The sequence below is a fragment of the Dermacentor andersoni genome, chromosome 2 (genome assembly GCF_023375885.2).
Source record: "Dermacentor andersoni chromosome 2, qqDerAnde1_hic_scaffold, whole genome shotgun sequence".
In the NCBI taxonomy this organism is placed as follows: Eukaryota; Metazoa; Arthropoda; class Arachnida; order Ixodida; family Ixodidae; genus Dermacentor; species Dermacentor andersoni.
Genome location: NC_092815.1, coordinates 241,130,608 through 241,274,786, shown reverse-complemented (window position 1 = coordinate 241,274,786; position 144,179 = coordinate 241,130,608). Strand labels below are relative to the sequence as shown.

At 46.4% G+C, this 144,179-nt stretch overlaps 1 protein-coding gene across 1 annotated transcript; it reads right to left on the bottom strand.

Annotated features, from left to right (window-relative positions):
- Window positions 1-66,052: 66,052 nt before the first annotated feature.
- Window positions 66,053-143,615, bottom strand: LOC126539885 (uncharacterized). Its single transcript, XM_055075840.2, has 8 exons — window positions 143,522-143,615; window positions 111,489-111,692; window positions 94,579-94,778; window positions 88,560-88,654; window positions 87,299-87,419; window positions 84,391-84,564; window positions 77,734-77,850; window positions 66,053-66,321 (listed from the first exon to the last, which is right to left on the bottom strand). The coding sequence occupies exons 1-8, from the start codon at window positions 143,613-143,615 to the stop codon at window positions 66,166-66,168; spliced, it is 1,161 nt and encodes a 386-aa protein (XP_054931815.1). The 3' UTR covers window positions 66,053-66,165.
- Window positions 143,616-144,179: the final 564 nt, after the last annotated feature.

The window sequence follows — 144,179 nt, the reverse complement described above, 5'->3', positions numbered from 1 at the left end:
ACCTAGTTTGATGGTCCAACTGTAACGAGATCATCGCGTTGCCTTTCGACTAATGCATTACATTGCCTCGTGAGGCGCAATATGTTGTATTACTCACTGAAGTGGATCAGTTACCCCTGGGGCTACAAGCAGACCAGAGAGCTGTATATCATACTGAGCGTCTGCACCGGGCATCGAATGGTGAATCGCTCCTTGATCGTCTTATTCGCCGTCCGTTTTCTCGCATAGAAAAATGGTGACACTATTTATGAACATTGCTGACATTTCTGAAAATGATGCCTCCGCCTACAAAAGATGTCATTGTACACGTATTACCCATTTACCTCACAATCCCTGACACACACATAAAGTCTGATATGCCTGTTTCGGCAATATTTCAGTTGGCTCAGTCGCACATCTCCACATTATCTTCAAATATTCACAGATGTATCTGCACACAGCGACGGTCAAAGCACCTCTGCAGCTTTCTTTCTGCCCTTCGACTAAATTAGAATGTATATTTCATATACCCTAGCCAGTCTCGTAAACATCTGTGGAATCCCGACATGAGCTTGGGCAATAAGCCTCCGCGTGAACAACGAATATTCCGAGAACAAAATGCGAATGCTGCTAGAAATTGCATCAGAATACTTCTATAATTACGCAATTACTATGACAACCTGATTTCTGCGACAGACACTCGATAAAATACGCATATAGCTTTGACATCGCGATAGCGACAAATAATCGTGCTAAAAGTATATAAATTGTGCCCGATTTCTGAATGATCATCTGTTTTGCCTCTTTACAATTTCTTTTTGCAAACCTTGCAATGTGATGGTTCTCGGCCGAGCTAATTTGCTCTAACTTTCTGCAAATCCGGAAGGCATCTACTTCGCCAACACAGAAAGAATGAGGTGTGTCAGCAATGTGTCATCTTTTTTATTCAGGTTTCCTTACAGGTTCCGTCAGGAACATTGAGTAAGGGGGACAATTGGATCAAACACAAGTTTAACAGAAGCAGCGCAGTATCGAACAACACAATGTGGTTACATACTACAAATGAATAAAAAGAAAGGTTAACGTGACGCAAGTACACTGTAGTTACAAAAAGGTTATTATTTGCAAAGGCGCGATAACGCAAGAATGTAAGATACACAAGGGGTGGAGACAGCATGTTCAATGGGCAGGCAATAAGCGCACGGCAATAACTGGTACGCCAAAAGACAAATGGCGACAATACACCCCCACGTAATCACAACGAAACATGGTTACAGTATTTAGGATGTATAAAGTTGATACACTTGGTTGTGGAACGATGCGTGATCGGTTACTCAAACGATTCCTTTGGGAAGATCATTCTACAATGTTATTGCTCAGGCAGTGTCGATGAGTTGAATGCTTGCGTGTGGCCGTAGATGAGTTTGAAAGAGCGATGGTTGTTTAATCGACTGTACATGCGCATGGGGGATTCTAGGTGTAGAGGTGAAAGATAGCGCACTTTATATACTTGTGTAGCAAACAAATGATAGCGACAGAACGACGGGTGTCTAAGGATTCGAGAGTAATATCAGTTATTATTTGAGTTATGCTGAGATGACGGCTGTATTTTTGAGAGATGAAACGAGTAGCACGGTTTTGTATCACTTCGATCATGGAAATTCGATATTTTTGATGAGGAGACCAGATTGATGATGCGAACTCTAGCTGAGGACGAACGTATCTTAGGTAGGCATGTTTACAGACATTGGTCGGGCAGTTTCGTAAATTACGACGTAAGTAACCCAAAGTTCTGGAAGCCTTGGCGCTAATGGTGGTGATGTGCAAGGTCCAGGAAAGATCATGTGTTAGATGCACGCCTAGGTATATATATATATATATATATATATATATATATATATATATATATATATATATATATATATATATATATATATATATATATATAATGATTTATTTCCATCACCATTACATTGATGGAGGGGATGGGAATAAAAGCGATTGACTCTTGACTAAGTTCCCACCCCCCGTACAGCAGGTGAACAGTGGCATGCGACGGCACTTACGGCGGCATATACAAAGTCAAACAAAGCATTAGTACAAAAACAAGTATGCAAAATACACAATCACCTGCGTGTGTGAAAAAAATATAAACCGATTGAAAAGAAAGACAAGTACAGCAACTTAGAACAAAAACGCTCACGAAACAGCGAAAGAACAGCAACCAAAAATACGCTTATAACACAATTAGATACAGAAACGTTCACCGATGCCTAAATGTTGGGCAATCAAAGGGACGCGTTAAGGAGAAAGTAGTTGCGAAGGTTAGAGCAGCTGATGCTTCCTAAGTCTATATTTTCATTAATTAATTGGTTAAGTAAGGATGGAAGTAGAAATGCTACCATTTGGCGCCCATAGTTTGTTCTTACTTTTGGTAATACCTAGTGTGGTTTATGCCGGCGTGGATATGTGCAATGAAATAATTCAATCGGGGCTAAGTCAGATATATTACTTATCCATCTTCTTTGTTCTAGTTTGTAGGTGCGTAGTAGTCTATAAGCATAGAGGCTGAAAACGTTAATGATCTTGTTCTTGAAAAATAAGTTTTTTTTGAGTGTCTACTTGGCAGGTTATGAACTAATCTGAGCGCCCGTTTTTCGTGAGTTCCTAGTTTTTTCAGACCGGTTTGTGTAGCAGTACCCCATACTAATGAGCAGTAGTTTAGATGTGAGCGAAATAATGCATGATATAGAGATTGTTTTACCTTTTGTGGGAGATAATTTTTGGAACGTGTTATAAATCATATGGCTCTAGATGCCTTTAATGCTACATTGTCTATGTGGTCGTCCCACAGCATGTTTTCGGTGAATGTTACGCCAAGTGATTTGAATGACCTTGCTAACTCAATCTGGTCTCTGTTATAAAATAACTCACCGAAATCACTGCATTTTTTTTATTTTTGGGACGAAAAAGTACTGCCTTTGAATTTGCAGTATTAACAGACATAAGATTTTTATGGGACCATATATGCTCCTGGAACTTGATACAGGTATAGTATCCAAGACATATGTAAAGTTAGAATTATTTATTGCGTTTGCGACTGAAGGTTATGAACCTACACTTGGATAGTTTAAGGGACATAAGCCAGATTTTGCACCAATAGGAAATAATGTTAAGGTCATTTTGCAGAGCAACGTGGTCTTCAACATCCGTAATTGTACGATATATGATACAATCATCCGCAAATAAGCCCATGCATGATGATATGTTAAGCGGCAGGTCATTAATATAGATCAAAAGTAAAAAGGGCCCTAGAACACTTCCCTGAGGAACACCGGAAGGTACATGGCAACGGGGGGAGGAGAAGTTGTTAACCATTGTGAACTGTTGACGGCGAAAAAGGAAATTCCGGACCCAAGTTAATGTAAGTGAGTCTAGTCTAAGGGCTAATAATTTGGATATTAGTCGATTATAAGCTACGCGATCAAAAGCTTTAGAAAAATCAAGGAGCATGCAATCAGTTTGTTTATTGGCATCCATGCTGAAGTGTAAGTCAGTGGTAAATTCCAATAATTGCGTCTGGCAAGAAAAATATTTTCTGAATCCGTGTTGATTAGAGAAGCAAAAGTTTGATTCTAGGTGACTGAAAACATGAGACGCGATGATATGTTCCAGTAGCTTGCAACAAAGGCATGTGAGCGCGATTGGACAATAATTATCGGGTGAATGGCTGTTAGCGCTTTTGAACACAGGGACGATTTTCGAAACCTTCCAGTCAGCTGGTAGCTTTCATGACGCTAAGGATTGGTTGAATAAAAAGGATAATATCTCACTAGAAATTGACAAGGTATTTTGTAACATTTTAGAATTGATATTATCTATACCGGCCGATGTAGAGTCCCTTAGGTTAGCAACTAGGCGTGAAATGTCATCAGCAGTAATGTTAATGGGTTCCATAAAGTGCCAGTCATATTCAGGTACAAATTATATGTTGGAACGATCTTCCCCTGTAAACACTGAAGAGAAAAACTTGTTAAATATGAGTGGGTATTCGCTGTCCGATACTGGTGTTTGGTTAGCATCGTGCAATAAAATATGATCAGAGTCGTGGTCAGGGGACACAGTTCGCCAGAACTTTTTAGGATTGTGTTGAAGGAGAGAGGGCCGGTTGTTGCCGTAATACTCTTTTTAGCATCGCATATTCCTTTAGTATATTTTTCAATGAATTCTTTGTATTTTTTGAACGCCGAAGGATCACTCCCATGTTTTGTGGCGCGGTACAAGCGCTTTATTGTGTTTCGTAGTCTACGTAGCGATCGATTAAACCAAGGATATGTCCTGTCGTTAGTAATCGTTATTAATGGAACGTAGAGATCAATCATAGCTGACATTTGGTTCCCATACAGTGCCCAGTTTTCTTCAGTTGTGCGATTAGTAAAGTTAGGTAAAAGTGTCTCCAGACCAGAATTCATATCAACGTAATTAGCCCTGCTGAAGTCACGAATTTTTTTGGTGATTGGTCCTGTATGGGCTAGTGGGACGTTAATTGTTATCTGAAGCAATCTGTTATCACTGAAGCCACCTAGGTAGGATATTGTTTCTACGGCTTCGGGGGTACTGGTTAATACAATATCAAGTATATTTGATTCTCGAGTGGGCTCGCTTACAACATGGAACAAATTGAAATCTAAAGTAAAGTTGAGAAAATCTTTGAGAAGGTATACGTGATCTGAAGCGAAGATGTGCATAGCTTTTTGAATACTGTCACGAAGGTTGTCTGAAAAATTTTGATCGGTCACCGGTGAGCCGCAGCAAGCACCAATCATTATTTTCTTTGTTGGGGTCAAGCATGCTGCTGAGACTATCTCAAGAGGTGAGTTTGTAGGGATGGAAAACGAAGTGAGAGATTTATTAATGCCTATCAGCACACCGCCTTCACGTCTGGCCACACGATCTTGCCGATAGACGTTGAAGTTGTTGTGGTCTGTAAAAATTTCCCTATCGAGCGTGTCGGGGTGCAGCCAGGTTTCTGTCAAAATGACAACATCTGAGTCATTATCTTCAAGAAAATAACAAAGATATTTCCGTTTTGGCATCAAACTGCGGATGTTAGATAAGAGTTATTGAGAGGCGTGAAACCCGTGTAGTGCGAGAGAGTTGACCGTGATCTTGCAGATACTTCTTTTGTGGCTACCTTTTATACTCTACGACAAAATCTGTAACATTTTCATAAATATCGGTTGTTTTCCCTATGTGCAGCTTATCGACAGAAAGATTGAATGGCTTTTTGAGCGGTCGCGCGAAGTCTAATAGCTTCTTTCGTGCTTGCCGCTTACGCAGCGAAAAATCTTCCCCGATTGAGTATCTCGCATATTTGAGCTTAGGTGCAGAGGACAAAATTGAGTGTTTGTCTTTGAATGCAGCCAGTTTAGCTATTATTGGTCTGGTTTTGTTATCCGAGAACCTACCGAGAGAATGCACACGTTCGAACCTATCACTAGTAAGTGATACTTCGAGGTGCTCAGAGCAGAAGCCAATCACCTTTTGCTCGGACGCAGCCCAATCTTCCCTTTCATCGTCCTCTAAGCCAAAGAATAAAAGATTTGACCGCCTAAGCCTGTTTTCTGTATCTTCGCATCTGGCCGATATATTCCGCAATTGACCCCCCACATCTCGAACAGAATTCACTGACGTAGAAGCGCCAGAATGTTCGGCGCCACTGAGAGACGCAATGGTCGTTTCTAACTTTACAACCCTCGTAGTTAGGCCTTTAATTTCGTGGTCAGCTGCTTCCTGCTTTTCCTTCACTCCTTTCAATTCGCTCAAAATCGTCGCCTGCCCGGTCTCAAGTCTACGCATGGATTCTAGAAGTGAAATCATAATTTCCTCCTGAGGGCCCGGATTCTCTTCCACATCACCGGAAAGCAACAACAGCAGTCTGAATAACCGAACACACACACATGGTGACTGCAACAAAAACCGCTTGGCCTTAACGTACATTTCTAGAAGTGTTGTCCAAAAAAGCGTCTCCTGAATTCCCGCATATCCGTTAAGCGTTATCTATAGATCCATCATATTCTTCATTTAAAGGACCCCTCGCCAGGCCCCCTAGCATATTTTGGTTATACGCTGGAAATTATTACGTGTGCTCTAAGGAGCATTCTGCCGCAAATTTTTTTTTTCAAATCGGCTCATTAATAGCCGAGGTAGAAATATTTCAGTGCCGCGAACCCATGATTTCAGCAGGCGGGCTCCACTGCCAAGCAAGACGCTCTCTCCACTCGCCCGTCTAGCCTCCAAAAGCGAAATTCCTTCCCTGCGTTCTCCCATACCGGACCTCGAGGATCGCGTGACGCCTACGTCGGAGGCCCCACTTTCATTTTTTCTTCTCCTCGCATTTTTCCCGCCCCTAACGCACTTCCGCTGACGGCGTCGCGCGCGAGCTGTTGTCTCATTCGCGCAGTGCACGATTTTGCGCGCTGTGTACAAAGAAACAGGACTAGCGGTATAATTCAGTGCTACACGAATACTGAGGCAGAACAAGCGGATCGCAGAGTATCATCACGCCGCTGCAACGCGGTATAAAATGGAATAGTTTCGGTACCTGCGCACGTGGCCGCACGACGGTGGGAACAAGCAGACAAAGCGGAAGTACACCTCTCTCGCTTCCGTTTGTGTGTTTTATTATTTCTCTAAACTAGAATTCATCAATTAAAGCAACAGATCGCACAAATAACACATGTTGTCTTGAACCATTCTCGAAGTTACGTGCCACCACGAGCCACGTCACACTGCGGACACGATTACGTAGGCGCAGGGGCACGATTACGTCACCGTCCGGCTTGGAAAAAAATTAATTATGGTATTTAGCGTGCCAAAACCACTTTCGATTATGGGGCACGCCGTCGTGGAGGACCCTGGAAATTTTGACCACCTGGTGTTCTTTAACGTGCACCTAAATCTAAGTACACGGGTGTTTTCGCATTTTTTCCGCAACAAAATGCGGCCGCCATGGTCCCGGCTTGGAACGCGACGGCCGCGAGTGAAGAGGGAAATGGCGTTCGATTTGAAATTTCAGATCTTACCGCGGTGCGTAGCCGTGTAATACTTTCTAGAGACGATCGATATCGCGCAATGTATGCTCTGCGCTTGTCAGCTCGAAATCGCCAGACCTGGTGAGGGGCCCTTTAATATCACCTGGAGGACTTCTAATGTCTAGCGTATTTTTGTTTGAAACAGCACTAAAGGATAACCCAAGGTGAATATAGACCTATAGATTATCCGTCTAGAAGTGTACCGTCGTTTTCTTTCTGCTAATGCATTGACTGTAACATATCGACCATAATAATATCAATTTCATCCGTGTAAAGTTGCCACCGAAGTTCCCACTGCTGTTTCTAAGTTTGAGGCGTCCATGCCAAACGGACGAGGTGACAAAATTTCCACGTGACCTCCCGCTGCGTCCCTCTCTTTAAGAGAGCCGGTGCTCACGTCACATGAGATGCACCATAGTGTATAGCAGGTGGTGTCACAACGCTTTCCCACATACGTCGTTCTCTCATCATACGACAAAAGTTCTGGCATCCCAACGAACGACGAATTGGTTATTAGAGAACCATAGCCTTTATATCTAGCATATTTCCCCTTAGTTTCCCTTGAAATATCTCATTCCGCATTCTGCGCTATGAAAAAAATATTTATTGTACATATAGGGTAACACAAGATAAATGTTCAATGCAACGTGCTGTGATTGCAAATGCTTAATATAACCACCAATTTTTATGCCGCATTTCCAGATTTACAAACTTATTTTAAACGCTCAAGCATGAGATGAAGTCCCCCTAAAAGCACGCTGGAGCGTCGCATGCACTAGTTTTTGCATATATCTGCTCTCCTAAATTTTGTTTAATTACTAAACCAAACCAAACAACACTGTTATTCGCAGGCAAATATTTCGCTCCTGTTACAGTTCAAGAACTCTGAATGGTATGTGGGCGCTGTTGTTGGTCATTTCGCCTCGTTAATTTATGTGAACTATGGCTAGGTTCAAAATATATGATCCCGTTACATGAACGCGAGCATGGTTAAATTGCATCTGAAATACCTTGCTTTTTTTTTTTAACCGTACAGATTTTTCAAAGCCGCCTATGGCAGTTACCGTGATCATTGTCCTTGAGCTGAATTACTCAAATTGGCGGACATTATTTACACGAGAAATCCAAATGCATCATCAAGTAACAAAAACATTTATTAATTACCCTTTTTATAATTGCCTTAAGGCACATATGCAACATTGCGAATGGCCGCCGGTGTGTTTGCAAGGCGTATTCACTTAGAACGAATTACGAAGTTGACACTAGTTTCGAGATATTCATTCCCAAATTGCGTAACAAAATACATGTGTGTCCCGTTTACATTTGTGCTTCAATGTATAAAACGAAAGTCTGGTGAAAAAGTAGAACAATAGTGCCTTTTTACACAAACTGGCAGGCCGCATATTTCGAAGCCCATGTAATTCTTAGGATTCGTTCTAAGTTGATATAACTTGCAAACTCACCGGTTATACTTTTTATTTCAGATCTTTTCTTTATTTCAGATATTTGTGTTTGTATTCACCTTTTCTTTTTCAGATATTTCCACGTTGTATGACAAGATAAAGCCCGTTCCGCTCTTTAAGTATCTATAGGTTATTTGTCTCTCTTTTGCGAGAACGTATTTTTAAATGAGTGTGTTTAGTTGCTTCCTATACACATATTATTTAGAAGTGTATCGCGGCTCACTTTCTGCTAGATTTTGTAGGGGGCCGCAGCTTTTTCAAGCTGCAGTTTGCGAGTTTTTCCGTCGCCATTATATTTCACATGGAGAAATAAATGTTCCCAATTGATTGATTGATTGATTGATTGATTGATTGATTGATTGATTGATTGATTGATTGATTTAACTATTGATTGATACTGGTTGAGTGTCGATTGATTGATTTATTGGTTGATTGAATTCATAAATTAGAACATGTGGCTTCAAGCGGGTAGCTAAAAAGTGAATTAGTAATTTTTATGAATTAATCGAATATGCACTTTGATGGCTCGTGCGAGTGATGTCCGGCACTTCGAGTAAACCGGATAAGGACTGCAATTGCGCTATTTGCCACAGGCAATTTCTTCAATTATGTATGGTTTAAAGAAAACATTCCGTATTCTTAACAAGTGCGCTTGTTTAGTGAGCTGTTACGTATATGGAATTTTAAAACGAGTGCGAATTTTTGCGATGAGAAATAATAGTATTTTTTATTGCGTCCCGCTAAAGGTGTGCCCGTTTTCAACTTCGCTTTCAACTCATTTTAGGCAAAGAAGCAGTAAAAGGCAGGCACCATAAAACAAGATAATTTTCCGCATAACAAAAAACTTACATAGACAGGCGAATGGGAGAAACAGAAAAATTAGTAGCATATGTGGTTTGAACTCCGACGGCGATAACATTGCAGATGCCGAGCAACAGCAAGGATGTGTTACTGCTGGTTTATTGTAACTTTAAACTCTTGAAAACCCGCACTGAAGGTTATGCTTGAGGTCATTGTTGAATATTTATATGATCACGGATTGGCTTCAGTGCATTCTCTCATCGGATCAAGCGTGAAGGAGTTTTCCATCTCTCGACGTCTCATCTAATGGCGTTTACGTAATATATTACAGCCTCGTGCAGCTGCACGTAACGCATGAACACCGACTCAGAACCTCGTAGTTCGTCCTTGTGCCAATAAAGATAACGAGAAGCACACGATAGTACTCACAGGCACATCAGTGGTCATGTTCCTTTGAAGATTTATGTGTGCCGTGTCCAATGCCTGCTGAAACTGGAATGCCGCATCTGAAATACATCAGACAGTGACAATGACGCCAGCTGTAAGCCGATATTTTTTTTACGTTAAGTTGTGAGGCTTCAGGCGCATTTAGGGAATATTGCAGTTGAGAGTCACAAAAATACAGTGAGAAAGGCCTGAACTGAAGTGATTCGAACAGCGCGTGTGGAGTTTAATCAGTTAGAAGAACAGCTGCTGCTTTTTTTTTCTTTTTTTTTTGTCTGGCGGGGGGGGGGGGGGGGGCGAGCTGAGAAACATATGGGTGTTTTCACGTCAACTCAAAAATCGCGGCAGAACCCACATAACGAGGACTGTCGCCGGTAATGCGTTAAAGTTTAATATAGCGACCCAACGTATTGCCATGGCCAAAGCGAGTCGTGCATGAGGCGTGTACTGCAGCGGGACTCTTGCTTCGCGCTTTACCAAGGACGCTCGGCACCGTCTCGTGCCGCCGCCGCCATGTCTGTGCGTGGCCTCCGTTGTGCATGGCGCGCCGATGCGTGCGAACGCTGAGAAAGGCGTCATGCGGCAACCTGGGCTTCTTTTTGAACGCGCCGATTCATCTAACGACACTGCCGACACTGCTGGCGGCAGTGCCTAGGCACTCGGAGACAATAATCGTGGAGCGGCAGCGCCTGCCGACAATGAGAGTTGTCCGCTCACTTGCGGCACACTCAGTGGCACATGCTCAGTGACTCAATTCGGCGAGAGGCTCCGTTAGGAGCGGCACGTATCCAATGCATCACGGCGCAGCGGGCTAAAGCGTTGGCGTTTAGGAAGCTCATTGAAAAGCCGCATATACCCAGTGCACTTTTGGCGCAGCCTGCTAAACTGCAGAGTTGCTTTCCTTGAAAGACCCTTGTGTAGTGGTTTGAGTGAGCTAAGCATGGGGTAAACTGGAGAGATTGCTTTCGCCAATTAGAGAGGCACATTTCCAGCGACACATACCTAGTTCCCTAAGTTGGCGTCGAAGAGGTTCATTGAAGAGCGGCACACGCGTACTGGCACATAGCCAGTGACCCAAGTTGGCATCGACGAGGTTCATTGGAGACAAGGACAGGCCGAGTGGCACATGCCCAGCGCTTCACGTTGGCGTAAAAAAAAGTTTCTTCGATCAGTCGTACCTACCCAGTGCCGCGTCTACATTCGCCCGTGTCGGTGTGAAAGAGGGTCACCGAAAAGCGACACCTATGTACGCATTGCCACATACTCAGTGGTCCAAGTTGGTCTTTGGTTTCGAGCCCTGTTACTTCAGCACAGCAGCTCGATGCGCTACCCATTCAACCAATGACTACCCAGTGACCTATGAGTCAGGAAAGCAGTTAGATACAAACACACACACATAGATACATACAAGCATATATAGACAGATACATAGGTAGCCCTTCGAAAGTGCGTGAAGTATCCAAATCATGCTGACGCATTAAAAAGAGATTGCCTTTTCTAGTGGAGAAGTTTGCAAACATATTGTACACTACGTTATGTTCAGAGACAGGGAGCGTAAACGGTAAGTTGTCTATTAATGCACAATGGGCGTACAAGATGTCTTTAGCTTGCTTCATCGTGTATTAAAATGCAAAAAAAAGCTTGCTTGATTTATTTTGCGTACACTTTTCTAGCATAGATATCGGCCCGAAAAATATCAGAACAGAAAGTTCGCATCCCATACACGTAGATCAGCGCCACATTAGAAAAGTCGTCGTGCGACAGGTCAACGGGTAGAAAGGCATATGTACTGGGCAAAGGTACGCATATAGCTATGGACCATTGAGGACGCAAGCCTTCAGGCGAACATGACAAACTGGGCGAAGCGTCCGTCATCGGGCACGAGTTCGCGGTAAGTACAGCCGGCGACAGTGTAGCTATAGTGCTGTCTTCCTGCTACCAAGTGCACCGCAGGCAGCAATCACAGTTATCATTCTGTGACGCTTCCGAACGGTGTGGCCCATTAGTGCGCCACACCTGGTGACCAGTGGCCTTAATTCAGGCATCAACAAGAACTAGTTGTTCTTCACTTCCATCTCTGCGACACCAACCAGGGATTTCCGAATTCGTGGGGACATAGGGCGTCTGGTGGGCATCGTGTAGTTGGGGTAACCATTACAGTGAACAATGGAAGCCGGAGCTTGTTTATGTGTGTGCTTATGAACATTCGTAGCCTCCCTTCCCCCTTAGCACCTGAAGAGATCAGCGATGCCATTTAAATGTATTTATTTATTTATTTCATCCTGCACACAATTGAAATGGCATTGCGTACAGTACGTGTGTCATGGCTTTAGCAGCTTGGCGCAGGCATTCGTGATAGATGCTATATATCGAGATGTGTACTAGTTTACGTTTGACCTGTGACCGCTTTTCACCGGCTAACGAACGTTAAACGTTATCGCTCGCCGGAAGACGCGCCTGCATGTATCGGACGTTTCTCGAATGTTTTCGATGGTTCTATTTGTTCTGTGCGGTCAGGGAAGCTTGTGTAATTTTATTGCATGAGCGACGAGAATTGTGTAGTACTTTGTGCAGGACGCGCGGGCACCAACGATTACTCTGGAACCTTTGGACTCTTGCACAAAAGCCGACGTGCTTGACCCGCAGAACAGATTTTAGAAGATCGCCGACTGTGTTCGCCGATGTTGTGCTTTGATTGTAACTTGCTTTTGTGGGCAATGAAATAAGTCCAATAAAAAGAAGTTATTCGCAGTTTTGCTGCTGTGTTATTCCCCGCCACTACTACATGACAATATGAATCATAAGCAGAACGAAGTGCTGCAATCCGGAATTGCCGGAAGCAAGAAGTCAAAAGCTCATCAATACTGGGCAACGACAAATGCTGTGCGTGATAGCTACCACTTAATAACTCTAGCATCTTTCCGAAATCACTGGATAATATCTGTAAGCTAATCTTCGAACCAACTTTACGTCTTTCACACACCGATCGCCTTCTTGTCCAGGAACATCTGCCTCATCAGCGGGGAGCGACCAAGCCGAAACGTCTCGGGCACGAACGCGATGTCAGGCACGAACAGGAGCAGGCTGTAGGCGAGGCGCGCCCCGTCTCCCGGCCACTCGTCGAACATGACGCAGGGCCGCTGTGACACCTGAGCTGAAGCGGCCTTGCACGCTTCGAGAACCGCCCCTCGGTCAAACTTGGCGTCGTAGAAGCTGTCCGGATGAATGGCTGCCTTGGACTTCTCGCCAGATTTGTTCGTTGCTCGCGTCTCTAAAATGTAAGAGGTGGAATCATCGTTTTCTCAACCTTGTACTTATTCTTCACTAATTGGAGAGACCACGTAGTACAACATGAACATAGAATGAGGGGTAAAAGAAGAAACCGTGATTGGGAGAGCATTCCAAAACATATACAAAAAAGAAAGAAAAAGAAGTGCCGTGCAAACAAGACCGATACAATATAAGAGGGTGGATCAGAAAGCATTTGCCCCTATTTTTTATTATTTAGGTACATACAGGTAATTACAAATATACGTACTATTCTAAGGACCTTACACTATGTGTTTACTCATAGTCTCCACACTGGCTCATACATTTGTCCCATCGGAGGACTAAATTAGAGATGCCCCTGTGGTAGAATTCGTCCGGCTGACTGTTGAACCACCGTCGGACTGCTGTCTGAGCTTCATCGCTGCGCGTGAGTCCACCACCACCTCACACTTCTCAAAACGAGACACCTTTCCCCATACGTGCACTGCATTTCCCTGTGGATTTCGATGCGCGTTCGTCCCTTGCTCCATAGAGAACGAATACCGCTTCGTTGCTCGTACGCCATCTTGAACAACTGACAGCAGCGTCGTGCCGCCAATCTACCGCGAGATAAGGCCGGGTGAGTCCAAGAAAGGTCCACCGCTGGGAATGGATATGTTGACTTCGCATTTAAGCCATAATTTGGCTAAAAAAATATAGGGGCAAAAACTTCTTGATTCGCCCTCGTACTCATGGTGCAAATATATCAAAAAGTATATTCGCAGAATGTTCGACAAGCTGGTGCAGAAACGTACTTACTGCAATTTCTTACATTGGTAAGACAATAGGTCGCACACTAATAGTGATCGCATCTTAAGTGTCAGAGTATTAGCAGCACAAAACAAGCAAACATGAACAATGCAATAGTGGAGGGCTCCTAAATAATGTTCGCCACCAGGTGTTCTTTATTGTGTACCTTAATACAAGAACAGCGGCGTTTTAACACTTCGCCTTCCTCATAATGCGGCCACCTGTGCCCGGAAAGCACATCCACGACTTCATGCTCAACAGCCGCGCGACAAATCCACTGGGCCTTCACGGCGGCTGGTCTTTTTGTTTCAGTGTAGGAGAAATGCATTTTGCTGCTGGACTTCTGACGCCATCTCTTTTTTTCTTGATGAGCTTTAATAAGCTCCTTTGGTAAAATAATAAATTTTGCTTTGTGTCGATGCAAACGTTGCGTAAGCACGGACTCCGCCGAACTGTGCTTCTAATCTGTGAACTGCTCATTCGTAACATTCAGGTTGAAATAAATTTATTTTTGCGTGTTTTTTTTTTAAATTGTGTAGATATCGTACGTGCGCCCTTTGACAACGTATTGCTTCCCCTAGTGCACAGATTTCCTGCTTACTTTTCAGCACAAACAATGCTGAGCACGGCGCTGCATGTTCGAATGTAGGTTACGGCGGCCACATTTCAACTAGAGGGAATGCAGAAGCACTCGAGTACTGAGTTTGATTGTTCATAAAACAAGCACAGGTGGTCAAGACCTATTCCACAGCCGTCTATTACAGTTACCGTAAGGAGCCTCAGTATTGCTTTAAGACACGAAACCCATCGATCAAATCTTTGCGATTTCTTGTTGCCTCGAACTTTCTCGTATTCATTATTCAAATCAACTTTGCGTTCGTTGATTGTATTCAATAGTTTATTCATTTCTCTCTGATTAGTAAACATCAAAACATTTATGCCCCTACGTATCTTTACTAGCACATTCGTTGCTCAAATCAGGCCTCTTCCTTGTTTTTAATGCAGTTTCACAGGCCCCTGGCTTCAAACCTGGTTGCAGAAGTATCTTGTTGCTGATTAGTGCAGATTCAACAGGTAACGTACTGCGCATAATGCACAAGAGAAGGCACTATGTCCTCTTTTTTCTTTCCGCGCTTCCTGCTCTACTCATAGTTTCGCGCAGTGCGTCACTTCTTCAAATCTGGCTTCTCTAGTAGTACCGGTTATGTTCTCCAACATGACATTCCATCTGCGTTTGTTTATCCCCTCTTAGGCTGCATACTTATTCGGGAACAACAACCGTGCCACTTCTAATTTCACTACTTTCGGGTGAGCAGAATTTTTCCACAACTTTCTATTTATTGTTTCAAATGGAGGCGGCTCCTGGCTTCAGTAAAATATTACCGCTATATTTTTCCTAGCACGTCTAAAGCATTCGCTATGGCTGAATTGGTGCGCACGATAGACTTCCGTCGTTTCTTTTATTCCAGCGCTTGCCCAACTGCCCTCAACGCCTCTGATCTGGTCTTTGCATGCTAGTTCTTAATCTGTAATCTCTTTATTTTTAAATCTTGAACCATGGTGGTTCCTTGTCAAGACTTTCTTCTAGTTTTTTTTTTTTATTGTACCCTTAGGACCTGAAGTATTAGAGAGGGGAGTGGGTAAGAAACACATACATAAGTAAATAACAAAGGCAGCAAACGGTGGTTAGTTATTAGAGCAAAATTGATTAGCTAATTGTATCCGGGAGTGCTGATGTCTGATAAGGCCGAACGAAACTTTGAGTTGTCCTTGATTGCGACAACTGCGCCGCGAAGGTGGTTCCATTCCTGAGAGGTGCTAGGTATAAATGGTTCGTGGCAGGTTCTTGTGCGGCATTGGACTATTTCAACCTTGTCACTATGATCAATGCGAGAGGAAATGTAGGTAGATGATATTAGATTATCGCGCAGGTAGGAATTGTGGAAATATAGTTTATGAAATAAAGCAAGGCGAAAGCACTTACGTCGGGTTCAGAGAGGAACAAGCAGCAACGAGTTTTTCATGGTAGTTACGCTTGATGTGCGGCTATAATTACTAAATGTGAATAGCGCGGCGTTGTTTTGGATTAGTTCAAGTGATTTAATAAGGGTTTCGAGGTGCGGGTCCCATATGGATGATGCGTACCCCATTTTACTCTTAACAAGCGTTTTGTATAAGATTAATTTTAATGATGTAGGAGCAGACGAAAATTTTCGGTGAAGATAACCTAGCATGCTGTAATATAATTAACTGATAACATTGTTAATGTCCAATTTGGCGCCGTAAGCCGAATTCAGGCAAGCGCACGATGGTCACTGCTTAAGGTAACACGCCTCTTAGCCCTTGTGTGACATGCGACAAAGTTCTAATTACGCATTGTAGCGCATACAGAATACGCGATGCCGACCTTTGCTTTGACGTCTTCCTCTCTCCGGAGCGTTCTTCCTCAGCTTTACGTAAGGGTCGTCGATGGATGCGAACGCTCTCCTCACCAGCTCCTCGGTGTAGTCTGTGCGAGGGACGTACACTACGCCAGGCACCAAGGCGTGGCCCAGCGCCAAGCTGGTGGACTCCATCCTCCGCAAGTCGGAGAGAGACCTATTATTTCAAGTGGCTATGACAACGCAGCCACATATAAAAAATACACATACTGGCCTGCCGAAAGAATGACCGTGCCTTGGATGGCAGTGGCTAGTGCAGGAATCAATACATGCTACCTTGTAACGTTTCAATGAACTTAATAAGCCTGCTGATTTTGAATAGACTAATGTGCTGCTGGGCTATTTGAGACATAGTCCTAAAAAGAGCAGATAATTTCAGAGCTGCAAAACTGAGATCTAGTAGCGGGATCTTGTTTCTTGTCCTCGTTTTTTGGAGTATTGTCGTATTTCGCTCTTAAAAACATAGAAAGAGGACTGTCCCAACCTTTGATTCCAGTGTGTAGCTTTGCATTGACTATGAAAAGAAAATTCACAAAGGAACCAAATATATGCCGACCGATAACCGATAACTATTTCACTTGCTGAACTATAGACTGTGTCCCATGGTCTTCATCTCCGGGAAGCCACTTGGACAAAACTGCGCATCGCGCTTTCGTCTCCTACAACTTTCGAAACCTGGAGTGCGAAAGTAAAGTTGAATTTTGCGGAGAGCGGTGGGGCGCTTTTATTGCGGTATCATTATAGGCAGGCTTCAACCACTTTCGTCGTATCGTTATCTGGCTTAAAGACATGGCCCATCCCGAAGGAAGTGCAGTCTAATATTGAAAAAAAAATTAAATTATGGGCTTTTACGTGCCAAAACCACTAAAGTGATTATGAGGCACGCCGTAGTGGAGGACTCCGGAAATTTCGACCACCTGGGGTTCTTTCATGTGCACCTAAATCTAAGTACACGGGTGTTTTCGCATTTCGCCCCCATCGAATCCCGCCGCCGTGGCCGGGATTCGATCCCGCGACCTCGTGCTCAGCAGCCCAACACCATAGCCACTGAGAAACTACGGCGGGTAGTCTAATATTGCGTCTCGAAGCGCTAGCCCTCACGATTGAAGAACGCGAGCCACTTGCACGTGATGCACGTGGCAGACGTTTGAAAAATTGAAACTTCTGGTGCGTGCGTCACGTGGAAGTTGCGCGCATTCTTCGCTCGTGATGGCTAGCGCTTTTAGATGCTGGGGCTTAGAGATCGTCCCTGGTGTTTAGTCCAGTGTCTGTGGAAGAACTGTGGCTTGTTTTCAAGTATTTTTCACTGTGAACATGCAGTCACTGTGTGTGTGTGGGGGGGGGGGGGGGGGGGGGGGGGTTGCTGGTTGTTAAGAAAATAACATGGAGCGCTAAACTGCAGAAGAGTACGCATTTTGGCTGGTTCGTTCATGATTACGAGCAATAAAAAACAGCGCTAAACAACAGGATGAGTTAAGAGACAGTTGAAGGGCGCTGTTGTCTGTGTCTCTCGTCCGGTTGTTTAGCGCTGTTTTTTTATTGCTCGTAATGAAGCGCTAAGTTTCCTCTGATGAGTTTCGTGCCCAAAACGCAGCGTCGGTAGTGAATGTGACGCCACAGATCACAAAGTATAATGGAATTTTGGGGCCGCTGTTTGTTTCTGTTTTAGAAAAAGCTCTCAAGACTCCCTACGCAGAGTTCTTGGTTCTTTAGGAAGTGGTTTATTATTGGAAATATTACGGAAATATTATGACGTCACAAAGACCTTTATCCTATCCGTCTTACCAATAATACCATCGGGGTAAAAATCCTGTTACTGAAGCATAAGTTACCATGCCAGCTTAATATTCCGTGCTCAATTCGTGTCTCTTCGATAAATGTAAGGACGATAGTAGCTTGTAGGAACAATCTCCGGAAGAGTGCATGTCTGCTATGATTATTTCAACTATAGACTTTAAAGCGTAGTAATGCCTCCAGTACAGGTTTCACTTACTGGAAATGTCTGCACATTATTTCTAACTTAGGAGCTCCTAGGCTTCTTTCGAGTTTCTGTATTTATTTCTGAGATGCATACTGGGCACATCGTACTTGTTTTTTTATTTTTTACCATCTCGCGCAATGTCTTAAAATAGTGACGTGATGTGCGCTTTCGTCGTACGCTGTAACGTATTTCCTCAAGCTGCAGTATTTGTGCCGTTTCGTCTGGGGTCGTTTCCCTCGTGGAAGATAAGCACATGAAGTGTATATCTATTCTAAAGAGCAAATACTTATCTAACTATAATCTATACCTAATCTAAACGAGAGTTTGCGTCTTCTATTTACCATATTCCACAAGCGTCACTTATTAACATTCTTGAAACAGTGCAAACAGAGCTCCCCGCTTCGTCAGTGTCATCGTCGCTCTACTGTCAGTGTTCCTTCAATGGAGGCTAATGTTCACTCCTCTGTTCTATCAAGGCGCCATAAATGTTCACAGCTGTGACTGTTCTACAAGCTCTGTCATATTAATTCAGCTTTGAACGATCAACTTCTGCTTAAAACAAACCACATTTTGTCTCCTTGTTATAATCACTTCAAAGAGGGTACTGCCACATGTCGCACTAACGCTTATATTGATCATCAATGATTGGGAACACTTTCGATAAAAATAAGCGTTAGTGCGCTTATTGATAGTGCTACCATTCACCAGAAGTCATGGGAGGACTTTCCTTCTAATACTACTAACAACCGTTGATGCAGCCGCCTTCAAAAATGTTGTCAATGATATTTTGCAACTCTACTCGTCACTGTAATTCCTTCTTACGCTGAGACTGTGAAATTAAAAACAAATAAATATAAGTAAATGCTTTATTGGAAGTTATCCCAAGTATGTCGAATCACAAAGCGATCACCTTGGCTCCGGAGCATCAGCGTCCAGCATGGTGAAGAAGCACAGCGTCACGAAGACGATCTCGAGCGAAGTGATTGGCCAGTGTCGCCAGAGCCGTTGCAGGAAAAGTGTACGCGACGCCACCGCTGCCGCGCCAGCCCAGAACATCCTTGCGCTGGGTCTTACTGCCAGCTAATACGCTGGGGACGAGAACAATTATTACAAGAGCTGTTGTGCTTTCGCGATGTAAGGCGTGAATGAATAGAGCTATCTACGGAATTGATTCAGCTTGGATATTCAGAGTCCGAACGTCCCTTGCCTCTACGCGCGCACTGCGCCACAGCGAGGAAATAAAAGTGAGACATGAGAAGGCCTACGTGAATTAACATCAAAGAAATTCTGGGAAAGCCAGTCAGAGTTCACAATAATTATGAAACCACATCATCATTGATACCTGTACATAGTGCACTCATCAGGGAAAAGGTGGCATGCTCTGCTCCACCCCACCATCCTCGCAGCTCATAAGAAACAATTCTTGCCCAAAAGCACCCCCATATATTGTGACGGAGGTAATATGTAGGCGATGGCTATATTTACAAAATATTTATAAAGAAAGGTAGGACAAAAGAAGTGGTCTAATCCTGCCCATGTGTAAGCGTCCTCTTCGTCTTCATCGCTCTGCCAAGCCTCACGTTCATCCATATCGCAATCGCTCCGTAACATCATCCTCCGGCGGCGGAAGCACCCTCCTGGCGCTTGCTGTGAAAGCGAGGAGCTAGAAGGGCAATATAGCTTCAGCCGGGAAACGTGAACAATATCAGTTGGTAGCGATGAAGTATAAGAAGCAAAGCCCAGGGATACAATATGGTAATTGACGTCATCGAGTTGACGCAGCACCTTTTACGGCCCGGTGTAACGTAAGAGGAGCTTCTCTGATAGGCCAGCGCGGCGGCATGGCAACCATAGGAAGACCAGAAAGGCAGGCGTGAAGTGCACACTTCTGTGTCGGCTGTCATAACGGGACTTGTGTTTCTTGCGAAGCACAGAGTCGGTCGTTGGCAAGATGACGCGCTGCACGAGCTCGAGCAACGACGTCACTGGCTTATTCAGTAGGCGAGCGAGGAGCCGACGGAAGGAAAGCTTCAAATGGCAATGCAGGATGTCGGCCAAACAGTAAACAAAACGGTGCATATCAAGCGGTGTCAATTCCGTGGCGAATTATAGGCAAAGTTAACAAATGGTAAAGCGATGTCCCAATCACGGTCATCAGGTGAAACATACATGGCCAGAATCTCGGTTATCGTTCGGTTCAGACTCTCGGTCAATCCGTTCGTCTGTGGATGATAAGCGGTGGTGAACTTATGTTCAGTGGAGCAGGCACGAAGGATGTCATACACCACTCTTGCGAGAAAGTACCTGCCGTGATCGTTAAAGAGCTGCCCTGGGGCTCCACGATGTATGATTACCTGTCTAGGGAAGAAAGTCAGTGACGTCTGTAGAACAGCTTGTCGGCAATGCCCTGGTGATTGTACAGTGCGTGGTGTTGTCTCTCGTGACCGCAAACCATTTATTTCTCAATATTAACGAAGGAAAAAGGCCTAGAATGTCAAGGCCGATGCGAAAGAATGGCTCTGCAGGGGTATGAGTATGTTGTCGCTGGCCTGCAGGCACCTTTGCGGGGCATTTGCGGCGTTAGCAGCGTTCACAAGCAGCGACGTAATGGAGCACAGAGCGGTACATGCCAGGCCAGAGAAACCGACGCCGGATGCGGGCGTAAGTACGCAAGAAACCAAAGGGACCGGTAGTTGGTGCGCTGTGAAGCTGGTGAAGAATGCTGGAGCGTAGATGGCGCAGTAGAAGAAGCAGAAGCTCTGGGCCAAGAGAGCTGAGGTTACAACTATCCAGAACATTGTCGTGTAGCCCAAGCAGGCGAACAGAATGGTCTGGTGAGGGAGAGGTTAGACGGTCGATGATGAGACGTAAAGAAGCACTCGTCGCTGTTCGGTGGGCATATCATGCGAAGCGAGGATGGACAGTACGCAGGCGTCTGAGTCAGGGCCATTGAGGTCGGGAGCGCCAACAGGGTGGCGTGGCAAGCAATCTGCGTCTTGGTGCAATCGTCCAGACTTGTAGTGCATTACGAAGGAGTATTCATGGAGGCGTAGTGCCCAGCGACCAAGACGTCCAGATGGATCCGTAAGCGACGAGAACCACCAGAGGACATGACGGTCGGTAATCATAGAAAAAGTTCGGCCAACGAAGTAAGGTCTAAATTTGGCGACAGCGCCCACTAACGCCAGGCAGTGGCGTCCAGTGATGCAAAATTTTCGTTCGGACGATGAAAGAAGGCGACTGGTTTGGGCGATGACACGTTCCTTGCCTTGCTGTTTTGGCCCAGGACAGCTCCAATTCCATGACCACTGGCATCGGCGTGAAGTTCTGTAGGCGACGAGGCATCGAAATGGGTCAGTACTGGTGGTGTAGTGAGTAGACGGATGAGGGCAGAACCCGAGGCTGCTCGTTCGGGTTCGCACTCAAATGGAACGTGCTTATTCAAGAGTTCAGCAAGAGCGTGGGTGATGTCCGCGAAGTTCCGGACAAACCGACGAAAGTAGAAAAATAATCCTGCGAAATGCCGGACGTCTTCGGCTGAGCACAGCAAGGAAAACTGTTGTACTGCTTGCACCTTATGTGAGTCTCCTTGAACACCAGCAGCACTGGCAAGGCGACCAAACATAGTTATTTGGCATCACCAGAAACGGCACTCCACAGAGTTCAGCTGAAGATTGGCTCGACGGAAGACGGTAAAAACGGCCGATAAATGGGTGTGTGGTTGTCAAACGTAGGCGACTAGACAATGACATCACCTAATTAGCATAGACAGATGGACCAGTGATATACCCGCATCAAAGAGCCCATCATACGTTCCAAAGTTGCTGGGCCATTACACAGACCAAACGGCATGACCTTGAATTGCGACATACCATCTGGCATAGTAAATGCAGTTTTTTCGCGGTCCATAGGGTCGACTGAAATCTGCCAATAGCCGGACCGAAGCTCGATGGAGGAACAGTATTGGGCTCCAAGAATGCAGTCGAGGGCGTCATCGATGCCAGTAAAAGGCTAGACGTCTTTATGGGTAACTTTGTTCAAACACCGATAATCAACGCAGAAACGCCAGCTGCCGTTCTTATTTTTCACGCGAACGATAAGGGAGGCCCACGGGCTATACGAAGGTTCGATGCCGTCTTTTGTAATGATTTTGTAGACCTCGTGGTGGATAACTTTACGTTCATGATGGGATGCACGATATGGATGGTGGCGCATAGGGTTGGCATCACCAGTGTTGATTCGATGAGTCACGACAGATGTTTGGCCTAGAGGGGGACCATCAAAATCAAAGATGTCGCCATAGGACGCGATAACGCGGTAGAGATCTTGAGCTTGTGACTTGGTCAGATCGGAAGCGATAATTTTGTTAACGTCGTCAAGAGACGAAGCAGCGAAGTTGGCGGAGCAAAAAGGCGGTGAAACGTCTGCATCCAAAGCAGCAATCTTGCAGAGATCAAGCGCGGAAATGGTGGCCCGCGACATGCCTTGCGGGGTAACCTTAGTCAACAGGTTGACGTAGAGAAAGGGAACAACGACTGTGTTACCAGCAATGGAAACATTGATGTGAGCAAGGGCGACATCGTGGGCTAACAGAACGATGAGAATCAGAGACAAGACGCGGTCGCCCTTGGGAATATCGTGGGAAGACGTAGAAGTAACGTATGTAGTAGCTTGAGGGAAGAACGTGATGGGAAGAGCATAAGCGTGGTGTATGTCGGGTGGAATATAGGGAAGATGGGGCAGTTCAAGCTTCAAAGCACCGGTCGAAACAATCAATAAGGGCAGAATGACTGGACGAAAATCTAACCCGCGGGTTAGGTCATGGGGGCACTTCTGAAACATGGCAAATTGGACTGAAGTGAGATGACGAGCAATGCAGACGCGGGTGGTGCACATCCCAAGAACGTCAGGAGTCCCTCCATCAGCGACGCTGGGGAGGCGGGCGGCGGCAGGCGTGAGCACACTTTATGCAGGCGACGACGAAGATCTGCACTGATTACCGAGATGTGTGCTCCATTGTCGATGAGCGCAGAAATAGTGACGGCATCAAAATCTTCGTCTAGCAGGCTTAGTCTCGTCGGCAGCTTCAGAAGAGGATTTGTGGTAAGATTGGTCAATGTAGCGTCACCTCCGCGCGCTGCCTGTTTAGTTTAGTTTAGGGCGACGATGGGACGACGATCTGTAGTCATTGAGACGACGGGCGACGGTTTGGAGGCAAGCGTCATTGGTGAGCACGCGTCGACTTGGAGCGACTCTTTGTCTTTATGGGAACATCAGCTTTGGGGAAATACGACTGGGTTGAAGTTGGGAAGCGGTTGCTGTCCGGACGGCGGTAAGGAACAGACGGCGTAGGAGGCCGCGAGGACCAGCGGGTGGCGCATTAACGGGCGATGTGGCCGATACGGTGAAAAGTAAAGCATATCGGTCGATCGTCAGGGGTTCTGCATGCAGCAGCGTCACGATATCGCATAGGGAATCACTGCTCTCGGTAGCATAAGGGCGGGCGCCATGAAGTTTGTGTTGAGCTGGCCGCGGTGCACACAGACTGAATGCCCATGTTGGCGAGCTCCTGCCGGACAATGGCTTACACAAATGGAGTCGTAAATGAGCTGGAGTCACCGGCGTGAACTGGGACAAGGATCATGACCTCAGGTTTGCGGCGTACAATCCGTGTTAGCTAATCTGGTGGAACTGACAGACGTGCTGCTGTTTGATCATCGCCAGAGAACGTTACCGCCGTGTTGGGAAGCTGGGCAACCGTGGCCAGTGTACCGGCTTCCAGCCTGCTCAAAGCGCCGGCACTCCTTTAAAATAACGTCGACTGCAGAGGAATGTTTGCTCTTTAGAAGGTTTAAGGCGTCTTCGGCGATCCCTTTCAAGAAGTGCCCAACTTTGTCCTCTGGCATCTCGGCATCAGCCCTGCGGTGTGGAAGCAACACGGTCCTCTGTGTACGAGGGGTAAGATTCTGTACGCGACTGCGTGCGTGACACGAGCATGTTCTTCACGGCGATGTTCCGACCAACGGTCTTCCGAAACTAGACTCGCAGTTTTTCATTGCAGGTGCCCCCCCTCCTCTCGATTTCAGCTTCGTGTTTATCGATTCATACTTTCGAAGTGCCTTTCAGGTAGACTATATTATTTGCCAACATCAGAGTACGGTCCCATTGGTTGTTAGCACTCAGGCGTTCGTACTCCGCCAGCCAGTCTTCAACGTGCAATTTAATGGAGCCGCAGAACGTGCCAGGATCCCGGAGTTGCACCAGCACAACCGTGGAAGTGGCAGGTGCTGATGCAGGCCCTGTGTCTTCCGCCATTGCTGACTGACGTCTAAAATGACGACCGCTGCGGAGTTCCGTTGCGAGGAGTGGCGTATCCCGCACCACCACTAATGTGTGACGGAGGCGAGGTGTAGATGAAGGATATATTTACGGAACATTTACAAAGAAAGCTAGGGCAAGAGAAGATGCCCGATCCGGCCCCCGTGCAAGCGTCCTCATAGTCGCCTTCATCGCTGCGCCAAGCCTCGCGTTCATCCATGCATGGCTCGTTCCGTAAGAATATCTATGTGTTCCTCGAAAATCAGCCAGTTCACTGGTTATTGGATGAGTCTCGTTAGCCTCTTTTCACGCGGTGAGGTTTGCTGAGACAGGCAGTCACTATTTTCGTATATCCACTTAACACGCCAACGATCCAGTTTGCCAAGCACTTAAGGGCGGAGGAGAAGCGAAAGTGAAAAAAATTATAGAACAGTATAGCAACATCATTCTAGTGTAGCAGTATTGATTACTAGCTACCTCGAGTCTTTCTAGACTTCTCCGCATTCCTTAGGCGTTTGTTTGCTACAATACCACGAATCGCGTGACTCCAAAATGCGAGTCATTAGAATTCAGATATCTAACATTATCACCTATTTTCCTTCGCAGCAAGAGCTCACTATAGTGCTTTATAGTGATGGATCGTATCGTTGCCATAATTAACATTGCAGCGTTCTTGATACGAGCTTCTGACAAACAAGCAGCTGGCGCATTCAAATTGTTTCACACTTCTTCATCAACTAGAATATACATAATCGACTTGGCTATTGCATTTATGTATTTAAGGCACCAATATTTTCCCTAAATGACACGAGATTTCGCAAAGCGAATCATCCTTCATATGAGACACAATGAGCTTACGCTATATCAAAAGCAAAACATCATGATACAGCATTCCACTGTTTATTGAGATCTAGCTCAGCGTGGTATTGCCAGAAATCATGCCTTGTGTGCTTTCGGATGTAGGACACCTAAAAGAGGCGAGATTGCTATTTTCTTTGCCATATAGGGACGCACGACGCAGTGTTAACAAAGTATTCGCTCGAGCCACGAGGGAGACTGTCTACTATTGGAGCCCAGTATTCAGAGTTATTCAGGACAGATACCATTATGAAGTTCAACATACCAATTAAGGTCTGCCACGCTGCAGAAGCAGTCATACAAACACCAGCACTTGGCTGCGCCTGTACAGAGTTATTCTTATACATGATAGGAAGAGCCAATAGTCGCTGTGAGCCATTATTGGCTGCGAGCCAATAGAGCCAATTTGTTGCTGCGAAGAACTTGATGCAAATGCAGAACGCATTCTACGTTGTAGAAAATATTATGCTTGCCACCCCAAGCTGTCAACAAAACTACAAATACATGACATGCAAGCACTGGGCTTCTTCGATTTTCCACTCCTGGCTACCCACGGGCTGCCCGAGCGTCCTCGTTTATCTCGGGTTGCTCCGCCCACCGCGCCACGTACTTCTGCCGTGCGTTCGTTTTGCTCGGGCGGGACGGTTCTGGCTACCCGCGTGCTTGGCAGAACCTGCCAGGACGATTTTGGTCTCGCTGCTCTCTGGAAGTTCTCTGGCTAGCAGACGACTAAACGAGGCGATGGGCTCTCGCCGCCATCTTTGCGGAGACGTCACGGACTGCAACGCGGGCGCTTGAGGACTTAAATTTACTTCACTCAGCCAAATGTCTACGATCATCTTCGGATTTCCTTACTTCTAGCTTTATCTTTTTTAGGTGCTAACGCTCCATTCCGCATTGCGAAGTGGTGTGATACGAGCAGTGATGAACCGTTTGAAGCTTTGGTGTGTGTATGTGCGTGTGTCCCCTGAAGGCTTCTTCGCGGCGGTGATCAGCGCGCCGCGCTCTCATGCGTGCATGGTATCTGCATCCTGTTCCAAGCAAGTTGGACCGCAATGTACCACAATTCATACATTGCGGTACATTTTGGGTTCGTCTTTCTCTGGTGGCGTTCCTTTTCACATAGCTAGCGTATGTGTATATCTCATTTTTCTGCATTTAGCGAAGGCGTTGCAGCTAGCCCGTGTTCGCTCCGTAGCTCCGTCGTATGCTTGGGTGGCAGCTCGAAACCGATATGCGTTCGAAGTGCAGGCCGTTCATCTAATAATGCACTGATTGACTAATAGGCACACGTACGTTAGACACACGTACATTGGCTTATTGCTCTCATGATCGCGCCCAATGTTGTTTTTCGTGTGAAACGTTTCGCTGGTCACAGGCGGCGTGCATTTTCATGCGCCAACCACGTCCCCAGATCCTGAGGGTCAAAATGAGAAGCACCATCAGCCACACCAAACTTTCTGAAATCGAAGCCCAAGCAGGTCGGCACAAAATTTTATGCGTATGTGACGTACCCGATATTCTGCTTTTTCATGTCTTGCGAAGCGATAACAAAACACTAAGTCATTAATGTCGCCGGTAAGCGACGTGGTCGCTGCGAGCAGGGATCCTCGAGCTATCGCTTTCGAGTATACAATCACTTATGCGCGATTTCGCGTCTTGTCATCCGCCGCGTCGAAGGCCATCTGTTGCGCTGCGCAAGGTGAGGTTGGGCCAGTGCACGTCTGCGCCGAGTCGCGCGAAATCGTGCGAAAGTGATCGTATCCCTGAATGCAGCTATATATTTTCAAACTGGCCACGCATAAATGGTCCGACTACGCCGAGCGCGCGCCGGCTTCGCCGGGCGCTGCCATGCTGGTAACATGTTTACATTGGGCCATCTGTCCCGGCGCTCGATTTTACAAACTCCGGGCAGGTTTGTGTTGTCTTGAGATCCTGGCCAGCCCACGTGACTTCCTATCAGGACCGGAAATAGCTGACTGCCATCTAGCTGCCCACGGGCTGCCAGAACTCCGAAAATCGAAGAGGCCCACTGTTGCAAAGGGAAAATAATCTTGGTGTGTGGCCACCTATCTCAAGTAAGTGCAGTGCGCTCATTGGGGGAATACTTAAGGAGCAATATTGTGAAAAAATTATCTTTCAATCTATTGGAAGGTATTTCATTCAAATATTTTCTTTAACACCTATTATGAAAACATTTGCATCAAAGTTTGCTTTATCTGTGGCTACATAAGGCCCATGGTTCTACAAATGTGTTATTGTCAAGTGATTGTTTAGCGTACCTATCGTGTTGTTGTGTAAGGTGTATTGCAATGGTCTCTATATATTTTTCTGGTTTAAATGCGATGTATCGGGCTTGTTTTCTTATTTGCAAACTTGGCTTTTTAAGCTTGCGCCGTGTGTGTCGCGACTTGTCAATTATTCCAATGAACATGCCTTCTTTGTATCAGTAATATTTTTTTCCTATTCAGGGTGTTCTTCTGACAGCATGCGGTAGCAGAGGAGTACCTGGCGGCCCCGCATGACATCACTGTGTCCCTACATAATTTCAATAAAAAAATGGTGCAGAAACCATCTCAAATACTGTCGACGTTAGTGTGATTAGCATTGAAGGAAAGTACCGACACAACACAATGTCAACACCGAAATTCGTCATGTATGAGGCATGTACTGCTCCTTTCTACCGCTTTCCTCTGGACATATTGCGCCACCCAGGACGTCACCGCGAAGTACGCGTCTTGTTTTTGCTGCAACTTATCTTCTAGCCCGTAAAGAACGGTACCAACAAAAATTGGTGGTAAAGTCGCTAAGAAAGACATTGTCTTCAGTTAATAAACAAAATTTACAGTGACGTTTCACTTGAACGCGGCTGACGCGCAAGCGTACGGGTGATATAGCGCACGCGACGCTATCGGCCTTCGGTGCGCCTACAGAAGCCTAAACTGTCCGCATCGTAGATCGTATTCAATGCAGGGTTTGCGCTACCGCGACAAGGGGGCGCTCTACCGGAGTGGAGCGCCCCCTTATAAACATTCTCTTACTAACTAAATTAACAAGCATGGTGTCAGATCGCACAGGCAAACAAACACTTCACACTCGATCACCGCGGATACATGCTGTGCAAACGCTGGCGGGAGGAATCGCGACGGCAGCAGTGAGCTAAGTGACGCTTCAACGCAAACTGTTCTTCAATCTTACAGTCCCCACCCAAGGGCACCAGCGCGACGAGAATACTGCTCATACTACTGCAGAGAAAGATGTCCAGAGGAAGTTCATTTCGTAGAGAAGGGGGACTTCCCTGTCCAGGAGAATTCCCGGACATGAGTGCGTTCTCAAATGCAGCAAAATAAAGAAAAAGGCCTGCTTCAGCCTAGAATGAAATAAAGAAGTAAACAGTAATCAACAAAACTAACCAAAAACTACACAATACTTAACCAACCTGGTCCAGAGTGCAAGCCAAGAAGAGCAAGGAGCGACGGGAGCCCGGCTGGCTAACCACGCACCGGCCAGGAACGCTTGCTTGCTTGTTTGTTCCTTCACTTGTAGACGCACTCCAGTCCGGCTACTTACCAGCTGATGATGATGATGACCCTATATATTGGCTCATACCCACCTCGGGGTACTGGTCAAGAATTGGGCACCTGAACTTTTCCATAACATTTCAAAAAACAGCAAGTGTTGCATAATGGAGCAATAAAAAAAATGAATAGCGATTTTCCTAAACAAAACAATTTATAATAGTAACGCTAGGATTTAACACACAAATATCACTAAGAGAATTTATAAAAGTAGGAATTTAAAACTTTATCAGTTTTGTTCATTCAATGAAACCACAAACGGCATCAAAGACGTCCCTGCGGCAAAACCCAGTAGTGAGGCACCAAAACTTAGTATATTTCTGATCTTAAGTTTAGCCTTAGCTTAGCAAACAAAATTTCAAGAATTCTTTTTCATAGTCATTAATGCCGGCGACATATAAAAATAGTATTCTATGTATAGTGTTCTAGGCAGTCGCGACCAGCGTGTCTTCTTCCCGTAAGTAAAAGGTAGCACTCACTGAAAAAAGAAATGTATGAGCCATCCCACTCTGTGAAGCCTGATGACCAGTAGAGCTTTAGCATATAATACCGGGTTAGACTAGGGCGCATGTATTTATTTTCATTATTTGGTAATGGTAGTGGCAATAGCTTTGTGCTTGCTGTGATATACGCTGATTGGTTCTGTTGTATACTTAGAATCTTCGCTAAAGCTCAATCTATACACTGTCGTAACGGCTTCTTGTTGGCACTGCCTTTGGCCGCAAGATTAAGCAGCGCTGGCTGCACGCGACCACGCAACTGCGGCGCCATTGGAACTCTTGTCCTAAGACGCCGGCCCATGAGGATTTCAGCCGGACTAGGGCCATGAATGCCTAGGGCTGCCCTGTAGGCAAGCAGAACCAGGTACGGGTGCTTAGATTTAAGGATCAGGCGCTTAATTTTTTGCACCATACGTTCAATTTCCCTATTAGCCTGAGAGTACCTAGGGCTGGTAGTGACGTGACCAAAGCCATAATCGCGTGCAAACTTATCAAACTCTGTAAAAGAAAATTGTGGTCCATTGTCTGTCACTACGAACCCCGGGATGCCATGGCGTGCGAAAATGCGTTTTATTCTTTATATCACCGCACTAGTTTTTGCTGAGGGAAGGAGGGCTACTTCCGGATACCGTGACAGGTAGTCGACCACGACAAGATAATTACAGTTGTTAATAAAGCACAAGTCGACCCCAACTCGTTCCCACGTGAAACTTGGCGTTGGGGTTGAAATCAATGGCTCCGAGTTCTGGATGACAAAGCGCGCACAAGCAACACATTCTTTCACTTGCCGCGCAAGTTGTTCGCCGAGGCCTGGCCACCAGACCAATTCCTTCGCCAAAGCTCTAGTTCTCGAGATGCCTTGATGTCCATCATGTAGTTTTTTTAGTACTTCCTTTCTTAGGCACTGAGTTACCACCAATGTGGTCCCTTTTAGCAGCATGCCATTGCATTCGGCAATTAGTACTCTTTCCTGCCAGTACGGAACTAAGTAGCAAGGAAGCTTTGGTTTTTTTTTTTTCAGCCACCCTTGGCGACACAACTTAAGCAAGGCTTGACAAACGACGTCAGTCTTTTCCACATCGCGTATTCTGTTAACAAAATTGTCACCCATTTAAAGCCCTTGCACACATGTTTTGACGAAAGACCACCGGCTAGTTTATCTGCTCTAGTCGGTGCTCTTGAAAGAGCGTCCACCGTTATCAAGCTTTTACCGGGAACGTACACAATGTTAAAGTGATACCGCATCAGCCGCATTCTGAAGCGCTGAACCCTTGGCGGCAACACATCAGTAGGCATTTTACCAAGCAACGAAACGAGAGGTTCGTGGTCTGTTTCAAGCATCACCTCAATACCTCTTATGTATTCGTCGAAACTTTCAGCAGCCCATGTTAACGGTAGTGCCTGCTTTTCCACTTCCGCCTAGCGCTGCTCAGTTTTCGTCTGTGACCTTGAAGCAAACGCTATCGGCCGGCTATCCCCATTGCGTCGTTTCTGGAAGAGGACGGCAGCGAGACCATAAGACGAGGCGTCCGCCGAAAGAATCGTGGGAAGGCACGGATCGTACATACCCATGCGCTTTGCTGAGCAGATAAGAGATTTCAAGCTTCCAATAGCCGTGTTCTGAGCAGGGCCCCAAGCCCAGTCGGACTCTTTCTGCAAAAGCTCCCGTAGCGGGGCAGTGGTATGCACCAAGCTCGGCAAAAAACCGCCTAGGTGGTTGGCCATGCCCAGAACAGTGCGTAATTGCGATATATCAGAGAGTGCTTTCAGCTCTTTAATGGCTCTGAGTTTGGCCGGATCCGGCTGTACGCCTTCTTCGCTGAGTAGGTGGCCCAGAAAGCTTATGCTTCGAACACCGAACACACACTTTGCTTTGTTTAGGGTAACGTTAGACTGGGCCAGCTTAGCTAAGACGTTCGATAGTCTAGTCATGTTGCGCTTTGCTGTCGCCAAAAAATGAGAATATCGTCCATCAGGTTAACGACGTCAGGAAAGCCTGCCAGGATTTCGGACATTCTTCTTTGAAAATACTCTGGAGCTGATGTAATCCCGAATGGCAACCTAGTGAAACAGTACCGCCCAAACGGTGTAATGAACGTGGTCAGCTCTTCTGAGGCCTTGCTGAGTCGCACCTGATGGAAGCCGGAATTCGCGTCCAATTTGGAAAACCATTCTGCACCGGCAAGAGCCCAGTGCTTGGTCGACAGTAGGCAATGTGTATCTTTCTCTTAAGACAAACTTGTTCAATTGCGTAAGGTCTACTCAGATCCTTACATCTCCCGAGTGCTTTTGTACAGGCACAATGCCGGCACACCACCCTGTTGGCTCTTCGACTTTACGAATGACACCCATTTGTTCCATCTTCTCGAGTTCTCGTTTTACAGGCTCCTGAAGCGCTATAGGAATCGTGCGTGGAGCGCTTATTGTAAATAGAACAGCATCTGGTTTAAGCCTTACAGTATACTTCCCGGGCATAGAACCTAAGTTGTTGAAACAAACTTAGGTAGTCAACGAACTTGATGACTCCCAACGCTTCGAGAGCCGGTAAACCCAGCAGTACATGGCGCAAAGGACTGACCACATAACCCGTTTGGCGAGAAGTTTGTCCCCTCTAAAATATATCCGCCTGAAACTTGCCCAGAACATTCAAGCGGTCACCGCTAGCGCCAGTGAAGACCTCGTCGGCCTTTTCGAAACTCGTGGGAAGTCCCGGAAACGATGCTGGAATTACGGACACTTCTGCGCCTGAGTCGACCTTTGCGAAAACAGACACGGAGTTAAGAGGAAGCTTTAGCTTGGGCCCAACTCCGACGCGGCCTATTCAAATACATGTAAAAACGCAAAAACGTTTTTCTAAGATAACCCCTGGGCCGATTTTAATAAAATTTGTTGCATTTGAGAGAGAAAGTTAAATTCTAGTGACTGTTCGAAGCGGAATTTCGATTTAGGGCTTGAATTTTGTTAAAAGGATTTTCAAAAACTCAGACGTTTGAAGAAAATAGAAGCACGAAGTTTACAAAGTAATAGCTCTGTAGCAAGAACAGATATCGCGATTCTGTAAACGACATCCATTAGACCATTCAAAGCAGACAAATTTGATATGTCAGTGTACATCTTACGTGAATTTGTTACGTTGTTTACAAGGGTTCTGCAAAAGTTATAATTACGCATTACTCCATTTTTCGAAGTTCATGTGTAACATACCACTTTTGTCCGCTTTAGATGTGCTATCAGGTACAATTCACATAATTCCGATATCGTTTTTCCTTGCTGAGTTACAGAGTTGTAAACTTGATAGCTTTGTTTTCTGAGTATTTGCGATTTTTGCCAAATTTTTATAAAATTTGACGACCTAAATCGAAAATTCGAAACCAACAGACACTACATTTTAAGTTTTTCTTTCAAATGCAGCAAACCCCGTCAAATTTGGTGCAGTGGTTGCCGGGAAAAACGAATTCTCCTTTTACATGTATTTAGACAGGAGCACCCGAGCTAAAGCTTCCTCTTAAGTAATACCTGAACGTAACGCGCCTTAGCGCCAGGTGCCTCGGCCACGCCCAAAAAAACCTCTCCAGTGTCCTTTTGTACAGACGACACTTGTACCTTTCGCTGGTAGCCTGGAGAGGTTTCTTTGAGGCACACCTTGCCGAAGTGTCCCTTTAAGCCACAGTTGAAGCACCTCTGGTCCCTCGCTGGGCAGGCTGTCATTGGGTGCGAGTTGCCTCCGCAGAAGATGCACGGTCCCTTGGAACGAGCTGACATCGGCCGGGTTTCCTTGCTACGTTGCCGTTTCCTGCGTCAGCCCACTGCGTCGACATTGACGTCCTCACATGGCTTGCCTGGTGTGTGTGTATTCGTGGACTTCGTTGCAGTTTCGTAGTTCTTCTTGCTGCTGCTGAACGGTCTCTTTTTGGCGGGCCCTCGCCAGAGCTCTTGCGCGAGACAGCTTGGGATCCATTTGGGGCGACTCGGAAAGTTTTTCATCCCGCAGGCCTACGACGAACCGGTCCCTGATGAGGCGCTGCTTGAATTCTCTGAAGTCGCATATGTCCGCCAAGACGTGTAGAGCAGTCATAAACTAGTCAGTTGACTCGCCAGGCATCTGGTGCCGCTTGTGAAAGCAAGTGCTCTCGTAGACAACGTTGCTCTCCTTGATGAACTAATCGTCTAACTTCTTTTTGACCAGCTCAAATTTCTTCGAATCTTCTGCAGAAAGATTGAAGGTCGCGAAGATGTCCCTTGCTTGTCGACCCATGGTATAAAGCAGATTGCGTACTTGTGCCTCTTCCGGGCGCTCATTCAGGCCCGACGCATAGCGATAGTCGTCGAAGTGCAGTATCCGCGCCGGCCACTCCGAGGTAGAGTCGAAGTCCAGCGGTGGCGGCTGCTGAAGGCCCGGCGGCGATGCAGTGGCCATTGCAGCCTCCTTTTCTGACGACGTCTCGATGCTCTTTTTCCAATCGCTTTTCAAAGTGGCTGGATCGCATCACTTCTGACACCATGTCTTAACCGTGGCCGCCGCTATCAGTGCGTGATCGACGAAAGACCGGAGACGACTGTAGTCCAACCCGCAGGCAAGCGGAAAGAGCCCCCCGTCTTTATTTCCACAGCAGTGTAAGTAGAACCAGCCTGACGTAAGTGACACGTGATTTCATGCATGCGTCAGGGACAATGACTCGGCGCGTCATGTGGGAGCGTGCTTTCAGCCGCAGATAAATACATTCCAGCACAAACACGACCGTTGTTGAGTAGTTGATGGGCTTGGACTGGTGGGGCACTTCAAACTAAACTCTTCTAGCACAAACAGAGTGAACCATTTCTCCTCTGGTATCGAAGTGTCCGCATTGAAGCCTCCAACGCTGATACGCTGATCACAGCGGTAGTGTCCTCACTGCTAACCCACGAAAAGTGCGTGGTAATCAACTTCTCGATATCGCACTTTGGTGTACCTGGAGATATGTACACAGTGGACATCACCATTCCATCTTTCGTTTGTACGGCACAGACATCCCCATTGTCCTCTTGCGAGTCAAGGGTGTATGGGTGCACATACATTTTCTCCTTTACGTATATGGCAATGCCTCCTGCCCGTGAGTCCATGTGCTGTTCACAAATGATTTCAGTTTACCCACTGACTTGCAACAGCATTATAATTATTTTTTTATTTATTACGATTAAGGCTATTTTTATGATTAAGGGTTCAGTGCTTAAAGCCTGCTTCATCTCCGCCGTGGGTCCGCCTATTATTGCACGATTTCCAGGATCGGCCCACGCTCACCCATTTTATTCTTGACACGCGGACATGAAAAACACACGGAACCGTAGCCACATACTGCTTCGATGCAAAAACCTTTCATAAGAAAAGTCCTCTAGTCAGGCCTAATAATTTAGCGCCCGTATGCTGAACTTCTCCGCACGAGAAATATTCTGGTCTTCTATGCGATAACATGCATAGCAGTTAAGCAGATGCTAGTGTGACGTAGCGAATGATGCTACTAAAGGTTACGCAAATTACTGAGAGACAAGGAGGGAGCGCTGCGGTTATACAGCAAGCGGAGATAGGAAATATTCCAGTTGAGAATAAGAAGACGAAACGGGGGCTGCTGAAGCCATGCAATTCTCCTTTACTTTTGTCTTGAGTCTTTTGTTCTGCGTACTTTTCACTATCTCCCATGTGGTCAATCCTTCTAATGAGTATGAGCAATGTTTTGAGGTCTCAACAACGACAATAATGCTTGCAACGGACAACCGGTTGTCTAATAGAGTTTTAGAGTTACAGAATTCGCATCAAATTAAGAGAGAAGTTGGAGCAGGAACTGCTGGCGGATCTAACCTTCCTTAGGCATGCCGATTATTGCTTCACCCGAGTGTCGTCCTTTTAAGTGTAGGGATAGATACATGCATGAGGAGAAAAAAATTCATCGCAGCATACAGAGCTAGAATGCTACCACGAGAGAAGGAATGCCGTCCTTGACTGCGAAAGAGCATGTATGCGCAGTAAAGGACGGCAGAGGACTACGTTGTGTAATCAAATTAGACAATTTAGATGCATAAGATAGATTTCAAGAGAACTGCGTTTGGAGATCAATGGGAGAAGAGTTCGTCCTGCTGTGGACGAAGAGGTTCTTCAGACTGGTTTCACTATTTCCGCTGTTCATTTCATTCCATCTGTGTTGTTGATGCGTGATAGAAAGGGCACGTGAGCATTACGTGGTACCTTTTTTTCTACTGAGCAAGCCCCAAGTGAGGCGAGACATGAATGCATCTATCGCAAAGCAGCTGGTAAGCGCAAAGAACGCTTGCAGAAAGTCGCATCTGTCCAATCCCCTGGTTCGAACGAGGATTATTCATTTTACATGCGAACCGCGCAGAAATCTGATAAGGACGAAGAAAGCACCAAGAAAGCAAACATAGCGCTTCAAGCTCAATGTTTTATTGAATGTGTTTATATATGCCTTCTTTATCCTTCTAATGGTCTTCGTATAACTTATTCTGCTCTCCTGTGCCTATTAACAAACTAGCCCAACTACAAACGTTACTCAACAGTATCTCCTTGCGTTATAGCCTGATAAACTGGTAATTATGCCACAGACCCACGCATGGAACACGTGAATGACAACATTACCAATCTGGAAGCCTTCTGGCAGCAAGGGTTGGAGACGCTATATGAGATTTCATCGCTCTTTCGTGATCGTCTCACTTTGCCCAGTACACTACCTTCCAGATTCGCCTAGGTTGTAAGGAAAGAGACATTTCTTCTTCGCTGTAGACTAAATCATGCCGTCGTCGTCATATTTCAAAGTCATTGTAGTTGTCTTCAAATCACTGTCATCGTCCCCGTCCAGAAGCTCTCCTTCTGCCACCGCCTTGCCACTGTCCGTACACACATACTCATTAAACTGAGCTGCTCGTCTTACATAAACACGTTGCGCCATCCTGTAACACTTTCCCGTACGCCGAATGAGGCTAGATAGCCAGCTATCCGCAGGATCCTTTGCATAACCGTCTAGCCAATGATTCACAGAAGCCCACGAGTTGCACCACCAAAAGACTTGCGTCGTGTCTGCTCAAGGTGCGCCACGGTCCCCCACATCCAAAGGGCTGTGGTATACATCACAGCGTCGCCGGTGCTTCCCCGAAGACGTCGTCCTCTGTAATGGGGGACGGAGGACTTCCGCGCCCTCCTGACAAGGCGAGTCCCACGGCGGTAGCCCTGTCCGTGGGAAACGGCGATATCACCGACTATAGGCTTCCCGATTCTTCTGACAGCTCAACAGCGGCAGAGATGGAATCGGACAGTAATTACATGGTAGTCCAATCGCGCCACGTGAAGCGCAAGCTTCGCCGGACGTCAGCAGGCAGTGATTCTACTCATAAAAGCAGATGTAACGGAAGGGTCTTCTCCGTGGCCTACACCCCAACTACGGCAGGGACTAATTTGAATTCGTTGAACAGACAATCGCTGACCAAATACTTCGATCGAATAGCCTCAGGACATGTGAGAGAGATCCGCATTAATGGTCGGAAGAACATTCTGAGGGTGGACGTGAGTTCTCAGGCAGTATTGAAGGCTTTGAAAGCTATTCAAATAGTTGGCAACATCTCGATTCGCTCATTCCGGCAACGATACCCGCACTGGTGTTGTATCAGATGCGGACATTGACATCATGGATGAAGACCTGCGATCTCTTCTATCGTCGACAGTGCGAATCCTCGACATCCACCAATTCGGCCGCTCCCGGTGCATCAAGTGGGTCTTCGAGTCGGACTCTTTGCCAGCATCGATGAAAGTAGGTTATGTGAGGCAATCAGTGCGTCCATATGTGCCACGACCGTTACAGTATCACAAGTATTTCAAACTGGGCTGCATGAGTGCTGTGTGTAAGAATCCTACGTCGGGCCAGAGATGTGGTGGTGCTCATCAGGCAGAATCCTGTGAGACTGACGCCATGAAATGTGCAAATTGCTCCTGAGTCATGAAGGGACATCCAAGGACTGGCCCAAAATGGCAGAGGAGATACAAATTCTGAGAAAAATGGTTAGAGAGAACTCCACGCACAAGGCGGCTGCCGATTCAGTCCGCAAGAAAAGCCGCCGGTAGCGGCAAAGGCGTCGCCGTTCCCAGAGAAAATCTCGGGGAAAGAAGGCACTTCCTTTGAGTATTTGGACGCAAAACGTGCCACAAGAGAGCAAGACCGCCACACACAAGTTGCGCCTCCACCAGTACCTCCGCGCGCCTCCAGGAATGAAGCGGCATACAACTTGCATTCAAGCTCTTCGGCTGTAGAGTGGCCTTCGCTACCACAGAGGCCTTCAGGTGGAGATACTCCTTCGGCGCGCCCCAAGAGCCGGGAGGGTAATGAAAGGCTTGGAAATAAAAAGGTGACAGACATGCTTAAACAGCTAGTAAACACTATGCGTATATTGCTCTCCAGATTGGCAACGCCAAGTGCACTATTTGTCGTGAAGGCGTTAGATGCTATGGAGCCGCTATCAGCGGCTCTAATATAAGGGTGGCAATCATGGCTCTCACGCTAAACACTGGACATTGGAACAGAAGATGCATCATTCTGTTTTAATGCAATGGAATGCTCGATGCCTATGCGGCCGCATGTCTGACTTTAAGCGACGGGTTTTCAAATACCGCTTCCCAGTGATCGTGATATGCGAGCCAAATCTCATGTCGGAATTTCGCCTTTGCGGATACGTTAAGCTCTGGTCACGTGAAAAAGGACACAATCGCAAAATGGTAATGTGTATACGCAGTGACATGATGTTTGTTCGGCACACGATCACTCCACATCACAGCAATGAATATGTGTATGTGACACTAAAACATAAACTGTATGTGTTTTCGATCATCGGCGCCTACATACCTCCTAGACAGACTTGACCTCTCCTGCCTATCCACTGTGTTACAAGGCCTCCCAGGCCCTCATGTCGTCATTGAAGGCTTCAATGCTCATCATGCTTATTGGGGAAGTGCCGCAATGAACTGTCGGGATAGAAACTGCATGGACTTCATAGATATTGAACGTCTGACTGCCATCAACGATGGGTCTCCAACTTACATCCGCGGCACTACCTGCGGAAGTTGCCTAGACCTCACTATTGTATCTCAGAGCCGCGTGCCCTCAGCTGGTGTCAGCTGGTGCTTGGACATAGAAACGTACGGGCGCGATCATATACCAACATATGCGCAGATGAAGTGGATTGTGCTATCAGCTGCATCTACTGTACGCTGCACTGATTGGTCCACATTCTCTACATGTGTCGAAGAATTTTGCGGAGACATCACTTCACCATCTGATATAGAACACATTATTGTGTCTTCAGTGCAGAAGACAACTAAGTTTATTAGTGCACCTAGATCCTGAACGGCGACGGACATTGAATAAGAACGGCTCCACGCGATCCGTCGTAGAGTGGAAAAGAAGGTTAGGCGAAATCAATCGTCATTACACCTTGTCTTATGTCGACGACCTCAACAAAAAATACGGCGTCACCTTCAAAAAAATGGGAAAACAACGATGGAGGACCTTCTGTTCATCTCTGGATCCTCGAAAGTGGTAGATAGTACGAAACCTTCGTGCCCCTCCTCAGCAAAAACATAATTTCCCTGCTCTAGCACTTCACCAATCTCTCAGGGAAGTGCAGGTTGCCGAATACTTCTGTAAGAGAGTCACCTGTACCTATATTTCAACATGTCCAACATTGGATCGATCCGTGCCGCCTCCTAAAGATGCTCGTCTTGACCTTCATTTCACGATGCCGGAATTGGAAGCTTCACTTGCTGCTTCGAGACGATCTTCTGCACCTGGACCTGACGGTATTTCATTTACTGCTATGTGCCACCTTGGTGTGGGAGGTCGGAAAGTCCTGCTGTCGTACTATAACACCACGTGGTCATCCATTACAGTCCCGAAGCAGTGGAAAACCAGCTGTTTGGTGGCCCTCCTAAATCCAGGGAAATCGCCTTACGAAATGTCATCTTACTGGCCAGTAGCTTTAGCTAGCTGTGTAGGCAAGGTGATGGAATGGATGGTGCTCACTAGATTAGAATGGTTCATGGAAGGAATTAGCTTTATCCTGAAATGATGAGCGGATTTAGACGTAGATGGCCTACAATAGATGGGGTCATTGATCTCGTGTCCACGATCGAACACGAAAAATGGCGACACCGACTTGTAGGAACAGTTTTCATAGACATAAAAGGAGCCTATGACAATGTACTGCACGAAGCTATTCTTGATGCTCTCAGTAATTTGGGCATCGGCAGCCTTTTCTACATCCGGATTGAAAATTACCTAGATGGTCGCACAGTCTTCATGTCCACGAATGATGGCGAAACGAGAAGACACGTTGTAGTCCGTGGAGTGCCTCAAGGAGGAGTGCTCAGTCCGACTCTTTTCAATGTTGCCCTAATTGGCCTTGCCGAAATAATTCCTGATACAGTACGCATCAGTACCTACGCAGACGACATATGCATGTGGGCGTCCGCAGTCACGCGACCGCAAATTCGTGCAAGATTGCAGCGAGCTGTTTCTTTAGCGTCTCAGTAGCTGCAGTGCCAAGGACTGCAACAGGTCCCAGATAAGTGCGCTGCGATAACGTTCACGCGGAAGCTTATTTGTTGGCATTCAATTATGATCAATGGCGATGTCATCCGATATGTGACCCACCACATATACCTCGGCGTTGTCATTGACCGTGGTGGTTCATGGTCGAGGCATGTGGCAATGTTAAAGAAACAGTTAACTAGGCTTGCTTAAGGTTTTCGCTTTCTGGACGGTGTGAAGTGGGGTCCATCTGAGCATTCGCTACTCCGGCTGTAGCAGGCTCTTTGCGTCGGCTACATTCGGTATAGCCTGCAAGTTTTATCAAGTATGAGCCGGTCATGTTTGCGTACGCTGGAAAGTGCCCAGGCACAGATGCTGAAAACATGGCTCGGTGTTCCACGTTGCACCTCAACTTACGGAACAATTGAGAAGTGAGGAGCCCCTTTACCTGTCTATCTACGATGCGAGCCTCTTCGAGAATTTCCTGCGACTGCTGTGCCGTCATGGACGCCACCCCTGATCGACACTTCCCGACATACGGCCGGACTCCACTTCTTCAAGAGCCATTAAATGCCAAGAATCTGCCATACCATCATACTTTGCCCCTGCTGACTTTCCACGTATGCCCCCATGGGCAATGTTCAAAATACGGGTACGTCTATCTATTCGCGGAATTTCTAAAAAATCGCGAATACCTGCCGTCGGCCTCAGACATTTAACACTTAAATATATGGCGAAAGAGTATGACCCCTCGGTGAATGTGTATACAGACGGAACGGTCTCGTCGTATGCTTCTGGTGCGGCTTTCGTCGTGCCTACGCATCAAGTCATTCGAGGGTTTCGTCTGTGTAACAAGACGACTACAACATCTACGGAGCTAGTGGCAATCAGAGAGACTGTTCAATATATTTCACGACAGCCTGCTCAAGTATGGACAGTCTTCAGTGACGCAAAATCGGCTCTGCACCCACTTAGAGTGGTGTTGAAAGAAAGCGCTTACACAGTGTTGGCTCTTCACACTGCCGAACTCTACGCTTTAGCGCAAGAAAACGGCCACCACATCACATTTCAGTAGATTCCCAGTCACTGTGGTATAGACGGCAACGAATTGGCCGATGCCGAAGCGAAGAAAGCACTCGAAGAACCAGAGTGACGGCTTGCAATTCCTTTTTCAAGAGCGGACGCCAATTGCCACCTTTCAAGTGTCCTCCGAAAATCGACAGAAAAGTACTGGGACGATCCGGATAATCGCCACAGACGATTCCAGAGATTGGACCCTGCCATAATATTTAGGCTACCACCGAAACTTAAACGCAGCCGTTCCAGTCTTCTGCACAGTCTAAGGCTGGGGTTAGCGTTTCCGCGCGGATAGGTGCACCTCATGCGACACACTGAGTCTCCAGACTGTGAGTTGTTCAATGTGAATGTGATTATAGGTCATGTGCTTTGTGACTGCCCTAAGTACGTTGACGAGCGTCAAAAGTTAAACAGTGACCTTAGGCGTCTCGACAGCCCACCGTTGTCGGAGGACGTTATTTTAGGCCCGAGGCCAGACGCTCAATCGAGTTTCAAGGCCATCCAGGCGTTACTGCATTTTTTAAAAAGTATGGGCCTGGACTGTAGGCTTTCAGCATGCCAAATTGCTTGCCATATGTTTCACATCCTCCTTCTCTCGTCATTGTCACCCATCATACGCCTCTTTCTTCCCTCTTTCTTTCCCTCTTTCCTTCCCTATTCTCCTTCCCCTAACGCCGAGTAGCTCGCTAGAGGAACGTACCTCAGGCCAACATCTCTGCATTTCGTATAATTAAACTTCTCTCTTTCTCACAGCATCGCAATCAGGGAGCACAACACCAGCTAATCCTCCTTGCTGTTATATAAGTAACGACATGTGCCATGGTTCCTTGGCTGTGAGGGCTCTTCCAAGCACATGAAATTATTGGAAGAATGTTAGCATAAGGGATATTTCCATGCCTTGTTCATCGTTGTACGATGCTGCCTAGAAACCTGAGCGACGAAGTGGCCTGATCTGCGCTCACTGAGATGGATTACCGCGTCACTAGGGACAGTCATTAGAGAGATGCGCGTGAAAAAGGTAGGTAGGGGTCGAAAGACGCATAATTTTGGCTGAGCATGACAGTTCGCCCACTCAGGTTTTTAGCAGTTTTACAGTCATGCTGATTGCACACTAGTCGAATCTCTTCGAGGCCCTAGTGTAAATATGCGAAATCAACGAATTTCATTCCAGTGTTTCAGTGCGTGGAAAGCTGGCATAGTGGGCCTCAAGCGACGCTAAGCAAGCGTTGTCTAATGTTTGCTTGCCACTAGCTACAAGCAGTACCAACACATTCCCATCCACATTTCTCATGCCAAGCATTTGAAGTTTTGAAGACTTGAAGTTCTAGTTTCCACTGCATAGCTAGTACCTGGTGCACGGGCGAAATTTGCTCCAAATTAGTGGATACGTTTCACGCTTTAAAGGAATAGACAAACAAAAGAAAACACAAAGAAAGACGAACGTGGCGGTATTCTTACCGTCGATATGATAGTTTCTTCCAAGTAGCATGAGCTAACGAAATCACAATCATGCTTGCCTTCCAGTGCGCTGTTGGAGTTCCCCGCTTTCTGAAAGGAAGGAACTATCCCAACGTCGCAGCCTTTTGCATTCCAACGTACGTCCATTTTAACTTTATTTTAACAGTATTTTATATATGCTGTCATTACACGCCCTGGTGCCCCAGTGCAGCGTGTGCACATCGGACAAATTCTGAAGTAACATTGCTGCCGTCGGCGCCACGCCGACGAAAATGAAATCACATGAACTCATAAAATTTATCATAACTCATAAATTTAAAGCGAAAGCTTGCTAGGGTGACCTGAGGCATCGCTGCTCAATCCCGCGCATGCAAACGAGGGAAGCGGGGAGGAAGCGCGCCGTCCTCCGTCGCGTGCATTTCTGGGGGAAGGGTAGGGAGGGATGGGAGCGCGTCCTGCTTCGGGCCGCTGTATCTTGATAGCCATCTGCGACAGGGACAGAGTCCGGCTTCGAGCTGTGTTTTCGCGGCTGAGTTCGCGTTGATGTGAGACGCTGCGCAAAGGTCAATTTTCTCGCTGCTACGGCCACACTTCCTTGGTCCAACGTTTTGTTAGCAAGTTTCCGCGGTCACTGAGTGAGATGTGTTCATGCTTCCTTTTTCCCGCATGGTGACATGCTTGTTCATTTAGTTGGTATGGCTATGTTTAGAAGTTTATACGGCCGACAAAACTACTATCCTTAGTTGGTATGGCTTTCTACAAATTTGCTATCGCTATCAATGCTTCATCTTGGGGGTGAAACTACGAATTTTTTACACCTGCGGCGTTTCCTTGTGGGCCTCCATCGTGGGTGACTAGCGTTTCTGCAAAAAGAGAAGAATTTTATACGTAGTTCTTTTCCCACATTTCCTGATCGTCGCTGATGAATTATTCAAGTTTTTCTGAAGACAAAAGAGACATTTTTTTCGACGCTGCGTGAAGTGCAAGAAATTTGATCACGGCTCTCAAAGCTGCCGTGGTAAACTCCCATGTGAGCTCATGACCACACAGTAGATGACTGCAATGGCACGCCCAACTCTGTGACTTGCGATGGTAGGCACACGACCTACTCCAGACCCTGTGTAACTTGGAAGAATAAAAACGAAATAATTGCTATGAAGGTCTAGCAGAGAGAGAGTGTGAGATTGTGAAGAGAAAGAGGCGCTATTTCCAGCAGCCCCTTAGGGAGCACGACTCAGCGCCTTGGGGAATGAGAAGGGGACATAAAGACGAAAAGAAAAAAGAGAAGAGAGAGAAGGTCGAGGCGATTGCAAAGCTCGGTACCGTTAGGTACCACTGTCAGCGGTAACCATGCGGCGCATTCACAGCAGCACTAACGAGGTAACGCACAGCAAGCGTTTCTCTGTGGTCACCCGGAACGCGCACTGTCCATGACTACAGGCAGCGTCTCTGACGGCGACTCGACAAGTTTCAACCTTGGAAGAAGTGTTGGACTTGGTCGTCGTGTTTCGTCGGAAGTCGCTGCTTCTCGCCGCGCAACGTTTCTGATACAAGTTCCTGTTGTAGATCTGCGTGTATTTGTGTTTACTAGGATACACGTAATTGCATCTCATAAACACATGCAGGTGACATCTACAATATTCGTAATCAAGTATTTTCGAAGCTTTGCGCTTATTTGGTGGCTACGGTGCGGTGGAATCCACTGGCGATCCCACATTAGCCTCCTCCAACCCCGCAGCGTCTCAAGCAGTCTCCGCTTTTAGAGCGCAGCTCTTTGGCACCCGTTCCTGCGTCTCCCGTCGCCGTCGTGCCTCGCCATTGTCCCTCGCCGTAACCAGCTTCATAGACGGGGCCAAGCGCTGCTCTACCTGCGCGCGCTCCTGGCGCTATCTCTCGCCATCGGCACGAGCTTTGCTCTCTTCGCTCCTCCGGCGGCAATCAGAGCGTCGAGCACCTACTCTGCACCTGTCCTGCGTTAGCCCAGGAGCGCGCTCCAGTCACTGCCACCTACCGACGATATGGACTCCCGGCTACCTCAGAGACACACCTGCTCTTCCCGGCCCGCTACCACCTCCCAGCACTGGCAAGCCTGCTCGAATATGTGTACACAAACGGGCTCCTAGATCGCCAATCGACTTCGGCCTCGCACGGCCTCTGCCCGAGCGCCGGCCATCGCCCCTGGATGATGCTAACGTCTGCTGCCTAAAACCTACTCTCCCTTTCCCCCTCTATCCTCTCATCTTTCTTTCCCCGCTCCCATTCCCCATTACACTGCGCCGTGCTCCCATATGGGCTGCAGAACTGAGCGTATTTTCCTTCTCCCAAATGACAAAGAAGAAGAATCAGAGCGCCGGCTCGGTGTCGGCTGATCTCGATGATGTGCTCCTGCTCAAGCCGAAACGCATAGCCGCCGCCGTTCGCCACTGCGTGTATCCCTTCCCCCCCTCTTCCTCCGTTGCGGCGACCGCGCGAGAGCGCGCTGTGTTCTCCGCTTGCCGAAGCGCCGGCTTGGTATCAGCGGATCACGGTGCGCGCTTCCCAAGCGGAAACGCTAAGCCATCTAAAGGTGACTCGCTAGCAGCGTCAGCGGCGCCAGTCAGTCGCTGCCATTTCTTTGACGCGCAACGTTCTAATGCGCCTACGCGCTGCCTCCCCTGACCTCCCGATAAGCGAGGCAGTTGCGCCAAGCTATGCTCCGTTTGCGCCGGCTGGGTGCGAAATGTTCCGCACGAGAAGGATTATCCGAGGCTCTAAGACGGTTTATATTAAAATATAATCCATCTGCCTATATAAACAGTTTATCCTCAGCGAGTTCTTTCTGAGTCATGAGTCATGAGAGCACAGAGGTGCGCTACGCCGAAGAAGGGATTGGTGCAGCAAGTGGAGCCCATATCCATCTATTTCTCCAACTAGAAAACTTCCTTCGTGACAATCAAGAACTGGGAGTCGAGTGCTTCTTCAAGAAGGAATATGTATGAAGAATAAAAAGTTGCCTGTAACTGTACATGCATGTCTTGCTCGAATTCATTGCCTCAATATATCGAAAAGCCAAACCAGCTGAAGAGCTGCTCTCAAATTCCGCATTAGGAAGTAACGTAATCGTCGACAATTTGTATCGCCTTTTCATTCCCCGCTGTGCTCACTTGATTCGTCCACTTATCTACTCAAGGGAAACAAGAGTAGCTCTACTCCCATTACACGGTCTGAGAATCCGTCCAGCTCTTTCGAGACTGTTATGACACAGCTCACAGACTTCACCCTTCTGGTTCACCCAATACATAACGCTCCGCTTTGTCAAATGACGTGGTAGTTGGAGCCGCCTTGCAAGAATGCGTTGACGGACCGTGGCAACCGCTAGTGTCCTTTTCGCGCGAGCTCTCCTCTACCGAAAGCAATTACATCCTTTTCGGCCGGGAACACCTAGCTGCATACATGGCTGTGCTTCACTTCAGGCATTTCCACGAAGCTCGAAGTTTCTTCATCGCCACGGACCACAAGCTGTTGACGTTTCCCATCAAATGTGCCAGTAGCAAGTTTTCACCCCGTCAAAGTTGTCACCTCGCTTATATTGCGGAATTCACGACTGATGTCCGGCACGTACGAGGGCCTGCGACCACTGCCACCGATGCAACCTCTCGGCTAACACTGCCCATATCTTGCGCCGCATGGCCAACAACTGTCGATTTCACCGCCCTTGCTGCAGCACAAGCACAAGCACAAGACGCAGAGGTCTCTTAGCTTTGCCTAGCCCCTGGAATGCTGAAGTTTTGTTAACTTACATTTCGTTCTCCACTATTCCCATTCTTTCAGACACGTCTAATGGCAATCCTAGACCTCTTGTTTCCAGTGATTTCCGTCGCGCTGTTTTCAACTCTCTGCACAACCTCTCCCATCCTGGCATCCGAGCCATGCAACACCTTATCACCTGACGTTTTGTCTGGTCGGGCATCAACAAGGACATCCGTGACATTGCAGTTGTTTGGATTGCCCTCAATCCAAGCTCCATCATCATACCTTGTCTCACCCGCCGTGGTTGTTCAGTGCCTATGGTGGGCTGTTGCTGAACACGAGGTGGCGGGATGTAATCCGGCCACGGCGGCCGCATTCCGATAAGGGCGAAATGCAAAAACACCTCTGTATTTAGATTTAGGTGCTCGTTAAAGGACCCCAGGTGGACAAAATTTCCAGAGTCCTCCACTAAGGCGTGCCTCATAATCAGAAAGTGATTTTGGCACGTAAAAACCCATAATTCAATTTTTTTCATACTTTGACTCTGTACAGTTCCTTCGCGCCACTTTCGGAGCGTTTTGACAAGATGCATGTTAATATTCTAGGACCGTGGTCTCCATCAGATAGAAACACCTACCTCTTGGCTAGCATTGACTAATTTACTCGATGGCCAGAGGCGTTTCCCATTCCCAACATCAAAGGTGAAAGCATAGCCAAAGCTTTCCTTTGGGGATGGGTGTCACGTTTCGCCGTTCCATCTACCATCACCACCGATAGAGGCCGACAGCTCGAGTCTTCCCTTTTCAAAAAGTGTGCCTTGGTGGGAAGTTCGCAGAATCGCGCCACAGCATACAACGCCATCGCAAATGACATGGTCGAACGCTTCCACCGGACACTGGGGGCATCATTCAGGGCGTAAACCGACACGGTCAGCTGGCTCTTGTTTTCCTTAGCCTTAGGGCAACGTTAAAGCAGGACATCAGGTGTACAGCTGGTGATCTAATGTATGGTTCGTGGCTCCACCTTCCCGGAGAGGTTTTCGACCCTACATCCACTTCGCCTTGCCCTGACCCGTCCGAGTATGTAGTGCAGTTGGCCTCTGCTCTGCGCAGTCTTTGTTCCCGGCATCCTCGCCCACAATGCTGATACCCCCTACATCCCTCCTGATTTGGAGACGGCGGCACATGTGTTTGTCCGTCACGACGCAGTCCGCAAGCCTTTGAGGCGCCCACACGATGGCCCTCATCGCATCATCAAGAGCAATGACAAGTTCTATACGCTTCATCTGCACGGTCGCCACGATTCCGTGTCTCTTGATCGCCTAAAGCAAGCCATCATCGAACACCCGCTGCCCCATACAAATCCCGACAACGACATCCCTCCAAGCTCTGTTGCCGCTACTTCGTTGCATTCTTCGACGCCTTCGACGGCTACGAGCACAGCGCCTTCTTCTCTATCGTTCAGACTCCCGATGTTCACCGGGCTTCTTCACTAGCCGGGGGCCTAGGTAACAGCAACAAGGCGACGCACAAAAAGATTAAACAGAGCTACCACCGACGCCGTTCGCCTTTCCCTGAGCTCACGCCGAACGCGCACGCCGAACGCGCACTCAGTCGCGGTGGAGCGTCAGAGGTCGCTGCCTCTTCTCGCCGCGCAAAGTTTCTGATACAAGTCCCTGTTGTAGATCTGTGTTTATTCAAGTGAAGCTTCTATTGCCGCACTCGTGTCAGCGTCGATGTTGGTGTCGGCATGCAGAAATTGCCGACGATTACACTACTTCCTAATGCGAAATTTAAACGCAACTCTTCAGCTGGTTTGGCTTTTCGATATATTGAGGCAAAGCATTCGAGCAAGACATGCATGTGCAGTTACAGACAACTTTTTATTCCTCGCACATATTCCTTCTTCAAGAAACACTACGCTCCCAGTTCTTGATTGTCATGAAGGAAGCTTTGCGGTCGGAGAAATAGATGAATATATGCTGGACTTGCTGCACCAATGTCTGGTTCGGCGTAGCGCACCTCTGGATTTTGGCGGCGACGGTGCTGGGTCTCTGCTCTGGCAGCTCGTTTGGCTGCAGCGGCAGATGAAGGACTTCCACCGGTTGCCTCCGTCATGGTTCGGAAAGAACTGGCTGAGAATAAACTGTTTATATAGGCAGACAGATTATATTATACTATAAACCGTCTGTGAGTCTCAGATAATCCATCTCGTGCGCAACATGTCTCACCAGCTGCCGCAGCTTGGCACAAGTGCCTCGGTTACCGGGAAGTCGCGGGAGGCCGCACGTACGTGCATAGGAACCTTGTGGGGCGAAGAGATGGCAGCAACTGATGGACGCCGCTGAAGCTGCTAGTGAGTCAACTAAAGATGGCTCGGCGTTTGGGCTTGAGAAGCGCGCACCGTGATCCGCTGATACCAAGCCGGCATTTCGACAGCCGGAGAACACCGCGTGCTCTCGCGTGGTCACCGCCACGGAGGAAGGGGGAGAGGTACACGCAGTGGCGAACGGCGGCTATGCGTTTCGGCTTGGACAGCAGCACATCATCGAGATTAACCGCCACCGAGCCGGCGCTCTGATTGCCGCCGCACAGGGGTGATACTGGATGAGGAGCGAAGAGAACAAGGCTCGTGCCGGGGGCGAGAGATAGTGCCAGGAGCGCGTGCAGCTAGAGCAGTGAGCTGGCCCCTGTTGCGGAGCTGGTTACGGCGAGGGACAACGGCGAGGCGCGATGGTGATGCGAAACGCAGGAACGGGCGCCAAGGAGTTGTGCTCTAAAAACCCAAGGCAAGCGAAAATAAGAATTGCTTGTCGGGCAGCGGATTCGAGCCACCAACTTTCAGGTTGAGAGACCACCACGCAAACCAATTCAGCTACTGTCGGTTCATAATACACGGCTTTTAAAGCAGGGTTTTATATGCATGAAGAAGTAGACGCCACGCAAGGCACGAGCCATTCACAGGAGTCCCGGGACCTACATCTGGAGGAGGGATAGGTGTAATCACGTGTTCGCTCGCCTCGTGCCCGCTGTTTCCCGCCAGTTCAAGACCAGCAGTCAGATAGGGAGGCCGCCTTTGGTTCGTTCTGCCGAAGAGCAGGTTGCATTGAAGAAAAGGCAGCGGGAGCGGGCCGCGCGTCGTGCCTTCTGGCGAAGAACAAGCGGCGTTCGATGAACTCTGCCGGGCACTCGCTCTAGAAAGGGCTCGTCGTCGACATGCGGACCTCGCCGTGAGCGAGCGCGAAGCGGAGGCGTTACGACAACGAAGAGACGCGGATCCTGAGCTTCGCTTAAACCCCACTTCAAAGTAGTGTAAGGGCGGCCAAATTTTTGTGTGTACTTGTATTCACTTAGTTGCATCACCTAAACACATCCATGTGACATGTACAAAGGTTAACGAGAATATAACTTTCAAAGAGGCACATCAGCGTCTCTCACTATCATTTGGACTGAGAACATCTTTCGCCCAAGTGGTGCATTAGGGGCAGCACCGCAACTGCCCCCGGCAGCTGCCCAAGACACGTGCAGCCTACTCAGGTGACCGCCACCCGCCACCACGGTGGGAGCTGTCGAGGCTGCCTTGCCCTCCCTGAAATGGGCCGCAACAGATGCCTCTACTAGCGCTGGCAGCGGCCATTGCAGTTCAGAGGTTACGGATGATCTATCAACTTCCGGACTGGTGAGGTGAAAGGCTTCGTCTCTCGAGGCGAAGCCTACACGACCTTCACATCGCTCGCTAGAGCGAGTGTCCAGCGCTTCGCAAGAGGCTATGGACACTATTTCAAACAAGGTGGCGCTGCCGGTGCCTAGTTAAGCGAAGGGCATAAGACCGCTTTAAAAATAACCTGAACTACTCGGCCGGAAACACCTCTTTAACCTAAAGCAACACTTCTTACAGCAGTAATTTGTCTTCAACATGGACACGCAAGTTATGCAGTGGAATGTCAGAGATTTTCTCAGAAACCTTGATAATATTCAAGAACTTGTACACGAACTCACTCCAAACTCTGTGTGTGCCGCAAACTCACTTAGATTCTAAACATACAAAACTTCTCCGTCAGTATGATATTTTTCGTAAAGATCGCGATAATGCTGTCGCATCATCTGGTGGTGTAGCCATTGTACTCGAGAAATGTAAAGAGTTTCAACATTTATCATTACTACGCTCTTTGAAGCTGTGGCCGTCCGTGCCACACTCCAAGTAAACTTATTACCATCTGCGCTTTGTACACGCTCTCACATTATCAGCTCCATAAACATGAATTCAATTCATCAGTAAATCCATTACCGGAACCTTATCTGCTTCTTCCAGATTTTAATGGCACACAGCAACCTATGTAGTGACTTTCGCTCCACATGACCCCATGGTGGACTAGGAAGAAGATGAGTTCTTGATTGGCTGCTGTTCGTGCTTCTCTCTGGTTTTTAATTTAAATTTGTGCGTGCGGACTCCTGCGTGTCGGATGCTATCAAAAGCAATGACGGACGTTCCGCCCCGTCTGCCGCCAAGGTTGGGGGCTGGCCTGCAAGCTGCAAGTCAGTCTGCGGCACCCAACAGTCTGAACATGACTCTGCCAGGGTCATCGAGCTGCTCTGACGTGGACGACATGGAATCCAACGGTGGATATACCAAGGCCGCAAACCGCCGATATAAGAGGAAACTTCGCAGGAATTCAAGATTGAGTGAGCTTAACTACAATGAGCAGCCCTCATGGCAAACATATACAATCGTCTACATTCCCATCGCTGCTACAGGCAACCTCAGTTCCCTCAATAGGCAAACTCTCACTATCACGAGAGGCTGGCTTCAGGGTAAATCGGAGAGGTCCGTAATAAATTCAGAATAAACATACTTACTCTTTATGTGTCTACACGAACCATCCTCGACACATTGAGAGCAGTAACTCAGCTAGGAAATATACTTGTACGCTCATTCATCCCACATGGAGGCAGCACCACCACCGGTGTGATGTACGATGTGGATGTAGATATTGATAATGGCTATCTAACAACGCTAATCTCCTCAACTGTCCATATCACTGACAGACACCGTTTTGGAAGGTCTAGGTGCATAAAGCTCCTTTTTGAGGGACACAAATTACTATCATATGTGAAAGTGCGATATGTGAGATATCCTGCCCATCCCTAGGCCATTACAATGTCCTAAATGTCAGAAAATTGGGCACGTGAGTGCTGTGTGCGCGAACCTATCCCAAATGGAATCACTCTGACCAACACCTCTTCTATAGATGATTATGTAGTTTCTGCATTAGTTGCCGGCGATCCTTCGCTCCCCGCTGCATTCCGCACCTCAAGCCGTACAGCCAATCTTCATATTACCAAGACAATCGCACCTGACCGCCTTTCAACACGGGCTGCCGATATCAGGCACATGTTGATGTCTTATCGCGACACCTTTGACTTGGATGACCGCCCTTTGGGCGGACATCTGTCGTCACTCACCGTATCCGTATTGGAGACGCCAGCCCCATCAGACAACGCCCTTATCGTGTGTCCCACGCTGAACGGCAAGTAAGGCAGCGCGAAGTCAAAACAACTCTCGCGAAAGACGTCATCGAACCTTCTTGCAGTCCCTGGGCGCCACCAGTCATGATAGTAAAGAAGAAGGAAGGTAGCTGGCGTTTCTGCCTAGACTACCGTCATGCGAGTCACGCAAAAGAGCGTTAACCCTCTGTCTAGAACCGATGCTGGACTCGACTGTTTATATGGGTCTACCTACTTCTACTCCATCGACCTACGGTCAGGATACTGGCACACTTCTGTAGATGACCTCAAAAGAGTAAATTCGTTACACAGGATGGACTTCTTCAAATAGGGTGATGTCATCTGGCTTGTGTAATGTCCCAGCAACGTTTGAAAGGATGATGGAATTTCTCCATCGCGGCTGCAAATGGTCCACGTGCCTCTGTTATCTAGATAACATCATCGTTTTTTTTCTCCGACATTTGACATCCACCTTACAGGGTTGTCGTCAGTTTTGTGTTGTTTTCTGGCGAGCAAAAATCCTACAGCTAAACTCACCAACTTCAGTTTTGGCCGTCGTGAACTTATTGTGTTAGGCCACCTTCTCAGTGGTCGTGGCCTACAGCCTGGTCCCGACAGAATTTGTGTCGTGAAAAATTTTCCCGTACCACGTTCGACGAAAGATGTCCGCAGCTTCGTCGGCCTCTGTTCTTAATTTGGAAACTTTGTTAAAAATTCCGCCGACATTGCCCGTCCCTTAATGCAACTCCTGATGAAGGACATATCATTTTCGTGGGGTCCTGAACAAGCTGATACTTTTCGCACACTTACTAGAATACTCATCACCCACCCATCTTCGCCAACTTTGTCCTATCAGCGGCCACTCAAGTTCGCACCGACACCAACGGACAACGCATCGGAGCTGTCTTTGCCCAGAGGTCACAAGGACAAGACGCATCATCGCTTATGCCAGTGGACTTCTCTCACCTTCAGAGCGCAAGTTTACGATCACTGCGCGGGAATGCTTCACTTTAGTTTGGGCTACGTAAAACTTCGACCATATTTATTTGGCCGCGCGTTTTCGGTCATCACAGACTACCATGCACTATGCTGGTTGTCCTCCCTTAAAACCCCACTGGAAGGCTTGGTCGCTGCGCATTCAAGCTTAAAGAGTATAACTTTGATATCAATTACAAGTCAGGCCAAACGCACCAGGATGCCGACTGCCTTTCCCGCCATCCCGTGAATCTTCCCGTCACCGCTACCCATGATGCCGATGCGTGTCTCCTCGCCATCTCTGACTTTAGCGATAACCAGAAGGTACAGCTGAATGATGCAGACTAGCGCTCAATAATCCACCAGCTATGCTCTCACCAATCAGACCCATCTCTCCACCTGTTTGTGCTCGGTGATGGTATTCTCTTCCGATTCAATGCTAGCTCCGACGGCTCAGACTTTCACCTTGTACTTCCTACATCTCTCCGTTCCACTGTGCTCTAACAACTACACGATGCCCCAACTGCTGGACAATTCTGAGTGTACCGTGCATAGGACCGGGTGCGACGTCCGTATTTTTTGGCCAAGCCTTCACCGTTCTGCTCGTCGGTATGTTGCTACTTGTGAGTCCTGCCAGCGCCGCAAGCGCCAGTCCTTCTTCCCCGTCGGTACACTTCAACCTATAGAGATCCCAATTGTCCCGTTCTAACGCCTGGGCCTAGGTCTGATTGAATCATTCCCTACTTCCTTTATGTGGAACAAGTGGATTGCCATGACCGCTGACTACACTCCACGGTATGCCATCATTCGGGCAATTCCGACAAGGTCTGCCACTGACGACGAGGACTTTATGCTTCACAATGTAATTTGCTGCCATGGAGCGCCACTACAGCTGCTGACCGATCACGGTCGTTCATTTCTTTCGAAAGTCCTTGACGACATCCATCATTCATGTTCCACATGTCACAAGCTAAACACAGCCTACCATCCACAAACAAATGGTCTTACCGAACCTCTTATACTACGCCAACCACGATGCTCTCTATGCACGCTTCCGCAGATCATCGTGATTGGGACAGCACTTCGCCTTTTATGACATTTGCGTGCAACTCCTCCCGCCACAACACCGGATTTCCTCCTTTCTATCTGTTGTTTGGCCGCCACCCAACGCTGCCCTTTGAGGCGCTCCTCCCATCAGAAAACTACGCTCCTACAGAGTGCGTCCGCGATGCTGCTGCTCGGGCTCAAACAGCTCGTTAGATTGCACGGGTTCGTCTCTGTCTCGCAGATATCCCAAAAGACCCGCTATGACAGTCACTACAAATCCGCTCACCTCTCTTCCAGGCTCTTTTGTCCTTCTTTGGACGCCGTCCCGCCGCGTAGGCTTGTCTTCAAAGCTTCTGTTTCACTACTCTGGTCAGTTCCCCGCGAGCTCAGTGAAGTCACATACGAGGTCGCCCCGTTGCATGGTAGCGCGTCATCGTCCGTACCATCATGTGATGTCTTGCACACCACCCGTTTGAAGCCCTTCTTCTGCGACAACAACCCTTCCCTTCTCTAAGCGTCGAAACGGCGCTTCCACCGGCAGCGGTCATATGTTACAAGCCATCTCCGTACATTGTAGGTGGCGAAAGCAAGGGGATAAAGACGAGGATGTAAGAAGCCCTCATGTGGTTGTTGTTCCAGCATCTCGGCTTCTCTCTGTATATATTACCTAAATACATTTCCCGTTTATTTTGCCTAGTCTTATACCCGTCACAATATTTCCATGGCAAAAGAGACAGCAGCTCTCTCCATTTAGCTATCGCTTCACGATGTCTTTCGTCTTCTGCTGCCTGGTATACAGATACTGAAACTTACGGCAGTGATCAGCTACCTACTTGTGTAGAGTTCAGGATGCCATACCAGAATCTCAAGTTCTCATGCGTGACGCACTGACAGGAATGCTTTTTGAAAGCAAACTGGAAGAGTCCTGCAGCACCATAAGTTTTCCGAAAGAGATTGAAGAGCACACTACAGCAACAATGCACGCAACAACACGCATCGTCACATCAAATTTCAGAACATCTATTGACGTTGTAATAAAGAGTTACGGGCAGTCTGACTTCGCTCCGAGAGGAAATACAGGCGAACTGAATTGATATCAGACTTGAAGACGTCACGCTGAGTGCAAAACAAAATTCAAAGACACTTAGAGAAGCTCGGCAGACAAAGTTAGAGGTCTTTTTGCACTATCTTGGGCGCAAGAAAAGCATTGTCCACGATATGGCATGTTGTACGAGCCCTACCATCTTCTCCACACCAACTACGTCCCTTCCGAGCTTTGGCTATCACCCAGATCACGCAAGCTTAAATGACTTTGAAGAATATACAATTGGTGGCCGTCTGCATCAGTGGACAGCCAGCTATCCCAAAGAAAGGACGATATTTATGAAAACTCTAGACAGTGATACAAGGAACCATCCCGTCTTTCGTGGGATGCCTCAAGGAGGTGTACTGAGCCCAACCTTACTTAATGTTGTTCTAGTTGGACTCGTCAAGGAACTCGTAGGCACAGTCTCGGTCTCTGTGTATGCAGATGACATCAGCATATAGACCACGAGCTTAGCGGGCTTGCAAGTACAAACGAAGCTACAGCGTGCAGTGTCAATACCGTCGACGTAACTAAATATTCGTGGACTACTACAGCTCTCATCGACAAAGAGTGTAGCCATGGCAGTTACACGGAAGTCAATGGCCTGCTACTCCGTTATGATTGATGGGAAGATTATGCCTTTGGTAACCTACTACAAGTTTCTCGGAGTCACCATCGAACGTTACTCATCTTGGTCGAAGCACATTTCTGCCCTAAGAAAATGCTCGAGAGCGTCGATCAAGACATATGTTTTGAAAATCATGGAGGCCATCCAAATCATTTCTCCTACAGCTCTACCAGGCATTTTTTTCTCCGCTACAGTGCGCTTGTACTTTCTTTGATTTCTACTTCGGTGTGCGCCCTTGAATGTGCTCAGGCTCGCGCACTAAGAATTTGTCTAGGACTACCACGACGTGCTTCTACATGAGGCACTATTGCAGAGGCACGGGCGTGCAGAGCTCGAGTTTATCTGCAACTTGAGCCAGTGTGAGTGCATATAAGGCTAAGGACTAGGAACAGGAATCATCCACTGACAACGTACACATACGGCCTGACGCCACCAACTCAGAAGCCGTGTTGTCGCAACAAGATCTACTGCCGTCGGACTTCGCACCGCATGATATAGCGGAAGTTCCAGTCTGGACGAGGGCAAAGGCGTCGGTGAGACTCTCAATCCCCGAAATAACGAAGAAGTCGAAAATGCCGCTTGCTGGGCTCAAGCATTTCGCATTATCCTACAATGCCTAGATGCACGGATATACCGAATATGTTTTGGAGACTGCTCTGCTACACAGATCTCTTCCGCGGCAGCGCACAGAGTACACGGAATGGGGATTACGTAACGGTTCAAGATAAGACACAGAACATCGTCCACAGCAGCTGAGTTGACCGGCGTTCGAGAAGGAATCCGCTGCATGTTTCAACAAAGCCTCCATAAATGGACAGTGTTCTGTGACTCCAAACCGGCGCTGCTACCCATAAGCAATTCAATGAATCACACAAACGCATATGGTCCTCCGGTTTAACACGTCATGACTGTGCTTGTTGAGGAGTCTCAATCCAGGCATATCGCCGTGCTGCACTGGATTCCCAGCCATTGTAGAATGGCTAGAAGCAGGCTCACGGGTCGGAAAAAATGCCACACGGACAGGAAGATTATAAAACTTAATTTCATCCCATATGAACATCAATGCTTTGCTTCATAAATTCCATCAAAACCTCTATGGTGTTACAATGGGACAACCCCGATCAACGGCAAGAGCGCCTCAAAATACTTGACGCTGTTTTGCGATTCCGGCTTCCACTTCAGCTGCGATGAAGCCAGAAAACATCCATCCATGAATATGGCGTAGTGTAGCCTACACTCGCCGATACCTTAACAAGATTGCACAAGAATTGGAACCTGACTGTTGCACCTGTCACACTCCCGAGACAATAGATCAGATACTTTGCGTACGCCCTCGATATGCAGCCGAGCGAAGAACGCTTAAGTTTAGGTTTGGCTGTTTGGACTCCCGACCCTTTTCGGAAGAAAAGATATTAGACGCGCGGAGGTAAGTTGACCATGTCCAACGCACCACAATATAACTCTCGAACTTTCTATGTGAGACCGCCTTAGACGGTCGTCTCTAGGGTCTGTGAATACATGTCTTTTGAGACGTGAAAAGAGTGTCAAAAGTTCTTGTGCAATACTGTTTTCTGTGGGCAAGATTACTCTTGCCTGTAGTGTGTCTAAAGCACACATCCGCGTATTTGACAACGTGTACATAGTAGCTCATCGTACCATATCATAATCACCTGCCACCTACGTCTCCTTGTATCTCCCACTTCCCCTTACACAGGCTAGAGACACTCTCTCCAGGCCGACCTCTCCTCCTTTCTCTTCATTAAAATCTGCTCCTCCTGCTCCTCCTGCTCCTCCTCCTCGCTGCTACGCGCGAGGTCGTGCGATTCAAGTTTCCTTTTTTTCTTTTGATAGATGTCTTTTGAATAGGAAGGAACCTACATATTATAGTCTTGCAAACAAAACGTATTCCTCTATACACCTTAGCATTGCATCTCCGACCTTTTTATCTCATGTTAAATGGAATGTCATTAAAAATTCTTACCGGAGCGACAACTTCCCTATAGCTGACTGCACACCAAAGTGGAATGAATGTCCCGCAGTTTACTTTGTGGAAAGCCGATTCAGCGGACCGGAAACAGTTCGAAACCTTCCTTTTACATCTAGGGCTGTCAAGTGTGCCCTAAGAGTAGATCTGGCGGTTGAGTACTTTACAGCTTTTCTGATGATGCCGCGTCCAAATGCATCCCTGAAACAAGTGGATTGTACAGCAAACGGAGAGTTGTATGGTGGAACAAACGTTGTCGTAACGTGCGTAAGAAGCAGAACAAAGCTTGCGGAATGCTTCGCAATTTTCCAACAGCAAAAAATCTGGTTCATTTTAAGCATGTCAAATCCCAGGGAAGGCGGACGCGCCGACAATCTAGAAGAGAGAGTCGGCAAAAGCATAAATGGGGAATTAACTTTTGCACAGATGAGACGAAGTTCGACAACCTTACTCGCTACCCTTACTCAAGGAGACAGCATGGGAGACCGGGCAAACTTTCTGAGCGCACATTTTGAACCCATATCTAGCTCGTAGCACCAATCTGAAACATTCCAAATATACAAACACGATTAGAATGACAGCCATTAGAACGAAAAAGTGCGAAATGCGAGACACACATTCGACCACTTCGCATATCAGAGCTTCGAGCATCATTGAACCGCTGCAACAAATTCGCCACAGGTTCTGATCGCGTAATATATGAAATGTAAAACAGTTACCCTCTCAAACACAAAATACCCTTCTTTTTCTATACATTGCTATACGTCCAGCAACATTCCCTCTGCTTGACCATTATCATTCCCATTCTGAAACCGTGTAAGGAGCTTTCTTTGGCCAATAGTTATAGGCGTATAGCGTTGACGAGTGGGCTGTGAAGCTTGTTGAGAAGATGGTAAACAGGCACCAGCTACACTACCTTGCAACGAACAGAAAATTAGACCCATTCCAGTGCTGTTTCAGGGACTGCAGACAGACGACAGACTAGCTTCTTTGCGGGGAAGTGTACATCCGGGAAGCCTAACAGCTTCTCTTATTAGTATAGCTTATATGAAGAAGGCGTATGAAATTACGTGGCAATTTGGTCTCCTTCGGCACCTTTATGGAGTGGGTATTCGTGGCAACCTACCGAGCAATATTGAGAGTTGCCTGTTGGACAGGACGTTTCGCGTTGTAGTTCACAATGTGCAGTCTAGACCATTCGCACAGGAGAGAATCGTACCACAGGGTGCTGTGCTGAGCTGTACTCTCTGCATTGTAAAGATGAACTCCTCACATATTGTCATACCTCGCACGCTCTTTCGCTCAGTCTACGTGGACGGTGTACAGATATGTTTCAGGTCGCGCGAGCTGAGCATCTGCGAGAGACAGCTACAGCTAGGCCTAAATAAACTCTCAAAGTGGGCGGATGAAAACGCTTTTTAAAGAAACCTTCAAAAAATCACATTTTCTCTTCTCAAACAAGATAGGTATATATTATCAGAACCAGTTATTGCCGTTAAGACTATCGGTCAGCCTCGAACACAATTTGTAGGTGTTATCACAGCGAAGCTGTTTATGGCTAAACTTCTCTGTATTTTTCCTCTCTGTCAACAAATCTGCGTGTGCAAATACTCAGCTCCCAGATTTGATGCAAAATCGCTTCATTCTATTCAAAAGCTTATACATCTTATCACTTATATATGCATTTTCAGTAGATTAGTCATCGATAGGCACCATTTTCAAGGTCACTAAACTCTCAGGTAGAGGAGGAGGAGGAATAAACTTTATTTATGCACAGCAGATTTGAGACCTACCCCTCTCTACCTAGATGACGGCCTCGAGCCCTTGGGCCTTGCGGCTCTTCGTCCTGCTGGATTGCTGTCAGTTGGTCTTCCGGTGCACAGCTGAGCAACGCGGTCTCCCACTGCTCTGTGGTCTTGTTTATTTTATTCTGTGTGGGTGCGCGAGGACAAGTCCAAACCATATGTTGTAGGTCCGCCCTTTCTTGACAGAATCTACATCTATCAGTGTAAAGGTCCGGGTAGTAGTGGCGGTAGGCCACCGGGTTCAGATATGTATCTGATATGTAACGGATACGTAGCCGCCATGCTGTCGCTTGCCGTCTATTCAGTGAGGAGTGTGCCGGGAGGAAATAGGCCCTTCGCAATTTATAGTGTTTGGTGACCTCGTTAAAGCTGGTCATCCGGTCTCTGCCCGTTCCCAGTATTTGTTGCGTGTCACTTGCTCGGCCCGCCAGTTCTCGAGCCAGGTCGTGTGCTATTTCGTTCCCGGGAAGGGAGGAGTGTGCGGGTGCCCATATAATGTGAATGTCGCGATCTTCACGAAAGTTGTTTAAAATTCTCAGCCCTTCCGGCGAGATTCTTCCTTTTGCATAGTTCTTAATTGCTGTCTTGGAGTCGCTACTACGATGTTAGCTTTCATGGGGGCTATTGCCAGTGCTAAGGCAGCCTCCTCCGCCACCTCCGCCTTCCCTGTTTTTACCCTGCCACTAACTGTGCAGTCACACTCTAGACTCGTAACAACTATCGACATACTCTATTTGCGTACTCCGCCGCGTCCACATAGACCACGTCCTTGGCACTACGGAATGTTTTGTGGAGAGCTCTCGCTCTTGAGTTTCTTCGGTTTTGGTGAAACTCCGGGTGCATGTTTCTAGGGATTGGGGGTATTGATAGATGTTCGCTTATTTTTCTTGGGATATGTCTCTCCGCACTCCGTGCTGTGCTTCGTAGGTAATTCCGATGTCATCTAAGCTGTGTCTCCCCGTCAAACTCTAATATCAGACAAACAGTCAGACTAATAAAGTGGATAATAACAGGCACTATGACATGAAAGAGCACAATCTCATCCGATTAATAGAAACATTCGTAATCAGTCGTATTTGTTTATGTGGTTCCTTACCTCAAGCTCTACACTGCGGAGAACGCTAAGATAGAATGCATTATTAGAAGGGCGTATAAGCAAGCCTTGGGACTTCCAGCAAATACGTCAAACGAGAATATCAGCCTTTCGTTCTGCGTTACTCTCTGGGCTTCAATAAGTTCGTCTAGTGTTGTGTGTGCCTCATAATCAGATCGTGGTTTTGGCCCGTAGAACCTCATAATTATATATATATATATATATATATATATATATATATATATATATATATATATATATATATATATATATATATATATATATATATATGTTAGAAAATGCATTTAGTGTACCAAGTTGGCCTTCGTGCGCTTTATTTATTTTGAAACCTGTTTGACGAATAATGAGAGGGGGAAAGAGTCTAGCGACCGCGCCTGTACGCGTTTCATGGGCTTCTACGGTTATAACGTCGCCCGCATCGGAGGCACCGGCGCGGCTGCAGCAGCGGTTGCAGCGTATGCACGGGAGGTGCAGTGACCGCAGCGGCTCTCGTGTCGGTGTAGTGTGGTGCAGTATGAAAATAATGTATGATTTCATAATGCATGCAGCCCATGTATGCAGCCTAAACAGCTTCAATGGTAATCGGTTCCCATATAAATCTTGCGGCCCCACTAATCTTTTTTTTTTTTTTTTGAAACTACTACAGAATTTGTGTGGCACACGCAATTGATTATACAAAGTTCGGAGAGGCCATATAAAACGCATAGAAACAGTGATAAAATTCCTGTACGCCTTCTAAATCAAGCAGGCGCTTCTTGCGCTGAGCAATAAAGTTTAACATTTCTTAGCCGGTGAAAATCGGTCAGCGGAGAAAGATAAACAAGTACACGTGTCAGTATTTTTCGGCCGATATACAGCTATCTGGCACCCACCATTTGCAACTCTTCTCATTGAAGAACAGCACATTGCGATTCGTCCCCAAGTATCATGGCGCTCTTTTTTCTATCCCCGGCCCTTGCGCCATAAAGCAATATCCGTCTATCAAATCAGTTCATCTTAAGCATAAAAATATTCGGATTTTGAGAAATGTTCTACATTTATTAACCTTGGTATTACTTTTATTGAAGTAATAAGGCTTAAAAAAACATATAAAACATGTTGCCACCTAAAACAAACAAACTCTCAACAGGGGTACGCACTCAGTTTCAAACATATTATTGGCACTATCATGGCGTTTTGTGCGCTAAGTAAAGAGCAAATTACCTTTCTTTGTCGCCTTTATACAATGCAGTTTTGTCGTTTATGCTAGTAGCTACACTATGCAAAGATCAGATTGCGAAGGTAAGGGAAGGGAAAGTTCGTAGAGAATCAATACACGAAAGTCACCATGTGCGAAGAACCCAGTGACAGAAGCGCTTCACAAAGCTTGCGTGAAATTAGTAATCAATGTGCAAAGGGCCTGGGTATTCTGGAATAAGTCTCTACATGGAAGGAAATGATTATATATTTTAGCACTCTGCCAAACGTTTTCTTACCCTGAATAAGTGCATCAATAGTACGCGTTATTACAGGGAAACCGAAGACACCTACTTGAATTCTCCAATTTTTAAGTTTGCCATACGTGACGCTCTCCGTCAGTTCAAAAACGCCCATAGAGGCATACTTGGCATGTTGAAACCGCTTACAATAGAACATGTTGTTTACAAAAAGAAAATATTTGTTACAATTCACCAGCCGCTCAGTACGGAGGCATCCCACTATAGCAGTGATGCTTCACGACAATCTAGAAAAATACGTCAGGTGCTCCATGGGGAAGATTGAAGAAAATGGAGAATCAGGAGGAGACAAGCTAGAAATTTGTATATTTTTGGGCAGCGTTACAGATGTTTCCATTATCTTTTGCTCATTCTCCCAGAACCCACTATAGCACTCCTCACAGAACCCGTGAGGCCTGCTATAGTTGGTTGCTGCTCTGTCTCGCATTCACGTTTTCAGCGCGGATTTGAAAAACAATTACACAGGAGGGAACACGTAGGCTGAATTACTCTAGTCTCATTGTTTCCTTCTCAGTAAGTGTTCTTCAAATCCACGCTGCAAACATAAATGCGAGGTCTGAGCGCCCTGTCATTGCAAGCACATAAATTATGGCACCCTAACGTCTGCTATGGTCAATGCAGCTTCCTTGTGACCAAACTGGCGTCGAGGCAAATATTGGACGAGAAAAAAGGGTGCGACTTCACATGTATTGAAGTCAGCCTTCAGCTGCGCCGTGCAAGTCAGGCACCTGCGAATCTAGTCACGTGAATCCACCCGAAATACACGTCGAGGTACAAAGTTTTTCATAATTCTCTGGAGAAAAAGGAGAACCGCATTTACTATTGTCGTGCAAAACTGTCTTGTCCAAAGCATACCGGAAAACACTCCGCCACCGCCGCTGTCTACTGCATTACGCCGCTCTTCACGCAGACCCTGCCTCACGGCAAAAGCAGGCAGCTCGGCCTCGGTCATCGCTCTCACAGTAGATTCCGCTATGGTGCGCCTACTGTGGACCATGGTAGTAGGCATGCCGGACGAGGGTAGCTCACCATTTCTCCGCATAATGACGCAAGAATGGTGCTGCTGTCTGTAGAAGGGTTCTCGGGCACGGGTCATCTTTCATACGCAGAGCTTTGTTAGAGGATATCTCTGCCGTTGTTTTCAGCTAAGACTTGAGCTTAAAATTTACCCTCCTAAGGAGTTCAAGCAAAGCTGCGTGGGGAATTTGGCTACTTGAAAATACGGGACGCTGGAATAATCGTTCTATCTTATTTGCAAGAAACTAGCTGGGACTAAAGCTTTAGTAGTTTTGAACGATAGCGGAGTTATTCTGAAGTTTTAGGCTGCGAAATAGCACGTAGTTTGTTTTTCGTGGATTCGATGTGGTCAGGTATTGTTCGAATTTTCAACGTGGTATCTTCAATCAACGTGGAGAAGCAATTAACAGGAGGGCTATGGCGACATCTTGGCCTTCTTCAGCGTGCACCTAAACCTAGATATATCTTGGCTTCGCATTCCGACCTTATTTAAATGCGGCTGCACAGAAGGTAACAGAACCCGCGACCTCATCCTTAGCAGCACAATGACAACCACTTAGCCATCACGGCCTGTAGGAACCGTTCGAAGCAAAAATGTCGCTTTTGCAGCTGAACCTATTGCTCCCATAAGTATCGATGTCGCTCACCTCTCCTATAGTATTGTGAAAAATCTCGACTACATTTGAAGCCGTAGTAGCTGCCAACATTTTGCCTATTTAGCAACAAACGAACTTACCTTTTCTGCTAAGTTATGGTGCCGCCGTCGGTTCTTTTCCTAGAAACACACATATGCTTCCAATTAACTTTATTGAGGGCGATGGCACAGCCTAATGTCGCACAACCAGAAAATGCGGTAGCCCTTGAACGTTCCCCTCTCGCATTCTGTGAGCAAGAGGCAAGAACGTACGCGCTGCCGAGCTCCGCAAGCGCCACCACATAAGGTCGTCATAAAGACTACATGTAGTCGTCGGAATTCCTGCGGGCGGCCTCATTCACTGCTTTTTACGCGCAAGCGTCCAGTTAAAATTATCCTATCTGTGTGAAGATAGGCGAGTCTTGCGAATTCCGCACCTGTGACGATTCCTGATGTTGCCTATATATATGGTTCTCCTCTTACACGAAACAGGCACGTACCCAGAGGGGGGGGGGGGGGGGTCGAGGGACACCCCCCCCTCTCGCCGCCCGCACCTCCACTCCTCACACACATTCCTAAAGCGCCGCCAAATCAATCTTGAGACTTCACAGCTATTCGGCGGTCAACAATTTACTTTTTTGCACGCTTTTTGGATGCGGTAGTCATGGGCATCTCCTTGGGTGTAAAGGCCAGTTTTCTCATTGATTCGGTGCCCACGCGTTGAACTCTGGATGCGTTTAGTTGTCAGCATCTATTGCAACCGTTGCAAAATGCGGCCGGAGAAAACGACAGTTTCGTTTAACTTTTCCATTTGCTTCATTATTTCCTCGAGTGACTGCTCGCCGCGACGGTGGCAGATCCTCAGGACCATATACCAGCGATATGGGCTTTGTAAGGAGGAAAATAAAATGATGCGAAAAATGTCCATCATCAAACCCTGCAAAAACCCTTAAACTCATAAGCAATATGACTGTCGCCCGTTATATCGTCTAGTTTTTCCCTAATTGTACAGCACATCCAGTGCAAAAATGGCAAGTGGAAAGAAGAGTGGCAAGGAGTGGAGAAATTAAGCGATCTACTAAGGGAGAAAGCCAATGCAACAGCCAAACTGGAAGGAAATGCGAGAATTACCAAGTTTAACCTTTGCTTTTGAAAATATTTATGGATCAACATATATTTATTTAAAAAAGGAAGTAGAGAAAACGCTGCCGGAAGTGGAGAACAATTCCGTGTGTTTTGAACGACGCTTCCACTGCAGTTATCAGTCAAGCCACCTGACGTAGCCACCTCTCTGCTGTGCTTATGTGGTTGTTTTTCTAACTTTCTGCGGTGTGCGCAGTACGTCTAGAAACGCAGCGTTCTGCGTTCTACGCGGTTGTATGGGACTGGCGGCCACCACATCGTTACGCAACTTCCCAAATAACAATGCCAGTCGGTTTTGGCACTTAACTTGGTAGTGCAGTAAAAGAGGGATCCAAAAGAACCCCCTGTGATTGTTCTACAAATATGTATTTCTCTATAATTCTTGCAGAGTTAATCCAGAAAACGCTACTAGAAGTCATAATTTTTACCCTTTCGCTTGTTTACTTGTCATTGGCAGAGTTCTTCCAGCGCTTCTTTCCTGCGCGAGTCCATTTTATCTGTTTTTTTTTTTTGCCAAGTAAAAGAGAGGTGTATCTCACAGGAACACCTGTGAGATACACCTTATGGCATTTATTTTTTGCGGGTTTACGCGTCTTTATGGCGTATGGCGGCATTATTCACATTTATACTAGTAAAGGTACCCCCTCATTTGCATAGAAAAGCTACCTTGGTTTGGCCCCTCCGCCGAAAAAAGAAACCCTGGGTACGTGCCTGACTCGAAATAAACACTGTTGTAAGTCAGCGCCTGTCTGTACCACGTATTTCTGTGTCCTGGTTCTTTCTTGCGCTATAGGTCGCATAATGTCCTACCAACACGCTCAAAGCACTGCGTTAGGGAGAAGAAAAGCGTAGTGCCGCACAAGATGGGCTGTGCGGCCACGATGTGTACGATATGGCACCGGCGTAGCGAGCATCGTCTGTGTGAAGACAAAGCGCTCTACTCACGGCGTTATGTTCCTAATATAAACCGTATACCTATATAATTATACTACAAAATATTAACACGCGAAATGAAAACACGCACAGAGCTGCGCTCAAATTTCGCGTTAGGGAGTATCGTCATCGTCGGTGAATTTTTTGCAGTTCTCATTTGCGCACCGCTTTTTAGGCGTCATGATGCGAAGTGGTGAACTACTTCGTTTCTGTGAGAACGAAGACCTGCACGTTGTACATATTACGCGCCCTGTTTAAATTCCGCGTTCTCCAAAACTATGACGACTTCACTTAGATGAACAAGCATCGGGAAAGTTTTCTGCAGGATTTTCAGATTTTTTTTTTTCTAAATCGCAACTGCGTTCACTGATATCGGGTCACATGTTTATGTGGGATCAAAATCTATTATAAAAATCATCGCCATAGATGGTGGCGAACGCAAACACGAAAATGTTGCCGTCAGGGTGGGTGCCTGAATGCCACTGCGTGCAGCAGCTCGAGCAAGGGGGCGCCGACTTCGGCGCCCTGGGCATCGCAGTATCCGTCCAGGTCATCCATTTCCACGTCGTAGGCAGCTACGCATAGTTCTGGGAACTCGCCCAGTGCTCGAGACATCTGCACGCGCAACACGAATTTTTCGGTCAGTCATGATAAACTGGCGTATTAAAGGCAGTTGTAGTCTACCCTTAAGCCACGTAATTATTCGTCTCTTCGTTAAAGATCATAATTCCCTATTTCCCTGTGCTGAACTTAGGGCCTAGACTTGTCGCTGCGTTGTTACATATATTCACAAGTGTCACTAAATCTCTTGTATTGTCAGCTGGTAGCACTATGTCGTCCGTGTACATCACTTCGGGGACCTTCTGTTGGACCATTTGTCCAGTACGCATGTAAGATAAAGCTAATTCTAATTTACTGTTTACAAGTCGTATTTCTACGCCCTAAACATAAAGTGTGGACAACAATGGAGACAGAACACCCTTGCTTCAGGTTTTCGTTAAGTTCCACCACTTCATTACATTTTCGGCCTTCCCGTACAAAACTAACCTTTCTATGCAAATCCCCCTCCACCTCTCTTGCTGACCGTGGCTGCCGGCTGCTGTTGATGCTGCTGATGATATATGGTGTTTCCTGGTGCAAGGAGCAAGTATGCCCAAGAGCGCCAGGCTATTGCTAGATGAGTTAATGTAGCGATGAATTACGAGAGTTAGATATGACGTGGCCGTAACGTAGCCTTGAAAAACAGTCGCTTTAAAGTGCGTAAATGTATATGCAAGAAGACAGTAGCAACGATCAATGAAGTGCAAGAGCACAAAAGGGACCTAGTTGAAGGATGACATGATCTATTAAAATGTGTCAGAGAAGCACTACTGCCCTAACTATTTAAGGCTACGGTCAATTTTTATCTAAATTCGAAAAACGCATCAATAATAGGCATTACCAACAAAAAGAAAACATTTTAGCCGAAACTTTTTCGGCAATAGGGGAAAACCCCAGGCAAAAACCGGGAGTGGGCTTCGCCCCACGACACGAAAGGCTTCGTTTTCATTTTCTAGAGACAGCACTCATGATATTTTTACCATAGGTATACATTTCATTTGCTTTGCATGACATGTATGACACCACTGTTCTGGATATCTTGCATCGGCGTGTCTCCTCTGACCTTGCTTTCAAAAGAGAGCGAGTCGCGTGCGACACTTCTTCCTCGTGCAGTGTTCCTGCTCTAAAGACACAAATAAGGCTTGCTGCCTGTCGTTCATCGTTGGCCGATGAAATTTACCCAGGAACTTCGTACTCAATACTGACGCTCCGCAAGAAAAGAAAATTTCTGGCATGTTGCCTGTAGGCAACACTCGCCAATACTAGGTTAAGAGAACCCTTTAATCACAAGGGACTGGAGGCATGTGCTGTACAAAATATTACCGCAGCGAAATCCTCGATCGAGAGGATGTGCTGCGAATTTCTTGAACTAATAGCACGTAATACAACAACATAAAAGAATCAAAGAACAACTTTCGGGTAACAAAATGGTTCCGCACCAAGAAACATTACTGGATGGAGAAGCATATGTTCGAGGTATACTAGAGGAAAGTATTTGTTTCTTTCAGCTTCTGCTTCCGGGCACGGTGGACATGTCTTCAGGAGAACGCGGCGGACGCTTCCATATCTACCGCAGGTTGCTGGTTCACTACCAGTCTTCAGAAAATTTAGTAGCATTTGTGGGTCCTATCGTGAGTCGCCAGAATAGAATATGTTTCGTCATATTTTCGCTGCAGAGGGAGAAATCTCACTGCAGCTAAATCATGTGAAGCTTATTGTTCGCTTCAGGGCCGGTGGCTTCACAGTTGCTGTCGTAGGAAAGACATCAGATCTGTGGCAGGGGCAGCAGCGGTAAGGATAAGACCTTGTGATGCTATTGATTTGGCGATTTCATCGGCAAGCACATTACCATTGACTCCTCTATGCCCGGAAACCTAGCATATTGTCACGTGTCTACGATATGAATAAACGCACAAGAGTGAGTAAAGCTTAGTGAGAAGTTTTTTTGTGCTTTTGTAAAATTATTACCGCTTTTATAACACCCAACGAGTCTGTGAATATCACTGCGTTTTCTAGTTTTAATTCTTTTATGCGTTTCACTGCACACAATACTGCATATGCTTCTACAGTAAAGATACTTGTTTGGGCGTTCAGATTCACAGAAAGAAGGACCAACAGCCGCAAAAGATACGCCAGCATGTGACTTCTATGCGTCTGTTTAGAATTCAGAGCAAGGGTACTTCGATTGAAATTCAAGGACATACATTCGGATTTTGAGCTCTGGAACGTACTTCGTAACGTCGACGTTCCGTCTACGTGATGGAACCGTTAGCAAAGCATACATCCTCATTTTTGTAGGACCTCCGGCTAACGCAAGCTCATTATTGAAATAACTGAATTGGTCAAAATAAAATGTGTCAAACAATTCGTAAAGTATGACTTACGCACAACCAACAGGCATGATAACATCGGATTGTAATTCGAATCTACGAGAAAGCATAATTTTGTTACGCGGAAGTTCGAACACAAAACTTTTTCAGCTGCCATTTTTGGGTGAGCCAACAAAAATCCCGACCAACTAGAGGCTAACACCTTGTCTATAAAGTGAGAATAAGCTCACGTAGCTCTTTCTGGCCGCCATGACACGAGTGCTTTTTTGTTTTTATTGTTTTTGTGAAGAGGTCGATGAAATCGTGCCACTCCTTAGGTCTTGGCTGCACCGTCACGGTAAGTGTTGCTTCCATGGCCTCTTGCAAGGCGCTAGATGCGCGCTCTTGCGCATGTCTAGCGTCACACTCTTTCCTTCGGCGTCAACCGACAGAGTGACGCCAAAGGGAACAGACGTGCCAAGTGGAAGTGCTTTCTCAGCGTAGCAGGGGCAGCGCACCAAAAGGATAAGTCTCTTTATTACGATAGCAATTACACGGACAGTCCAGGCGCACTTCTGCCCTCGGCGTCGCCATGAGGTTCCGTATAAAGTCCAAGGGTGATAAAATATGAGCTGCGCGCCGTATGCTGCATACGCGAGTGAAAGCGTACAAGAGTGGACCGGCGGACACGGCTCAATCTCGTGCGTGCGAGCAAGGATGGCAGGCCGGAAGCGCGCCGTCTCCTGTCGCGCGCGAAGCGGGGTAGTGAGGCGAGGGAGGGGAGAGGTCATCTCCGGCGGCTGCTGCTTACGGCGCGGCCGTGCGAAGCTGTATCTGGAAGGCGATCTGCGACGTGACCAAAGTGCGCGCCGGCGCGGGCCTCATCTTCAAAGCAATCTGAGATGTTCGCATAGTGTGTGTAGTGCCCGTCGCTTCGTATGCACTGAGCTTTCGACGTTTCGTTCGCGCTGAAGCGAGAGATGCACGAAGGTCAATTCGCTCGTTGCTGCTGCCGCGAATCCTCACTACTGCGTTTTTACATCGAGCTTCCGCGGTCATCAAGCGAGCCATGTTCAGGTTGGCTTGCGCCCGCGTGACACCGTGCTTGTTCATTTAGTCACTAAGCGAACCTCTACAAGTATATAAGCCGATAAAACTACAATCCTTACTTTGTATAGCTATCTACCAATTTTCTGTCTCAATGGATGATTCGGCTTTCGGGCAAAACTGCCAGTATTTTTCTTTATTTTTCACTCATTTGAGTATTTGAGGTGTTTGGTTACCCGAGCAATCTCTATGTATTTTTCAGTCTCTTCAGTTTCTTGGCCTTTTTGGTTAGATGTAAGTAGGTAATGAATAATTGTATTTCTTTTCTACAAGTATATTTACTTTTGTGCTACGCCTTGTTAACGATTATCGCTACTAGGAGGAACCCACGCGTGCGTTGTTCCGAGTGCGAGCGTTCCTATGCGTTCGAAAAAACGCGGTTGGAGTCAGTGCGCGAAGCCACCAGGGCAGTTTTTATCTGTAGTATGTGTGTGTTAGGGTCGCGACTAGACCATCTAGAGCAGGAGAAGGATACGCGAGCTAGGCCGGTTGGGAAGCTAGAAAAGGAACTCAAGTGCGAACATAAGCAGAGGAAGCTGATAGAAGGTAATCGAGCTGAGGGCAGCCATTCTAAAAAGCAATGGTGAACGCTTGGATGTGACTACCGCGAACAGGGCTGGCAAGGAAGCGAGAGCAGGTAAGGAAGCCCAAACCACCACACCAGAAAGCTGTGGCGCACGCGCCAGTGTTGGTCACGAATGGGCTACTACTGACATGCCGGCCTTCTAAGACTTCAAGGCGAAGGGTGAGGGCGAGACAGGGCGGAGGGGCATCGCGGCCCCAGGTGCAGCTTTGGCGGCGAGGTGGAGGAAAAGCGTCGAGTTGTTTTTGCTGGCGATTAAAACATGCGAAAAGCAGAACGGGTGGTAATAGATAGGCTAGGTGCAGGCGAGTGAGTCCAGAGAGGCGCGCTTTCCGGGAAACAGATTAAGGAACCGATAGCGAAAGCCAAGCAACACATGTGGGACACAATGTAGGAGAGGCACCTATTGGTGAAAATTAGCGGAGTGATTGACGTACTGCAAGTACATGGGACACGGATCGCGAAGCAAATAGAGAAAGGAGTTACCGATGCGGAATGTTTCAAAGGATGTGCAAATCGCAGCGTACACGGTGCCAGAGGTTGAAGGGCAAGGCTACGTAATTGGAAAGGGCAGTGCTTGCAGTAAACAGGACAATTTTTGCGTTAGCTAAGGCAATGACTTTTACGCTCATTGACATCAACCGAGAAGTGCACCGAGCACGCCACGAAGGTGTTTTCATGCGCGGGATACATTTTAGCAATAAAGTAGCAGCACCCGTTGGACGTCGATTCGCGGCACGGGCAGTAGCTTGTTTAAGCGGGCCCCATGCAATCATTAAGAAAAGTATTGAATGTAGCGAAACACGAGCGAAGGGCAGAGCTCGATAACAAGGAGTTAGGAAAGAACGCAGAAAGTATAAGTACAGAGACAGTAAAATGGGTGGAAATTCAAATGTTGCTGAAAAACAAAGAAATTAGCCTGTATGCCTTGCCCGAACCGCATCTGCGTGATTTAGAGCAGCCGCCTGTTCTTGACAACTTTGTATGCGAGGGGCGCAACAGAATGACTGAGTCAAGGAAAGGCGGAGGCATAGGCGTGCTAATTAGGATGGGTATGATGTGGCAAAAGGTAAAAGAGACTTGTAAGTAGCATCTATGGATTATCGGCGCGTGGAAAGGCAAAAGACCTAGCTTGGAGTAGCTTACCTATGGACAGGTAGTGATAGCAAAGATAAATATAAAGAAATGATTAACTTTATTAGAAGCGATATTAATAAGTTGAAGAAATTGGACCAGGTGATATGAGTGCGAGATATGAATGCGCACATGTAGGATTTAAACGGATATACTCTTTCCAACGGTTCTCAACTGCTGGATATGTGCGATGAACAGAACCTTATAATAGTTACCAGGGAGAATAAGTGTTATGGACAGATAACGTGGCACTTCGGAAATAGGGAGTCATGTATCGATTATCCCTTAGTCTCAGAAACGAACTACGAACGACTAGACCGAATAACAGATGAACATAGAAAAGATAACCTGGCTAGCAAGCATAAATATTTGAACTTAAATTCTTGGAGCTATATTTAAGCAAAACACGAACCAATCGCATCAGAATTTCTAAAAATGAACGAAAAGCAAATAACAGAGATCAGAAGAAAGGCAGAGAAGAAAATGAAGGTGTTTCTTGCAACATTCTGAGAATTCTGTATTGGACAGTGAAAACCACATAAGTGTGGAACAAGGAATTAAAGCAAGCTGTATATAGCGTAAGCAGGCGTAAAGGGATCATCGAGAAAACAAAAAGTTGGGATTACCCGAAGAAGAGCTGCTCCCTATATGGAACAAATATCGAGAAACGAAAAGGCTGGCCACTGAGTTTGTGCAAGAAAAAGTTAAATGCACAAGTGAACATGCGTGCATAATATTCGCAAAAAAAAAAAAAACAAGGACACACCAAAAAGATCCTAGAACGATGTAAGAGCACCCGGAACTCGCAACTAAAAATTTGTAAATGGCTGTAAGGGATGAACATTGTAACATCTTCCAAGGAAACGGTGCGTTGTGGTACATCAGAGAAGTTACTAGGGATAACTTCGGCAGAACAGAAAGCGTAGTTTACCCCCAAAGAGACCCAGCAACAACAAAGAGGCCTGACAGATCAAAATTTAGCACAGAAAACGTGTACTGGAAAAAAGCAGAAGAAAATGTCCCTAATAATACGGCAACAGGACCTGATGAAATACAAATACGGCTAATCGAAAAACCTCGGTCGAAAGAACAAGGCACCTCTGACTAATGTCATGGAACAAGTGAATAAAATAAAAAGAATTCCGGTTGCATGGCATGAAATCAAGATGAACCTCATCTACACATCCAGAGGCAATAATGATAGGAAGAGCTCGTACAGGCCAGTTACAGTAACGTCGGTGACATATAGAATGGAAATGCAAGCTGTAAAATTGGAACTCTTGAAGTGTGTGGGAAAAAATGATGTAATGTGTGACTACAGAATGAGTTCAGGTCAGGCATACACTTACAAGATAATATGTTTGTACTAAGTCAGCACATAGAGATTTCAGTAGCTCAGAATGTACCTTTTCGGTAGCGTTTCAGGATATTAAGGGGGGATGTAGGGCTACGACAATGCGGACAGAGAATTGTTATAGGATATCCTCAAGCAGTAGGGCCTAGATCATTATTTCGTGGAGCTCTTGAGGGAGATATATAGGAACTGGGTACAAATTTCACGGAAAGGCCGGAAATGGAATGAAGTGGTGGTAATTCACCAAGGACTGAAGCAAGGATGACCTCTATTTCCAGTGTTGTTCACGATTTTCGTTAAGGGCATAGAAAGTTGACTGGAAAACAATGAATTAGGGTTGGATTTAGCACACATGTGTAAAGGACAAATGGTGCAACAAAAGGTCCCCAGACTGATACATGCGGACAACATAGTGCTAGTAGATCACAATGCAAGAAATTTACTGACACTTGTAAAAATATATGGCAAAACAGCGACAAATCTAGGCCTTAAGTTTAGCACAGAGCAGTCGGGAATTATGATGTTCAATTAAGAGACGAATAATTACGTGGTGTTAATTAACCATGAAGTCATACCGATAGTCAATCGATATAAATACTTCGGTGTATGCATAAACAAAGACCTACTCAAACACCCACCACGACATCTGAACGTAAATGGAGAAGCGAAGTGCAGCAATAATGAAACACGGAGCACTGTGAGCCCAGAATAAAGGAGCTGATGCGTGTAATCTGGAAAGGAGTAACTGATATGTCATCCAGACTGGCCTTTTCGGCGAATAGAGGCTGGTCTGCTAGGTAGAGTGTCCAACTCGGTGATCTTGATGGTGAGGTAGGGAAAGGATATGCTTTGTGAATGATAGCAGGCATATGGCCACTGCCATAGGGATTATCGATAACATTTCATTGAAAATAGCTAAAGAGAGATGAAGAGCACAGAGCCAGGTAACGATAACTCATAGATCCTGTGCTTGGGGAGCAGTTGGTTGCAGCACCAGTGCTTAAAAGGCATATGTCATTTGTTAGGATAAAATCTTAAACTGCCTGTCCCCTGGTGTCAGTTGTTTTGCTACCCCATAACGGACTCTGTGCGTTAAAATCAGCCGCTATTAAAAAAGGTTCAGATAGCTACTTCAACTCTAGGCATCTTATAGCAAAATGTGAATGTCGTACAATGTATAGTGAACGAATGGTAATGATTTTGCATGCTAAAATAGTGACAGCAACGACTTCTATGTGACTGGTAATGACAACGGCTACGCCACCCGATAGCCGGCTCGCCTGAGTACGGTGGCGCCGTACCACAGTGAAGCCTTTTGAAAAAATTGTGCTTTTTGCATAGGTTTGTTTCCTGTAAGCACAGGGCCAGAGAAGTTACTTAGCATGCTTTTGGTATAACCTAAGTTGCGTAAGAGTCATCTGCAGTTCCAGTGGATAATAAAGCCATTTTGACACTGAAAGGTAAAAACTATAATTTCGAGTGAATAAGGAATAAGATGTTATGTGACATAGATCAAAATAAGGCTAGTACAAAGGAACCAAAACTTAGTGAGCTTGGTTATTGGGACTTTGTCGCTCATTGCGCGCTCGAGAGAGCGCTTTTCCTTAGGCGTCGACGACATCGGGGTTTTTGCGTCGACCTCCATCGCTCTGTCTGAGGCGCTGGAGGATCGATTTATTTTAGGGCTCTGTGGGACTAGTGCCTGCAGGGCTTTCGAAGAGGATCGAGCATCACTGGCTGCTTCCACCAAGGGAGCGAGGCCAGTCACTGCAGGACCACTGTGCGTGGGCTCGAAGGACTCTGCGACGCTGCCCCCGCCTGCGTCACATCGGCATAACTTCTCGAAAGGTATGACAATCGCTTTCTTGCTTCAAAGAACGATATTTTTTCTTTAACAGTTAGGGTAATTACTTCCTTTTCTTTCTTTTTTCTAGCAAGGATAAGAGCGTAAGCTGGATGGTATCCCTTGGGGTTAACGCAACCGCGAAGAAATGCAATTGCGCGATTGGTTAACATTGGAGTTCCGTTGAGCAGAGGCTGTTTGTCCTCGGCATGAGTGTAAAGCTTGTCCGAGTCTTTGACAATTGAAACATCGTCTGTCGTTCGGGATATATTGTCTGGCATTTACATTAATGTACCCTGCATCCAGAAAGTAGGTATTACGCTTGTTCTAAAGGTGAGTGTAATATGTTTTGTGGGAATTTTTTGGTCATTTCTGCGGATGATTTTTGTGTACTTTGGCCACGTTTTGTTCCTGGAGACCCTCGAGTAGTTCCTCGTTGCTCAAGCCAAGAAAATCATCCGCGTATACTACACCCCTGCTGGCCTTTATTGTTATGTGGACTGAAATTTTCACTGTCGCATCGCCAATACTGGTAAGTTCCGAGAGCTTTCCTACTTGATATTTGTCATTTAGCTCAATGAGAAGGCTCCCGGAAGACATTTTTAAGGCTTTGTATGTAGGTATAATTTTGTCTTTCAGGCACTTGGCCACTAGTAACGGTGAGAGCTTTCTTACGGAAATGTTGTCTTCGCTATGGACTACATGGTACTTGAGATTTCTGAGCCGTTGCTCCGAAAAGAGAACTGGAACGATACTTCGGTGCGTTTCAGAGGCCGATCATGGGCAATAGAAGTTTCTCGTGCCATAAAAAAATGTGTATGTTCAGCAATAGTGCCGATCGCCCACCACTGAGTTCAACGACGGGACGTGGCAGAGTTCTATACAAGTCCACACGACGCCAGTCGTACGCCGCTACTATAACTAAATGTGGTTTACCCAGCGTAGGAGAGCCACACAGGGTTTACCCTTGCCGCCCTGGAGAATGGAAATAAATGGAAGTGACAAGAAGATAGAAAAGACAACATTGAGAGAGAGACGAACATTTGAGGAGACAGATAAGTAAAAGGTGAGTGCCGATTTTCTCCATGTAGGATCTGTCTGGAGCTGCCCTCTATGGGAAGCAGAGGCCAAACACGTGCGTTGCTTCCGCCGAGGGGCCTTAAAGGTCCAAACACCCCGCATCAGCACCACCCCCAGGATCCTCCTTTCCCGAAACACGCCTAAGCCGCGCACGGCTACACGCGGGAGGGCCCAACCCTCATGTGCTCGGGTACGTGGTGTCGCAACGCACCGAACACCTGCTTACACAGACGCCCCAGCGGGGGCTGCTGCTACTCGTGCGTTCTCGGCTGCGGGATGGCAGGGCCATCTGGGAGCAATAGTTCACACTACTTCGCCCGTAACAGTGTTAGGTAGAGCTAGGGTAGTCGGCCTGCGAATGACGGTCGTTGTCCACTGGTGACGAGGTCGAGGAGGCCGCGACGTGTAAAGTTGCGGTGGGACGAGAGAGACGAATCACTGAACGAGATGATCTCATGTGGCGCATGCGTTGTGCCGTCTGGCAACCGCGTGGACGGTCGCACCTGCGCCTCCAAGGGGAGGTCCGGCACCCCGGATCAATAGCGCAGAAAGCCAGCTTGCCTCTTTCAACCCCTATAACGCGCAGGTTGCGTGCAAGGTGCATTGCACTGCACAATTGGTCGTTCGGGACATCCTTGAGCGAGATGAGAAGGTGCGCATGAACACTGCCTCACAAGCTTCGCTGTATACGAAGTCCAACAGGGCACGTTGCATCTGCTGCATTTTTTACCATGAAGCCTCAGTCCGGCTCCGCTGTGAACAAGAAACTTTAGAGTGGGTTGCAATTCTTCCTTGCATTGGAGACAGAGTACGCTCAAAGCTAGGAAGGTAGCTCCAAGTCCGAGTAATAAAACGCTTCTGAAATCGTCGGTAAGACCACTTTTCGACGTGACTCCACCTTGCGCTGACAAAAATAAAACTAGGATAAGCACGTATTATCGCTTTACTTTAATTGCTTGTCCAAACCTATGAGAAAAAAACGTAACTTACTATAAACACGTAGCAAACAGTGACTACGTTTTCCTTTGAACAGGCGATCATGCTGTTAACCTCCCAAGTCTTCTGTTAAGCCGCTATCTTGTTTGGACAAAAAGGCAGCCTGGATCGTTTTTTTTTTTTTTTTCACTTCAGTTCTGTCTTCGTGAAACTCTATTTTTTGTCGCTTTCTCAAAATTATAACAAGCCTTAAAATGGCAGCTGTCTACTTACACGTCTATGGAGACAATTACAACACAGCCCTACTCGTCAACCAGGCCTCGAAATTTCATATGTCCAAGCAAAGTTCCCGTGTAATTTTGTGAAGAGTCCTCCTGCAACTCGTCAAGGATAGCACATATATATTTTATCGCACGGTTTTATCGCACAAGAGTTCCGTATGTAGTATATTAGGTGTTTTTACTTCTTGTCAAGTCCTGCAGTTGAACTCAAACACGTGATCCGGCACAGATATACGTTACCCGTCAAATATTTTCAGTGCACGTGACGAAGAAAATTTTCATGAATAACCGTTTTAAATTATACTAAGAACGTTGCAATTTTTCTAACGTTACTGTGCCCCAGGAAATACTCTAGGATGAAAAGAATAAAAGAAATGGGACACAAATGAAGTGCTTTCACTGACACGTCATAAGAATGTTGATCGGTTTACTAGCAAGCACTTGGGTTAAGTCAAAAAGCGATGTACATACACATGTTGCACTGGTTGATGAAGCATTTACGGTGCACTTAGAGTTTACTATGCACATGTGCGCGACACATACGCATTATGAAACCACTACACCTGCACGCGCACACACACACACAAACACACACACACACACCTGCACGAACTAGAGCCGCCGAAGCGCGCCCAAATTCTTGCTCTGTCGCAATAATGCTCTTGTAACTATATCTGACGTTGACTGTCAGCTTTGAGTGCGTGTGAAATTTCATCCAGACAACTTTGCTCTCTCATGTTGCGCGTGCCCTGCCGGCTGTCCGAGGAATGCGTCCGGAAAACGCGCCATATTGCATATACCTTCTGCGCAATGGTATCTCTGTCGTCGAACGTATAGAACACGTAGTCGGTCTTCACGAACCGGGACACGCTTTCGTTGTTCATCTGGGCCTTGTTTTCCCGCAACAAGGCACACACCTGCGAACAAAGTCCAGGAAAAGTTCACGAGGAAGGGGTCATGTGAGAGGGTGGGCTGTGGTAAGGGGTGAGAAGCAATCCGAGTGTGTGAGAGCGACAGCGAACTGTGTACACGCACACTGTGCCTAACGATGTTTATGAGCAGGAATTTAAGATAATCAACATATTACCATGTCAGAAAAACATTTTTATTATTAAACATTTTCTTTAAATTTCAAGGCTAAAATTTTATAATTTCTTATTTTCGTGAGGTATTACAGCGAAGTTGTCTACGGGTAAGCTTCCACGCATTTCGTTCCGCGTCAACAAGAACTATCGTCCTCAGCAATGGCTCATACTCCCTCAGTGAGCAAAAAAAAATTTACTGGCTCATCGCTCTCGTAATAATGAGGCGGCTATATATATATGTAGTCATATAATAAGAAGCCAACAAATACTGACACCAAGGACAGCATAGGGGAAATTGTGCTTAATAAACGAAATAAAGAAACGATAATTTAATTGAAATTAAAGTGAATGAAAAAAACAACGCGCCGCAGGTGGGAACCGAACCCACAACCTTCGCATTTCGCGTGCGATGCTCTACCAATTGAGCTACCGCGGCGCTGTTTCCCCATCCACTTTCTTGGGTATTTATGTGTCCTAGTAGAACCCTGCGAGTGTTAACCAGCGCCACCAATCACAGACCTTGGCGTCATTAAATCCGTCATTAAACCAAAAATAAGCGCGAAGGTGTACCTACCATCCCTGTAATATATGTATTGACATATATATATATATATATATATAATCACGGTTTTACCGAGTTGCCATTTCCAAATTCCATGAGTTTGCGAGGTTTCCATGAGTGCCTTTGCAAAATTCCGCGAGTGACACAACTTCGTTTTATGTCATGACGGTCCGACACAATGGCGCCCGATGCTGTCACTCTAGTAAGCACGTTAAAAATAAAGAAATAGTTAATCCAGTTTGAATATAAGGAGATATGCCCATTTTATTCAAAAATAAAAAGGGAGGGGTTAGTAAAATGCACAGCGAATCAAATAGCTTTGGAAAAAATGGTAAAACCCATTGCAAGTCGAGTCTAACATTTTCATATACGACTAAAAAGAGAGGCATACAGAAGCTACATATTGTGACACGCTGACGAAGAAGATTTTTTAATGATCGTCGGAAGAAGACGATGTCCTGGTCTTCGCGCGCTGTCTACCATCTTGTCAGCTGATATAATTATTGTAAATATTCTGTAAATACACATCTGACTGTTTTAACCCCGTAACATTTTTCGTGGAGGTTGCGGGATCATTATCAAGACGGATTTACGCAGCGGGCGCTCCTTGGCTGCATCGACAATGCCAGCTCAAGGCGAGGATGCTTCGGGCCCGTCGGCACCCACGCCCACCGTCATTCTAGCACAACCCCGCGACCCAGTAACCTCTTCTGGCGCCGACGACGCAGATGTTGAAGACTGGCTTCAACTATATGAGCGGGTGAGCGCCAGCAACCACTGGGACCAGACCATTATGCTCGCGAATCTGATATTTTACCTCGTGGGCACGGCACGCGTCTGGTTTCAGACCCACAAGGAGGAACTTACCAGCTGGGACATTTGCAAACAGAAACTCAAAGATTTGTTTGGCAAGGCTGTTGGACGTCCGCGCGCCGCCCAAAAAAACCTCGCTTCGCGTGTCCAGACGTGCACTGAATCCTATCTCACGTATACCCAGGACGTGCTCGCTCTGTGCCGCAAAGTGGATCCGAAGATGTCCGAACCTGATAAGGTTGCACATGTCATTAAGGGCATAGCAGATGATGCCTTCCATCTCCTTGTCTTCAAGAGTTCTTCCACTGTGCAAGCCATCATTACCGAATGCCGGCGGTTCGAAGAAGCCAAGAGTCGCCGCATTGTCCAGCCATTACCCCGCACCTCCACCAAAAATGTTACGGGGTTAAAAACAGCCAGACGTGTATTTACAGGATATTTACAATAATTATATCAGCTGACAAGACGGTAGACAGCGCGCGAAGACCAGAACATCGTCTTCTTCCGACGATGATTAAAACATCTTCGTCAGCGTGTCACATGGCTCAGCATCGCTCCGACGTGGTCCACGTCGCGCGTCTTAAGTTGTATCACTCGCCCGCCTCGTAACCAGCACCGAGCCTGTGCATCAGCCGCCGGGGTTCATTTGACACGCTGACGAAGGAAATGTTTTAATCATCGTCGGAAGAAGACGATGTTCTGGTCTTCGCGCGCTGTCTACCATCTTGTCAGCTAATATAATTATTGCAAATATTTTGTAAATACACGTCTGACTGTTTTAACCCCGTAACAATATTTTCGAATATGAGCTATATATATCCACTGATAGCAAGTTCATTGGTTTGAGACCCGAACTTTGTCACAAGTGAGATTCTCTTCAAATAGCTGATGTGTCAACCTCAACTCTCCTGACTTACTCTCAGCCCCCGCACAACGCCTCAGCGTTGCGTTTCACTGCTTGAAAGAGTTTATTTGGTTTCGATGAGGGACAGCTGCATCTCGGCGTCAGCCAACTCTGCGTTTTCTGAGCTCAAGCTCCTTGAAAGAAGTGGCGGCACACTTCCTTTCCAATTCATTCCTCAATGCGTCGGTCCTTTCTGTTATCGTCGTCCTTCCACCACTTGTTCGCCCTACGGACCATTTGAAGCATCTCCTTGGTCAGCAGCACAGTCGACGTCCGATTTGACTCTTAGGGGCGGCGACAACATCCGTAAAATGGGACAGTTCGAAAAAGTGAATGCATTTCTTTTACTGATCTTAAGGGCTCAAATCGCCACAGGCACATCCAAAAAAGCTCTGAAGGCCTGCCAGTACACTTATTAGGCATATCGAACTTCGTACTGGAATACATACTGGGTCCCGTGACAATTGCCCCTTCCCACACTTGTTAAGCTTCACCGCAATACTTAACTTATGCTTCACCGCATAACATTTTCGTATTGAGGCCAAGCTTACTTTTGGAAACCAGCATAATTCAACGCGTTGTGCTTTCCGAGCTTCGAAGCCATTGGCGAGTATTACAAAGCCTGAGTCGGCGTCATTGCTACCAACGGTGAATTGCTAACAGTAGCGAACGTCGAACTAGCTAGGCCTAGCGTTGCCGCGGCGGTCGCTACGGCTTCCAGCGGATCTGCTTGCGAGAGCGGCGGTTCGATGCGGCGAGATAATCAAAATGGCGGTGGTGGCTATGACCAGTGCCGTATCGGACCTTGCGGTCACGGCAAAAGGTCCCGAAAATCGGACGGCGAGGGGTTCTTTCGTCCGAAATTTGATACGTTCTTATGCATCGACTCTATGGGGCACGTGGTGGTGTCGCGAAGCCGTTCGAATTATCGAACATGTCCCAAAATTTGGGCGTCCAGAAAATCGGACAACTCCTCCAGCCTACGACACGACGTCAAAGACGATTCTTTATGATTCCTCTATTTTACTCGAGCCAGTAATTGCGCGACTTTCGTTCCCTTTCAACACAGTTGCAGCTAATTTTCCCTGATAGCACAATTTCCCCGAGCTTTGGCGGAGCAGTCGGCTCCACTGTCTACACGTGCGGTGACATCGTCGCCTTCGAGAAGCACGTCAAGGTCGGTGGTTCTTTGTCTTCCGTTGCAGTTACGTCTTGGCGTCGGATCACCGCTGCGTCGTGTTGACCTATGGCTGGTACGTGGCGTCGTCAGGTCGTCTTTTGTTGGCATGATATTTAACTTCCAGGCTTTGCCGCATGGCGGCGTGTCGTTGCTACGTCGTCGAACTGTACGAACGGAGACGGCAGCCGACGTCTCACAAATTCTTGTTCGTCTGCTGGGTGACGGGAGCGGAAGAGGTGTCCTTACGAGGTCCCCTCTTACATTGGCGCTCGACCGGGTCCCTTCAAGAGCTGTTCGCTTCCCGAACATTGACGTCCGACCAAGCCAATGCGTCTTCCTTGCTCCGCTTCTCAGCTCCGTATGTCTTACTGATGTGGTTTCCTCCCCTTCTGTGGGCTGCTTAAGCCACGTGTTATTTTACGATGCGCTGAGCGCTGTTTTGTGGTGCTTGCTTATTCGTCGATGTCTTCTTCATTTATTATTCTACTGCGCCACGAGTGCACGTGCAACGATGAAGGCACCGCGGTGCACGCACTTCCTTGTTTTCGGCGCCACTTCGGTGTTGTCCAGGTGCCTCTTGGCAATACATCACAGCCTCGTCTCCAGAGACGAGACCCTTCAATCCCCCAGCCTGAAGGTCGATGGCCCCTTCTTCTGGGACGACGGAGCGTGCTAGCTGCAGTCACCTTGAGGGGCGGATGGCGTCACCGCCGACTCACTGCAATCGGGCCGGACAGCCGCCGGGGGCTGTAATGGCGCCGCCCCCTGACGCGCCACTTCCGCAAAGCTCGTCTATGGCACATATGACAACCGCCGTCACGCCTCCTTAAGCGAAATATTTTCTTTGACTCTGATTGTAATGATTTATTTTTCCTTTTTCCAGGATGGGGAGGACCGCGAGTACGCTGCGTCCTCCCCATGACAGTTTGTACAATGTGGAGTGTTCTCACATGTTTCAGCCTCACGTTCAATTGCACTGAATTTGGCACAGGTTACTCGGCCTCGGCACTTCAGAGAACTGTGGTCAAACCTCTGTCATTTGAAGCAGCGGTTGGCATTCGGAACATAAGGCCTAACTCAGATCTTTACATAGCCTGTCTCCATCATTTCGGGCAGCACACATGAGCCGATTGTTAGAATTAGATGCTTGGTTTGATCCTATTTTTCCTCACGCCTCCTCTTAATTATTTTCACATTGATGACATTCTGGTCACTCAATCCCTCCAAAAGTTCAATTTCGGTAAGCTCCATCAAATCAACATCGAAAATGACGCCACGAATGGGGTTGATAGTACGGTGAGGAGTAACACCCACTGGAATGTCCCCGAAAGACACAAGATTAGGTAGATTTTCAAGAAGGGGATCACTGCTTGCCAACCTGGAAGCTTTATAACCTGGGCCGAAAGTTTCACTCAGTGATTCTGAAACTAAAAAAGATGACGTCATTTTCGCTGACATTTGTCTTTTCTCGGAATGCACAACATGAAAGCTTCGAAAATTATCAATTTGGCGGCGAAAAAGCTTGAAGACTTCTTCAGTGCGCCCTCCTTTCTGAAGGTGATCAAAGAGGGGGGGGGGGGGGGGAAAGAACTTTCCATAGGTATAGATGAACCTTCGGCAGCCGCTACAGCCACCCACCATGGAGCCCAACGACGGGACGCTGCAGAACCTGGGAAGGACAGTTCCCGCAGGCGTCAGCTGTGCGCTACTGCTATAACCACATATTAATAACCAACGGTGCTTATATCACACAAGGTTAACCCTTACTGCTGACAGAATAGGAGGTAAAAAGAAGTGGAGAGGACTGGAGATGTTGAAAGTGAGACAAAGAAGATAGGAGAGGTGTGTAGGTAAAAGGCAACTACTGATTTCCCCCGGGCGGGTCAATTCGGCGTGTTGTCTATGTGAAGCCTAGCCCAAAGGAGTGTGTTGACTGCACCGAGGGTTATAAAGGTCCAATTACTCAGCATTGGTTCAACCCTCAGGATTTGTGCATCCCACAAATGCTTTATCTGCTGAGGGCTTCGATGTCGTTATCTGCCGTGAAAAACGTCAACTGCCGTAAAAAGCTGTCAAGTTATTGCAGAAATTTGGCTAGTGAAATGTTCACATTATGGGATATTGATATTTCCTGTCCTTTTAAGCAAGGAGAAACAATGCTGCAGGAACGATGTTCCTAAGCAATGTTCCTGCTGTCCTGTCTCTCTCTTGAAAGCGCTGTGATGACGACGACGAATATATATTACGAAATATGCAGTGTGACCCGACGCGCTATATCTAAAAATATCAAGTACATTTACTAATTGAAAAATCTCATCTGTTGAACGGTTCATAGTTAAAACGAAAAATTAAGCCAAAGAGAAGAGTCAGTCGTTTCCAATGACGTACATTTTCGTTATAGATGTCAGTCTGAAAGATTCGCATAGACATACTGGAAGTATTGATTACCGCCTGCGCTAGCGTCAAAACAATCTGAAGACGGCCACACTCGCATCTGGGTGAGTATGTCGTAGCTGCACGTGTCAGCCTGAATTTCAAAGAACTTAATTACTGTACCAACAGTGGAATTCGACCACAATAAATATAGGAAACAATCGACATCAAAAGGAGTGATAAGGTCTGTGAGACTCGGGCGTCGTTTGCCCTCTTTTAAGGTGAAGACAGGCTGTTATGAATTCCCCGCCATTGCTTTATATGCCGGTGCAATGCTTTTGCGGTGAAGTATCCTGATGATTATACGAACGATACTCTTTAATCAAAACGTTAAAATACTTTGCCTTGTATTACCTGCTTCTTCTGCTTGTTTTGGGTTTTGGCGTTGTTGGAATCATGAACTGTCCCTAGCTTCTCCAGTTTACGTTTCTTCTAGACAACTGTGCTAGCGAGAGGCGCAGCGCTCGATCAAGCACGCACCTCCTGCAGGCTCGTGTAGTCGTATCCGGAGACCCAGACGAGCTTCGTGTACAGGGTGTCAACGTAGTTCTTGATGGTACCCAGGCTGACCGTGAAGCACCAGCCGTGAGTCGCTGCAGCGCTTTGGGCAACTAGCTGCTGCCGCAGGGACCAGACGCGGCTCAGCTGCCGCCGCTGCGAGAGACAGACAGACGCCGTGCAACACTGCGTGATCGTGAGCGGTTAGGTCGCTGCAAAAGGTCGAGTGCTTGTGGGGCGATTTCATCTCAAAAGAGGGACAGCGAAGATGGATTTTGGAGCGCGCTCGAGTGGCTGATGCACTTGCTGAAGAAGTGTGGGGCTGGCGGGGAAATTGTATTGGTTTACGAGAGCAACGTGCACCTAATACAAAAAAAAAACTGAGAGCACATTCGTGGGCGGCACAGCACTAGTAGGCTTGAGAAGGATCCACAAAATCGCAATTACTGGCGATGCGTGAACGACGCCCTGCTTTGAAATTTACAATTTAGAAGTGTCACGACAGAAAAAAAAAATCACAGCCACGGAATGACACCGTAACACAAGCGCCTATGTTGGTGTATGATTTCGTCTCCGTGATTTTTTTTTTCCCATGGCACCATTGCCAAAATGAACTCATAGCAACTCGCTCAACTGTTAGTCCTTCATTAGAATGTCCTGTGACGGAAATTCTTTGGGAACCCAAAGTCATTGCCTGGAAGAGCTGAATTCAGACAGGCCTTCTCCTTAAAGAATTAAAAATGTGGTTGACTAAAACTAATTCGTCGTCAAGAATATTCCTGTTTTTTGGCAAAATGGGGGTGAGGACAGAATACAAGCAAGCCAAACGCCGTACCAGCAACTAAGGTTGCAAACAACCTACAAGACACGAGGCCCACTGTGTCTAATGGCTACTAGATTGTGTTCAGGATGGAAACAGCTTTACTGGTAATTTTTCGAATCGTTTCCTTGATATGTCGATGTATAGGAAATGACCCCATCCGACTATATTTCCTGCGGACCTCTTCCTGCGAGCCTCACTGCTTCAAATCCCTGCCTACGTGTCCCAATTACTGTTCCCGGTGCCAACGTAAAGCTTAACTACCCATGAGACGCGCTGGCCTTTCACCGTTGTCCTGGCGCTCTTGAGTAACATGTCCCCAAGCTGAGCCCACACTTCCTGTTGCGCACACATAGACGTCAGACTCTGGAGTTTTGCAAGACGCCTAGCGCCACCTGCCGGTGCGAAGAGGCAGTAATTGAGTAGTGCGAAGCCCGACTCCCTCTCTAAGTTGCCTATGCAGCTAGCGACTGCGAAACGACGATTTAACTAGATTTTGGTCCATATTGCGAGCGTTTTGCGCATTTAACACCCAGACAGAGAGCTATGAATTTCTCCGATAGTCGGACGCGCCGCCGAACTGCCATAAAGCGCTTGCCCGCTCACTCGTCAGACTGATGGCGGAAGCGACGGCAACCCCGATAGCTCCGCGCGCTACGAAGAAACGCCGCAATCGGTGCTACTGTTGTGTTGTAAATTGCCATGAACGTGAAGGACTGAATAACAACGTTCAGTTTTACCAATTTTTATCGCGATCGTATGAAGGGGAAAGGCGAGAACGCTGGATACGGGCTGTTCAACCTGTTGAGTAATCGAATTACTTGTATTCCCTACAACACAGCTGTTTGCGTGAGAAAGTGCGACAATTTGCTTCTGCTTTAATTGTGTTATGCAGCCCTGACCGAGGACCGTCGTAACCAAGCGAAAACTCAAGAATCTGCAGCCGCCACTTCATTGGTAATTAACAAAAAAAAAGAACGTTGCGAACCATCCTGCGTATGTGCCATCGATATTTCCATCTTTTAACAGACGTCCGCCTCCGCTTGACTCAACAAGTGGAACGGAGAGATTTGGCAGGTCAGTTTAACCAAACATTTTCGTTCGTTTTTGAATTGAAAATCCTGTTCTAGAGCATCGTTGTATCGCGAGCGCATTTCTAGTTTCGGTATTGTGTATGTTCTATGCCCATATACAACAAGCACGTTTCGCAATGTGCTGAGCCTGCTCGACTGCGTCTTTCACATTTGAGCAATAAAGTTGCTATAGGAGCACTGGATGAGTAAATGCGAAGTAACGCACGGGCGTAAAGGAAAAACAATGTCGCGTTTATTTACATTTATTTGTGCGCCCTTGTTGCTCGAAGCGTCTGCGAAAAGTTCAAAGGTACTGAGCGATGTTGTAACTCCTGCGAGAAAGAAAGATGCGGCGCGTATAGCACTGTAGGAAGCTTACTTTAGTCTTGTTCGCACGCTGTTTGCTGCCCTGAAAAAGGCTATGGAAGGATTTCCTCTCTGTAAATAACTGCGAGAAAAAACATTACGATACAATGCATAAAAATATAGGAGATATTAAGTCTTGTGTTCAGGACATTTTCAACATGAACCAATTTGAAATGCTTAGATTTTTATACTGATAAGCCTATAAACAAGCCCGATGCTCCCTGTACTTGCGAGTTGCAGCACGCCGAAATAACACCAGGGGCTTCTTTTATATTGTACACGTACTTCGTCCTGCTGAGCTTCCTCCCTTTCCGAAGCGTGGATGGGCGGAAGAAGCTTTCCATGTCCTTGATTTTTAGGAAACCGTGCCTCAACACAACCAAAAGCGGAGAGTCCATTGTGGCATATGCACCTTCGCTTGCGGACAGCTCTTTTTGCACTACTCAGTTCGCGCCGAGTCTGCGATGGGGGCGCTGATGACGGGTATTTCCGCCGCGCCCCCTGGGCAGAGTCTGAGGTCTATGCGGCACAGTAGAGCCCCGTTTTCGTCTTTGTGACGGCAAGAAGCTTGCCGTTCACTAATGTCCTAGTTTGCAGCCGGTGACGGCAATTGCGACCTCCTACTGCTCACCATGAAGACGTCTCCTGCGGCGGCATCCGCGTGTGGCATGTACGGGTTGGCGAAGCGAATCGAGTGCAGCTGCGTGTTTTGGCGAAGTTGCTGCGTCTCAAAGATCACCTTATCCACCAGCCTGCGAAGAGGTGTGGCACGATGGCGATGCCGCTATAAACAGCCTCGGCTACGGTTGTTCAGGAAGGCATGGTTGCTCTGCTAGACGCCGGGTAAGCTCAAAGGACAAGCTCATTCGCCGAAATTCTTTCAGTGGTCTGTTTCTGCTCAACGCGCACATCGTCCAATCTTCTGTAATGCTCTCTCTAATGTCCGAGTAATTTTATTTCTGCGTTACTACTGCCGCTAGCGCCTGCCGTCACCTGCTCATGTGCGTGGTTTACTGCGTACGCGTAGTTGGGAAAGGAGGGGCGGAGCGTAGAAGTGACGTCGTAACGGTGAATATACAATAAAATATTCTAATGATGCTGGCTTATAAATTTTAGTTGGGGAGAATTACTATCCATATGGCTAAACTGCTGTCTTTCATTTTTTTCTTTTCTTTCGTTCCCTCTTGCCTCCATTCTTCTTATTCAAGACAATTTACATAGAAAAATGCCTTCGGTGAATGTCAAAAGGCATAGAGTGCCATACATGTTTGTTCCTGGAACCCAGAAAGGGCAGCTGATATGAATAATTTCTTGCTGAACGCGTTAATAAACGGCTACTGTCAACTTAAAAAAAAAACTGAAGCAGGTATTTTGTACCAGTCTCAGCGGTACTCAGGCACGTCTTGGAACTTTTCTCTCTTGCTTTAATTCTTCTAAATCGCGATGTCGCTAGCGTGTGCATGAACAGAACATTTAATAGAGTTGGTTTCACATACGTCGGTAATATAACGCTCAAGATCCGCAGAAATAGCTGCACGGGGATGTGGCTTTTATGTACACATTTACTTATTTTGGGCACCTCTGCTTAATATGGCTGCGAAAAATTGGTGGAAACAAGCTAACCGCAATTCTCAATCCGATCTACGCACCTATATCGCAAGCAGCTGTAGCTAGCGTTTTAATTGGCTGCATTTAGCTTGCCGCTGCGATTTTGTGGATTTCTTTTTCCTTTGATCAGAACAACAAGGATAAAAGCTCACTGACATTGTTTAAAAATCATATGGAACGTTTTTTTTTTTTTTTTTTTTTGCTGTCCCACAAGTAACTCTACAAAACTGAAACAGCAGCTTTTTGAGAAACGCGAACGGTATTCCTGCAGCGAAGTTTCTTACGTTGATACGTTCCTCAGAAACTCAGCAGTTGGCTTTATGGACGCAGCAATCTTGACCAGAAGCGAAATGTCGTCCGGGTGAATCTTGTGGAGGGTCTGAAACATGAAGACATCTTTAGAATTGAGAAAGCTAAGCTCTCATTATGCTAATATGCAAGGCGAACGTATTATTGCAGAGTTTTTCTACCGTCTTCAGACGAACAATCTACTGTAGGACGCGCCAAACTGCTCGGCATCGTGTTGCTAGGCATCGCGTCATTTTTGGCAAGCTTGCAGTGCTGCCTAGAAGCTGGATGTCTGGATTAAGCAAACGTTTACGCGTGTAAATATTGTGAAATTATTTAACTTGCGACACAATTCTCGTCATTATAACGTTCTGACTACGCCCTAGAAATAATTTTCAGTCAACATCTACCAACCTTTATTTCCTTATTTCGCTGACGTTTTCTCTCAGACTCTACGTAAACAGAGAAAATGAAGACGAGTTCTTATACAGAATGCAACGAGTTTAAAACGGAAACTGCTGCACTGAGCAACCTGCTCCTGGCCGCGCAGGACCAAATTCGGAGCCTCATGATGATGTGTGGTGTTTGCTGGCGCAAGAACCAGATGTGACCAATGAGTGCCATGAGACAAGATGATGTGTTGTCAATGAATTCTGAATGAAATATAAGAATTGAGTGCGAATGGTTGGAGTTACATTGGTGTAAAATGCCTAAGAAATATGTTACTATAAGTGATGTAAAATGTATGGCTAACAAAATAATGACAATGGCTAGTGTGGCTATGACAAATAGAATTTCATTACTAGGTGATGCAATAAAACATATCAATGACAGTATTAACAGTGCTCTAAGTGTGCCCTTAAAGGCAAGCACTGATAGCCATGTGGTACAAATATCCCGGCCAAATGATTTCCAGGATTTTTTGTTCCGGCTAAAAAGCTTAAAACAGTTTTCGAGTTAAAGAGCGCTTCATTAGTCAAAAGATATGGGGGGGGATCAGGGGTATGTGTTCACGATATTCAGAAGGTAAAAGCTTTTTTCTTTCAGCTTCTATAGCAGAGCATTGCAGACGAACATGAATAACCGTTAGAGTGCTCCCACCTTACTACCTGTCGGAGAATTTTTTCCCGTCAAAAGGTAAGAGTGAGTACCTTAGGTTTGTCCTATTCCTAATCTGGAAACAATCACTTCATTGTATCGTGCTGCTTTCACCGATATCCAGTGCTTTAGTTTAGGTTCTATCAAGTGCAGTTTATTGGATACCTGGTTGTCCCACTGCTTCTGCCAGTACTTCTTCAACTTATGCCGTAAGCTTGGTTTGCCATTGGCTTTATTGTCTTTTATGCCACAGTGCCGAGGTAGCCAGCATAATCTGATGACTTGTTTACCCAAATAAGCTGAGAAAAGCAATGCATATAGTTCATTAAAGACAGTGCTTTTAAGTTTTCGTACACTCATTGGGGCTCGCACTGCCGTCAATAAATCTGTGAACACAATAGCGTTAGTGAGATTCGTTTCCTTGATGTGCTTAACTGCAGAGAGTTAACGCGTGTGCTTCCACCGTAAAAACACATGTATGTGAATTCAATGCACCGGATCTTAAAAACGATGATCGTAGAGCTGAGTAGGCAGCGCCTGGGGGAGAATTAGAAGCATCTGTGTAAATTCAGCACAGGAATACTTCTTCTGAAGTTCAAGAAAATGTGAATGTGTATGTTCTTAAAGTGCTCGTTTTGATATTTCCACGAAAGAGACCTCACACTGGGCAATCTGCCGCCCCAAGGAGGTGGAAGCCGTGTGGGAGCCATCAGGACATTCTCTTGAAGGGAGACGCCTGTTTCTTCTTACAGTACTTTTAGCCGGAGGGACATATGAGGCCTAGGGGCTGGGCGGTAACGGAACAGCCTCGCCGTGCACAAGTAGCGAATAACTGAATGGCATGCATGATGAACAAACGATTTCACCTACAGGGCGTAAGAGAAACTTAAATATGTCATTTGGAGGTGTAGAGACCATTGGTTGAATGCCACGTACAGGCTTTCTATAGGGCCAGTCCTGAACGCAGCTGTAGTAGGACGGATACACAAGGGGTGAACGTAATTTGGAGCCTCAAGGCATACATAATTTGAAATCTAGCTATGAAAGGCTACATTTAACGCTGAGCACATGAGGAATTACGGTATTCAGGTAATTTACATGGCCCCGCACACTCGTCTCTCGTCCGGATCAACGCCAAAGAAAGTTTCTCTCGCCAGCAGATCACTTGCACGTCGAATTGACCAAATAAAACCAATGCTCCCTTCAAAATTGTCCCCCTTTCCCAGAAAGAAAGAGAACAGTTAATGTTCCCTTTAATATTCACCGATATTCACCACAGCGTTGCACATGTCAGCATACTGGGGAATACTGTGCTCAAATTGGTCTGCATGATAAAATAAGTCACACAAAACGCAACATTTTTCTTCTGTCTACACAACCACTGAATCCAAAAGGTATACGAACCATGTATAAGAAAATAGCTAAAAATCCGAGGACACTTAAGCACTTCTTACGAGTTTTCAATGCGAAAGCATTATTGTCCAATTGAACGTCCCTGAGCTTTCCTTCGAGTTACGAATTACTCACGGCCAAGCGAGCGCGTTGAGAATCTCGGCCAACGCCTCCTAGATATCACAAGGTCCGTGAATTTCGATCCGTGACGTCATGCTATGTTGCCCGACTGCAGAATCTAATGGGGACGCACAGTAAGCCGCGTCGATTTTGGCGTCACCGGTTTCGCCACGCCGTTCTTAGCAATTAAAATTTCGGTCCAGTTAGCATGATGTCAAAAACCAGAGTGTACAGGCCTGCTCTCTAAGAGGGGCTGGTTTAGCCCAGTGGGTAAGGCGCTCGACTTCTGAGCGTAGGTTTTCGAAACTCACTCCCCCACCAACGTTTTTTCTTTCGACTTTATTGTTTTTTATACATTAATTACTTTACAGCGATTACCGAGGCGTAGTTAGAACGCAGGCGAGAGATTTCACGTAAAAGGAACGCGCCGATATCACAGGCTTCCGACAGTGAGGGTGACGTGGCATCTCGGCGATGCCCTCTCCCATCACCCAACACCTGGCGCGTAAGCGCGGCAGGTGTTGTCTTTCGTGTTCACTTTCGCTTGTTCTGCTCCGTTGAGGCGCGTACGTACGCACGCAGCCAATGGTAATTTAGGTGCCGTTTCGCTGTTACAGACGCCGGCTTTCTCGGTCAATGGGTCATTTGATCCATTTGATCCAAAATCGCGAAATACAAAAACATTCCATAACACGATCTTACTAGTGACTGATCTGTGCATGCAGAATAAATTGAACCGGCAACTAGCCTTTTGGCATCGGTCCATGTCTTATGTATGCATTCATCAATACGAGCTATCAAATGTGATTCTTTGACTCATTGATTGATTGATTGATTGATTGATTGATTGATTGATTGATTGATTGATTGATTGATTGATTGATTGATTGATTGATTGATTGATTGATTGATTGATTGAACACACAATCACAATGCAGACGAACAATACACCTTCAGAGACCAACAGTGTAGTGGTAAAGCCAGAAACCATCCTTATTTATTTCATTTTTTGGCACACTATAGAAGTGCCTATATTGGAATACATCTGAGCATATCAAATGTTCAACGACTTGCACTAACATGCCCATTATATTTCTGAAAACCATTTTACCCCTTTTTAACGCAAGGCATGTCATGATTTAGAATATTCATTATGAAGAACGAGCGATGAGGTATTTGTGTAAAAGGTTATGACTGTCTGGCCGAGTTGCTAAGCTGCATGACGAAAAAAACGGCGAATTGTACAGTAAGAACGGGACAAATGTACAGTAAGCACCGGTGTCATCTCTTTGCATCCTTGTGTCATTGTTGCTTTCTGTAGGTCTCTGCTGCTGTAGGACGCTACAATCACTTCGACTAGCTTGAACGGTGTGTAGTAAATATTTATTTCATGAATTATTATTTTTTTACGACTTGAACGCCGCTGCCACATTTTTTATATATCTCAATATACATTTCTACCGAACCATATCAGGATTTACAGCAACACTCACTTTATTGCAGTTATACGACTTTTACGCTTAACCGTGAGCCAAAGCTGGCGTTCGGAGACACATCGGTTCTGCCCTCAGCCTGTTAGTCAGCAAAGAAATTCGATAAATTTCTGACCCAAAATCTTCATTGTCTCAAGTGTATTAAGATGATGATTTCGACATTACGTTACTGGAGTCACATGCTGTCCATAGCGCTTTCCACTTCGGCAGGCATCAATGCGCCATGATTCTTGCACAGGTTGGAATCGGAAGTCTGCTTCCGAATATTAGTGGCTTTTGCTTTGAACAGCGGTGTATCAAAGATCGCTGAAGTTGACCAGTTCTGCACTTTTCCTTTAAGTCGTCCACGCCCTGTACTTACGTTTGTTTAATTTTCAATAAACACCGAATTTTGCAAGACGAAGAAAGACTGTATGCTTTTGCGTGGATTATTGCGACATCATTCTAACGAATACGGGAAAAGGCGAGAACACACAATAGCATGATCCAAAGAGGAATAAGCGACATATTCGCGGTTGCGTCGCCCGTCACGGACACTGCATGACGCCATAGACGCTAGCTGCCACAAGAACGTGCCTTGGTCTATCATGCCGCTGCGCGAGAACTTCCATTAGTGTACCACAAGGCCTGCTGCCTCTGTCACTGTAACAGTGGACCTACGGGAACAGTTTCACTTATTGCGCTAGGTATACACAAGCTTACGGCGCGATAATTAACCGCCATTGCGATTACTTAGTCTGAAGTGTTCAGTAACATGTGCTAAGGAAACTTGGCTTTAAACACGAGCTGCTTACTGCTAAGAACATATATGCATTTTACTTTTTCGCACTTGGATATAATCGCAAAAACGTAAATGGAACATTCTCTTTCGAAGTGTGCCAGCTGCGCCTACTGATTTTGTGGCAGGGGACATTTCCAAGTCCTTTCGAACACCTTCTATCTTCGGAAAGGATCTGGAACTAGTGTTACACTGGTCAGTACAATCGCCTGCAGCGACAGTGGTGTTTCATTTTGTTGCCTCTTATGGTCGGCAACCGTACACCTTGAATATGTGGCTGCTGGAGCGCTCTGACCACCAGACCACCTGGCCTTCACATTTTCGCAACAACCTCTCCAGCTGCACATGTATAGTTTCTCGCGGCTGTTGCATACCACATAAATATACTTGTCTGTGTAGACAGCACCAGTAATATTCTTTTTGTTGTTTTTTTCTTTGGCAGACTGATCGCTTGTCTATCTCACGTGAAGCCGTCTGACCCGGGGAGGATTATCACTAGGCAAAAGGATGTGAACCAACCGTCAAATGCGCCTCTTTACATTTCTAGTTTCCGACCTGTGATCATATTACAGATCGCGGCTCATGAGCTGCTCTGTTTTCTTTAACCTGGCCTGCAAACTAGAAGCAGTATTTCAAACCAAATTCGAAAGAAGAAAACAATCCGTTCAGCTTTATTTGTCGGCAAGGAAACTACATTCACACAAAAACAATCAGCTGATAATTGAGTAAGAAATTAGTAGGATATTCTATTAGTAGTGATTGTCTTGATGAACTGTCCAAAACTGAAGACTATCTCCAACGTATCATAAAAGTAACTGGCCTCTAAGTTAGTTTCCCACCACTTAAATCAATTAAATAAACATTTTCAGTTATCAACATCAAACTATCAGAAATTATAGGTTGGCCATTGTAGGATTAAGGACACACACAACGGACAGTCACAGCCAAATAGACCGCTAGACATACACCGAGTGCTCTCTCAAAATACAGGCGCATTGCGTTGTCCCACCGCAGTCGTTAGCGCTTTAGCGGGTTCTGGATATCGGCTGCAGTACAACCGCGATTTCGCCAGTTGCGGGGCGGCGGCAACGCCTTCAACGCGTGCGGCGCCGGCCCGACCGTGCGCCCACCCACCCGGCAGATGGCGGCCACCCGGTCGACGTCCTCCTCGGTGCGGACGGCCACCTCGACTCCACGGAGCACGTGGTCGGCCACGAAGCGCGACGCAGCTTTCGCCGCGGGACTGTCGACCGCCGAGAAGAGCGACACCGGCAGCGACACGTAGCGCTTCACGAAGCCCTTGACCTTCAGGAAGTCCTGGAAAGCGTCCTCGTCTGCACCAGTAGGGGCGCAAGGAAATGCTGGCCTGGCTGACATACTCGTGCGACGCGCCTTATTTGTTTGTTTGTTTGTTCCGTATCTACTCCTTGTCTATGAAACACCTGATTGAAGTGCCCCCCGAATCACTGCACATAAGTTCCGGAAATCCAACTGCAGCATGTCACGCTTAAGCCTGTATTCGTTTTACTTGATGCAGTTTTCTTCATTCAGCTGCCGCGGTTGCTTTAAGGCTTAGTGTTGGGCTGCTAAACAGGAGGTAACGAGATAAAATCCCAGCCAGGGATGCCACCTTTCCATGATAGCGAAATGCAGAAACACCCGTATATTTAGATTTGGGTGCATGTTAAAGAACACCAGGTGGTCAAGATTAATTCGGAGTCCCCACTACGGCGTGCCTCGTAATCAGATCGCGGTTTTGGCATGTAAAACCTCATAATTTAGTAGACCCTCCGATGAATGGTCACGAGTCGCTCCAAAAAGAGTAACTCGTGAGAAATAACTCAAAGGTACGCTTAGGCGTTCGACACGTAGCAAGAAAGTTTATACAACCGCTACGAGTAACAGAAGAAAAATGGAAAAGCGCATGAAAAAAAAAAAGAGCAAGCAACGAAAAGAAGAAAATGTTCCAGAAGAAAATACGAGGGACGTTCCGAAAGCAAGTTTCGTCATTTATTTTCACACGGAAACTTCACTGCCAAAAAGAAATACGCCATGGAATCATGAACTATACACCTTTCGCTATTTTGCTACATAGTCACCACCGACACTGAGACATTTGTCGTAGCGTGCAATCAGTTTGAAGAAACCACTCTGGTAAAACTCGGTGCCCTGCGATGCCAGAAATTGTGGCACAGCTCCACCTCAGCATTGTTTTAGAAGTGACGTCCAGAGAGTGCGGCCTTCAATGCAGGGAACAGGCGGTCATTCATACCGGGTAACAGCACGCACTTCCATTGGCTATCGCGTTGTCAGCACACGTCTGCCTGCCATAGTGACTTGTATTCGAATAGCCTCGGACACCGCTGCCCTGCTGCTACTCTCTCTTCTTCGGCGCTCTGCGCATGCGTCATTCCTCCTCCTCTGACGCTGCTTCCGTCGTTGAGCGAGGAACGGGCGCAGATTCTTATGGCTATTGTTTGTTTCACCTGGTGCAGCATCTCTTTCAAATAAGTGACAAAACTTACTTTCGGAACGTCCCTCGTAGCATCATTGCGAGCCACCCGATTCTGTGCTCAATCACCTACTGTGCACGCGCAGTGAAGATTTACAGAACGGCAGCACCAACATCAGGCCAGGTTAAAACACTAGCACTGCAACGCTTCCTCACTGCGTGAAGTAGCTCTTGTTCGACATGCTGTCATCGCAAAGAACTCCGCTTGCTAATAAGCGCTCCTATTGAAAATAAGGCTTCAGCTCGGAGCCAACTACAATTCCCCTATTCAAATACACGTAAAATGCAGTAATACTTTTATTAAGGAACCGCTTAACCCACTTGAATGAACTTTCGTGCACTTGAAAGAGAACAGTAAATTATAGCAACTCTAGAAACCACAATTTTGTTTTATAAAAGAGCGAATTCTTTACAAAGATTGCCGAAATTTTTTAAGGCGACAGAGAAATGGTTATACAATATTGTACGAATGTACTGAGTCATTAGGGTTGGTCATTCTGATAATTAGGTGACACATTTGACCACACCGCGTACAGTGTTTAATTTGTTATAAGGTTTTAAATATGTACATCCCTACTAATCACCGCTCCCCTGAATTCCACGCCGCATCTTGCAATGTACGTAGTTAATGCGTAGCTGGTGCACATGACGCCAGTGGATCGAGCTATCGGATCGGCTACCCAGGTAGCGCCATTGATATTTTTTTTCCACTTTATGGTGTGCAAATGTTGTTCGTTCGATTGTCGGTGAAGTTGCTTCTATAGAGGAAAAGTAACAGCAATAGAATATACAACAACAATTTTCACTTCAAGCCCACAGCAATTGTGTCTGCTTGTGTTACAGCGTGCTTCGTGTTAACGGCACCTACGCGGTCAGTGTTGGTCTCGAGGTTTCTTTTCGCGAGGGCTATGAATCCCTCTAGTTGCGTTGTGGGGTGCAAACCTAACGACTGGCGACATGTCAAGCGGGGATATCGTGTCCCTCTGAAAGACAACAGATGATCGGAGTGGCTACAGCGAAATGGGGCTGTTGGTATCCGATCTACGATTGGCGCCACAATCTGCAAGTATGACGTCGCCACTTCACGTCCGAAGATTACTACCCCAATAGAGGGCTTAAGCGTGTCCGGTGTTATGGTAAACGCAGGCGCGCGGACTGGGCGTTTTGCAAGATGGGCGGAGGTACAAACGTGAGCGGCATGCATAGTGCCCAGCCACTTCGTGGCACAAAGCTGAACCAGGCAAACACGGAGCTAAAATAGCTGTAGACAAGTGCCTCCTACTTCGCTGCCACTGTAAATTTTTGACAGAAGTGTAATCGTGAACACGTTGTCTTTTTAAATGTTTAAAATGTTTACACTTGGTCACAGAAATGTTCGCTCTGTGCTCGGCTGGTTAGGCTCGACGCCATCAGGTGGCTGCACCATGCAGGCCGCTCACATTTACGCTAAGCCCCTTCATCACAGCGGAAGCAGTTTGGAGGGGCTACGGCTTACGCCTCCGCCCATTCATCAAAACGCCCAGCTTGCCTGCGTGTACAGGAATCACGGACATGCTCTGTCAATTGGAATCGATGGATATGAGGCTAGCGGGGAGGTGGAAAAAGCTTCGCGCGCTGGCTTCAAGACACCGGAAGTCGACGACATGACGTCACAGTGAAGGCACAGCTTAGCCCCGATCGCTCGGTGAAGGAGTTCTGAGACAAACCATGGCTAGGGAGGAGGGTAACGTAATCATCCGTAACGCTCTTAATATGACACCTTTCACTTCAATTGTGGCGCGAATATATTACCGCAGCTTACGTACCTTACGCGTCTACAAATTTGTACAAACCATTTCAGGGACCCTTTAGGTTTACAAAAACTAGAAGCAAGGAATTTACAAGCCAATAACTTTAGAAGAAAAAGATATTGCAAATTTAAATTATGCGGTTTTACGTGCCAAACCACTTTCTGATTACGAGACACGCCGTAGTGGAGGACTCCGGAAATTTCGACCACCTGGGGTTCTCTAACGTGCACCTAAATCAAAGTACACGGGTGTTTTCGCATTTCGTCCCCATCGTAATGCGGCCGCCGTGGGCGGGATTCAATCCCGCGACCTCGTGTTCTGCAGCCCAACACCATAGCCACTGAGCAACCACGGCGGGTATATTGCAAATTTGTAAACTTCGTCAGTTAGAGCATTTCGTGCATACAAATTTGTTGCAGTATACAACTCTTAAGTGAAATCGGTACAATGATTATTATAGTTTTGCAGACGTCCTCCTGAGAAGCTATTGGTATATTTCAGAGCAGTGTAAAATGCATTGCGTTTTGTTTGTTTGTTTCTTTGTTTGTTTGTTTTTGTTTTAGGTTAACTATTAAATGCCGTTTAAAGAATTCTGATATCTTTCTTCACTGCTGAGTTACAGACTCGGAAACTTGATACCAAGCTTTGTGAAATTTAGCAATTATAAGATGTATTCTAAGGGAACTTATGGCTTATACAGGGTGTTTCTCTTCAACCGTACATATTTTTTTACAAAAAGTCATGAGCACCGCCAACGCGGCGTTTCTGCGGCCGAGTTCCTAGGTAAGCTGGACATATGTTTCTTTTTCATTTATTCATTTATTCAAGACATTCCTTATAGAAATGCATTGGGCGACGCGACAAAAGCACTGAACGTGCCTTTTGTCACTAATAACGTGAGCTTCAGATTAACTATTAAAAATATATTCATTAATTTACTATTTTATTACTACCTTGGGGGCAGTTGTTGAAACAACAAATTTGGAGGCGGTGTCATTTTTGTATAGGCCCATTTTTTTTTTAATCTTGAAAGCAGTACCTAGCTCGCCATATGCATCAAATTGCAAAGCTCAGTCGAGGTAATACAGAGCTTTAGTCTAGGGGACGCAAGCCGCTTGCGTCCCCTAGACTAAAGCTCTCTAATATCGAGAGACGAGCACGCCCCGCTGTGCGTCCGAGGGCGAGGTAAAAATAGTGTGGGGCGGAGTTCTAACGATAGCACACCGCGAAAGATTCGAACCCGACACACAGCCGCGCGTGCTCTAGCTGCCGCGGCTGGCCGAGACTTCCTCGCGCTTGTCGTCACGGGGCGTTTTGGTCGGATGTGATAGCGAGCCCGATTTTACTGCGTTCCCACGGGTGTCGGTATTTCCAGAATTTAGCATTCAAATTCGACGATACATATTTATAATTAGATGCAGCTTCCAAGATTCTTTTAAAAATGAGGGTGCATTAAAATGTGACTGTATTCAAGTTCGCCATTTAAACAACGGCCCTTGAGGCACTAATAAATAGGCTATTAATTTTTTGTGTTTCTTCCGAAGCTCACTTTATTAGCCGCGAGGTATGCTCACCTCGCCTAAGAACTCCTTCGCATAAACACGACGTTCGCTGCTCCTGCATTGTCTTAAAAAAAGCACCCCGCATATTGAAGATATACTTCCTATCGTTGGTAGGTTTTAACATTTTCTCTTAAATGCAAGAAACCTAATCAAAATCGGGGCAGCGATTGCCGTGAAAAAAATATTTCTCCGTTCCCGTGTATTTAGATAGGATCTCCCTAGCGAAAGCTTCCTCTTAAAACGCACTCCAACCATTTCGATGGGGCAAAAACGCGTTCCTTGTGTTTTTTGGCTTGGTCCCCTTTCAATACGCTGGCTTTTCAATATGTGTTAGGTAAGCTAAGAAACAACGATGCAACCTAAACGCATAAAATGAAGGTACCATTGTTCGCCTCTGTGATGCACAACTGAGTATATATATATATATATATATATATTTACAAGATTTTTATTATTCTAAAAAAAATAAAAAAACAGTTTGACAATGCCCAATATAAGGAGTTTTTGCAAGGCTGCCTTTTCCAGAGGTTTTCTTTTCTCGTATTGAGCAGAAAGCACGGGAGACTGAAAGCCCGGTCAGGTGGCTTGTGCACTGCGACTACAGTGTGCTCCTAACACATGGACACTGAAGGCACCAACTTCATTCCTTGTAGGGCGTCTTCATCGAAGCAACAGGGCTCCGGCCGGTGCAGTATCTTTTTTTTTTTTCGTGAACTTGGTCGGAATAGTGGAATAACACTGTGAAAGGTAACGTTGCATAAAAAGAAGGTGCTTTCGACAAGTGTCCAATTTGATAATTACACATAACAGATAATGGCAATATTTTAAGAGGATGCCCGATTTAGAAAAAAAAATATTGATTGATTACACAAACAGAAAGAAGGTCTCCAATTCCGCGAAGTTGCTGTAAACAACACCACGCTGAATATATCCGCGTAGACTGCCCTAGTTGGTTCTGGTTCGTGCTGTTCTAAACTGTGGTTTTTCGTTATTTCGCATGCACCCGACGAACTCTGACAGAGTGATTCGATTGGATGGTCGGTGACCGTGCTCGCCCTAATCACTGTCGCCTAAGTATTGGTTTGCTTCCTAGGGCAAGTTCGCCCTTGATACGTAGGTTTCTACGTTTTTGATCAACTTTTTCATCTTTTGCTTTAGCCTGTGCACAACCACTGCCCTGTTAAAATATGTAGATAGCACTCACGCCTTGTCGCTAAACGATGTGCTACTACTGGCAGTTGCACCAGATGGCTTCAGTACCCGATTATTTTTCAGCAACGCCCGCCGCCAGTAATGCGCCAGTAAAAGAGATACTCAGAGTCAGTTCCCCTAAGCTCGCTAAGAAATGCAATGCAAAGATGACATCGAAATCATCAAATGAGAAACTTGTACTGTAGCCGATAAATCGTTACGATGAGCGTCACTAAACTGAATACCTGGTTCCTGCTTCAGCTTGTTTCCTACATGTGTGAGTCGTTGTCTCAGAAATCAGTGAACAGATGCATGCATGATTTTCGCCACAAAGCAAACGTGGCTTCCAACCTGCTCATGCAGACTGACAATAAATTTCTGACCATCTGTGTCAGTCAACAGCAAGACTTTGAATGCCAGTATTGTGCACGTGCCGTCAAACTTTGCTGCTACTGCTGTGTTCATATAGTTATCCATACTTTTGAGCCTCTCTTAGCTGCATATGCACCTAAAATCAAGCATTAATCTAATCATTCAGAAATATCAGCTACTTAGAGTTTCTTTTTTTATTGCTAATAAAACGGCAAACACGGTATTGGAAACCTGGTTGCCGATTCAGCGCCGAGAACAAATTATTGATAATTAAGAAATTCTGGATTTTTCCCTCATCGCGAGACACGAAGACCTACTGAACGTTCGTACTAGGACAAAGCATCGCCCGTAGCCAGCCTGCTGCTCGGCATTTCGAGTTAGTTGATGAAGAATGTGGTGTTTTGTGGCTCAAGGGCCAAGTATGGCCAAAGAGCGCCAGGCCAGTGTTACTGAGTTTGCAGGGGAACGATGAATTCCGAGAGGTAGATGTAAAGTGGCTCTCAAGGGACCAAAAATGACTGCTGTAAAGTGCGTAGAACCTACCTCTAATAAAATTATGCTACTGGCTAATGAGGTGTACTGTGGGCATGAAATATAGGGCGCTATAACGTAAAACTATTCCAAACTTTTCTATTCCAATTCTGCAATCAGCCCTACATGATTGGTTAAAAACTCTTTGGACCGCCCCCACTTCTCCTGGCGGTCACGGGACGTCACGAAAATCGCGATAGCTCCCCATCTGACGTCTGCACACTGATTATGCATGATTTGACGGAGCAAAAGCAAGATAGTTATTTCTGATTCGACGCTTTTTCGCCGTTAGCCATCGGCTATTGGTCAAAGGCTTTCGGGCTGCACCCACTTCACCTGCCTGTCACGCGACGTCACAAAACCACAAACGCTCACTGCGTCAATGTGACGTGTACGCGTTAAAGATGCATTAATATGCCGAACAAAACTGAGTTTTCTTCTGAATAGCCGTAGGCTGCCCCGTTCCGAAAGGAATAAAAGATGGCTGCCACCAATCGCTCAGGCACTGGCTAATCGAAACTACCGGAAAGCATGGGTTTATTAGTGTTTAATAACACGTTTTCCGTGGCCGCGTAACGTTTTCGAGCACTTTCGGCACGTTTACGACCTTATTCTGCCAACTCTTCTTAGCTGAGGATCTATTTTAGCGTCATTCTTAAGCTTCCGTTGCATGCCGCCGCAATTTTCGACCAGCCAGCGCGAGTTAAATAAGGGAAAGCGGACCAATCGCAGACGACGGCACCACCCTCTTCGTCCGGTTATCGATTTTCAGTGCAGTGGCTCAGCCCCAACGAATCCCTCTCCATTTGAGCGTGCTCCTCGCCTCTTGTCAGCCAATTAGATACGACAAGCCGCCCAACGCAGGCAATGTTATTCGTTTTCGAAGCAAAGAAAAGTGACCTCCTATGAACGAGGAGAGCGTTTGATTGGTTTGTTCAGACAACCCTGCGGGTGACCGCCCGATGCTTGCGTTGGCGGTTACGCAAATTTGACGTCAGGAGATTAGAATAATAACAGTTTGGAATAGTTTTACGTTATACGGCCCATACATTCTGAACGAACGATTATACACCTATGTCACAAGCAAACATTTGCAAGAAGCACTACTACATGAACAACCCCTTGAAACGCAAGGGCCTGGAAGCATATTGCTATACAAAACTACTATCACATCGGCATCCTGTAGAGAGAGGGTGCGCTACGAATTTATTAGATTATAACATATAAAACAACATCTTTCAAGATGCCTAGGACTGCATAGGTGTTAAAAAACGGTTCTGAGTCAAGAAATATTACCAGGTGAGAGGGGATGTGCTCCCGGTATGCAAGAGAAACTTGTTCGTTTTTTTCTCTCAGCTTCGGCTTCTGGGCGCTCAAGATAGACGTGCAGGAGGGTCAGCGTCTCCCCACATCTACCACAGGTTGAAGGTTCATTTCTAGTAAGTAGAAAATTGTGGATGTCGCATGTGTGTCCTATTCTGAAACGACTTAATAGGACATCAGTTCACTGCGTTTTCATTGCGGAGTCCTACCGCAGCGGTACGATTCATAGCTTGCGATGTAATTTATTTGGCCATTTTTCCTGCTAGCACATTACCCTCGATGCCTCCATGACCATGTACCCAGCATATAATAACATAACAACATGCTACTTGGATATACATGGTGTCTTAGCGAACACTTTCAAAATATTTTAAAGGTTGATGTGGCAGATAGCTCAATTCTAGTTTATGAGCCGGTCTACTCCAAGCGACGGACGCTACATGCAAAAAAAAAATTGAAGCGCAAAATCGACTAATTATCTTATGACCGATATTGTGATTTACAAATTCTAGCAGTGGACTTCGCAAGGTGCATTCACTTGGAGCGAATTCTCAGGACGACAGCAGTTTTGAGATGTAAATTCCCGAACTTTGCGGAGAAATGCACTGGAGTTCCAGTTACTTGTGTGCTTCAGTGCATGAAACGACATTTTGATAACAAATTAACTGGAACGCCAATGCATTTCTCCCCAAAGTTCGGGAATTTATATCTCGAAACTGGTATCTTGAAAATTCGTTCCAAGTGGATCCGCCTTGCGAACTCCACGGCTAGAATTTGTAAATTTCAATATTAGCCGCAATGCAATTAGTTAAAAACTTATTTGGTGAATTTTTATTAATTAGTCGAATTTGGATCTCAATTTTTTTCGCAAGTATTGTCCGCCGCTTCGAGTAGACCTGCTCATGAACTAGAATTGTGATATCTACCACAGGCAACATTTAAAGATCTTTGAAAGTGTTCGCTAAAATACCCTGTGTGGGCTCTACACACAACTGAATAGAGCTCAATAACTAAATGATTTTACAATGCAGTTGTTAGTCCCCGAGCTAGGGGAGAGACAGGTGAGGGAGAGTAAAAGCAGAGTATAAAAATAGCATCGCGCAGCATAGCGACGCGGCGAGGGTGGGTGGAGCCTAGCGGTGGAGAAGGAGCGGCGTGGCTGGGACACAGGTGGTGTGACGTCATCGCTCTCCGATACAAAACCGCGCGATCGATTCGGCGCTTCTCTTTCTCGGAGTGGAAAAAAAAATTATGCGTGACTCTGCTATCGAAAACACCAGAGACCAGCGTAGCTGGGGAAAGCCCATCAAAAGTTTTACTAAGTGTGCGGCTTGGCACTACCTTACTGGCCTTCCCCCAGCTCCGCTGGTCTCTGGTGTTTGCGATAGCAGAGCCATGGATAATTTGTGTTTAGAGAGTGACATTATGCCTTTTACGAGGATTAGGGAGTCCGTAACTATAATTGTTTTTTACGTTTTGATTTTCTTATATGCTTCACAGCCGACAATAGGCCTTAGCCAGAAAGATACTTCCGGGTGCAGTACACCGGACTACGAGAAGGCTGGACCGACAGCTGCATAATATACCTCAGCAAGTGACTTAGAAGCGTCTGTGTAAAACTCTGCGCATGAGTGCTTGGACTGGAGTTCTAGGGAAAGCATTCAGATTTCGAGCTCTAGAGCATGCTTCGTAACTTCTAGAAAAGATATGTCGCATCCTACCATCTGCCACTCCTCCGAAAGTAGTAACAGCTTGGCTAGATACGTTAAGCGATGTTCGAGGAGTGGGACATTCATTTCATCGCTAAGCTGCCTATCATGCAGTGAGAAAGGCTTTCCTACAGAGGGACGATTACGAAAAAAAATGTAGCACACGTCATATCGGTAACGGTATTAGAGGACGCATGTTCATGATTATAGTGTCTTTTGAAAGATATGTGACGCTGATCTATGTTCTATGCAGATGGAGAGACCACTAATTTCATTCTACGTATAAATTTTAATAAAGCTTGTTCTGAAAGTACCAGTGGCCAGACGGATACCTAGATGCTGGTCAGGATCTAGGAACATTAGTGCGCATGGGGCGGCAGAGTTATATACGATGGCACCATATTCCAATCGTGATCGAAGGAGGCTCTTGTAAATATTCATTAAACACTTCCGGCCGCTACCCCATGTTGTGTGGGATAGAATTTTTAGTAAGTTCATTCTTCCTGGACATTTCGCTTTGAGATATTTTATGTGCGGAATGAAATTAAGCCTAGAATCAAGTATCATACCTAAACATTTGTGCTCTTTGTTGACAGGTATTTATTGTCTACACAGTTCTACACAAGGATCTGGAACCAGGCCTCTCTTTCTTGTAAAAAGAACATAATAACTTTTGTGGCGATTAACATTAAACCCATTTTTGTCTGCCCACTTAGACACCTTGTTCAAGCTCTGCTGTACCTTACTCTAGCACACTGCAAGGTTACAGGATTTGAAGCCTTCTCCATATCGAGGAGGATAGAAAGAAAACTATTATGTACAAATGCGTCACGGGTATTTCCTTCAATGCGCACAAGGTGATCAGTTGGGGACGTCTCTTGTCTGAAGCCACACTGGTAGGGACCACACAAATTATTCAGTTCAAGAAAATTTAGTATTCACCGATTATTCATTTTTTTCCAATAGCTTACAACGGCAAAATGTGAGACTCATCGGGCGGCAACTTGCCACCGAGGAACGGTTTTTACCCTGCTTCAAAACAGGGACCACAATCGCTTCTTTTCATGTGGATAGAAGGTATCGGGCAGCCCTAACAGCATTGAAAAGTGCGATGAGTATCAGCTTTGTATCAGTGTGTGCGTTCTTAACGATGTCATACATAACCGTGTCAGTGGTAAAAAGCTTTAAAAAAATTAAATTATGGGGTTTTACGTGCCAAAACCACTTTCTGATTATGAGGCACGCCGTAGTGGAGGACTCCGGAAATTTCGACCACCTGGGGTTCTTTAACATGCACCTAAATCTAAGCACACGGGTATTTTCGCATTTCGCCCCCATCGAAATGCGGCCGCCGTGACCGGGATTAGATCCCGCGACCTCGTGCTCAGCAGCCCAACACCATAGCCACTGAGCAACCACGACGGGTGGTAAAAAGCTTATAAACAGGGAAGAGATGCCTCAGAAAGGCTGCCTTTCTGAGGCACCTTATCCCTGTTCATAACCTTTTTGGCACAGTGTGCTGTTCCACCTGTCAGCCCCTTTCTTGATTTTGGATGACTGTGTCAGGTACCGGTGCAGAGCTCTTGCATGCGAACAGGGCAGCTCTATACTCGTCAATACTGAAAGGATGGTTAAACGGTTTGTTCTGTCGGCATTTACGTGCGACTGGTTTACATTCTTCTATTTCATAGTGTTTAAGGAAGGACTGCGTATAATAGCTGGACACATGCTCAAAGTGCTCCCCAAGAAAGTCTGCTTGGTCTTGCAAGGTATTCTCTAGGTCGTCCTCAAGAGGCAACGGACGGATTTGTTGTCCTTTTGGCTTTCTTAAACCATTCCACACTTTCACCTCATGTGCGTATCAATTTATACCTGAGAGCAATTTCACCCAACTCTTTCTCTTTTCCTGACGCCGTGTCCACCTTCCCTGCGATTTATAGTGCTTAAATTTAATTAGATTTTCTGATTTTGGCGACCTACGCAGTACGCCCTATGCCTTACTCTGCCTGTCTCGCGTCTCTGTACACTCTTTGTTCCAGCAGGGAACGCGTCAAGTAAGTGAATTACCATTCGTTTGTGGCATAAACTTTTCGGCTGCATCAATAATAAAAGCTGTAAAATGTGCAGCATCATCTACACTAAAATCGTTTATAAAATCTCGTGGTAAATAACTTCATTATTTAAAATGCTTCCAGTCAGCCCATGCTAATTTCCATCGAGGAATGTGGGGAGGGTTGTCATGCTGCATTATTAAGTGTAAAGTTACAGCGATGTGGTCGCTTCCAAACAGATTAATGATGACATTACATTCCAGGTGAGGCAGAAGAGAAGCAGAGGAAACTGCTAGATCTATCGATGAATACCAGTTGCGTTGCACGCTGTGATGAGTCGGGTTCTTATTAAACAGTCATGTGCCAGCGGTCAGAAGAAAATTTTCAGCGAATCGACCTCTCGCATCGCATTGCTAGTCTCGCCACAACGTGTTGTGAGCGGTAAAATGACCCGAAGCATGTGAGGGCCTGGAAGCTGATCAATGAGGTTGTAGAAATCGGCTTATCCGAGATGTTAGTTTGGTGGTATGTATAAGTAACATACATTCACCAATTTATTTCAAAAGTCACAAGTCTGCGCGGCACACCCAGCACAGTGACAGCGTAATCTGTAGGAGTGGCTCCACAGGAGCTCCATTTTCGGCACCACGCCCTACAGAGTCTTCGCGGCGAAGTCTCTTCGGGTCGTTCTCGTGAAAAGGACGCGAACTGTCCGCCCGGCGTCGACTGTGAGCTGCGGCTTGAGCTGCGGCTTGTCCTGCTCTCTATACAGTGATCTGCTGAGCTCGATGTTGCCTGCTTGCAGCCGCGCGCGTAGCCCTGTGGTTCGCTTCTTCATCAGAGGTTCATACCTTGCGAGGAGGCGCCATAACGTCTACCAAAGATTAAACACCGGTATCCAGACTGCGTTGCACACAACCCTTGACCCGTGGCACGGTACGTTGCTGTCGCTGATGATGATGATGGTGATGATGATGACGAGTTGCAGCATGCAACTGCTATATGCAACTGCTACATGTCGGGACACCTCGTGGAGTATAACGGAAATGCAATGCAAATTTTGTACGTACCGAGGCTACGCGGCGCGCATGTCACATCGCGTGTCAAATGTCACATTACAGTGCAGCTGCAGATAATTACTTAAGGACATTCCCTTTGAAACGGGAGGGTAACAAACAGTCACCTAGCCTGCTTGAATTATTCAAGTATGAAATACGTGTTTTACCTTACATCAATATTTCTACATCTCTATAATCTTTTGCTTGCTCAAAGTATTTCTATCTACATTATATCGCTACCTATGCAACTGCTACATGACATGCCACCCGGTGTAATAATATGCAACTACAATTCAATAGGCGCAGTATAGACGCTGCGCAGCGCGCATGTCACATCGCGATTCAAGTGGCATGATATGATGCTAATGATGATAATGAAGATGGTTTACTGGCATCCACTTTGAAATGCGGTGGTGACAGTCACCTAGCCACCTTGATTTATTCAGGTACACAATACATACTTTTTCTAGCATTCTTGTGCAAATCTCCTTAAACTTCTTTTTCTTCCTCAAACTTTCTTTAACTGTCTTGTACCGCCACCTGTACATCTGCTACATGACGTTCTACCTGGCGTAATCATATGCAACTTCAATGCAAAATGTGCACGTATCGACGCTACCGGTGTGCATGTCACATCGCGTGTCTGCTCGCTTCCCTGGCTCGCGTTTATACGGTATTTTTGCACTGCATGCCTCCAAGCGCGGGTGTAGCCCAGTGGCAGAGTGGCTGACTCCCACGCAGCGGGCCCGGGCTCGATCCCGGCGGGATCTGCTTGCGCTCTAAAAGAATTACCCGAACTGACACTGCCTCAAGGGGTGTCTGGAGGGCGACGTATCGACAAGCTAGACTTGTCCTCAACAATTGCTACACTGCCGGAGGCGTTAGCTTCGTGACGGTCTTTTCGGAAGCTGGCGCGATGACGAAGAAAATTTGCGTTTGTACGCTTCAGCTTTGTCTTTTGAGCACATAGCAAGGTTCGATTATGTTTGTGTAGGAGTTCTCTAATATCGACAAAGTCATGAATAGGTCATCTAACATTCTATTGTACTATTTGTGTCTCCATGACGGGGAAAGTTCTTCTGCTGTGTCTTTGTTTAAGAGACGTAGATACGCTCACGGGGCCTTTTCCGAAGGCCGTGACACGAGTTTTGTCTTTTACGGAGCGGTCGAGAGAATCCCGCCGTTCCTTAGGCGCAGACTGCGCCGTCTGCGGATGGCTGTTGTGTCCATCGCCTCTTGTGTGGTGCTGGACTCCTGTGAGCGATGTGTTCGTTTTGTGAGCCTCGCCTCGAGAGGAGGGACCCTGGAGCCCTCCAACACGGAGGTCGACGGTCCCTACTTGACGGACGGTGCAGCAGCGCTGGTTGCTGTCGCCAAGGGGGCTCTTGGCACAGCTGTAACCCCACTCTTTGTGGCCTAGCTCGGTGCCAGTGTCTGTTGCGACGTTGCCGCCTTGCGCGCTGTATAAGCACGCCCTGAGATATGGAAAAAATAAATTCTTCCGCGCTGCTTGAAACGAAATGTTTTCCGTTATTTTCAATGTGATAGTGCCTTTTCTTCCATGTGGGGCAAGTCCGAGAGTACGCTGCGTGTCCCCCGTTACAGTTGGGACCGTGGATCGTGGCGCAACAATTGTCTGATGCGTGTTTGTGCTCGCCACATTTCGCACAGATCAGTCGGCCTCGGCAGCTTTGCGAACCATGGCCATATCTCCAACATGTTAAGTATCTTCGAGGAATTGGATTGTAGGGTCTGACTCGAATTTTAGTGTATCTTGCTTCTAGGGTCTCGGGTAGCACACTCGACCCGAAGGTGAGAATCAGATGTTCAGATGGAATATCCTGGTTGTCTCGCTTATACTTGATTATTCGTATTTAAATCACATTGTGCTCTTTCAAGCCCTCCCGTAGCTCTTCCTCGTTCAGGCTCAAGAGATCGTCACCGGAGATTATTCCTTTACTTCTGTTAAGTGATCGGTTTGGGGTCATAGCCTTTGGCACATTACGAAATGCTACAAGCTTCATTAGATTACGGTCTTGTTGAGTATCCCGCACCTCAAGGAGTAGGTCGCCGCTGCTCATTTTTGACACGAAGTTGTAGCCAGCGCCTAGTGTTTCAGTGAGACCACAGTGAAAGGTGAAAGACTTCGAGTGGTTTTTTCATGAAGTTGACTGTGTTTAACACGGAAGCGTGAGAATGCTTATTTTCGGGAGCTGAACAGTTGAAAAGTTTCTTCCGTGCGTCGTCTTTTGGAAAGAAGGCGATCAGGAAAGGGGGTTAGGGACACGAAGTTTTAGCCATACAGAATTTATTTGATTTCGGCAGCTACGCCAACCGCCGAGCCCAACAAGTGAACGCTACGAGTCCCGAAGGAAACGCAAACACCAGTTGTACGTCGGTACTATAACCTAATATAAAATTCCCAATGTTGGATACACTACGCCAGGTTAACCATTGCTACCTGTGAAATCGAAAGCAAATGGACGAGAGGAGGATACAGGAAAGATTGGAAGCGAGAGACGAAGACGAAGTTTAGGGAGAAGAATAGGAAGAGGCAAGTACCGATTTCACCCGGTTGGGTCAGCACGGAACAAAAGGGATGTGTTGCCTCTGCCAAACGGCTAAAAAACTACAATGGCTCAGCGTTAGCTCGACCCCAGGATCCCCTTTTCCGCGGACATGGCTAAGCCACACACGGCTACACGCGGGAAGATCCAGCCCCCATGTGCTTGAGTGCGTAGTATCGCAACACGCAAACGCCTGCTTAGGCAGACGCCTCTGCAAGTTGAACTAGTTGAATACGTTCACAGTCACGTGACCGCTAGATCAAGTACTGATTGGCCCCAGAAAGACGGAGCCGGCAAGCAAATATACGAAAATAATTTCGAGTCTTTGCTATCGTACTAATATTCCAAAAATTATCAAAATTTTATCAAATACCTCTGTCCAAATGTGAAATAACGCATTTGTGCATACGCCTCTCCTGCTCACAATCTACTAACTATCCCACCATGCAACAAACTTTTCAGCTAACTTCTTGAAACAAATGTTTCATTGATTGATTGATTGATTGATTGATTGATTGATTGATTGATTGATTGATTGATTGATTGATTGATTGATTGATTGATTGATTGATTGATTGATTGATTGATTGATTGATTGATTTGGAGAGCTCAGCGTCAAAAGAGGAGGATGTGCTCACGGGGTGATTGCTCTGTTGCTTTTGTTATTCTGTTTTGAACGAGCTACATGCAGCAAAAAAACCTTGCAAAAGCTTAGTGCTCTCTTTGGCAGTCAGTCATTCTCCCCGAGAACACTACAGAGATGGTTAGTCCTTGCTGCAGGGAGGGCATAAGAGTACGATATGACGGCCTCTTTGAAAATTACTTAAAGCATTAACGTTGCCTGAAGTCTCTACTGAAATGGCAGCTGAAGGGCAACCGCAAATTAAATCTGCTCCAGCAAACTGCACAATAGAAAGAAAAACGTGAATTCAATCACCAGGTTTTTTTTCTTCAAGGAGTACGTCATGTCAAGTGTTACTGCACTTTCCTTTGTAAGAGAGTATATTTCATCAACATTGTCGTGAAGGCTTCGCGTTGTGGTAGATATTCCGCCGAATAGCCCAATAAATTGAACCTCTGTGCTAGGCTGCGAAGAGTTCACTGACTTTGCTCATCGGTCATGTGGCTAGTTCATCCAGAAAGATACCTATCTACAGTTAATATGTGAGCAGACCGCCTTGTTTGCCATCAGCCGGCTTCTGGCGAAAATTCCCAAGGAAGTCTTGTCCAAATGATGGGGGCACGTGACGCCAACGTGCGTATTGCAAGTACCGACAGCATTCATCTTTCTTCCCGCATTCCGTTTTCTGGCTATAGTGGTTGTCCTAGAGCGCATCTTTTTACGTATGTAGGAGTGCAGCGGTCAGCGCAAACCCACCCTGAGCGTAGATGTAGTGGCGCCCTCTCTCGTCCTGGTCGAGTGTCAGCTGTCCCGTGTAGACGGCATGCGAGCAGAGGCGGGTGATGGCCTCCGCCAGCCGGTTGCTGCCCACGCCACAAGTTCCGCACACCAACACGCCCGGGTAGGAACGCAGCGACAGCGACAAATCGCTCCTCACCGGCTGTAGGGCTGCGAGCGCCACTGCATGGAAAGCAGTAGTCGCAATGAAACTACTCACTTACAGATAACAGGGCCTCCTCGTGCAAAGACAAACTCCTGTATGTTCGGTCGTTGCAGTAAAAAACGATACTACATGCGTTCGTCAGAATCGTGCTGTAAAAAAACAGACGTGTTCAAGCTCACTGCATCCAGCGAGATGGCGTCATTCTTGCGGCAACGTAAAATATTAGCGCTGCCGCGTCGCACGTCTGGCCACCGCCTTGGTTACGTGCTTCGCAGCCGCTAGGAATTGTGGACCACGCGTTAATTTCAATTTTCATGAGCGCGAAAAACAAACGGCAAAGCAGGACGTGTCTAACTCAAAGGATCAGATAGAGGTTACTGAATTGTCAAAGCTGATAAACAAGAAGCAAGCAAGCAATATTCGTAATTATAATGTTGAAAAAATGAAGAATCAATAAAAATAGCTGCAGCATGAAATCAGTGAAAAGAAAATTTGGCATAAAGCTTGGCGAGATGTATACAGTGAAAGATAAGCAGGGTAATGTCATAATTACCTTTAAATAGTAAAAAGAGTAGATGAATTCTGTACAGACACGTACAGTGCCCAAAGCAGCCACGCAGCCTTCACTGGAACTAGTGAAGAAGAGGATACAGATGCTCCTTCTATATCTAACAATAACCTTAGAAGGGTCTTGCAAGACATGTCCTGGAGAAATGTGGTAGGGGAAGATGGAATAACAGTCGATTTAATAAAAGACGGAACAGTTATTATGCTCCAGAAGCTTGCGGCCCTTTTACGCAATACCTCACTATTTCAAGTGTGCCAAAGAGCTCGAAGAATGGCAACATTATACTAATTGATATGAAAGGAGACGTTAGAATAATTGAAATATATGTCTATTACCTTGTTTTCATTCTTGCTTAATAGATTCACCAACATAATTACCAATGTAATCAGGGCAACACTTGACTTCAACCAAACAAGAGAACGGGCTCGCTTTTGGACGGGATATACTACGATGAATCACGTCCACGTCATTAATCACGTAATTGAGGAACTTGCGGAGTACAATCGGCCTCTCTATATGGGTTTCCTAGATCATAAAGAATTATTTGATTCAGTAAAGATACCAGCAGTCATGGAGGCCTTGCGCAATCAATGAGTACAGGAGGTATACGTGAATATGTTGGGAAATATCTACAAGGATTCCACAGCCGCCTTTCCTAATAAGTAGAGAATTACCTATCAAGAAAGGGATATGGTAAGGAGACACCATCTGTCTAATGCTATTCAGTGTATGGTTAGAAGAAGTATTCAAGCTATTAGACAGGGATGGCTTATGAGTGAGCATCAACGGGGACTATCCCAACAATCTTCGGTTGGTGGATGCCAGTGTGCTTCAGCAAAACTGGGGATGAATCGCAACAAATGAATGAGGACGTAAACCAAGAAAGTGTAAGGATATATGGTTGGAGATTATTATTCAGAATAGAAAGATTACGTTCGATAGCCTGAAAAGGGAACAAGAACTCATGACCACCAGTCAACCTATACAGTCTGTCCAGGAGTATGGTTATCTAGGTCAGTTACTCACAGGAAACCCTGATAATGAGAAGAAAATTTACACACAACCAAAATGCGTTGGAGTGCATGCGGAAGGCATTATCAAGTCCTTATTGGAAGCTTACCGTTCTCGCTAAAAAGATTAGTGTGCAATCATTGCATTCTACCCGTGCTAACATATGGGATGTAAACTTCGAGGTTAAAAAGAGAAGCTCGAGAACAAGTTAAGGACCACGCAAAGAGCGAAACAAAAAACGTTAATTAAATGAGCTTTAGTGGCGCAGAAGCGACGAAGGCTAGCTGCGCCAAACACAAGGTGTTATAAAAACAGCAAAAGCTGTGTTCATCTTTAGCATGTGTAAATAGCCCGTGTCCTCTAGAAACTTCCGCAGGTCAGGTAATGTCACTAGTGTATCATCTCTTAAAACTTATGCAGGGTGTAAGGGTATGTGTAATTTATATAAATTGTGTAACAGCTTTCGTTAGTGTGTTTCAACATATGTACACGTCAGTAAGATGTACATCCCTGTTCGAGGCTGTTGGCACCTGTCCTATGTTGGTGAGTCTTCTTATGTAAGTAAAAATTTGTGTCTAAGGTGTAGGTGCCGAATTCGTAGTCTGCATAAAACTACTTCAATAAAGCGTTCCTTGTGGTTACATCACTTCTACTCGTCAAGCGCGGGTTTAGTAAGATGTAATTTTTTGTTTCTGCAAGAGTCATGTTCCTGCTGCCATTTTGACGCCAGGGCCCTCCGAGTCGCCCGGAAAGTATCTTTGTAAGGAGGTGCTGTGTTCTTTATTCATTTGTTCGCTGCCATAGATGCGCATCTATCTGCTGCTTCATTACCTGATATCCTAACATGACATGAGACCCAGCAGATCTGTCGTATTTGTTGAAAGTCATCACGTTTAAAATATCCCCTGCCTGTGTTTCACACTCGGATTTTAGATTTAGAGCATTCAGGGCATTTAACCCATCAGTGTGTATGATTGTGTTTTCTCGCTTTCCCGTAATAATTTTTTAACTTCAGTCCATACAGCATAAACTTCAGCAGTGAAAACGGAGGCCTACTGTGGTATTTGAATGCTTGTTTCCCAACTTTTCATCACGGCCCCCACACCCACGTATTCGTGTATTTCAGACCCGTCAGATTAAAACTCCATGTAATCAATATATTTTGTATTGAATAGCTCAGAACTATTGTAATATGTGTTCTTGCAGGGTGTCTTTTTTTCTTTAGGTGTGTGAGTCTCAAATCACATAGCTGTGTAAAATCGCACCACGGGGGCAATCATTGTGGCCTCATTCAGCAGCAGCAGTGGCGGTGTAGCAGCGTGTGCATGCTTGATCTCTTCTTTCCCGGCTTCACAGGTTCGCGCTATCGGCCTGCCTACACAACTCTTCAGCAACTACTCGCGACACTGCACGTGCAAGCAACCGGCCCAATCGCCAGCAGCGTGCCTCATCAGGCTCCCGGTGTGATTCTGACAGATCACGGCTGCCCTAGGATCTACGCCTGCGTCTGGTCGCCAGTAGCTTGGCTACATACACGTCCTACGGACCACTCGACTTCATTCAGCAGCAGCAGTGGCGGTGTAGCAGTGTGTGCATGCTTGATCTCTTCCGTCTCGGCTTCACAGGTTCACGTATTCTTTCCCTGTGTGCATATTTCTATTCATTTAGTTTATAATTTACAGCCACTGCTGCTGGTGCTGCTCCCGGTGTTCTTTTGGTCATGTCAACTGTTGCTGAACTATCTAAACGCGTTGAACAGCTGGAAAATACTTTTGAAGACAAACTTGATAACCTTCTTGACAAGATAACGAGAATTGTTGTTTTCAAGCTAGATTCGTAGCCTTCATTAATCATTAAAGGCATAAAGGACGAGATAGAAGGACTAACAAGCAGTCTTGATTTTCTGAACAAGTCTGCTGAATCCCACAGATCTGAAAAGTAAGAGCTAACTGCAATGAAGAAATCCCTGATTGCGCATAACGAATCCTTGGAAAGAGGAATCGGTAACGTGGAACAGTACTCACGAAAAATCTACCTGGACATCAAAGGCGTTCTGTCTACTCAGGGTGAAGATTGCATGAATATTCTTCAAACTATTGCCTCTAAAATAGAATGTCCTGTTTCATATAATGATATCGATGTCATTCATTGTCTTCCCTCTGCCTCTGACGCAAAGCACTTACTTGTCCGATTTCACTCTCGAGCCTCGAAAACCGAGTTCATAGGCAAAGCCCGGAAGGCACGCCTTAACACTAATGACATTCGATTCAGCAAAACATGAAGCAAACCTTTTTTCTTGAATGACCACCTCTCTCAACAGAATAAGCAATTATTCAGTAAGGCCTTGCAACTCAAGCAGGAAAAAGTGTTTTTTTTTTTTGTGAACTGATGACTGCGTCATCAAGGCAACGCGATCTACTGATAGAAAAGTTTTTCGCATAAGGAGTGACTCGGACCTGGCAGGTTTCGCTTAAATCAAATAGGTTTTCTCTTTTCTTTCTTGCTTTTCGATTCGTCGTATTTTGATCTGACCTGATGTCGTATATTTCCATTAACTATATCCCATCCTACTTTTCTCGTAACTACCATTCAGCGATTCATTTCAATTCACGTAGTCTTCGAAAGCATATTCAAGATTATTAGATACTACTGTCTTGTCAGTTCTTCTCAATTATATGTGTTTCTGAGACATGGCTAAGCAATTCCGATAAAAATCTCTTTAGTTTGCCATCATGCAATCCAGAATATTCCAATCGCATTTCATCACAACATGGTGGCGCAGCCATGTTTATTTGGCCCGACATCAGTTAGAAGCGTAGGCTGGATCTTCACTTAAATATCTGTGATTTGGATCGGTGTGGATTGAGGTTCACCGCTCTTTAATAGGCAATGATAATCATATTGTTTTTGGTACCATTTATCCATCACCACATTCACCAACTCCTGCATTTTGTGATGCACTTGACATTACTCCTCACATTTTTCAAAGGAAAAAAGTGCGCTGTCATTTTGGGTGACATTAACATTAATTTATTTGATGCTTCCTCCTCTTCTCTAGCTCAGTATGTCAGCTGTTTCCAAGGTTATGGTCCTGAATCTCTACTCTCCCTTCGTATCCGCTGCGCAAATGATGGTTTGGGAACACTTATTGACCATGCACTTTCGAACCTTGTTCATACTCCCTCCGCAATCATTCTTCAAAGCAATATTACATATCATTTCCCAGTTGCCCTTTGCTTTGAGAACAGTCCGCGCATTAATAGAGTGAACTTTGTTAAGAATAAGTTTGATCACGAAAAATTTAAAGAAATGGTATCTAATTCTGATTTGGCTTGTGTCACTTCAATGAATAATGCTGAATCAGCATACACCGCTTTCATCTCTATAATATCCAATTGCGTATCCTCATCGACAACATGTGTACAGTGCCATAAACATTATTCTTCCCTCAGAAAGTCATGGTTGACAGGGGCATTACTGCTTAAGGAAGATAACTTATGTATAAACAAAAAGACAATCGTTTAATGTACATCTACTTGATCGTTACAAGCACTATTGCAGCACACTGAATGCTCTATTGAAGGATGCCAAAAAGCGCTATTATCAAAACGAAATAAATTGAACTGGCTCAGACATAAAAAACAATGGCGTTTGATCAATTCATTTCACAATAAAGCCATTATTCCGCCTATAGTCTACATTCATCATTTATTATTTATTATTATTATTTTACAAGTACTGCCAGCCTTGTTACCAGGCCTTAGGCAGGAGTAGGCATTTGGAACAAAAAAAGCAAGTATGACATAAGATCAAACAAGATAAGAGACACTGAACAAAAATCTGCATAACAAACAACATAAGAGAAACCTTTTCACAATCGTGATTTGACTGGTAAAAACGAGGGACGAACGCTACGGTTTATTCACAAAGTGCAGAAAGAAAAGATGAAACCGTTGGACAGTCGGCAGTTGTGGCAGGTAATGCGTCCCATTCGGAAATCGTGCGCGGGAAAAAATTATTTTTAAATGCGTTGGTCCTGCAGGAAAAATCTCTACCCTTTTTGTTGTGATAAGAGCGCGTGCAGCGGTGGCTAGCCGGTAGAATATATATTGTTTTATCTATTCCGAATTGACTGTTATAGAGTGAGAAGAAAAATTTCATTCTGTCCCGGTAACGCCTTATTGCAAGGTTTTCCAGTTCTGGAGATTCTGGGAGAGGTGATTGGGATGGGGGAGAGGGGGGGTGCGCCAGCTGTACGAATTGAAAATAAACCTGGCTGATTTTCTTTCGACTTTCTCAATTTTAGTGATGTTGGTTTGTGTGTGTGGATTCCAAACAATCGCAGCGTATTCTAGAATGGGTCGGATGAATGTTTTATGTGCTAAAGTTTTATTTCAGGTGAAGCGTTTCCTATTGATCGCCTTAAAAAGCCAAGTTTCTTCATTGCTTTATTATAAATGTATGTTACATGTTCATTCCACCTAAGATCTGATGTCGTTACTACTCCCAGGTATTTGTACGTAGATACGACTGACAAAGACTGGTTGTTACTCCTATAATTAGGGGTTAAGGGATTCTTTTTGCGAGTAATGGTCATTGCAACAGTCTTCTTGGGGTTAATAGTCATCTGCCATTACGAGCAACATGTTTGTATTGTAGACAGCGAGGTGTTTAAAGCTTCCTGACCATTTGGATTGCGTATTTCGTTGTATAAAATGCAGTCATCTGCAAAAAGCTTTATCTCGACCCGTCTGTCACTGATGACGTCATTGATAAAGATAAGAAAGAGGAGCGGCCCTAACACTGATCATTAGTCATGAAGAATCAGTAATATCTAACCCATTGGATATCGCTAACGCACTTAGTGACTGCTTCTCTCCCATACCTGTTACATCCAGTACGCATGACGAACTTGATCATTGTAGTCACTCATTTTTTTTGCTGCTACCCCAGAGGAAGTAAGAAGAACAATTACTGGTATAAAGTCCTCTAGCACAGATATCAATAATATTTCTGCTAACCATGTGAAAATAATTGCTGATGAAATCGCGGATATGCTCACTTACATAATATAATTTTTGAAACTGCTGTTTTTTCCCGAGAGTTAAAGATGAGTAATGTTATTTCGGTATTTAAAAAAGGAGACAAATGCCTAATTTCTAATTATACGCTGATATACATTCTCCCCTTTTTCAGCAAGGTAATTGAAAAACTAATTCATTTTCGCCTGTCTAACTGCCTAACGAAGTTTAACCTATCTCATCCGAACCAATTTCGGTTTAGACAAGGATATTCAACTAACCTAGCCTTCATTTACTTTACAGAAAAATGTAAGCTAGAAATTGACAAGGGTAACTTCATTGGTTCGGTTTTCTTAGATTTTACCAAAGCTGTTGATATACTTAATCATTACATTCGTTTTTCTAAACTTGCATCTTATGTCATTTGTGGCAATTCTCTTAATCTTTTCCGTAGTTACTTATCGGATCGTGACCAATTAATATCCCTCTCCGGCATCCGTGCCGCTAAAAAAATAGTTAACATCGGCGTTCCGCAAGGCTCAATTCTAAGCCAGCTCTTATTTCTACTCTACATTAGTTATCTTCCACAGTGTCGATCCACATTATCAGAATGCATCTTATACTTGAAGGAAAAAACCAGCCAAAAACACAAAGGACAAGTGGAGAGGTTCACACCACAACGACTGCTTCATGGTGTGAACCTCTCCTCTTGTCCTATGTGTTTTTGACTGGTTGTTTCCTTCAAGTACGTACCAACTGGCCCGGATTTCAACCCTTCTGCCTCTTCTACACCGATAAAACGACTATCTTATGTTAGAGTAATTCCATAAGCAACCTTACAACAACCTTTAATACAGAACTTATCACCGTTGGTGCATGGTGTGCTAAAAATAAGCTTTTCATAAATCCCTCCTACTGTAAGCTCTTAATTCTTAATTCCAGGCCAATAAACAACGCGCAAGTAATGCCCCTCTCTATAAACAAACATCCTATTAATCTTTCAGATTATTGTTCCTTCCTTGGTATCAAGCTTGATTCTCGCTTAAAATTTAATTTGCATGTTAATGAGCTGCAGCGGAAAATTTCTTATGGTATTAGGGTATTACTCAAAGCTAGATGTTACTTTCACTTAACTACTTTAATCACCTTATATTATGCCTTCATTCACCGTCACCTAAATTATTGTATTGCTTCCTGGGGTCAAACATATCATTGCCACCTCTCCTCCCTCCAACATGTAAAGAATCGGGCCATTCGTATTCTCACCTGGAGCAACCGACGTACACATGTTACTGATCTGTATCGGGAACTGCACATACTGGATATTGACAATCTAACCAAATTTATTATCTGCGCATTTTCTTATCAAGCAGTTACAGACCAAAGCCTTCTGAAATTTGTTCTTATGCAGCACCTTACTAATTCAAATATAACGCGCTTTTCCTCCAATTGCAATTTTATACTCCCCAAGGTACGAACTAACTATGGTTCTGAAAGAGTAGCACTTGTTTTAATCAAACTTTAGAATTCCTTGCCTTATAACATTAGGTGTGCCTTTTCTATATCGTCATTCAAATATCAGCTTCGCAATTTCATGGTTAAACTATAGCACCATTTATTTAATGTCTTTTAAACACAACTTCAACTCTGCTGTTTTGAATACTGTTTACGTCGTTTCCTACTTCAGCTTATGCCTTAACCCTATCGTTTTATATTCTCCATTCTACATTGTATTATTGTTTTGTCTCAATGTTTACTTGTATTTGTGTTCTTGTAATTTTATATTCCGCTGCTCTTTTTTTTTGCTGTTAAGTAGTATGTGTGCTTTTATTTAACATTACAAAAGCTCCCCCTACAGTGTTTACACTATGGGACCTTTTTATGTACTAAATATTTATACCTTTGTATCTGCACTAAATATTCAATAAACTTCAATGCAATTTACGCAACCTGCAGAAACTCTTGAGAAACATCATAAGCCTGACCGTAGTCCTCGTATCGTAAGAGAAGCGGCCCAATCATGTTCGGATTATTTGTGCAGTGTAAGCGTGAGTTGCAATGTGTAACAATGATGTGGCATACGTGCTGCGGTGATGACTGAATTCTGAGTGCGTAGGGAAAAATGAGTAGCACTCTTGTATAAGTAAAGCTCATTGCAGTCAACGTACAAACTTGGGACAGGTGATGTTCTGTAAGCACAACTTGCCAGTCGCAGTCCGAGGTTCTGTACTGGATCAAGTTGTCAAATGTAACAGTGTCTGGCTTAGACATAAATTACGCAGCCGTACTCCTGGAGGCTAGGCACAACAGACCGGTAAATACGTAAAAGGTAGGTTCGGTCGGAACTGCAGTGCTTACAAGATAACACTTTCCGAATATTTAGTGCTTGATTTGTCTTTATTTTTGTTGTCTTTATATGGGCCAGGAAGTTAATATTTTGTCAAAGATTACTCCCACGATTCCATATTCTTGTATTACCGGCTGCGCCACATCATTCAATTTTAAAACCGTGTCTAAGTGCTATCCCTGTTTTTGCGAGAACAGCACTGTAACAGTTTTTTTTTTATTACAGAAGCGGAAGCTATTTTTATCAGCCCATTGTGTTAGGTTATTTATTGTGGTCTGCAGCTGCCTTTGACATGCTGGTAAATTTGCGGCACGGCACGCTATTTTGGATGATCGACGTATATGGAGTGCGTAATAGAGGGGGAAATGATTTGGTAATAGAGTTTGCTTTTACAATAAAGTGTGTTGTGCTATATATGCAACCCTGGTGGCCCGCCGTATGGAATGAGCATTAAAATCTACTAAAACAAAAGGCTCCAGCAACTGATCTGTTCAATTTTCCCGATCTTCGGTTGTGAAATGGCCATTTGGAGGACTGCACAGTGAAAAGATGGTGACAGTTTTATATGATATAATGGTGATGGCTACAACGTCGTTTGGGGTATTCAGAAAAACGTTCCGTGCGAGGATGCTTAAATGCACCACTATAGCGACTCCTCCGGATGGACGGCTGGAGTGTTCGCGGTCCTTTCGTATGACAGTAAAATGTTTCAGAAGATGTGTGTTTACGGCCTATATTTGCTTCTTGTAGGCACAATGCTACAGGTGAGAGATTTTTTAGTTAATCTTTAATGTCACCGAAATTGTTAATCGGGCCTCTACAATCCCAAAGTATGATAAAAGCCATAGTGATGGAATGACGAATGTTAATTGATGTGTATGGATCGAAAAGTTGTAGGTGGCACGTGTTAAGGAGGTTGTGCTGTTTGCAAGGGCGGTAACTGTTATATTCAGTTTCGTTATTCATTGCGGTTCTTTATTCCCCAGGGGGCGCTTCTGTTCTTCATTATATATATTGGTTGTATATGTTAAATAAACGGCTTTTACTTCGGGACGGCTGGAGTCTGACTTCCACCTTCGGTCAACACCACATTGGCGACGAGGATGTCGTGAACGTACCCCCAGCCCCGCTGCGCCGTCCGTATCCGCCACCATGAGCTTCACCGGGCTTGCTCCGCCGCCGTTTTTCCTTCCGACGCCCGGCCGTCCCTCATTGCCATGGGAGCAGTGGGAGCAGATGTTCAACGTGTACTTGCTGGCATCCGGAGCCGCCGCATTCAAGCCGGAGCAACGCAAGGCTATTCTTTTGCATTGTTTGGGGGCGGAGGGCCAGCGTATTTATCAGACGCTACATGCAGGGACGAGCGCCGCAGCACCGGCCGTGCCAAGTGCCGCAGCACGCGCCGATGACAAGTCTGCCGTGGCCCCTCCTGACGAATACGACTCTGCACTCGCCGCATTACGGCTACAGTTTTCGACGTCGCGCAACGTTGTCATCGAGCGTCATCGCTTTCACCGCCGCAGCCAACACACAGGCGAGTCCGTTCATGACTTTGTTGCCGCTCTACGGGAGCTAGCGTCACATTGTTCGTTTGCCTCGCAAGATGATGTTTTGCGGGACCAATTCGTTGCCGGCGTAGCATCCCCTCGCGTACGTGAGCGGTTACTGCTCGAGGGTTCCACACTTTCATTCGAGAATTCTGTTCGAATTGCACTTCAGTTTGAGCAGGCGGCTGAAGAGCTAAAGGAGCTTTCTGCTTCGGTCGAAGCAATTTCATTGCGGCAGCGTCGAAAACCATCGTCGCATTCTTGGAAAAAAAGGAATTCACGACCGGCAGCCACCGTAGAGCAGAATTTAACGAGGAGCGCGAGCGGCTCACGTGCGCCGCAGCGGAACCGCCCCCCTCGGCGGTACCGAGAACAGAGTAGCCGCTCCGGCTCGCCACATTGTTTCCGATGCGGTTCGCGGGACCACATCGCGTCAGCGCCACAGTGCCCAGCGCATGGCAAGACTTGTTCGTTTTGCGGTCACAAGGGCCACTTTGAAAGGGTATGCAACCGCAAGCTAACCCAAATGCAAGGCCGAGTACGTGAAGTTGAATTTCATGAAGATGTTTCGTCATCCAGCAGTGCTGAGGATGTTTTGACTGTGCAACGCTCCGCGCGTAGCGGAATTCATATTCAATTGCAAGTCGCGAATGTCACTTTGACATTCCTTGTTGATTCAGGGACGTCTGTTTCAATCCTGTGGGAACAAGAATTCAGTCGATATTTTCAGAGCGTTCCGCTCCTGCCTGCTCCGCATGTTAGTCTGTTTGACTACTCTCAACGGCTGATTCCAGTGCTAGGTTGTTTCCAGGCAGACGTTCGATTTAAAGGCCGCACAGCGTCGCTACGTTTTTATGTTGTTCACCGAGGCACTTCTCTGATCGGTCTAGACGGCATTAAAGCCTTGGATCTTCGCATTGAGGGTTCTGCTCTCAAGTGCTTATACACGTATATTGCTCCGCAGCCGACTGTTGTTGACCCGCTATCCTGTTCTATTTCCACACCGTCAAGCGCGCAGCCCCATAACAAAGCTCTTCCGCCAGCCTTAGCACATGAGTTCAGTTCACTTTTCAGTCCCGAGTTGGGTCTTGCTAAGGGGTTCACGCATCGCATCAAGACACGGCAAGGCGTGCAGCCTGTAACTTCGAAGCTTCGCCGTCTGCCGTATTCTCTCCGTTCACCAGTATCAAATGAGCTTCATAGGTTGCTGAGCCTTGACATCATCGAGCGGATCGATGCTTCTGAATGGGTGTCCCCCATTGTTGTTGTTAACAAGAAAGATGGTAGCATCAGGATCTGTGTAGATCTTCGAGAGCCGAACAAAGCTATTGTTCCAGACAGTTTCCCATTGCCCCATACAGAGGAGCTGCTTCACGCTTTGGTAGGCGCTACACACTTCTCCAAACTTGACTTGGCTTCTGCTTACCATCAGGTTCTCTTGCACCCTGACAGCAGGGATCTGACAGCTTTCATCACCCATGATGGCCTTTTCCGTTTTAAAAGAGTTTGCTTTGGGTTGGTTTCTGCCCCAGCGGCATTTCAGAAGATGATGGCGAAAATCCTTGACCGCTGCCCTGGCGTGTTGTTCTACATTGATGATGTCATCATTTTTGGCAAGACCGCAGAACAACACCTTTCAAACTTGAAGACCGTGCTGCAAAAGATCAAGAACGCAGGTCTGAAACTGAACGACAAATGCCTTTTCGACGTTCCAGAACTTGCCTTTCTAGGGCACAAGGTCACTGCACGTGGTATCTTGCCACTTCCAGAGAAAGTAGACTCCATAGTTAACACACCAGTGCCAACTGATGTGGCCGCCCTTCGTTCGTTCCTGGGCCTCGTAGAATACTACTCCAAGTTTGTTCCACACTTGGCACAAGTGGTTGAGCCTATGAGAGTCTTACTTCGCAAAAATGAGCCATTCATCTGGTCTGCCGAAGCAGACAGCAGTTTCCGGAGGGTCAAGGAAATGCTTTCGTCAAGTACAGTCCTCCAGATGTTCGATCCGTCATTGGCAGTAATTGTGTCGACCGACGCGTCCGACTGTGGGCTGGGAGCAGTCTTGCAGCAACAAAGTGGCCACGAGCTCCGCACAGTCGCTTTCGCCTCTCGTACACTGTCGCCCGCAGAGAGAAAATATTCAGTCGGTGAACGAGAAGCACTTGCGTGCATTTGGGCGTGTGAGCGATGGCACACGTACCTGTGGGGTCGCCATTTCACAATTCGAACAGACCACCAGGCACTGGTGTCCTTGCTGTCGTCACAAGGACATGGAAGACGCCCACTTCGAATCGCACGCTGGAGTGCACGACTGCTTTGCTACAATTTCACTGTTGAATACCGCAAGGGGTCCACAAACACTGTAGCAGATGCACTTTCTCGGCTACCAGCACCTACCTCGGAGGCAGAGATTGTTAAGGAGGAAGAAATTGTCTCGTTCATTGAGCCAGCCTGCGTGACTAAGGAGAAGTTCAGGCAGGCCGCCCTCGACGACAGTTGCCTGGAAACCGTCAAGTCATTCGTGCTGAGTTCCTGGCCGCCAAAGAAGTCCATACCAGAAGAGGCGAAACCATTCTACGCCATTCGGGAAGAACTTTCTGTTGTCGATAACCTGCTACTGCGTGGAGAGCGCCTCGTTGTTCCGTCCTCCCTAACTGCTCAGATCATCGGCATCGCGCACGAGACACATCCGGGTATCACGCGCACGAAGGCGCGACTGCGTGAGCGGTTCTGGTGGCCACGAATGGATAAGCAAGTGGAAACGGCAGTAAAAAACTGCCATATCTGTCTGGAGGCAGATAAGTCCGCCAAAACATCACCAACACCGTTGCAACCTGTTGAATGGCCTGAGCGACCGTGGCAAAAGCTTGGCCTAGACATTGTTGGTCCTTTGGAGCATGCAGCCTACAACAGCAGATTTGCTGTAACGCTTGTTGACTACCATTCGAAATGGCCAGAGGTGTATTTTTGCAGCGAAGTGTCCACGAGCACCGTGAAAGACTTTTTAAGAAGTGTTTTTGCCCGTGAAGGCTACCCGGAAGAGATCGTTTGTGACAATGGACCTCAGTTCACTTCGCGTGAGTTCATAACTTTCCTGCAACACAGAGGCATCAGTCTTTCACATTCTTCAGTATACTACCCCCAAGCCAATGGGCAAATAGAACGTTTCAATCGCACATTGAAAAACTTCATTCAAGTCTCACTCCTCGAAAGACGACCACTCCGGCAAGCTGTCACAGAATACCTTGCCATTTACCGCTGTACTCCGCACGCCACCACCGGAGTCGCCCCAGCAGTTCTGCTGCATGGTAGAATGCCCCGAACCAGGCTGGATATCGTGGGTTTCTTGGCACCAGCATTTGCGGAAGATCCAGCCAAGGAGTTGGCGCGACTTCGTCAAAGGGTTCGGCGTCAGCAGCAAAGCAGCAAGCACTACACGGACAAAAGAAGAGCCGCCAAGAAGACGAAGATAGCCGTCGGCGATTTTGTCCGTGTCAAAAAACCGTCCGTTCGGTTCAAGGGAGACTGCGCCTTTTCTTCACCCACTGAGGTGATCAAGAGGAGGGGACCAGCCTCTTTCCGACTTGGAGACGGCCGTACGTGGAATGCCTCCAAGCTTTCCAGGGTTCCGGAGAGGGGCACCTGGGGACCAGGCCCACCTGCCACGCCGCAGCCGCGGTCTCCTGAGGCGCTGCAACCTGCCACGCCGCAGCCGCGGTCTCCTGAGGCGCTGCAACCTGCCACGCCGCAGCCGCGGTCTTCTGAGGCGCTGCAACCTGCCACGCCGCAGCCGCGGTCTCCTGAGGCGCTACAGCCTGCCACGCCGCAGCCGCGGTCTCCTGAGGCGCTACAGCCTGCCACGCCGCAGCCGCGGTCTCCTGAGGCGCTACAGCCTGCCACGCCGCAGCCGCGGTCTCCTGAGGCGCTGCAACCTGCCACGCCGCAGCCGCGGTCTCCTGAGGCGCTGCAACCTGCCACGCCGCATCCGCGGTCTCCTGAGGCGCTACAGCCTGCCACGCCGCAGCCGCGGTCTCCTGAGGCGCTGCAACCTGCCCCGCCGCAGCCGCGGTCTCCTGAGGCGCTGCAACCTGCCACGCCGCAGCCGCGGTCTCCTGAGGCGCTACAGCCTGCCACGCCGCAGCCGCGGTCTCCTGAGGCGCTGCAACCTGCCACGCCGCAGCCGCGGTCTCCTGAGGCGCTGCAACCTGCCACGCCGCAGCCGCGGTCTTCTGAGGCGCTGCAACCTGCCACGCCGCAGCCGCGGTCTCCTGAGGCGCTACAGCCTGCCACGCCGCAGCCGCGGTCTCCTGAGGCGCTGCAACCTGCCACGCCGCAGCCGCGGTCTCCTGAGGCGCTACAGCCTGCCACGCCGCAGCCGCGGTCTCCTGAGGCGCTGCAACCTGCCACGCCGCAGCCGCGGTCTCCTGAGGCGCTGCAACCTGCCACGCCGCAGCCGCGGTCTCCTGAGGCGCTACAGCCTGCCACGCCGCAGCCGCGGTCTCCTGAGGCGCTACAGCCTGCCACGCCGCAGCCGCGGTCTCCTGAGGCGCTGCAACCTGCCACGCCGCAGCCGCGGTCTCCTGAGGCGCTGCAACCTGCCACGCCGCAGCCGCGGTCTCCTGAGGCGCTGCAACCTGCCACGCCGCAGCCGCGGTCTCCTGAGGCGCTACAGCCTGCCACGCCGCAGCCGCGGTCTCCTGAGGCGCTGCAACCTGCCACGCCGCAGCCGCGGTCTTCTGAGGCGCTGCAACCTGCCACGCCGCAGCCGTGGTCTCCTGAGGCGCTACAGCCTGCCACGCCGCAGCCGCGGTCTCCTGAGGCGCTGCAACCTGCCACGCCGCAGCCGCGGTCTCCTGAGGCGCTACAGCCTGCCACGCCGCAGCCGCGGTCTCCTGAGGCGCTGCAACCTGCCACGCCGCAGCCGCGGTCTCCTGAGGCGCTGCAACCTGCCACGCCGCAGCCGCGGTCTCCTGAGGCGCTGCAACCTGCCACGCCGCAGCCGCTGTCTCCCGATGTGCTGCAGCCTGCCGTGCTGCAGCCTCCTTCTCCCAGGACGCAGGCACTGTGTCCTGGCATACCGCAGCAGCAGTCAACGAGCCCGTCGCCAGTGCGACGTCCAACGCGGCCGACCCGAGAGCGCCGGCCACCGGCCTGGCTCAAAGACTATCAGACCAATTAGTTCGTGGTCTGTCATTGTGTACATAGGTTGTAAATATATGTAAATAAGTACAGTGTGCATGCTTTGGGGTTTTCGTTACTAATACTTACTAACAACTAACTACTAAAAATAAGGGAGGGAGTATGTTATATTCAGTTTCGTTATTCATTGCGGTTCTTTATTCCCCAGGGTGCGCTTCTGTTCTTCATTATATATATTGGTTGTATATGTTAAATAAACGGCTTTTACTTCGGGACGGCTGGAGTCTGTCTTCCACCTTCGGTCAACACCACAGTAACCATTCAGGTTACCGATCCCTTTCTCGACGCAGCTGCAAGAAGGTTCTCCTTGGCGCGCTGCGGAGAGCGCCTATCTTTCGGCGCCGATGACGCCGGAGTCTTTGGGTCGACCTCCGTCGCCTTTTCCGACGCCCAGGACGATCGAGAACCAGGCGCCGAGACGCGCTTGTCGGGCCGTAGAGTCCTGTCCAACTTTGGGCCCTGTGACGCTGCGGTCTTCAATGATGGAGCAGCACTGACTGCTGCCACCAAGGGGCAGATGTTTCTACAGGAACGCCTTTCGTGGGCCCTGTAGACTCCGGAAAGCGGTGTGGCGCAGCCACCCGCACGCCGTACTGGCATAGCTTACTTGAGGTAAATGTCGTATTCTTTTCCTCGCTTCATTTAATGAGATCTTTCCTTTTACGGCATTTGCGATTATTTCTTTTTCTGCCTTCCAGCAAGGGCAACTCCTTGAGTAAACTGGATGGTCTCCTTTGCAATTGACAGATTGTGCAGGAGCACTGCAGTTATCAGAAGGATGCTCGTTGGCACTACACTTCGCACATGTTTTTTTGCCTCTGTATCATTGTGATGCATTTCCGAACCTCAGGCACTTGAGGCACTACCTCTGGTGAGGTGTCCATGGTCTGACGTTGATTTTCAAATATCCCACGCCAAGCAAACTTGGCATAGTACTGGTACCTAATATCAGTAGCACATGTTTCGTGGGGAGCCATTGGTCATTTCGACGTAGTGTTATTGTTTGTACCTTGATTACGTTTGGCTCCTAAAATCCTTCAAGAAGCTCTTCGTCACTGAGGTACAGGAAGTTTTCTGGTATTACTCACCTGCTTGTGCTGAACGGGCGATGTGCAGAGATTGTAATGCTAATGTCACCGATACTGGTGGCTTTAGTGAGCTTTTCAACTTGCTTCTTTATTAATTCGAGGAGGAGGTCCCTGCTTGCCATCTTTGAAGTTTGTAGCTAGGTGCAATCGTGTTTACTAGGTATTTAGAAACTAGCAATGGTGACAGTTTTCTTACGGTTGTGTTGCCTTCACTGTGAAGAACATAGTACCTTGGAAATGTGTCTTCGTTTGTTTTCAAAAGGAACTGGAAAGCTCCTAAGGTGCGCCATCTTATTTAGGGGGCGATATTGGGGCAGAGGAAAAGTTTGCAATGTAAGCCTTGGTAAATTCGGTGGCGATGGTGACCACCCACCACCGAGCCCAAAAAGGGGACGCTACTACGTTGGAACACTTGCAGACGCCAGCCATGCGCTATAGCCTATTATAATGTAACCAAAAGTTCGATAACTACACCTGGTTAAATCTCGCTGGGAAACTAGGAAGTGAAAAGAAGTAAAAATAGAAAAGATTGAAAGTGAGAGAGAAAGACGAAGACTGAATATGACAGGAAAAGGCGACTGCTGGTTTCCTCTAGGTGGGTCAGTCTGGAAGTGCCGTCTATGTAAAGCAGAGGCCAAAGAGGCGGGTTGCCTCCACAAAGGGCTAATCACCCGGCATCGGCTCAACCCCTAGGATGCCCCTTCTCCAGACATAGCTAAGCCGCGTACGGCTACACGCGGGGGAGGTCCAGCCCTCATGTGCTCGGTTATGTGATGTCGCAACACACCAAACACCTGCTGACGCAGACGCCCCTGCGGGGAAAGAACGTTAAGTGCAATGTTAAGAGACAGGAAGAGCACCGTGTGGATCAGAAGCAAACGGGGATAACCGATAATTTAGTTCATATTAACAGCGAAAAATTGAGCTGGACAGGCCATGTAGTTCGTAGAGCCGTTAGAGGTACAGAACGGGTGCTACGGGAAGGGAAACGCAGTCGAGATGGCTGAAAATTTGGCCGGGTGATGAAATGAGGAAATTTGCAGGCGCTAGTTGTAATCAGCTAGCGCAAGACATCATCATCATCATCATCATCAGCCTAGTTACGCCCACTGCAGGGCAAAGGCCTCTCCCATACTTCTCCAACTACCCCGGTCATGTACTAATTGTGGCCATGTTGTCCCTGCAAACGTCTTAATGTCATCTGCCCACCTAACTTTCTGCCGCCCCCTGCTACGCTTCCCTTCTCTTGGAATCCAGTCCGTAGCTCTTAGTGACCATCGGTTATCTTCCCTCCTCATTACATGTCCGGCCCATGCCCATTTCTTTTTCTTGATTTCAACTAAGATGTCGTTTACCCGCGTTTGTTGCCTCACCCAATCTGCTCTTTTCTTATCCCTTAACGTTACACCCATCATTCTTCTTTCCATAGCTCGTTGCGTCGTTCTCAATTTCAGCAGAACCCTTTTCGTAAGCCTCCAGGTTTCTGCCCCATATGTGAGTACTGGTAACACACAGCTGTTGTACACTTTCCTTTTGAGGGATAGTGGCAACCTACTGTTCATGATTTGAGAATGCCTGCCAAACGCACCCCAACCCATTCTTATTCTTCTGGTTATTTCAGTCTCATGATCCGGATCCGTGGTCACTACCTGCCCTAAGTAGATGTATTCCCTTACCACTTCCAGTGTTTCGCTACCTATCGTAAACTGCTGTTCTCTTCCGAGACTGTTAAACAGTACTTTAGTTTTCTGCAGATTAATTTTCAGACCCACAATTCTGCTTTGCCTCTCCAGGTCAGTGAGCATGCATTGCAATTGGTCTCCTGAGTTACTAAGCAAGGCAATATCATCAGCGAATCGCAAGTTGCTAAGGTATTCTCCATCAACTTTTATCCCCAATTCTTCCCACTCCAGGCCTCTGAACACCTCCTGTAAAAATGCTGTGAATAGCATTGGAGATATCGTATCTCCCTGTCTGACGCCTTTCTTTATAGGGATTTTGTTGCTTTCTTTGTGGAGGACTACGGTGGCTGTGGAGCCGCTATAGATATCTTCCAGTATTTTTACATATGGCTCATCTACACCCTGATTCCGTAATGCCTCCATGACTGCTGAGGTTTCGACTGAATCAAACGCTTTCTCGTAATCAATGAAAGCTATATATAAGGGTTGGTTATATTCTGCACATTTCTCTATCACTTGATTGATAGTGTGAATATGGTCTATTGTTGAGTAGCCTTTACGGAATCCTGCCTGGTCCTTTGGTTGACAGAAGTCTAAGGTGTTCCTGATTCCATTTGCGATTACCTTAGTAAATACTTTGTAGGCAACGGACAGTAAGCTGATCGGTCTATAATTTTTCAAGTCTTTGGCGCCCCCTTTCTTATGGATTAGGATTATGTTAGCGTTCTTCCAAGATTCCGGTACGCTCGAGGTTATGAGGCATTGCGTATACAGGGTGGCCAGTTTCTCTAGAACAATCTGACCACCATCCTTCAACAAATCTGCTGTTACCTGATCCTCCCCAGCTGCCTTCCCCCTTTGCATAGCTCCTAAGGCTTTCTTTACTTCTTCTGGCGTTACCTGTGGGATTTCGAATTCCTCTAGGCTATTCTCTCTTCCACTATCGTCGTGGGTGCCACTGGTACTGTATAAATCTCTATAGAACTCCTCAGCCACTTGAACTATCTCGTCCATATTAGTAACGATATTGCCGGCTTTGTCTCTTAACGCACACGTCTGATTCTTGCCTATTCCTAGTTTCTTCTTCACTGTTTTTAGGCTTCCTCCGTTCCTGAGAGCCTGTTCAATTCTATCCATATTATAGTTCCTGATGTCCGCTGTCTTACGCTTGTTGATTAACTTAGAAAGTTCTGCCAGTTCTATTCTAGCTGTAGGATTAGAGGCTTTCATACATTGGCGTTTCTTGATCAGATCTTTCGTCTCCTGCGATAGCTTACTGGTTTCCTGTCTAACGGCGTTACCACCGACTTCTATTGCGCACTCCTTAATGATGCCCATGAGATTGTCGTTCATTGCTTCAACACTAAGGTCCTCTTCCTCAGTTAAAGCCGAATACCTGTTCTGTAGTTTGATCCGGAATTCCTCTAGTTTCCCTCTTACCGCTAACTCATTGATTGGCTTCTTGTGTACCAGTTTCTTTCGTTCCCTCCTCAAGTCTAGGCTAATTCGAGTTCTTACCATCCTGTGGTCACTGCAGCGTACCTTGCCGAGCACGTCTACATCTTGAATGATGCCAGGGTTCGCGCAGAGTATGAAGTCGATTTCATTTCTAGTCTCACCATTCGGGCTCCTCCACGTCCACTTTCGGCTAACCCGCTTACGGAAAAAGGTATTCATTATACGCATATTATTCTGTTCTGCAAACTCTACTAATAATTCTCCTCTGCTATTCCTAGAGCCTATGCCATATTCCCCCACTGACTTGTCTCCAGCCTGCTTCTTGCCTACCCTGGCATTGAAGTCGCCCATCAGTATAGTGTATTTTGTTTTGACTTTACCCATCGCCGATTCTACGTCTTCATAAAAGCTTTCGACTTCCTGGTCATCATGACTAGATGTAGGAGCGTAGACCTGTACAACCTTCATTTTGTACCTCTTATTAAGTTTCACAACAAGACATGCCACCCTCTCGTTAATGCTATAGAATTCCTGTATGTTACCAGCTATTTCCTTATTAATCAGGAATCCGACTCCTAGTTCTCGTCTCTCCGCTAAGCCCCGGTAACACAGTACATGCCCGCTTTTTAGCACTGTATATGCTTCTTTTGTCCTCCTAACCTCACTGAGCCCTATTATATCCCATTTACTACCCTCTAATTCCTCCAATAACACTGCTAGACTCGCCTCACTAGATAGCGTTCTAACGTTAAACGTTGCCAGGTTCAGATTCCAATGGCGGCCTGTCCGGAGCCAGGTATTCTTAGCACCCTCTGCAGCGTCACAGATCTGACCGCCGCCGTGGTCAGTTGCTTCGCGGCTGCTGGGGACTGAGGGCCGGGGTTCGATTGTTGTATTCATATAGGAGGTTGTGGCCAAGTACTGCACCAGGGTGGCCAATCCTGCTCTGGTGAGAGAGTGCGTTACCGGTTCTGGTCACCGGGATCAGGCCGAACTCCAGGCCTGTTTGTGCAATTTTCTCAACACACGGTTTTTTTTTTTGTATTTTCCGGTGGAGAATAGCGCGGCACCGGGATTTGAATCACGGTCCTCTTGCACTGGAGACGGATACTCTACCGTCCCCGTAGGAGTTAAATTAAAAATTAATTTATGGGGTTTTACGTGACAAAACCACTTTCTGATTATGCACGCCGTAGTGGAGGACTCCGAAAATTTCGACCACCTGGGGTTCTTTAACGTGCACCTAATTCTAAGTACACGGGTGTTTTCGCATTTCGCCCCCATCGAAATGCGGCCGCCGTGGTCGGGGTCCGATCCCGCGACCTCGTGCTCAGCAGTCTAACACCATAACCACTGAGCAACCACGGCGGGTCCCGCAGGAGTTGTACGCCTCATTTAACCTACAGTGGTGCCCTACTTGGTCAGTCAAGGTGGACCAATCTGAGCTCGGTTATACCGCATGGATGGCACTCGGCTAGAGAACCTGGTATTTATGACCTGCACATGTGAGTGTGAGGCCATACATATTTGAAGATATATATCTTTCTTTGTTTTTTTTTAGGAGGGTTTCCGTACAGTGATAAAATAAAGGAAAAGACATTAAAAGAAATAAAAAAAAAGAAAGAAAAAGGGGCGGAAAAAAAAAAGGAACATAACAGGTGATTTGAACTCGTGACCCTTCGATGTTGCCCGGAAAGATAGCTCAGTCGGTTGGTTCGTCAGGCCCCAGGCTACTTTCAAGCGCCACAGCTCCTGCTCCGAGCCTCACACTTACGTGGAAAGAGACTACGATACGCACACGACAAACTGCCTTAAAATATTTAGACTTGAGGGAAAGCTTCGGTAACAAACGATAGCACAGCAATCAGCACTCGAATATAATTATAACCCTAATACTAATTGTAAATATTCATCTCATCTATGGGATCTAATGCGCGCGCTGTTGCTTTGTTCTGTGTGTAGTAGTTAAGAGAGCCAGTTTAAGGGTGGAGAAGAAGGGAGGGAAGGAAAGTCTCTGAAGCAAAATTACAGCGCCGTGGTTTTAAAGCGCATCCCGAGGTAGAGAAACGGAAGGCGATATAAGCGTGCGTGGCCATGATACGCACACGACAAACTGCCTTAAAATATTTAGACTTGAGGGAAAGCTTCGTTAGCAAACGATAGCACGGCAATCAGCACTCGAATATAATTATAACTCTAATAATAATTGTAAATATTCATCTCATCTATGGGATCTAATGCGCGCGCTGTTTCTTTGTCTCTGCGTGTAGTACAGTTAAGAGAGCCAGTTTAAGGGCGGAGAAGAAGAAAGAAGAGAAAAGCAAAAACTGCAGCGCCGTGGTTTTAAAGCGCACCCGTGGTAGAGAAACGGAATGCGATATAAGCGTGCGTAGCCATGATACGCACACGACAAACTGCCTTAAAATATTTAGACTTGAGGGAAAGCTTCGTTAGCAAACGATAGCACGGCAATCAGCACTCGAATATAATTATAACCCTAATACTAATTGTAAATATTCATCTCATCTATGGGATCTAATGCGCGCGCTGTTGCTTTGTCTCTGCGTGTAGTAGTTGAGAGAGCCAGTTTAAGGGCGGAGTAGTTGGAAGGCATACTTTCCTAGGAAAAATGGCCGCTCAAGGAGAAGAGCGAACTCGAGCGGCTTTAGAGGCTAGGAAAACTGCCTTAAAATATTTAGACTTGAGGGAAAGCTTCGTTAACAAACTATAACACGGCAATCAGCACTCGAATACGACGAGAGAAATTACTGAGACGTGGAAAATTCCCTTGAAAAAAAATCTGGTTTGCTAGACAAATGCTTGTATGTATTGAACCTCTTAAAAGATGAGGGGTGAAATATGCGCTCACCGAGAGGGCATCTTCAGCACGAGACATCCACAAGGCACCTTACAGAGATGTGGAGAGCTTCGCGGCCGGAACGAAGCCTCCCTTCTCCGCCGGCCAAGAGGGGGAAACGCGCTTTCCGATCGCTCAAGGTTGCGCGGACAAAGCATAACTCTAGCGTCTAGGAAAAGCTTAACCAGGTGCGATGGCGGCACGCATAGCGTGGGAAGCTAGCCGCCAGAATAACTATACCAAGGACTGCTGCTGATGAGGGCGAAATACCTTCGTGTAATTATAATAACCCTAATAGGACTACTTTCGAAAAAAAAAAGGAAACGGCCCAGAGGGCTATACTACGAGAGCTATGACTGATAGTTTTATATATATATATATATATATATATATATATATATATATATATATATATATATATATATATATATATATATATATATATATATATATATATATATTCATCTCATCTATGGGATCGCATGCGCGCGCTGTTTCTTTGTCTCTGCGTGTAGTACAGTTAAGAGAGCCAGTTGAAGGGCGGAGAAGAAGAAAGAAGAGAAAAGCAAAAACTGCAGCGCCGTGGTTTTAAAGCGCACCCGTGGTAGAGAAACGGAATGCGATATAAGCGTGCGTAGCCATGATACGCACACGACAAACTGCCTTAAAATATTTAGACTTGAGGGAAAGCTTCGGTAACAAACGATAGCACAGCAATCAGCACTCGAATATAATTATAACCCTAATACTAATTGTAAATATTCATCTCATCTATGGGATCTAATGCGCGCGCTGTTGCTTTGTTCTGTGTGTAGTAGTTAAGAGAGCCAGTTTAAGGGCGGAGAAGAAGAAAGAAGAGAAAAGCAAAAACTGCAGCGCCGTGGTTGACATGGGTAATTTCAAATCGCTGGGAGATGCTTTCGCGCTGCCCTTGGGCATAAAGCATAGGCTAATGATGATCTAAGTACTAAAGATGTCACACTGGTTAGTACAAAAACTATGGGAACAATGCTTCACAGAAATTCTATTAAGCACATCATGTTTTGTTTTGCACCATTTTTTGCATGTTCACTACCTTTCGCCGAGTTTGCTCTCCGTGTTGGAGCATCATGTGCCATCGCAGAAGAGTTTGCGCAAGCACTCTTCAAGGAACAGAGGTCCTTCTTTTTCGTTTGCAGATTTCTCGGCATTCACCAAGGCGTACAGCTGTAGATATGAAATATAAGCGAACAAATGAAAGGGAATGCTTCTCAGTCCGGCACGAGCACGGCGGCAAAAAGACTCATCTTGTTATTCTTGCATACAGTCTGTGGTCATACCTTTGTTGCCTAGTGCATTGTGCACGAGTCGCCATCTTGGCAATACCCCATCACCTTTCTCAGCCATGGAAAGTTCGTGATAAACAGTCTGTAACTATTCTATAAGCAAGCTATCAATAGTAAGTCTGAACAAAGTCTTACATATATGAACTGATTCTACACAGTTTATGCACTAACGGTTTGCACCCTTATTCAACAGTTGTATATGCAGCAGACTTCAGCGTACTTTTCACCATGCGCTCACCAAACCAACTTGCGCACACAATATGAAATTAATACGAAAAAGCTATAATCGGGCCATATGAATAATGTCTTACTTCCACTTCATATTTAAGGTTTCTTTTCAAAGTAAACGCATATCGTTTTGTGGGTGTAACTTACTTGCGGGTTCAAGTATTTATTGTGCGTTCTCCTTACGAAGAGTTTATGAACCCAAATTACTACCACGTTAAGAACTGTTTCAACGATTGTCCTCTATATATATGTGTCAGTAAAAAGCTCTATTTCCTTAAAATTATATAGTCGACTGTTCCATTGCAATTACTTGACATATTAATTTCCGGGTCGCAACGTATTGCATTCCTGCCAGAGTAGTAGTTGACCGGAGCATAGACGTAATGCAGTATGGAGTGGAGCTGAAGTAACACATCGCCAAGCCAGGTTGGTAGAAAAATTGAGCACGATAGCAGATAATTTTGACTTCATTCTCAATTCATAAAACTTCGTCAAGAGCAAGCGAGTCCACGAGGCTCGAACATGGAAATAGGGCCAGAGAGCCGGTACAAGACACATGTATTTAGAATATTCCGAGAACACTCTCGTCATATAGTGTTTCAATCTACTCAAATCAATCTTTCCTTATGTCGCAAAAGTTCCATTTTCACAGACTCCCTGAAGCGTTACAGGCGTTCTGGCAAAATTAAATGGCCGCAAATACAAGACGAATTGTTGGGTGATATGCTACTAAGCGCGAATAACCTGCTTCCATGAATAACTTATGTTTCGCTGTATGCATAATTAAATATTACCGAAGACGCGCGTACTACAAGCTCGTGACAGCTGGAGAAGCTTGTTTACGTGTATGATTTCCGTACACACATAGGTGCCGATTACGAGGGGGGGGGGGCTGAAGGGCTCGAGCACACCCCCTAAAAAAAAGATTCCGGGGGGGGGGCTCTACCCCCCCCCCCCCCCCAGAGATTAGCGATGGGGTCAGGGTGCATCAGGTCTTCCTTTGTACGGCGTTGGACAAATCGACTGAATAACTACGGTAGCCTAAAAGTTGAAAGAATGGCTTTAAATTCCTGCGGCTACACAAATTTGTCTCGCACCAGTGACGGAGAAGGATCCCAAAACCAAGTTGTTTAGATTCAGTTCAACATCTGGGATTCCGACTGGCAACGGCAGCTCCCCGAACGTCTACTGTTCCAAGCATCTGGGTGGAATCATGAACTGCCACTTGATAAGTGCAGTTGTTATTGTCATGCGCATTCTCTGCCAAGACTTCGAACCCTTCCCGAACACCCAAATTAACTCTTTACTCGAAACATCAAGTATGAACTTAGCTCTAAATATAAGCCCGGCTTAGATTACACATCCTTGCGAATATAAATAAAGTTTAAAGTAAAGTGAATAAGACTTTGAGCTCCATAATAAACTCCGCGGCATTAAGCCCATTTTGAGCGAATGACAGTGCCAGACATTGGGAACGGTGGTACGAGGTGGTCTTGTGCCGTCCGGGAACTGGCCACACACACTTAACCCACAGCCACCTCTTAAGAAAGGGGGACCCACCGGTCTTAGAAGAGTGCGCAGGCATTTTATTATCGATATATTTCGGTGAGTTTTTCCCACGGTCTCTACGGGAAGCCATCGTTTGTCACCTGGATCCCCTTCGCCCCTGTGACGTTACGCAGCCGTTCCTGCGCTTATTCTTCTTCCACTTCGGATTACAAGAATAAATGCCAACCAAAGCAAATGAAGTTTAATTGAAACCTGCCGCCAACTCAACGAATCGCAACCACCGCGGGAACAAAACTCGAGTGTGTCATCGACCTCCGGAATCAACATGGTCATTAAAACTGCAGACTCGGCAAGCGACGGCTGCATATTCCTGAATGATCAACGTCCCTCCTGCTCTGCTCTCTGAAAGTTATGCCAGCGTTGTCGGTAGAAGCGACCTATAAGGCCGCTATGGGTAACACCGGGCACTTTCGGCGCGGCCGCCGGAGAAAGAGAAAGGTGAAAATTTTTTCAAACAAATTAGAATGCCGGCGTGCCCACGAGCACCTCCCAGTGCACGGCCCTGGCTCTCCTCTCCCGGCGACCCTGACGATGGAGTAGCGCGGACAGACTCGAGAAGACGGTTCGAGAAGGCTCGAGCTTTTTGAAGGAGACAAGGCAGGAAGAGAAGCAACTTTGCGCGCGCTGCGGTGCCTACTCTGTCAGCGCCGCATGCCATTGCTAAAATTTTCGGGCATTGTTATATAAGAGCGTGCTCGGCGTTCTGCGTGTTATTTCGCTTTAGGGATTGGGCCGGCAGCGAAGTAGACAACCGCGGTTTATGGGAAGCAGTGAAGTGTGAGCATTGAGCTCAAGTGTTCAGTGTTCTGTCAGCTTTGGTAGCTGGGCAACAAGTGTTTAGTCGGCTTTGGTAGATGAGTGCGATGCTTTTATTACTTCCGCGTCTGTGTTACTGTACTGTCCTTGAAGTGTTATATACATCAAGTTCTGTTTCTCCGTGTGATCCGTCCATCGTCTGCAAGTCTGTCTGCGACACGTCCCACGCCAAATTAGCGTGCATCTGGAGGTAAGTGCCGAAGTGAAGAAAGATGAATCTCAAACTTTACTAGACCTATTTGTACGTACAGACTGCAGAACTGTTAGCACGAACAGACGATTGGCGCATTTTTTATGGTTTTACACCGAGGCTGCTTACCTCTAGCCCCGTATGAATGAGCCGCATCTGTGCTCTCGCAGTGGGGATATCGGGCTGGCTAACGTCCGCGTAATGACAAAAACGCTTTGCGGCAAAGCCAACTTTACCCGAATGCTCTGCAGAAAACGGCTGTACCTCTTGTTTTATCAAAACTGTCCCCCCAAAAATGCATGAGAATTGGCCGCTAAAACGACTCTACCGTCACGCCGAGTTTCATTTACTTCTCATTATTAAGTACTTCACAGTGATGTTCTAAAAGTTGTGGAATTCCTGTCTGCTGTCAATACATAGGCTTCTACGGGAGGGAAACCGACAGCCCCCTGTTTGTCTTCTGTGATGAAACTCTAGTCCTTCCAAGTTTCATTAAGCTAATTAACTTAATATTATGTTCAATCGCAAATTACAAACAAACGTGTTTTGTTTCGTATACTCCTTTGGACGGCGGCCCGGTCAATCGTGTTTTCTTTCTTGCACTGGTTTGGCTTTGCTGCCCAACCACGTTCGGACCATGGATTGGAGGCGAATTTGGGAGCACAACGACAGCTTTGCTGGCATTCCCCATTCAGAGAGTGGATTGGCCCCCAGATTTTTCTCTTAAGCTCTTTTGACACACTTTTGACACTTCATTTTTTGGTGATGTTGCCTTCCTGGTAACACTACCAAATACTGTAGCGAGGAAAGCATATGTCGCCTTGAAAAAGGCAAGTCCACTTGTCGAAACGTTGGCTCCCGCTTTCACCTTGCTCTCGTTTTGCTCATCGTCTTGAGTTTCCATCTCCCACCTTCCCCCTGTTCTTTCTGGTTTTGTATTTCAGGAAACCGAACAATCAATGGGCAGATATCTCATCAAAAAGAACAAACCTCCCAAAGAGGATCACGAAAGGACCCGCAATCCAGCCGACATAGGAACTTCACCGTCCGCTTCTGAACCTACCGAGGTTCGCCTTAGCGGCACAGGCTCGGCATATGCCACTGTAAACACTGCCTCCGCACACGTGCGAAATTTGGTGAAGATGCAGTTCCTAACCTTAAAGCACAACAGGGACGACATTACCAACCAGCATGGAAACATGACGCTTCTGTATGACGCGTCAGGGGACAAGGTATTTTGTGAGACCTGTCGCGCTGTTTGTGAGATGAACATGTTTTGTCCAAATAGTTCCGCGGATAAGGACTCTCACTTGAGATTCGTGCAAAATGATTTTTCAAACTGGAGGAATTCTCTTATAAGACTTAAAAGTCACGAGGCCTCGAATCGGCACCTTGTGGCCATGAGCGGAACCGCAGCTGCGAGAAGGGGGGTAAATGTAGCAACTGCTTGTGTAATTGGGAAGCAAAAAGAAATGGTAGGCGCAAGGAAAACGTCTGATAGCGACATTATCTTCATTGCAGTACTTAGCATGCCAGGGATTGGCAGTACGTGGTCATGATGATGTGGAAAGTAACCTAAGGCAGCCTCTGGAACTTCGCGCCAATGACATTCCGGAACTGCGATCATGGCTTTCTCGAACCAAGTACAGGTGGCTGAGCCACAAAATTTTAACCGGAATGTTGGTAATTTTGGCTCATAATATTCTCGGTCACTCACAAACGAGGTTCGTGAAGCGGGACGCTGTGCCGTGATCATGGTTGAGACAGCGGATGTATCTGCCAACGAGCAAGTGTCGACCTGCTTTGGCATTGTCCAAAATAACTTTGAAACACATATGAGCTGTTCAGTGGATTTTATAACACTGCGGACACCAGAGCGCCCAGTCTTTTTGCCCTTCTAAAGAACGTTGCCCGCCGTTTTAATCTTAGCATTAACAATTGCCGTGGGCAATGCTATGATGGCACTGCAAATAAAAGACAGCACGGTGGGCTGCAAGCCGTCATACAAGAGGAGGAGCCGCGAGCACTGTACGTAGACTGTCTTGCGCACATAGTTAACCTGGTGCTGCAGAACATGAGCCTGAAAGTGGAAATGTGTCGCGATTTTCGGAGCATGATGCCAGAAATTATAAAGTTTGTTACGTGCTCCCAAACCGCCGATATGCCAGGCATTTCAGAAAGATGAGAGCATAAACTTTGGAAACTTTTGTTTCACGAAGTGGACGCTGAGGTCAACTTCTCCGATGTCGATTGTTCAGAACTACAGCCACCCAATCTTGTTTCTTCGTGAACTATCATCAGAAGAACGAAACGATGCCGGAGCCAAAGTCAGTGAATTTTTGAAAGCGCTGTAAAAATTCGACACATACTTCACCCTCACGCTCCTGACAGTTGTGTTTTCGCAATGAGAAACAGCGACTACTGCGTTGCAGAAAGCAGCACGGAGATTTGATCAAGCAGAAAAAAATGGATAAGGCCGGCAGGGAGAGTCTTAGTGTACTTAGGAAGGAGAGATTTTGCCGATTTTGGAGCGAGACACACGTAGAGGCGCGTGGAACTAAACGCTAGAGAGAAAGAAGCTCTTCCTAAGCCACAGAAAAGGAAGACCACGATGGTATGACGACGTATCTGCATCTCACGTATTTACTTCGGCCGAGGACATGTAACACCAGCAGCCCTACGAGGTATTGAACATAGAATATCCCTCGCTGGATGACAAGTGCTCGCCAGAAATGTGGCAGCACGTCACACAGGCTGATCAGTTTTTACTGGGAATGGTGAAAGCACGCACCTGTTGAAGTTCTACGGGCAAGACCTTGCGCCTGAACGGCTCAACGTACACCGCGGTATGATCATAGATGTAGCAAGGCAGCGCAATACACCTTTGCAAACGTTTCAGGATGTTGTAGAGATGCTTTCTGGCGATAACTGTGAGCAGCTGCAAGATCTTTTGCCCGAAGTGGCTAAGCTTGTCAAAATTGCTTTGACTATACCAGTCACGTCATGCACATTTGAGGGATCATTTCCATGTCTGCGTCGTGTCAAAACGTACCTGCGGTCAACAATGGAACAAGCGCGGTTGAATCACATAGCAGTTCTCCATAGGCACAAAGAGCTAGCACGCAAAGTGAATCTCAGTGACATCGCAGACCAATTTGTTCAAAGAGCAATTATACGTAGAAACACATTCTCGATGGCGCGGTAGCCTTTGTATATAAGGACAGTGAACTTCATCACAGTATAATGCGCCAGTTTTATTGAAGCTTATCACAGACCCTGACCGTAATTTATACCCTCCCATAAAATCTGTATTTTTCCGCTTCGTTATTACAACCTCTGCCCTTAGAGTATTGTTCCTATATTTTTGTTTTGTATCGAGTTTGGTAGTTCGTTTACATATTGAAAGGTCAAAAGTTTTTGATCTGTTTTTAGATGCTGTATTGCCAGCTTATTGTGGAAATGTTTTTGGGGCCCATTGTTTCTTAGACACCATGACTTCAAAATCGCTTTAATTTTTGCATTGTTAGCTTATTGTGGAATTGTTTGTATTGTCCAGTAGTTCTTACAAACGAAGGGTTTATAATCAGTTTGTATTATTTGAACTGTTAGCTTGCTGAGGAAATGTTTGTATTTCCCCCTGTTTTCTCTCACTTTGATTAAGGGCGTTACAAATGTCTACCAAGAGATTACGTATTTTCAGTCTCTTTTTCGTTTATTTACTTAGTGTCTTAAGAACTAGGCGGTCACTTTTTAGCATATTCGCTCGGCTTTAGAAGTGAATAAAACTGATGGTTAAATATATTGTCTCCACACCTGCGAAGGAGCATGCACGGGGTAGAGAAACAGAGGTTATCGAAAAACGCACACAAAGTTATTATATACATTAAAACAAACGACGTAATCATTTGAGAAAGCTCCTTTTGGACAATGCATAAAAGGTTCCACATTTTTCCTACATGTAAATCGCCTAATTCACTGCTTAAGTAGATCAAAAGAAGTCAGCAGTAATAGGAGCCCCAAAAAAATGTTATGCTTACCATCATCCGGAGGACCTATGGCTGGAAGGAAATTCAGAACTCTAGGTGGTGGCTAGATTGGCACGAGTGTTTAAATACGTAACTTTATCCATTTACTGGATCTAGGGTCGGAAATATTGTTTTCGATTTCACAGTATCAAACTTACCGAGAGTTTAGAATTGTATATTTTAATAGTCATTTATTTATCTTGAACTCCTACGTTTGAGTACTCCATTCACTCCTAGCATTTTGCCTGAGGAGGCCTGCAGCCTACCAATGTTTAGGAATAAAGCCTGATCGGTAGGCTAAAATTGCTGACTTTCTTGGCATTTGTCATTCCCCACATAAGGTAACGCATTCACTTTGTGATTATGGTCTTACCGAAATCTTCCTCCGGCGTCACGAAGATAGCTTCTGGAAGAGAAACAGAGAGTCATTGCCCAACGATGATTGCACAACGCAACTATAAATCAATGTGCAGTTCAAGGCATGTATGAGCGCCGATTAGACATATTCCCTGATGTTAGACGTTCTTTAACGTCATCAAAATTGTGGATCGGACCTCTGACATTCCACTGTAAAATTTGTGTATCCATATTGAGAGTAGTTTTTGTGCTGTGTTTTAAGAGAGGAGTTAGCTCACAGAACCCTTTCCCGGCGCCGTGAGGCGAGATTTGTCTTTTTTGGAACGGTCGAGAGATTTTCGCCACTCCTGAGGCGCTAGCTACGCCATAAGGCTTGAGAGTCGTGTCAATCGCCTCTTGCGCGGTGTTCGACACCCGCTCTTGCGAGCGGTTTCTTCGCGGCGAAGGCCTCGTCTCGGAAGACGAGACCCTTGAGGCCACCAGCCCGGAGATCGATGGCCCCTTCTGAGATAGAGGAGCAGAGCTAGCTGCAGCCACCGAGGGGGCGAATGGTCTCACCACCGCTCACTGTTTGTGGGCCGGACAGCCGGTGAGGGCCGTCGTGGCGCTGCCCCATGAGCTGCTCTTCGGCAAGTATGACACCTGCCTGCATGCCTTCATGAACGATATGCTATCTTTCAACTTGAGCGTTTCAACTTTTCTTTGTTTTATTTTTCGTGTTGGGCAGGGCTACGAGTATGCGGCGTGCTTAGCATCAGAGTTCACACAGTGGAGGGTGTTTTCGCACGATTCAGCAAAGTGGTTGTTCATTTGCACTGCATTTTGCACAAGTTTGGGAGCCTCGTAATTTCTTGAAATGGGGCCAAAACTTTGGCACTTAAAACATCGCAGAAGGTTAAAAACATACGCTCTGACCAGGATCTTGACCTACCCGGTCTCGATTGTCTCGGGCAGGATGCTAGAGCCAAATGTAAGTATTAGGTGCTTGGTATTGATCTGTTTTCCGTCACGCCTGCTCTTAATTCTTTTCACATTGATCACGTTTTCTTCGTTCAAAGCTCCCAAACGTACGGCCTCGTTCAGTTCCATTAGATCGTCATCAGAAAGGAAGGCCGCGGATGGTGTTCATAGTTCGATGTGGGGTCACGGTAACTGCAATGTTCCCAAAAGAGACAAGGTTCTGTAGTTTTCCATACTGCTCCTTATCACGCAGTTT

Coding starts and splice junctions, on each gene's coding strand:
- LOC126539885 (XM_055075840.2), bottom strand. CDS start 143,615: ATGCAGGCAGGTGTCATACTTGCCGAAGAGCAGCTCATGGGGCAGCGC. Junction 84,565..87,298: donor CCGCAGGAGACGTCTTCATG/GTGAGCAGTAGG, acceptor TGTCTCTCGCAG/CGGCGGCAGCTGAGCCGCGT. Junction 77,851..84,390: donor ACTACACGAGCCTGCAGGAG/GTGCGTGCTTGA, acceptor CTTTGTTCGCAG/GTGTGTGCCTTGTTGCGGGA.